We start from the raw sequence: 144,179 nt of genomic DNA on the forward strand, positions 1-144,179 counted from the left end.
AACTAAAGTGCCTTTTTTTCACTGTGTTTTTACTTTGGGATAGCTCATGAATGTGAGGTAAAAAGCTCACCTTTTTTAGCAGGGAAGCCAAAGCCTATGCCGTCTAATGGCTCAATATACACATGGAACAGGAGAGGTGACATGAATGAGGGAAGCATCAGGGCAGACAAGCAACTGCCCAGTACTACTTTCAGAGATCTCTCCAAAAGAAAGGAATAAAGAAACTCAAGCAACTCTACCTACCTTTACTGTCCACACATGAGTTAATGGTACCTCAACGGTAATGAAGGAAGCTTACAGATAGTTAATTACCAGGAAGTGGTTGTGAACCAACACAATCAGGGTAGTTTCCATGCTATGACCAGGCCTAAAACCAAACTCACTGGTTCTGAAGAGACCAACAATGGCTCCAGCAACTCTAACTGCTTGGTGACTTGATGTCACCAACAAAGAGAGACATGGTTCTGACTCAGGCCTGGTTTACATTAAAAGTTAGGCTGACATAACTATGAAGCTCAGGGGTGTGAAAAATACCTAACCCCTGGTGTAAATGCAGGTAGGTCAATGGAAGAATGTTGACCTAGCTGCTGTCGCTCAGGAAGGATGGAGTTCTGCCAGCGACAGAAAAACCCCTTTCATTGCTGTAGAAAACTTCCACACTATGGTGCTACAGTGGCATAACTACAGCACTGTAATATCTGTAATGTAGACATGGTCTCACTGGTAGCCTGCAACTCTCCATGAATTGGGTACATACAAGGCCAATTTACAGGTGAAGAATAATGTTGCTGAAATGAGCTGCTATTTGCACTGTAAAAAACAAACGAAATAGTATTTCAATTCACATAAGTACGGTAGTGCAATCTCTTACAAATGTAGAATTATGTAAAAAAAAGTAACAGCATTCAAAAATAAAACAATGTAAAACTTTAGAGCCTACAAGTACACTCAGTCCTACTTCATCCAATCACTCAGACAAACAAGTTTGGTTACAATTCGCAGGAGATAATGCTGCCTGCTTCTTGTTTACAATGTCATCTGAAAGTGAGAACAGGTGTTCGCATGGCACTGTTGTAGCTGGCGTTGCAAAATATTTACGTGCCAGATGCGCTAAAGATTCATATGTCCCTTCATGCTTCAAACACCATTCCAGAGGGCATGCATCCATGTTGATAACGGGTTCTGCTCAATAATTATCCAAAGCAGAGTGGACTGACGCATGTTCATTTTCATTATGTGAGTCAGATGCCACCAGCAGAAGGTTGATTTTCTTTTTTGGTGGTTCGGATTCTGTAATTTTCGGATCTGAGTATTGCTTTTTTAAGACTTCTGAGAGCATGCTCCACACCTCGTCTCTCTCAGATTTTGGAAGGCACTTCAGATTCTTAAACCTAGGGTCAAGTGCTATAGCTATGTTTAGAAATCTCACATTGGTACCTTCTTTGCGTTTTGTCAAATCTGCAGTGAAAGTGTTCTTAAAACGAACATGTGCTGGGTCATCATTCGAGACTGCTATATCATGAAATATATATGGCGGAATGCAGGTAAAACAGAGCAGGAGACATACAATTCTCCCCCAAGGAGTTCAGTCACAAATTTAATTAACACATTTTTTTTTAACAAGCATCATCAGCATAGAAGCATGTCCTCTAGAATGGTGGCCAAAGCATGAAGGGGCATATGAATCTTTAGCATATCTGGCATGTAAAATACCTTGCAACGCCGACTACAAAAGCGCAACATGAATGCCTGTTCTCATTTTCAGGTGACGTAAATAAGAAGCAGGCAGCAGTATCTCACGTAAATGTAAACAAACCTGTTTTTCTTAGCAATTGGCTGAACAAGAAGTAGGACTAAGTGGACTTGTAGGCTCTAAAGTTTTGCATTGTTCTGTTTTTGAGTGCAGTTATATAAGACAAAAAATCTACATTTGTAAGTTACACTTTCACGATAAAGAGATTGCAGTACAGTACTTGTATGAGGCGAATGGAAAAATACTATTTCTTTTGTTTATCATTTTACAGTGCAAATATTTGTAATCAAAAATAATAATATAAAGTGAGCACTGTACACTTTGTATTAGGTGTTGTAATAGAAATCAATATATTTAAAAACGTAGGAAAACATCCAAAAATATTTAATAAATTTCAATTGGTATTCTATTATTTAACAGTGAGATTAATCACAATTAATTTTTTAAAGTTAATTGCATGAGTTAACTGCAATTAATCAACAGTCCTAGTTTATTCTTATTACTGTTTGCCAAATTCATTCAAATACTTGCTCTAAAAAGTGCCAAACTCACTATGGATCAATATTGTGCCTGTAATTAATTTATTGTGCTAATCACTTATTATTTTGATTAAGATTATAAGCAAGTTAAGGTCTTGATCCTGCAAACTCACATATATGGGTGGATAATCTGTCCCAAGTGAATGAATCTGAAGAACTAGGGCCTTTGTAAACAAATCTTCTAATAAGAGCATCCTTCCATAAGATGATACTTTAATGTTAATTTGGTATCGCTTATTGCATCTATGCTGTTTTTGTGAGTCTTATGTAGAATGTTACTGTAGCATTCATGATTATCAAGTGTGTATATGACAAATTTCTATATACTTGCAAAAAATGCAGAAGTTCATGCCAAAGTATATAGAGTAAAATAGTAACACCTATTTCAAATGTAATAATGCTATTATTGTGATGTTATAATTAGTCATTCATATGTAAAGCTTCAAAGACGAATTCTGTACAATTGTACAATATGCTGTCCCATTATCAGAGAAAAAGGATCAAACAATGAAATTAATGGCAGGCAGCTTTCCAATGAACAAAAAGCTATTTCTACATGCAGCCTGTAGTCAGCTCATAGAACTCATGCCACAAGAGATCAGTCATACTATAGAGTAATTTTTTGAAAGAGGTGGGATAATTTTATGATCAATAATATTTGTAGTTAGGGAACAATGAAGTCAATATAGTCAAAAAATTATATGTTTTGTTTAAAAAAAAAGAAGTCAAAAAGCCAAGGGGTTTATAACAGCTAAGATTCAAAACTCTATTGAAAATTGTAAGCACCAGCTTCTATGAGCCAGTCCTTAAGGTTGGATTTAAACATTCTCCTATAACGCAGAAAGTGAAACTGCCAAGAAACAAAAGTGAAACTGTTTTCATTGTCCAGTGTACACAGTAAGTGAAATGCAAATGATTTGCAATAATGTTAAAAAGCATGTGCAGATATTTTAAGTTTCCTGCTAGTGTATTAATCTACAATGATACTGATAAAAAAACCGACATTTTATTTTACAATATGTAATTTCAACCGCCCACGTCCCTTCATGAGTGGCAAAATAAGTCTAATCAAATCTCATGTTTAGGGTGTAAATTAATTACTGCAGGAGTCAGAAAAAAATAACCCCTTTCTCCCACCTTACAGCAAATAATTATAATTCTTTATTCTTACATAGCATCTTCCGTCTAGGGACGTCAAATAGCTTCACAAAGCTATAAAGTGTCCCTGCGAGGAAAGGAAATATTGTCCCCATTTTACGGGTGGTGATGAAACTGGTACAAACAAGTTTTTGCTTTGTTTGTGGTTATAGCAAGTCACTGCAAGAGGTGAAAACAAAACCCAGATCTGATTCCTGTCCTGTAAAAACTAGAAGACCCCTCTCTGAGAGTAGAGGCTTTTAAACATAGGTAATGATAGAAGAAAACAGAAAAGATTGTGAGAGGAGGAAACATACTCCCCACCCCAATTTCCTAATGAAGTCAGTGGGATTTTTCTGTTCTGAATGTCAAACGTCGAGTTCTCAGTTTCCAGCTGTAAAAACCTCTGTGAACATTAAGGAAAAAATCAGATCCTGCTTGTCTCACTTCTCATTTATTTTTAAAATGAGTATCTCTGTAATTTGACATTTTAGCCAACACCATTTTCAGTCTTCAATTTGGAAAAACCAAAACCCATGAATCGCAGCTGGTAACCTATATATATATATATATACTCTTTGTCTGGGCCTGCTCAATCTGGTTCCTAAAGAACAAGTTTTATTTATTTATTTTTTTAAAGCCCCGAAATTGCAGATCCCCCGTTAAGCCAGCAGTGCACATGAGCTCCCCTTGTCTGCGATTTAGCCATGTATGGTTGACTTTTAACTCCTTCGCCCTCTCTCTGTCTCTCCTCTGTCCCCCAAGGAGTCCCTGACTGTCAAAGGAAATGCTCCAAACACACCTATAAAAGCCCCTAACCGCCTTCCCAGCAAGGGAGAAGCTTAAAATCGGATCACACGGGAGATCTCTCCCATCTCTCGACAAGCCACAGAGGCACCCCCCCACCCCCACCTTTTCCTCCAGTCCCAGCCAGAGTGTCTCTCTCTCTCTGCCATTATGTTCAACCATCTTTTAACCAGGCCTCTCCGCAGGCTGCAGTGTCCGTGAGAGAGGCCTGAGCCCTGTCTGCCCGAGGCCCCCCGTGCAGGAGCTGCCCCCCACGGGTGCGGGTCGCTGACCCTGCAGGGCAGCAGCAGGTCTGTTTGCATGGGGGTGCGGCATGTGCATGCAGCGGGTTCGCTTTCTCCCCACGGCCTGGCTGCTGCTGCTGCTGCTCCCACGCGCGCTAGGCCCCGCTGGGCTGTGGCAGAGCGGCCTGGAGTGCGGCAGCCGCGGCTCTCTCCCCGGGCCCCGCGCTCGCCGCCGCCGCGGTAGCAGCCGCCGCCGCCCAGGGGGGCTCCCAGGCGGCGCGAGGCCGCCGGGGGGCGGGGGGGGGGGGAGCGGGGAAGGAGGAAAGGGTGTCCCCTCTCTTCCACCGGCGGGACCCCTCCGTCACGGGGAGGCAGCCGGCGCCAGCGCGCAGGGCCGAGGTCACCCGAGCGCTACAGCTGCCAGGGCTTGAGGGCTGCAAAGTCCAGCACGGCAGGGGGGTGGTTAGCGGCTCCCAGCCGCGGGAGGGGTTAAGGTGGGCGCCCAGGGGAGCGCCCTCTCCTCCAGGCAAGGCCCCTGCGGCCCCCAGCACCCTCTGGGGTGGGGTCCCTGAACTGGTCCAGCCCCCACCCAGGCCTCAGCTACGCTCTGAACAGGAAGGGGCTTTAGCTTGGTGCTGGAGACCATGTAGGGATTCTAGTTTGGGAACCGCCTCCCACCAGTGCGGAGGGGGATGGGGACCAGGAGTGCGGAGGGGACTGTGGTTGGGAGCCCCCCAGTGCAGGGAGAGGAGATGGGGACCAGGAGTGCGGAGGGGACTGTGGTTGGGAGCCCCCCAGTGCAGGGAGAGGAGATGGGGACCAGGAGTGCGGAGGGGACTGTGGTTGGGAGCCCCCCAGTGCAGGGAGAGGAGACTGTGGTTGGGAGCCCCCCAGTGCAGGGAGAGGAGATGGGGACCAGGAGTGCGGAGGGGACTGTGGTTGGGAGCCCCCCAGTGCAGGGAGAGGAGATGGGGACCAGGAGTGCGGAGGAGACTGGTTGGGAGCCCCCCAGTGCAGGGAGAGGAGATGGGGACCAGGAGTGCGAAGGAGATTGTGGTTGGGAGCCCCCCAATGCAGGGAGAGGAGACTATGGTTGGGAGCCCCCCAGCGCAGGGAGAGGAGATGGGGACCAGGAGTGCGGAGGAGACTGTGGTTGGGAGCCCCCCAATGCAGGGAGAGGAGATGGGGACCAGGAGTGCGGAGGAGACTGGTTGGGAGCCCCCCAATGCAGGGAGAGCAGATGGGGACCAGGAGTGCGGAGGAGATTCTGGTTGAGAAACCCCCAATGCAGGGAGAGGAGATGGGGACCAGGAGTGCGGAGGAGATTGTGGTTGGGAGCTCCCCAATGCAGGGAGGAGATGGGGACCAGGAGTGCAGAGGAGACTGGTTGGGAGCCCCCCAGTGCAAGGAGGAAATGGAGACCAGGAGTGCGGAGGAGACTGGTTGGGAGCCTGCCATTTCAGGGAGAAGATGGGGGTCAGGGATGCAGAAGGAACCATGAGAAGGAGCCCCGCAGTGAAGGGTGGGGATGGGGTGAAGGGTGTGGAGGAGACCATGGTTAGGAGCCCCCCACTGTGAGAAGGGGTGGCTGTGAGGGATGTGGAGGAGACTGTGACGTGGTTCCGAGCCCCCCAGTGCAGGCAAGGGATGAAGATGACCGGTGTGGAGGAGACTGAGGTTAGGAGCTGCCCCAGTGCATTGAGGAGATGGGGCGAGGGACACAGAGAAGACTGGGGTTAGCAGCTGCCCCAGAGTTGGGAGGAGATGAGTGTAAGGCATGTGGAGAAGACTGTGGCTATGAACCACTTCTTTGTGGGGAGAAGGTGGCATGAGGATCAGAGACAGACAAGACTTTTGTCAGGAGCTGCTTCTTTAAGAGGAAGGGTTGGAGGGAAGAAAGCGCCATTAGTTATACCTCTGGGGGGATTGGTTAGGGTGGTGCAGAGAAAATCATGGTGAGGAGCCACCTCACTGAGCATGGGAAAGGGCACAGAAAAGATCAATGGGGGCATAGAAGATCTTGATTTGGAGCCACCCTCAAGTGTGTGTTGAGGAAGCAAGGCCCTGGATTGGAGGATGGCAGAGGAAGCGGGGAACTTGGTTAGGAACTATCCCGGTGCTGAGAGGGGTGGGTGCAGAAAAGGCCTTGATGAGGAGTCATTCTAGACCTTTGGGGAGTTGAGTGGGTTGGGAAGACCTTGTTCAGGACGGAGTCACATTTGGGGATGGGGGTTGTGGGAGATGAGAAGACTTTGGTTAGCAGCACCCGCTCCCTGCCCCCTGTGCTTTGTGAAGGTGTGGGGGAAGATCAGACCTTGGTTAACAACTCTTTTCCACCAGAGCCTAAAGAGGATTTAGAGGCAAAAGAAGTCACCACAGTGCTGTTGGGCGTGGGGAGAAGTGATTTCTTGTGGAAGCGGATTGTGGGGTGGGGAGAAAAGTCATGTGTGGAGGGGAGAAAACACTTGTTAGCGTTGCCCCAAATACTGTGAAGAGATGGGAGGATGGGAAGGAGAGGACCTTGGTTAGCTGCCACCCCAGAGCTGCCGGCATGAGGGGGCAGGTATGACGTTAATCGGCAGCCACCCTGTACTGTAGGGAGTGGAGGCAGAGAGGACCTTGGTTAGCAGTCACCCCAGTGCTGCGGCCGAGTCTGCCTTGTGCAGCAAGAGAGATCCTATGAGGATTTTTATTGCAGTCTCTTTGTTAGCTACAGACACACACGCTCACAGCTTTCAGCCAGGTTGTGGGAGGTAAGTGGGGGAGGAGAGGAAGGGAACGTTTATGGGGTGGAGTTGGGGTGTAAGGATGTTTGTATGCAGTGGGGATATGATTGAAATAGGGGGACATGATTGAAATCACCCCCATATCCAAAGAAGAAAAGAGCCCTTGCAATTTTCAGGGACTTGTTGGCAACTCAGCGAGGGTTGCCATAGCTTTTTATGTAGGGTGACCAGAACCGGCTGAAACTGGTTTGAGGCAGATCAGCTCCTGAACACAATGCAGTCACTGAGCTACTACAGTGGGATAGCTTCCTCCCTTCATGGCAGCCAAAAGCAGAGGAGCTTGCAGAAAGATACCATCCCAAAACAGTATGTGAATGCACACTTTAGACACACTGCACTGGTATGTGGCTAATGTAGTCATAAAGGATTCTTTATATAAATTTACATATTTGCAGTAACTGAGATTACTTTAGCTTTTCATTCCTTTTTATGTTTAAAGAATGGGCAAGAGCTGAGATTTATGACCCTTATTCAAATATTTTTGGTTTGCAAGGGTGGGACACTGGTTAAACTAAATAAAAATGGATTGAATGATTTGTAATTGTCGTTATGCTTGTGACTGAAGAATGCTGCTTTGCATGCTGTTTTATTTACAGGGTGTTGTCTTACGGTTTTCTTCGTTATAAGATGTGAAGGGGGGTGCTGTGTCTTTCTTAAAGGCCAAAGGAAACCGTATTGTTGTAGGATTGTGCATAAAAGCATTGCAAAGATGCTGTAAGGCATACTCTTTTTTTTTCTTTTTCTTGTAGGCCTATTGATTGGGGCTGCCTTTAACCCTTTCATATTTGCAGAGGTAATGCATCTCTGACAATAACTGAGCATTGGCTAAAAAATCTTTCAAAGGTCAAGGTTCACAAGGTGAGATATGGTATTTTGAGTATGACTATAACAACAGTATGAAGCTACATGTATACAAAAACTAAATCTGACTTCTGATTGCACACCTGACACATTAGTGAAGAAACAATGGTTTCAATGTAGGTGAAGAAATACTATTAACCTCATCCAAGTTTAATGGGATTAAAGCTATTGTTTGTAAAGACTTACTGATACCCAGGCTAAATACAATATCTTCATTTATATATCTCATAGATGAGGATTTTTTCACTATTCAGTCATACAGAATAGGCCTCTGAGTGACAATCATAAATTGTGGACCACATGGCAGTGAACTATTCTGCATTGCAGTACAGCATTACACATTTTGAATGTTCCATCTAATTATTTATAAATTGATTGCATGGCCAAATCTAGGTAGCCTACTTATTATTTCTGAATTAACAACTTTAATGTAATACTGGTATTTTATATATGTTTTATGTATAAGTGTATAATATATATAAAATATACTAAGTTGATTGTGTTTCTTAAACTGTATTACACCGAGAGGATTTTGCAGCCAAGTGGAAGGATATATTTTAGAGCTTTGATAGCGTTCCAGTGGATTATTAGTGACATAAATTATAATATTGAGCAGTTATGAAATAAGAATAGGAAACCGAATGGGCAGTGCATCAGCTGCTAAGGGATGACTGCTTTTAACCAAAGCTTCACAGCAATGCATAATGGACAGGATTTTTTTGTCATCTAAAAAATAAATGTGTACTTAGATTTGAGCTGGCATTTGCATCTTATACTGAAAGCTGGAGGCTTCAGAGAGAGGGAGAGGGGGAGAGAGAAGAAAGCAGTAATGATTATAGCAAAGGGAAGAACAAAGGCTGTTAGAGCTTACACACTGGAACACTAAACATTTTGCCTTGGGGATTCTTTTGCTAGAACTGTTACTTCCTAAAACAGGAAATCAGTAACTCTCGAATCTTATCCAGTATGATTTTCACAAAGCTAACCAGTCCTGGCTGTAAGCTGGTTTTATAAATCTACAGTCAAGAAAAATATGGAGGAAAAATATTGAAATATTCTAGTGTGAAATGAGTTTTTTTTTCTTTGTGTTCAGCAGAGTAAAGTAGACAGTCTTAAAAGCCTTGAGAATTTTTGGATTGGGTAAGTTGTATGGTGGCTGTTGATAGGCAGGGTGTCTATATCAAAGAGTGACAAATATAAAGGAACCTTTTTATTTCTGACTGCAGTAGATTACATAACGTATTTGGAAGTGAATTGTGATACAATGAAAGTGGCATGTTAAATGTTTAGCCAGAAAATATTTTATATAGTTTTATATGTAGGTATAATATATTGTGTTTCTCAAATTTGATAGGGTGAATAGCTTGCATGGTGGAGTAAATGCCTAACAAATCACTGTGCTATGATTTCTTTTAATAGTTTACATAATTTCTGAGTGCAGAGGTTCTATATTTGACTATAGACATCTGTAACAGAATTATGCTTGCAAACACGAATCCATGTTGCATAATAGGAATAGTATTTATTGCTGATGATGATGCATGCTCTTTTCCAAGTGTCAGCTAAAATTCATATGGTTACATGGGAGCACCTTTCATTTCATTTTTTCCCACCAGAATAGTAAACTATTTTAAAACTGTAGGTACTTGAATTGAACAAAACTCAGTGTATGTGTTTTATTTGGTTTTTGGCACTAGTTCTGCGTTATCCATTTTTTATTTTTATTTTTTGCAACGGATGTCTTATTTACATTTGTGAGGAAGTTTATACTGTAACATGAGAAACCGGAATAGATGCTGGTTTATATGGTACTTCTGGTGGCTTTGTTTTTTCCACGTAGGCCAGCCTTTTCAGTTGAAAATGCTGCTTAATGTTAGAAGGTTTGATCCTCTGTATCAGTAATCCTGAGCTCATCTTGGATTGAAGATTATCTTGGGTATTTGATCTTGAACAGAGGGATAATGATTTATCAGGTTCCAGGTCTCCTTTGAATGAAACAGCTAGGTTTCTGTTTCTTGGAAGTATGACTGTAAGGTAGAACATACATATGCATACTGATTCCTGGAACTGAATGTGAAAATATTGACCCTTATGTTTTCAGGGCCTGTTCTCTTTGCTGGTGTTGCGCAGACAGGCCTTGCCTGATTTGGAGTGCTCTCACTGAGATTCCCTGTAGCTGCTTCATGTTGCTTTTGAGCAAGAATTACCATCCACTTTGCAGAAGAGTGTATTAGTCTGAGTGGAGGAAATAAATGGAAGAAGGAGTAATTAGAATATTATTCCTTTTTTTTTCATTAGATTCAGGATATCCAGAGCTGTTAAGTTACCATTATAAATTCTTATGTTCAGGTGTCTGTAACTTAATGTTCCAGCCCATTTTACATACAAAAGAAATCAGAGTAGGAGAGAGCTATTTTTGTAATAATCTTTCAAAACAGCATGCAAAAAAGAGAAGTTTTTGGGATTTAGATGGTTTTGGGGCTTGTCTTCAGTTTAAGGAGAAACTATGGCGGCTGACAGACCCAAAACTTGATGTACCGTATTTAATCAAATTTGTTAGCAAAATGTAGGCAATTTTATGTCTGTCATCTTCCTCCACTGTTTTACTGTGGAGGTGGTCTGCTCAGCTTCAGAGGGTGGGGGGAAAGCAGTGCTTTGTAATGGCTTAAACTACAGCACTAATCCCCAGACTGTAGGGCAGGGGGTGCAGAGGACCGTTCGTGGGAGGGCATGGCAGGTCAAGGCTAGCCCTCATTGGGGGGCAGGGAGGGAGTGCAACCCAGCCCCGCCCCACCTCTGCTTTCTCTGCTCCCAGCCCTGTGCTGGTCCCCAGCCTCAGCCCCCTGCAGCAGCTCCAGCCCTGTACCCGTCCTCAGCCTTGGCCACCAGTCAGGGCTCCGTTCCCAGCCCCAGCCCTTCCCCCAGCTGCAGCCCCATTCTCAGCCCCCTTACTCCTGTTCACGTCCCGTCCCCCCCACCCCCCCCGGGAGCCATGGCCCCGCTCCTGGCCCCAGCTCCTGGGGATGGTGGTGCAGACAGGGGTACCTTCCCCCAAAATTGGAGACCACTGGCCCAGAGAATAGAGCACTGAACCAGGAGTTAGGATGCCTGAGTTCTGTTCCTGGCTTTGCTGCAGACCTGCTGAATCACTTTGGGCAAGTCACTTCCTGTCTCAGTTCCCCCATCTGTAAAATGGGGATAATGATACTGACTTCCTTTCTAAAGTGCTTTGAGATCTACTGGTAAATGCTGTGTATTATTATCATGTTAGTGAAAAATCTGCTCTCTGGCTGCCAACCAAAGATTGGCAAGAACAAAGTTTGAAAAGCCGCATTTGGTTCTTTTTGACTAGAAGAATGGGACATGGGCACACAAAGCATATACAGAAGAGAAGAACCAAAATGAGGGATAGGTATTTAGAAATGTGGCACCCTTCCTAGTATACTCAGAGGAGGAGGGCTCACCAGCTGGGAAGCCAGTTGGTTAGGTTCTGTGAATATTAACCTGATCCTGAGTAAGTAATGTACAGTGTACTATGTTACTGTTCTGTTGTAACTTTGCCTTAATAAACAGTACAAAAGACAATCCCAACAACAGCAAAAACACAACCAAGAAGTAGGCCATTAGGAGTGAGAACTCCAGATAAAACTCCAGAGAATTCCCCTTCTTCTCCTTTCACTTTCTTCCCCCTCTGTCTCCACCAAGAAGTTAATTCTACATTAACAGCCCACTTTGTAGACAATTGATGATTGGAGGTGGAAGAAGATTTTCAAGCTTCCAAAGAGTCATAAACCACCAGTGAGATTTTTTTAAAGTAGAAAATATCAGTGTGTGATTTGATTTTTTTAAAAAAACATATGGAGGTTTTGTTAGCGTAATTATAACAATTGTGAAAACAAAAACTAACCTTTCAACAAATCAGACGTTAAAAAATTCCAAGATATAGTACCCATCATTTAAAAACAAAACAGCAATTGCCAACAGTTAGCTATTATAAGCATAGGAAATTGTTGGCAAGTGGCAAACTACTGAAGTTCTCTTAGAGATCCAAAACAAAACATCGTTTTGTGATAGTGGACCGTTGTTGGCTTGCCAGTGCTTGGTAGTCCATAGCTGTAAAACTCAGCTAAGGTGTATATGCAAATAGTGGTCTTGCCGTACCTTATAGTAAAGATTTCATAGCCGAACTCTGTACAAAACTTTCGTATTTTTAAGGCCCCAAACCTGAACCCATGAGCAAAGACTGATTGAAAGAGCTTTGTCTCTAGGAACTACAGAAAGCTAGGGGAACATAATGCTGATTTCCAGCTCTCTGCTCATCCTGTCTGGAGCTGCTGTTGCACCCTATGTGAAGAAATGGATGCAGACCAATGCCTCTTGAGGCACCCAAATTAGTTGTGCGTCCCAGTGGACGCTATTATGCATAGACCTACATCCTTGGCTGTTCTCTCTGTTAAATTATAGAAATACGCTATGGATATATTCTGTCTGGCATGGATACCTGTATGTGTCTGGGGTCTCCATAGCTTCACTGTCCCAACTATAGACTTCCGATGCTTTCATTCCTAAAATGTTTTCTTAAAATGGCACATTACTTGAGCTCAAGTCTTCATTATTTTTACAAAATATATCACAGTACACTGTGAAGTATTATAAATAAATAAAACCAAACTACAATTGTCAAAATCAACAAAGTACATTTTGTGATGCATTGTCTTTGTTAATTGTTGGCTTACAGTACTTGCTTATTCACAAAATGTCAGTAATTGACAATCAGTCTCCCAGGTATTAGTGTGGATTAGCAAGGTTCTGCTGTACTTCAGAAATAGGGTAATACAGATATGAGTTAAAAAGAGAGAATATTAAATTTTTGTTAAAGCAATTTTTATCCCATCATATATATTTGATAGTTTGCTTTTAGTGTTGCCTTTAGTTTACAATGCCACACAATAATAATTTGGGAGTATAATGTAGTCAAATCTCATTCTAGGGGAAGGTTAGTGATAGAAAGGTAAGAGAGGTGTCATTTGATTTGTAAACTCTACAGAAGCATAATTTCAGTGGTGTCACCCTCCGCAGCATGGCAGGAGAGATTTTCTGTCTCCCCTGGCTCTCAGCTCCATGTCTCTGGTTGCTGGAAATTTTGGTAATACAATGTCGTGAGAAGTGGGTCGAGTTTGGTATTATTCAAAAGCCATATCTCCAGTGCAGTGGTTTTCAAGCAGGGGTCCGGGGCTCCCTAGGGGGTCACAAGCAGGTTTCAGGGGCCTGGGCAGCCTGTGACTCCTCTATTTGGGGAAGCTGTGGCCCCATCCCGAGGCCCACTCCTGCTCAGCCTCTTCCCCTGGAAGCCCTGCCCATGCTCCACCCCTAGCCCCGCTCAGCCCCCTTGCCTGCCTCTTGCGCCTGATTGCCCCCTCCCCAAGACCTCCTCCTGCCGCTCGCATCTCTTTGCCCCCTCTCCCAGACACCCCCCCCCCCCCCCGCCAGCCAGCCAGCTAGCTGAGCCAGTCGGCTGGCCACTCACGCAGGCTCCCCTCTCTCCCCCAGTCTCCGCTGCCTGCCAAAAGAGCCAGGCGGTTGCCTGTTCATTCGCCTCTTTTCCCCCTCCCCTAGGGGCTCCTCGCTGGTCGAGACAGCTAGCCAGCCACTCATGCACCTCTTTGCCCCCTCACTCAGAGCCCTCCCCCAGCCTGGTCACAAACATGCGCGTGTGTGCCTCTTTGCCCCATCTCCCCACCTGCCGGCCAGCCAGCTAGCTGGCCACTCATGTGCGTGCTCCTCTTCTCCCCCAGTGCCCTCCAGCCAGCTGTCCGCTCATGCACTTCTTCGCCCCTGCTGGCCAGTTGAGCCAGCCAGCCTCTTCACCCCCTCCCGCAAGACTCTCATGCAGGTGGAGCTGAGATGGGAAGAGGACAAGTGGGACTGGGGCCTTGGGGGGAAGCCCATGAGGGACTGCAGGCGGGGCGCCCACCCTTTCAGTGGCGGTGTGCTCCAAAGGTGGCGGGCAGGCTGTTTGGGGAGGCTTAGCCTCCCTTGGCCTTTTATATCTGCTGCCTATGTTCAAGGGTCCACCAAGCATGACTAACGTTAGACTTGCTAGGGTCCAGGGCAGACAGCCGAAGCCTTACTGAATGGGACTGCAGCCTGGGGCACCGAGCTCCACCAACAGGGATTGAAGCCAAAGCCTGAGCAATGTAGCATCACAGTGCCCCCTGTGGTGTGGGGCTCTGGGCAGTTCCCCTGCTTGCTACTCTCTAAAGCTGGCCTTGTCTTTTATATGCAGAAAAAAGGTTGATGGAGAGTGGTGAAACACTAGAATGCATTACCTAGGGAGGTGGTGGAATCTCCTTCCTCAGAAGTTTTTAAGGTCAGGCTTGACAAAGCCCTGGCTGGGATGATTTAGTTGGGGATTGGTCCTGCTTTGAGCAGGGGGTTGGACTAGATGACCTCCTGAGGTCCCTTCCAACCCTGATATTCTATGATTTTGTGTGGCACAGGTGGGCTGTGAAGTTTTTATAACATGTTGGGGAGAGTCTCAGAAAGAGGTTGAGAACCCCTGGTCTTGGGAACACAGTGGTACCAGACATGACAAACCAAGAACAATGATGTAGTTATGTATTTGAGAAAATGTTATGTTACACTTTAACACAGGGATGCATTGCTTACATAAAAAAGACACTGATCTTTGATGATCCTAGGGAAGTTAGCCTTGACATGTAGGACTGAACACATTTATTCATTAAAGTCAACTTCGGTATTGTCTCCATATAGGGCACCACTGCTAGACATGTTGTCACACTGATACTCGTCCGAGCCCCACTTGTACATCTCTGTACAAGGCAGGCTGCTGACCAAACATTAGCAGGGGTGGTGAGCATCTGGTGTTTGCACACAAACACTTGATTAGCTTAAGGATTGATTCGGAAGCACGTGGTATTTTGCACATAACTGGTGTGATCAGTCCATCCTCCAAGACACATCAATGGCCAATAGGGGAGGGTAGTTTTGGATGCGCTTGATTATCCTGGAGCTATTCCATTACTTGATGATTTGCCTCCCCTTGTTGACGGCAATTTTTCTCTTTTTGTCTGCTTCTTGGAAAACATCCACCAGTGTAGCTCCGCAAGTGTCATAATATTGGTCTTCAAATGGTAAACTCAGCAGATGAACATCTCCGTAGCATTTATGACCTCATCAGTGACTGTCGTAGCCATTCCGAGCATGTTTGGAGTGAAGAGAGAATCTCTGGAGGCTGAATCAAATGCTTTCTAGTAAGATAATTCAGTCTTTCCAACAGCACTTGTAGTCGTAGATTATACACCAATGCACCCAGTTGTCGTGGAAACCTCTTTTTCACTCAAGCACGGGTACATGAGGTTCTGTGATAAAATGACAGCCTTGGCTCCATTTGCTTGCTGTCATACTTGGTGGTGCTGAAGTCACTGCAGCTACTGGTGTACCACCTAAAGAAGAACTACAAGTCATGCAATATTATTTTTTTGAGGTTTGGCATCAGCTGTGGATCCCTGAAACTCATACGTACCACAGGACAAAATGCTTTTCCATAAAAATTTAGCAGCTGCAAACAGAGTCTGCATATAACTGTTGACGTCAGCACTTTCTTCCGCTTTTCATAGCACCATGTCTTTTGTGGCTTTTAAGGATAAGCGCTGTGATTCATTTCTGTGGATAGGGTCGCTAAAAGCTATATCCATATCCCATAGTTCATCTTCAATAAGTGCTTTAAGAGCCTTTCTGCTAAGCATCTGTTCCTCTTCAATCCAGCTCAAACCACATATTTCTCTGTACTTAGCTTCTGCATCAGCTATTGCTATCACTTTTCCGTCCATTAGAGACTCTGTGAGACAATTTTTGAACTCCAGCTGAGTCGCTGATTTTACTACTGCAAACTGTGCAATTGTTTCTGTTGAATTTTGCCTTTTGACACATCACATTACATACATTCTTGATATCATACTCGATGTGATACGCACTGTCCTAGGCGTGGACACCTTTTGGGTCAGTGCACTCACTTTACTTTCCATGCAACATTCTCCCTAAGAGTGATTTCACCAGCGTCACATGTTGAAACCGTGTTTAATGGAGGTCTTTGGGCTTTCGGCTTACTGCAAAAGAAACAGGTGTTCTTCTCAAAACACGTGCCCTGGGACGTTGTATAAGATGAGTCTCGCCAATAGCAGGCACTTTCTATGTCATCTTCAACTTTTTCTTGAAGCTCGATATATTGCCTCTCCAACCGTACCAAATTCAGTTTGTGTGCGCTGCTTGTAGCATGTAAGGTGCCACCAAACAATGTGTTTAACCTGGTCTGCTGCAGTGGTATTCTCCAAAGATTCAGCTACTAGTTGGTATTCTCCAGCTCCCCATTGACTCCTAAAAATAGTCAAGGCCAAAGTAAAAACAAGAATTTTGTAATCAGTTACTTTGGGATTGTAATTAATTATGTCAGATATGTTATGTAACTATGTGCATGCTATTTGTGGATGGATTCCCATAATTTATGGCTGGCTGCTGATGTCTTAACCAGTGCCTCATTACAACTCTTTTGGCATAATAAACAAAGCTGATAATCAGTACCACTGAACCATTTCTGTTTTGCCCATGATGGCTGTGACCTGGCGTGCCTGGGGCTGACCTCATTGAAAATGCCAAGGTCAGGGCAGGCTGCAATAAGTAGAGCAGATTCTCACTAAACTTGTGATTAACATTGCAGTTACTAACTCACTAACTAGTCACAAACTGTACTCCTGATCTCCCACACGGGTTATCAAGAAGCTGAAAGAAATCACACAGCCCCCTTTATTGCATTCCAGTTCTCTGACTCCCAATCAGCACAAAGGTCCAGTACATTGAGAAGTTATTTAAAAACTTTGCTCACAATACAAAATGTTCTTCTGACCGCAAAGGGTCAATTGCGTTACCAGGTCAATATTAGTTCGGATCTTACCCAAAATACTACACTGCCAGCCAATCCTTTAGTGTTTAGAACTAAAGAAGAAAAAAAGAACAAAAAGAGAGTTGTTAAGTAGTAAAGCAATCAAAATACATACATAAGACTTCAAAGTCCATATATTAGGTTCTTAGCAGCATTGGTGAGTTTGCAGGCTTGAAAGTCCCTCTGGAATACATCCACAGCGTGGATGGGTCATTCAGTCCTCTGTTCAGAGCTTCAGTATGTAGAAAAGTTACTCCAGAGGTAAGAAGCAGGAATGAAGACAAAATGGAGACGATCCAGCTGCCTTTTATAGTCCTTTGCCATGCGGCTTGTATGTCCTTTGTCCCAAACACAAGCTGCCCAGCAAATGGCATGGAAAAGCTTTAAAATTCTCTGTCCACAGGCATACCATATGCAGCAGACTGGATTAGATGAACTCTCAAAGTCCCTTCCAGTCCTACAATTCTATGTCTTACAGGATATTTATTCATAAAGAGTAACATATTTGGTATCTACAGAAAGCTTGTAACTTGTCAATATTCATAGTCATTGTGAGATGATTGTATGGGTAACATTTAAGGAATAATGTCTTTATACTGAAAGTATGTTTTATGGACTTAGAGTAGAAATTAGTCACCAGGAGATGTCTTGGTGGTGGCCCATACTGGCAAGGGAGAGGTGTCACCCCCTTCCATCTGGCCAGTGATCCAGTGCCAGACTCAATTGTTTAGCCTTGCAAAATACTAAAATTTTGAATAGGAAACCATCAGAGGAAACGACAAACAATCAAAATTACTTAAAGGTATAAGAGAAAAATTACAAGAAGACAGAGGTTCGCCCTGTTTGTGAATAGAAACAAAAGGCTGTTTTCAGTATAACAGGAGAAACACATTGTGAAGTGGGGGTTCTTTCATAAACATTTGGATCCTGGTTCTTGAGAAACCAGACAGCTCTGCAACAGATTGAACTTTGAGGGGGGAAATATTCTTTATCAGATATCAATAGTTACCTTTCCTAAGCTTAGCCCCTAGTTCCCATGTTATGATTTTGTTGTGTATTGTAACAATTTGTTTCCACCACTCTTCTCTTGTTTCTCGTTAAATCTATTTTTTCTTAGATAAACCTACTTTTGTTTTATCATAAATGTTCACAAGTGCTGTATGGTTTACAGGAGCAGTGGTTTAAAGTAAACTTGGTAAACACTGCCCCTTTGGGTGCACAGAATCTGGAATGTATATGCATAGCCAGTGTCAAGGGCTGAACATCACAGGGGAATGATTGAAAGGGACTCAGGGATTTGGGTGTACCTATTGTTAATCTGCAAGGCGAAATTAGGGCTAGCATAGCCTAGAGGAGATGGCTTGAGAGGTTGAAAGGCAGATGGTGTCAGGGAGCTGACATCAAACTATTCCAAGAAAGACTCCCTCCAGCTAGAGAAAGGGCATAACAAGGCAATAGGTAACAAGGTGACACACACTCCTGGGTGCCCCAAGAACCACCATACCTCTTTCCCCATGAATCTAACCACGTTACACAGCAGGATGGATAAAAATCAATGATTTTTACTTTTTTTTATTTAAATTGGATTTTTTTGATAAAATACTTTTTGAGGAAAAAAACTTATCTAAAGATAGTTTTAATTAAGGTACATTATAGCTCAAAGATATCTCATCATGGAATAGGGATTATAAATTCTAATTCTATAGTATGAGACAATATATTAATGTAATGTTTAAGAAAAGTTTTGTAAATGAGTTCTAATAGTTCATGGATTAGCGACCCAATCTTGTGGGGTTCCACAGGTTTCTGTATAGATTATTTAGGTTAATCTTTCTATCTACCCAATGGAACTCAGTGCTCAGTCTAGAAGATACCATCAGAGATGCTTAATTTTGCAGTTCTCAAACTGTGGATTTGTGTCTCCAGAGGTAACATGCTTGTTAACAGCAAAAATGTTTTTAAATAAATAATTAATATATAGAGCTGAGAAATAACAGACCTCAACTCTATTGTCCCTCTGCAAATCTGTGTAGATAGAGTCAATCCCTTACCTCTCTCTAAAAGTGCAAAGTTTCAAAAAGTTCAATGAATAGAAGATTGTTGGGGGCGGAATAGATTTGGACAAGGAGAAGAAGTCAAGGTAAATGTGAGAAGCGAGGGACATATGCTTGCTTTTTTTAAATATTATATGTTTACTGTTGAAGAAAAAAATCCAGAATATTTAACGTTGTTGTTTTAGTTAAATAAAACAATTTAAATAAATGTCTCTCAAGTGATGTTCTCCTCCTAGTACAGCATGGCAAGAAAATCCTCCAAATATTAATGATTAACCTGTTGAATTGGAGATATTTATGAAGTCATTGGGAGGTGAACTATCTGCTTCAGTTACCTTTGGTAAATGAAATAACCAAACAATCATTCATTTTCTGATATTGCTGTAAAACTAATCTGAAAAGTTTTCAAAATAAATCACTGTTTAAAAATGTATAGTGTGTACCTTCTAAAAATTAAACCTATATCTATCTCTGAGTTGTGAAGAATATGTATTAAGGTTATAACAAACAACAAGAATGCACTTTTATATAGAAAATCATGATTAAATCGAGTCTTCCTGACTAGTGATTTAAATCAAATCCTCCGTGTTACACAGTCTCTCAATCCTTCTTCTGGCTCCCTCTTTTCTGCTCCATGAAGTATATCTTGTCTTCACCTTCCATGCCCTACATAGCTCTGCCAATACCTACATTGTAACCCCATCTCCTTATTCAAATACCTCTTCAATCTGCATATCTTTTGCAATTCCCACAAGAAGTGAGTCTACAATTGTTATGGTAGAGAAAACGGCTTGAGGCATTCAAAATGTGCATATGCCTACACCAATTTTTTTTTTCAAATTTGTAACTCTTACCTTTATCCCCTTCCTCACCTGTTTCTCTCCTTAACAGTTGTTCTCCAAATTCATATTATGTCTAGAACTAGGCTGCTAATTATTTAGGGCAGAAACCACGTTTTTCTATTTGATCTGTAAAGCAACTCAGCACCAGTTTGAGTATTGTAAAAATAATAAATAGTAGTAGTGTGCAGAGAGCTTGCCAGTGGCTAGCTTGAAGTGTTGTCAAATTGGGAAATTTCCCAGCATAGCTATGCCAAATTAGTTATTTCAGTGTAAGTATACAAGTATAAGTACCCATGTGGACATTCTACTCTGGAATAAATTCAGTTTTATCAAATGTCCCCACAAAGAGCTAGAACAATGTACCTTCAACAGAATAACTATTCCCATGTAGCTGTGTCGGGAAATTTCCCCACATAGACGTGCCCTATCTCCCAGTTAGATCATCAATAATGGATATCACTTCTTAACACCAGCCTAAACAAAAGCAAATATGTTACCAGTGACAGCTGATCAATAGTTCTGATGATTTGCTGTGAAAGCCAAGTACATTAAGGCAAACAAAAGCAGTACGCTAGTTTTCATGAGCTATCAGCTAGCATAACTTCTCCAGGAAATAGGAGTAACCACAACTCAAACTGTGATTCAGCGTGGTTTGAAATACTCAGAAGGCAACTAGGATATGGAAGAGGCCACTTTAACCTCAATCAGTAATACCTCTCATCCCTGCATAACACACAAGCTCCTTCTGGCTTATCAAAAATCCCACAATTTGATACTATGGGACAGCCAGAAGAGACAGGTTTCAGAGTAACAGCCGTGTTAGTCTGTATTCGCAAAAAGAAAAGGAGTACTTGTGGCACCTTAGAGACTAACCAATTTATTTGAGCATAAGCTTTTGTGAGCTACAGCTCACTTCAGAAGAAACACTGCTTCAGAAATGCAGCTATTGCAATAAGCAGGATTTTTGCTCTCTCTCCTAATAAAAGTTATTTACCCTACCCATAGTACCAATAAAGTGATGAAGTCAGTTTCCTTAATATTTTTGCTGAAGTGCCAGTGTGTCTCAGCTTCAGACGAATTTGCACCAAGCAACAGAACCTAATATAATTCAACATAATAAACAATTATTAAACTTAAAAAACAAAAAATCAAGTTTGTCTGTATGCATAAATTGCAATGAGTAGCAGAATCTTTAAAATCAGCCTCTCAATTTGCACACGTTTTTCAAAAACTTCTGTTTTTCTTTAGAAAACAGAAATCTCAGCAAGATACTTCTGGCAAAATCTTCCCAATATTAAAACTTTTAAATTAATGCTCACTGCAGAGAAAATCATGAATTACATTTATGAACTATAACTACCTAATAGTTGATTATTGCCTAAAACAGTTTAAAAATGTATCATGCCACTCAAAAAAATGTGTTAAGGATATTCAGCTATATTTCCTGAATCACTAAAAATCAAAAACATTACCAGTTGTTTATAAGTGTATTCTCTATGCCATTATCTAAATCACTGATGTCGATACTGGACAGAACTGGACCCAGAACTGATCCCTGCTGGACTCCACTTGATATGCCCTTCCAGTTTGACTGTGAACCAGTGATAACTACGCTCTGGGAATGGTTTTGTAACCAGTTATGCACCCACCTTATAGTAGCTCCATCTAGGTTGTATTTCCCTAGTTTGTTAATGAGAAGGTCATGTGAGACAGTATCAAAAGCCTTACTAAAGTCAAGATATACCACATCTACTGCTTTTCTCCAATCACAAGGCTTGTTACCCTGTCAAAGAAAGCTATTAGGTTGGCTTGGCACAATTTGTTCTTGACAAATCCATGCTGTTACTTATCACCTTATTATCTTCTAGATAGACACAAACTGATTGCTTAATTATTTGTTGCATTATCTTTCCAGGTACTGAAGTTAAAATGACTGGTCTGTAATTCCCGGGTTGTCCTTATTCCCCTTTTTATAGATTGGCACTATATTTGCCCTTTCCCAGTCCTCTGGAATCTCTCCCGTCTTCTGTGACTTTTCGAAGATAATCGCTAATGGCTCAGATATTTCCTCAGTCAGCTCCTTGAGTATTCTAGGGTGTATTTAATCAGGCCCTGGTGACTTGAAGACGTCTAAGTAATTTTTAACTTGTTCTTTACATATTTTAGCCTCTGATCCTACCTCATTTTCACTGGCATTCACTATATTAGACATCCAATCACTACTAACCTTTTTGGTGAAAACTAAACCAAGAGTCATTTAATGCTTCTGCTGTTTCCACATTTTCTGTTATTGCCCCCCTCCGCCCCCATTGAGTTACAGGGCTACCCTGTCATTCGTCTTCCTCTTGCTTCTAATGTATTTGTAGAATGTTTTCTTGTTCCCCTTTATGTCTTTAGCTAGTTAAATTTCGTTCTGTGCCTTGGCCTTTCTAATTTTGCCCCTACGTCCTTGTGTTATTTGTTTATATACATCCTTTGTAATTTGACCTAGATTCCACTTTCTGAAATGTGTTTGGTCTTGTGGGTTTGTCGCATCTGAGGTGAGAGACATTTGCAAAGAATAGGGGACCCTTTGCCAATGGTTTTTATGTCACGGGGGCTAGTTTTAGCAACTGTTTTAGATGGACAGGAAAGAGAGAAGATGACGTGGGTATGAAAGAGACTGGAGAGGAGGAAGTTGCAGTAATTTAGATGGGAGCAGATCAAGGAAAAAGGTAATTTTAGCTGTTGGGATAGAGAGAGAAATGTTCAAAATGTGGAGGGGGAAATGCAAACTTTGTACACAGTTTGGTGAGAGGACAGAATGAAGGGCAGGAGATGAAGATCACACAGAGATTTCAAGTCTAAGTGACAGGGAGGATGGTGGTGATAATAAGGAAGGAAAATGGGGTAAGTGAAGAGGGTTTAGGAGCAAATGAGCTTTATTTTTGACCATGTTACACTTAAGTGGTTAGGAAAATATCTTGAAGGGAGGTTGCTGAGGCAGCCTAAAATTCGAAGTGGAAACACAACACAAGTCAGGAGTGGAAAAGGTAAATTTGCAAGTCATCTTCATAGAATGGTAACTGAAATTGGGTGAGCAAATAATGTTGCTCAACTATAAGGTTTAGAGGGAGAAGAAGGGGCCCTGAACCCATGTAGGTCCCACAAAGTGGAGAGGGGCGGAGGCACTGAAAAAGCAGTTGGTGGTAAGAAGAAAACTAAAGAAAGGACAGTTTTACAAAGGCTAGATAAAAGGACAGGATATCAAGGAGGGAAGAAGATGATCAGCTGTATCAACAATAGTGGAGGAATGAAGGAGAATAGGGACTGAGCATATAGGGCCCAAGATGTAATCAAGAAGTGATTCTTAGAGACTATTCTTATTGAATAGTAATTTGAGAAACACTGAAAGAATTGGAAAAGAAAAAAGGTTGTTTAGCATAACCAGGTTCACAGAAGTTGCAATCAGTCGTGTCTGCTTGTAAATGAGAGGGCAGAACCAGACCTCTGAGCTACAAGTATAGAGCTAAACCCATCCACTGAGGAGGCTGCTAGGTTATTCTGTTTCCATACATTGGGCTGACAGATCTCCTACAAAGCATCAGGCTGTTTTATACCGATTGCTTCAGTTTTCCTCTTTACAGATCAAAACAAAACCAAAAAAAAACCTTTTCAGTTTCAACGTTAATTTATAGTAGCTTGGCCTCATTCCTGGAAGACTGTTTTCTCCCAGTCTCCTGTCTGAGGCACGCATCAGTACTGTCGCTCCAGCTCTAAGTGAAATCTGAGACAAATAAAAAAGCTAGGACACAACAATGCTTTTTTTGTTCCTTTCCCCTGCTCGAGTGTTTGAAAGGATAGTTTTGTTTGTTTTGCTCTTAGGACTAGAGTCCCTCCAACTCAAACCAGTCCAGCCACAGAGCTTAGGGAGGAGTGATGGAGAATCCCTTTAGTAAATTCAAAATGCCTTCATTAACCCCTCAGCATGGAACCCCCACACCAGGGAAAGAGCTACTGCTACTAAACCGCCTGAGTGTGTTTCAACATGGAATATGTGAACTTCCTCCACTTCAGATCCACAACAGCTGTGATAAATCAACATTTCAACACAGGTTCTAGGAAACCAGGGCAGTAGTGGTAAGGGCCCCCAGTCATAGATTTCCTGCTGCAGCAACTTTCTTCCCATACCAAGAGTCAGCATAGTTTTCTGCCTTTCTATCTTAGCAGCCATGTAGGGGGGGCCCCAGAGGATCCAAAGAAATGGAGTGTTTCCAGTGGCAAACCAGTGAATTCTTGCCCAGGTTCCCACTTTCCGTTTCTATAGATACCTCGCTGGGGCTTGCTATCTTCTTTTGATGCTACACTCATACCAGAGATTTGCTTCAATGGAACTTGTGTGATGAACTGAGTTAAAATGATAAACAGGAAGAAAATAAAGAGGCAATGAAACAGCAAGGCAGTATTTTCCCTTCAGCTCAGAAATTGACCCTTTTCATGCTGTTCTCTGGATGTAATTACTTCAGATCAGGCCTTTCAAAGAAACAATGTGAACAGTCATGAACATTTACTACATACATAGAAGCAAAGGAGATTTCCTTTTTCTCCCAGAACTTGATGCTGAAGATTAAACATTGGTAAAAGATATGAAGGCCCACTAAAGGGACTTTCTACCAAAGAGCCTGTTGATAGGTGAGTGGACTCTTCCCTGAAAATAAAGAAGCAGTGAGAGGCAAAAAGGCATCCGTTAAAAAGTGGAAGTTAAATCCTAATGGGGAAAATAGAAAGGAGCATAAACCATGGCAAATGAAGTGTAAAAATATGATTAGGAACGCCAAAAAAAAATTGAAGAACAGCTAGCCAAAGACTCAAAAAGTAATAGCAAAAAAATGTTTAAGTACATCAGAAGCAGGAAGCCTGCTAAACAACCAGTGGGGCCACTGGACGATCGAGATGATAAAGGAACACTCAAGATTATAAGGTCATTGCAGAGAAACTAAATGAATTCTTTGCATTGGTCTTCACAGTTGAGGATGTGAGGGAGATTCCCAAACCTGAGCCATTCTTTTTAGGTGACAAATCGGAGGAACTGTCCCAGATTGAGGTGTCATTAGAGGAGGTTTTAGAACAAACTGATAAATTAACAGTAATAAGTCACCAGGACCAGATGGTATTCACCCAAGAGTTCTGAAGAAACTCAAATGTAAAATTGCAGGACTACTAACTGTCGGCTGTAACCTATCATTTAAATCAGCTTCTCCCAAATGACTGGAGGATAGCTAATGTGATACCAATTTTTCAATAGGGCTCCAGAGGTGACCCCAGCAATTCAGGCTGATAAGCCTGACTTCAGTACCAGGCAAACTGGTTGAAACTATAGCAAAGAACAAAATTGTCAGACACATAGATGAACATAATTTGTTGGGAAATAGTCAACATGGTTTTTGTAAAGGGAAATCATGCCTTACCAATCTACTAAAATTCTTTGAGGGGGGTCAACAAGCATGTGGACAAAGGGGATCCACTGGATACAGTGTATTTAGATTTTCAGAAAGCTTTTGACAAGGTCCCTCAGCAAAGACTCTTAAGAAAAGTAAGCCGTCATGGCATAAGAGAAAATTGGTTACATGGATTGGTAACTGGTTAAAAGATAGGAAACAAAGGGTAGGAATAAATGGTTAGTTTTCAGAATGGAGAGAGTTAAATAGTGGTGTCCCCTGGGGTATGTACTGGGCCCAGTCCTTTTCAACATATTCATAAATGATCTGGAAAAAGGGGTAAATAGTGAGGTGGCAAAATTTGCAGAAGATCCAAAACTGCTCAAGATAGTTAAGTCCCGGGCAGACTGCGAAGAGCTACAAAAGGATCTCTCAAAACTGGGTGACTGGGCAACAAAGTGGCAGATGAAATTCAGTGTTGATAAATGCAAAGTAATGCACGTTGGAAAACATAATCCCAACTATACATATAAAATGATGGGGTCTAAATTAGCTGTTACCACTCAAGAAAGAGATCTTGGAGTCATTGTGGATAGTTCTCTGAAAACATCCACTTGATGTGCAGTAGCAGTCAACAAAACGAACAGAATGTTGGGCATCATTAAGAAAGGGATAGATAATAAGACAGAAAATATCATATTGCCTCTCTATAAATCCATGGCATGCCCACATCTTGACTACTGTGTGCAGATGTGTTCGCCCCATCTCAAAAAAGATATATTGGACTTGGAAAAGGTTCAGAAAAAGGCAACAAAAATGATTAGGGGTATGGATTGGCTGCCATATGTTGAGAGATTAATAAGACTGGGACTTTTCAGCTTGGAAAAGAGACAACTAAGAGGGGATATGTTAGAGGTCTATAAAATTATTACTGGTGTGAAGAAAGTAAATAAGGAAGTGTTATTTACTCCTTCTCATAACACAAGAACTAGGGGCCACCAAATGAAATTAATAGGCAGCAGGTTTAAAACAAACAAAAGGAAGTATTTTTTCACATAGTGCACTTAAACTGTGGAACTCCTTGCCAAAGTTATTGTGAAGGCATAGATTATAACAGGGTTCAAAAAAGAACTACATAAATTCATTGAGAAATAGGCCCATCAATGGCTAGTTAGCCAGGATGGGCAGGGGTGTTTTCCGTACCCTCTGTTTGCCAGAAGCTGGGAATGGTTGACAGGGGATGGATCACTTGATGATTATCTGTTCTGTTCATTCCCTCTGGGGCACCTGGCATTGCCCACTGTCGGAAGACAGGATACTGGGCTAGATGGACCTTTGGTCTGACCCAGTATGGCCGTTCTTATATCCCCGGGGCCTTCAGCGTCTTCTACCTTTTTTTCCCTGAGATCCTAGAATGGGGAGATTCCCTGTGAGAGGTCTCACCACACACTGTCAGAAAAGCAAGCTTAATTCATATTATCCACTTCACTGGTGTTACTCTCTGTTACGCAGTGGTCTCTTGAAAGCATGCAGGCACTCTACTAGAAGATCAGTATCCAGGCTTAAAGAACTCCTCCATTCTTTGGAAAACTTCTGAGGGAAAATATTTGAGTGATCACTAGACAAAGTAGTGGCTGAATTTTGAGAAGGTGATAAAATGCTTCTCATAATTCAAGTAGTATGAAAGGGACTTTAAGTCCTTTTACAAAAGCAGGAAGTCCTTTGCTGGGTAGTCAGAAAAGACAACCAGTACAAAAGAGGGAAATCAAACATGTCTAGAGGAGGTAGGACTAGGAGAGATCTCATTCTGTATCACCCCCTCTGAAGTGAGAGAGTCCCTGATCTGAACACTAAATGGCCTGTCAGCACTTTGGACAGGTGGGTTCAGTAAATAAACAAGAATGGATATGCTATAAAATTAAATCAGTATCTCCAAACACATGTTGTATTTATATACTGCACCCCAAAATCTGTGGAGAGCAGACATGAAGGAAGTTGCATTTCAGGGGAATAGTCCTCCATTCTAAGACTGGGCAGAAATGAGTGGTCTTGAATTTCAAACTTTTTCTCTTCTGTTAATCTGAGATACATATCAGTGTTTGCACACCATGCAGAATATATTGCAGATTTAAATATTTTTAAATATATTCAAATATTTTACATTCTAGGTGCTTCCTCTTGCTCTCTCAGGTGCACTACGAGTCTTTACCAAAGCACTTGTAGCCTTAGTGGCAGCCCTCAGGCTTTTACCTGTCTCCTAATTTGGGCTCCATTCATGGATAAAGTGAAGGCAGATATTCTGTGAATAATCCAGTTCTTGGGAGATCATGGTTTCCTGACAAATCAGGAAGTCACTTCATCCCTATTGTAATGAACATTGCAAACTGCACATCAGGGCAGGGCAGAAGTAGAAGTCAGTGGTCTGGCCTGCAGGCAGATTGTTGTTGATTTTATCCTAGAACACCTACCAGAAATCATGCTTGGAGGTAGAGCTCTCCATGATGAAGGAATCAGGAAGGGACCTTGAGATAAAAGGGAAGAATCAGGGTTCAAATGCCTGGCTGCTGTGATAGGGGCAAGATGTAATTTAAGCTGGGAAGGTATTGATCCCAGATGCCTGAGAACAACAGTCTGCCTCAGAGAGGGAGGAGCAGGAGCAGTGCTTTTTTCCTGAGGTGAAGGGAAGCTACAAACTTTTCATCCACTCAGCAAGTGAGACTACTGGCCATTTGCATGTATGTGGGTTTTTCCCATCTGAGCTGCGTTCATAGATTGTTTGAAAGTCCAGTGAATGGGAAAGACCCATAGTAGGAAAGGGTGAGCCTGAATGTGAGATACAAAGTAAACTTTGTTTTGCCTGATGTTTTTCACTAAGCATTCAGGCTCACCATTCCTTCCCACCTATACTGGGAATTGATCTACCTTCTTTTGATAGACATTTAGAACTATGCATTATGTACTCTTTTGGTGAAGTTTAAACATTTAACCTTAACCATGCCTAATGTTACAGCATGCAAGTTCTTTTGAGCTATTTTTCAGCTTCAGAAGCAAACTTAACTGAGTTCTTAGTGAGGGAAGAACAAAATTCCTGTTTTGATCTGAGTCTTACACAGTATTTTATCTGAGAACTTTTAAATGGCTTTTACTTATTACGCTGCTATTGTCATATGTAAAAAGTTCAAAACATATAATTAAAAGAAAATCATAAACTAAGCAGATTTTAACTTTGTAGTTTCTTTGACAAGCATAAAAATAAAAATCTGACTTGGATACATTTACAAATATAGTGTAATTTACAGTAAATTGAGTTATGGAAAACTCAAAGGTAAGGTTGATTTTTTTTCGTGATGCTGTATATGGGTGTTGTTTTACACTGATTTCTGCAGCCTTTTATGTTAAATCTTTAAAAACAATGTTCTTAGTAAACTGATATTTTTCTACTGCATCTTGGATAACTAAATTCCCAAGGATATTAATAAAATGCCTTTACTCCATTGGACAGTATGTCTGCGTGGTATCTCAGAAGTACAGTATTTAGTTTTAATCCAGCTGGGCTGTACTTCTAATACATCATTCATTTTCTTTATCCTAAAATAAATCACTATATATTGTGACAAAGTTCCTCCTCTACCTTGGTGGGGTCTTGCGCTTATTGGCAGATTTGCTCGTGTTGGAGCTTCACGGCAGCCCTCAGTTTGGCTGTTTTTATGAACCCACAGTCCAGTCAACTCCTCCTGTGTCTGACCAGGAGCTGGGAGGTTTGGGGGGAACGTGGGCCTGCCCTCTACTCCAGGTTCCAGCCCAGAGCCCTGTGGAATGCAGCTGTTTAGAGTGCCTCCTGGAACAGCTGTTCGACAGCTACAACTCTCTGGGCTACTTCCCCATGGCCTCCACCCAACATCTTCTTTATCCTCACCAGAGGACCTTCCTCCTGGTGTCTGATAATGCTTGTACTCCTCAGTCCTCCAACAGTCCGGGTTCTCACTCTCAGCTCCTCGCGCCTCTTGCTCCCAGCTCCTTACACGCATGCCACAAACTGAAGTGACCTCCTTTTTAAACCCAGGTGCCCTGATTAGCCTGCCTTAATTGATTCTAGCAGCTTCTTGATTAGAACACCTGCAGCCAATTAGCCTGTCTGTCTTAATTGTCTCCAGAATGTTCCTGATTATTCTGGAACCTTCCCTGTTACCTTACCCAGGGAAAAGGGATCTACTTAACCTGGGGCTAATATATCTGCCTTCTATTACTCTTCTGTAGCCATCCGGCCCGATCCTGTCATAATATTTTAACACTGAATTGTTATCCAAAACATTTTAAATGGTTCTCTTTGTAGAAGCAAAAAGGTCTGTGTTTGTGAAATTGTGCATAAGATATTTTGTGCCTATAGTCTTCTTACCAGTGGTTTTGATAATCTGCATCATAAAATCAAAAACACGGGAGATGGAAAAAGAACTGCTGGATACTTAGCAGTGAAATTTTGTTGCTTATGATGTAGTCAATAGTACTTTCTTCATTTAAACCACATCTTCTGTTCCTAAAGTGGATTCTGTGTCTGGGGGTCAAAATCAGAGCAGTCACTCTTTTTAGTTTGGGGTGAGTATTGCATCCTTGATTCCCTTGCCAGATTGTATCTCCAAAGCCAGAATCTTGTTGGTTCCTGACTTTTCATACTGCTTAACATTTTTACCTACCCCCTCCCCCTCCAACGCTCCCCAAATCAGTTAAATGGATATTTTCTTAAATTTCTAAAATTTTTGAGGGGTTAGCTAGTAATTGGTGTCTCTCCTTATGTATTCTCTTTGAGGAACATCAGTATTGTTCTTCTGGTAAGGCAAGTTTGAATCATGGTTGACAATACATAGCACAAAGTTAAGGGGCCTAAGCAGCATGACAGTTTCCTTCTAGTCATGTACTAAAAGCGAGTTCTCCATTAACATGTTGTCCCTCCCTTTGGTGGTGCCAGCCAGGGCAGACTCCATGCTAATTGGCAGTTCAGTAAAGACCTTGCAGATCAGAAATGTAACTGAGTGCCGGTCTACGAAGGGAGTTCACGGAGTTGAAGCGCACTAACAGATCCACTATACATAAGCAGAAGTAATAGCTTGCAGATATCTTTAGTTCTCAAAGTCTCAAGGATCTGCTATAGTGGATGTTTTAGTAGCTTTTTTGTCCCCTGCCTCCTTTACGGATGATGAAGAGAAGGTCTATATTTAGCATTAAGGAAAGGAAGCAGTGTAGCTGTTTGGGGCAGGGACTGTCTTTTTATTCTGTGTGTACAGCACCTTACACAATGGGATCCTGGTCCTTGACAGGAGTTCCAAGGCCCTATGATTATACTATTAATAAGTTACTCAAGGCTTCAGTTGTTTTCCTTTTGCTTCCTGCTGATGTATGGTAAATGATTTATTCTAATTTATTATTTTCATCCATGGACATTTTACATATGGCTTTGTGTTCCAGAATTGTTAAACTGGCTGTATTTGCCAAGGAAGAAGTAGATTTTTAAGGCCAGGTGGGACTGTTTAACTATTCTGTTAATCTAGGCTGAACTCCTGCATGATGCTGGCCAAAGAACCTCACCCAATAATTACTATTTCAATCCAATAACTTCTGTTTGAGCTCTAGCGTATCTTTAAAAAAAATCCAGTCTTGATTTAAATAGGTAGGATTTGTGCTAATGAAGATTTCATTCCTCCCCTTCCCCTAATTCCTCCTCTCTAATCTCTGCGGTCCATTCTGCAATAGCTTTCTTGACCAAGCCTATACAGATATCAACTGCTGCCTCAAAGGTAGAATTGCTGCAGATGCAAATCTCCAACTCCCATCTCTGATTCTTAAAGAAACAGTCTAAGGCCAAGAAAACAGAAGACCGGATGAAAAACAAAAATGTCCTAAGTGATTTGGATGAACTTTTAAAATTGTCTATTTTCATTTATAATTTAAGAGCCTATCCTTGGCTCTAGGCACTTTTAACTTTTAAATAGAACAATATATAAAATTCACATTATCACATTCGACACAGTCAGTGCCTATGAACCTGTAATAACTCCCACATACATTGTGACTTCATTCTCTCCCTCAACTAGCTCCCTTCCCAAATGTCTGTGAGCATTTATGGACTTTTCAGCCTGGATAATCAACAATGTTGGGATCTGAGAGACCGAGTGGAGCAAGTTCTTGAGTCTAGGATGCTTCCAGAAAAAAATTACCTGCTAGAAAGACCCACCAATTTTTTTAAAACAAAGTGGGCATGAGTATCTCCACTGATCTAAAATGCAGAGGTTTGTTCTAGTCAGAGAAATTATCTCAGATAGGAGGTTCCCAAATTCTTTAGGGTTTTAAGTTTTTTGAAAAGTCCTTTAAAGTCCACTCTGAAATCAACAGCCAGCCAGAACACCTCTGGGAGCCTTGATACTATGTGCTCTTAGTGAGAAACACAGCCAATAAGTGGGTTGCCACATTCTGCACTAGCTTCAGTTTCTAGATCAGAGGTAGGTAAACTACAGCCCGTGGGCCACATCCGGCCTGCGGGACCCAGCTGCCCAGCCCCTGAGCTCCTGGCCGGGGAGGCTAGCTCCCGGCCCCTTCCCTGCTGTCCCTGCTCCCCCGCAGCCTCACCTCGCCACCAGCGCAATTCTCTGGGCAGCAGGGCTGTGAGCTCCGGGGGCAGTGCAGCTGCAGAGCTCGGCCTGACCCGGTGCTCTGTGCTGCATGGTGGCAGAGGTGGCGTGGCCGGTGCTCCAGGCAGTGCAGTAAGGGAGCAGGGGGGGTTGGATAGAGGGCAGGGGAGGGTGGGGGTGTGGATAGGGGTCAGGGCTGGAACAGGGGGTTGAATGGGGGCAGTCAGGAAGGAGGGGAGGGTTGGATGGGGTGGCGGGGGGCAGTTAGGTGCACGGGTCCGGGGGTGGTCAGGGGACAGGGAGCGGGGTGTCTGTGGATGGGGCAGGAGTCTCGGGGGGGGGGGCACGACCCCCTCCCCTAACCAGCCCTCCATACAATTTCCGAAACCCGATGTGGCCCTCAGGCCAAAAAGTTTGCTCGCCCCTGTTCTAGATGGTCTCAAAATGTATCTCTGTGTAGAGCACACCCTGTTAATATAGTCTTGAGGTGGCAAAGGCATGTATTGCCTTAGCAAGGTCCTCAAATGAAAGAAATTCAGTCATCTTACCATAACAGATGGAAAATATGGCTACAGCTCCTAACTGAATAGCCAGGGATCTAGCAAGATCGTTACATTGCAAATGTTCATGCAATCTTCAAGTTTTTATGGCTGTCTCTTGCATCTACCAGCGTTAGGTTTATCTGGATTGAACATCAGTCTGTTAGCTCTCCTCTAAGCCCCAATTTTATGCAAGCAGTAGGAAATGTATACAGAAAATTCTCTCTGGAACATCAATTGCTAGGAGTGAGAGACATGGTTAAGGTAGAGAAAAATTATTTTGGTGTCCATGATAGTTGATCTTGGCCCAACTCTGCATTTCTGTTTGCAGTATTTTCATGGTAGTGTCTAAGCTGTTATTCTTTCTGACTGTCATCATTTTTGTTCTGTGAACTTTTTTTGTATCTTCCTGGTAATGAGGGTCCAGTACTGAATTAATATTCGAGACATTGCTGTATCAAAGCAATATTGAGACTACTAACATTCCTGGTTTTTTACATGAAGGCTTTATGTCTATATCTGCAAGATAAGGGTGTGATTCCGCGGCTCGTGTACACATACACTAAGTCTTACGAAGCTAGTACAAGTATAAATAGCAGTGTAGCTGCAGTAGGACTGGTAGCAGCAGTGGAGGCATGGTTGAGCCGTGCTGAATACATACCCACCTGCGTGGGTATATACTTGGCACCGCTTAGCTGTGCCTTTGCTGTTGCTGCCAGTGCTACTGTGGCTACATTGCTATTTGTACTTGTGCTAGCTCAATGAGAGGTAGGGTAAGTATCTGTACATGAGCAGGGAAATTACACTCCTATATTCCAATGTAGACATAGCCTACAACGTAAAGATGCATTGTCCTCTTTTGCTACCAAATCACATTGCAAAACCAAGATTAATTTGCAGTCCAGTGTTGACCCTCAGGGTACGCCTACACTGCAATGTAAGCCCAGGGTTAGTCTATGAACCTTGGGTTTGCAAGCCCAGGCCTTGAGTGTCCACACTACATATTGATTCTAGGTTTAGAATTTCTGGAGCTGGGCCTCAAACCTAGGGCTCCAGCTTCCGAAGTGCAGTACTGAATCAGACCTGAGTCAAACCACTCTATCCCAGGCTTCCTAGAACCCTCTCCAGATGTGGCTGCTTTAGGCTTTGGTTTATTGCTCAGCATGGGAAAACCTGGCTGTCCACCGTGCATGTACAAGAAATTCCCAACAGATCCTGCCAAGTTGTCTTTTGGGTCTGCATTCCCCGGCAACAGGAGCCAGTAACATTGGGAGGAGCCACCATTTGAAGAGCTTCTCTTGCTTACGCTTTCACTCCTGTTTCAGCAAATGGGCAGAGCATCCATTAGATGCCATTGGACGTTCTGCAGCAGATTATGGTGGAGGAGGAGGATGACAGACATGGAAAAATGGAACTGGCTGATGCTGTTTGTGGCTCTTGTTGTAGCTGTTGATGTCTGTGTAGATAAGCATTCCTGGAGCCCAGCCACAAGCACAGATTAATGGGATCACATCGTCATACAGAGTGACCAACAATGGAATGACCAACAATGGGTCCAGAACTTCCTCATGAAGAAAGTTACATTTCTGGAGCTTTGTGAGCAGCTTGCCCTCCAGCATCACAACGCATGCATGATGGTGGTCATACCAGTCAAGAAGCAGGTTTCTGTAACAGTCTGAAAGCTGCCTTATACTTCAGACTACTACAGGTCCATCACTAACAAGTTTGGCCTTGGAAAGTCATCTATGGGTAAAGTGTTCATGGAGGTTTCAGAGCGAATCAGGTGTGTGATTTACGCAAACAGGCCAAAACAATATTCCTGAAGTAACTGGTGATTTTGAGAGAATGGGGTTTCCAAACTGCACCAGGGCCATTGACTGGACTCGTGTGCTCATTGTTTGCCCTATTCAAGGAACACATGAGTACATAAGCTGCAGAGGGTTTTACGTTATGAACCAGGCCCTTGTGGACCACAGGCCAACTTATGGATGCCAGTGTGGGCTGCCTTGGAAAAGTTCATGATGCCAGCGTTTTCCGATGGTCAGGAGTCCTAAATGGACAGACTGGGATACTGTTCCCTCCAAATGGCATTGTCATAAATGGAGTCACTGTTATCCTGGGGGACCCCACATATCCCCTTTTGCCTTGGCTATGAAACCATATCCTGATCTCAGAGAGACCAGCAAAGGAGCATTCCGTTACATTCTTAGCAGATGCAGAATGGTGGTTAAACGTGCATTTGGAAGACTGAAATCCCACTGGCACTGTTCACAGACACATTTGGAAGCCTGTGTCATGAATGCTGTCCATATTATTGTGGCTTGCTGTACTCTTCAGAATACTTGTGAAGCCTTTTGAAGCCAAAGGTGAGCCATGCACCTGTCAATGGAGCTATTATAGTAATGGATTGCTGAACTGGTACACTCAACCAGAAAGTTCACCTATCACAGCTAGGACAGGATGCATCTAGGCACCCACATCAGGGATGTTCGGTGCTCACACATCATGGACTCACGGGCTAATGGAAGAGGGAGTATAGTACATTTATGAATGTGCTTGTACAGTCTTTACATCTTGCAGTGAAATGTATGTGGGAGGTTGATTGCCGTGCATTGTAGTTATGAATATCATGACAGTTTATGAAGTGGCAGGAACTGGATTTTAGATTATGGCTTGATGTAGAGAAATTTATTGAGAAATAATGATTGCATACGACTTCCCAGTTGTGCCTTTTCATGTGATAAGCTTTTATTTGAAGTACACGTTACATGATACAATGCAGTGATGCCAATAACATTTCTTAATAAAATAAACTTTTTATTTTTTGAAGATTTATTAGAAACACACAATATTAAACCATTGCCAGACAGACCAGTTGATATTAACACACCAAAACACCAGCAATAAATCAACAGCAAAACCTTAAACATGAATAGTGCAAATTTTTTGGAACTGGTTCCACTGTCAGCTCTTACTGTTGAGTTTCCTTGGCCCCCTGTTCTCCTTTGCCTTTCTTCCCGTGTGTAGTGTGCACTTGGCGGCACAGCAGGTGGGTGGAGCTGTTCACAGGGGCAGAGGTCAGCAAGTGGTTGTATGTATGCAAGGAGGAGGGGGCCAGCATGGGCTGGAGAGCTGCATGGCCCAGCCAACCATAGAAATGTCCAAAGTGTTCCTGGTCTGCAGCACATGGAACCGCGGAGGGGGACTCCAGCCATGGTGCAGGTGCAGCAGGAGGCTGAATTCTGATGGCTATAAGCATAAGCAGCCTCTCGAACAGGTCTTTCAGCTGAGCTCTATCTTTCTTCCTCAGCTGATATTCCTGCTCCAGAAATGCTGCAAACCTCCCTTATGTGCTGAAACTCTGTCCTCTCACTCTGCAGTCTGTCTGTGCCTTTCCATTTGCCGCACATCTTTCTCCCTCTGGTATTGCACCTGCTTGTTGGCCCTGTCCAGAATGTCCACCATAAGTTCATCACAGAAACACATCTGCTCGGACCAGTCTGTGACAGTTCTGCATCCCAGGGGCGTGCTAGAGTAGGCCCATGCTGCTGAGGTGGTAGGACCATCAGAGATTGAAGGACCATCAGAGCCTGAAGGGTTTAAAAGTAGATATCAGACTGCATTATTGTTTGTGCTTCCTAGAGAGGTTCAGTGCCTCGTGAAACACCAAGCTAATATTTTTGTAAACTGAGCTTCTATAGATTCTGAGAGGAATGCCTCAGCTCCCAGAAGCTTCTTAGACAAAGTTCAGTTAATCACAGTGAAAAGACTGCGCAGACAATGGTAAGTTACAATTTACTATAATTTTTGTTTTAAAATTACAGACCTGCTTGGCCTTTTGGGGATTGTTGAAGGGCTGGTGTAGCTTTCTACATAAACCTTCTCTATGCTTTCAGGCATTCCACATTCTTGAGGACATCAACAATCCTAGAGGTCCCAGAGTGGCGAAGGGGGATTTTATTCCAAGCTGCTGGTGGCAAGACAGCTGTGTATAAGACAGAGGTGTTCCTTGACAGAGGAGCATATGGATGAGTGGAGTGGGCTGATGACCTACAGAGGAGGGCCTAGGAAATATACCCTTCCCTGAAATTTGTCTGCCTATCTGGAGTCCCTACTACGGGGGAAAATAGCTTCTTCAGTGCCCAGGATTGGATCAGAATTCATGAGGGAATCAACGGGATGCTACGCAAGTGTCCACATGGATAATTGTCTCCCTGCAGCTCTGTACAGCACTCGTAGGCTACTCTGAATGCATCTACTCAGGAACTACATGCAAACACACCTGATAATATGGATTCTCAGAGAACTACACAGTTATTCCCTCCTCCCCCATCTTCTTGGCACATTTCAGGATTACGTACAACCTCCTGGTTGTACTCCAGACATTGATTTTTGTCACCCATGGACTACACTTAACCTCCCTCACAGCAGTCAATTTTTTGTTTACAGGCAGCTCGTTATGATTTGGCATGCCTGATTTGCACAGTGTGGTGTATTAAAAGGGAAAGCAGTATACAGTTCTTATTTTACACACCACGGCACATCTCTGTAAGCATGTGCGAGGTTCTAGTAAACATTTAGTTTTAAGTGCTTGTTTCACTGTTCTTTGCGCTTCCTTGAATTCCACGTGGTGTGTGTCTAGATGGGCTTATGCTGCTGCCTACGGCTTGCAATACATTTTGTACTGGGTTATAAATAGGAAATTCCTCCCATCCCTATGTTAATAACAACAAACATGGAGCCAGAAACTTAACAGGCTCAGGGGCTATTTCTCCCTTTTGCATTTCTGATGCTGGTTCCATGGCAGGCAGCTCCTCCAGGGAAGCATTAAAAAGCTTCTCCACATAGGGACCCAGAATGTGTTGCAGCTACTCCAGCAGCAGAGCCTCCTTGGCGACCATTTTGCTCACAAATCACTTTGGCAGCCTCATCTGGCACTTGCCGGCTCCCCTCTGGTCCTATACTGGAGTTAGGGATTAGAAGGTTGCTGTCCTGGCTGACCAGGCTGTCTGAAGTGTTCATGTCTCAGTGCAATACCCACCACCTGCTGATCTGTGTCAAGCTCTAGTTGAATAGAAATTCAGATCAATTAAAAATGCATAACACCAGTATTTTAAGTATTTTTGTTAAATAAAACTACCTTAAATATGCTGCATACATAACAAAAAAAATTATGAAAAATGTCTTTGCATTGTAAGATAACTGATTTATTAAACAAAGGAGGTATTGTCTATAGTTAATTAATTGAACTGATTGTTTCTGGTCATCATGTCCTTCAAGATTTTAAAAAGAGTAGATCTCATCCTCTCACACCTTTTTTTTTTTCTTCCATAGATTGGAAGAGGAAAATAAATCCCAATTGGTTTCTTAACTTTGAATGAAATAATCATTGAATTTAACTATTTGAATAAACAAATTATTTTCTGTGCTCCTGCAGAAGAGGCTACTACTGTCAAAAGTTGATTTAGCACTTCAACAATGTGATCCCAGGTGCTTAGCCAGTGACTTCCTCCAGTTCAGTGTTGAATGCTAATTTTTTGTATTTAATTTACACAATTTTAATATTAGAAGCTTAGGCCATAAATAGGTTGTCGGTTGCAAATTAATTTTAAATAAGTTTTTAAATTTAAAAACATTTATTTTAAATAAAAATCCAGAATCGATTTTTTTTAAAAGCTTGATTTTTATCCACCCTGTTTTCACTCTAATTCCTGCTTTTTATTCATAGTAGGCCTGTCAAGCGATTAAAAAAATTAATTGTGATTAATCGTGCGATTAAAAAAATTAATTGTGTGATTAATCGCACTGTTAATAATAGAATACCATTTATTTAAATATTTTTGGATGTTTTGTACATTTTCAAATATAGTGATTTCAATTATAACAGAATACAAAGTGCACAGTGCTCACTTTATATTTATTTAAATATATTTAGTGTTCATTACAAGTATGTTAAGCATATCTGGCATGTAAATACCTTGCAAGGCCGGCTACAAATGTCCCATGAGAATGCCTGTTCTCACTATCTAGCGACATTGTAAATAAGTAGGCAGCATTATCTCCCGTAAATGTAAACAAACTTGTTTGTCTTAGCGAATGGCTGAACGGGAAGTAGAGCCTACAAGTCCACTCAGTCCTAAAGTTTTGCATTGTTTTGTTTCTGAGTGCAGCTATGTAACAAAAAAAAAAACACATTTGTAATATTGTACTCACAATAAAGAGATTGCACTACAGTACTTGTAAGAGGTAAATTGAAAAATACTGTTTATTTTGTTTATCATTTTTACAGTGCAAATATTTGTAATAAAAAGTAATATAAACTGAGCACTGTACACTTTGTATTCTGTGTTGTAACTGAAATCAATATATTTGAAAATGTAGACAAACATCCGAAAATATTTAATATATTTCAATTGGCATTCTATTGTTTAACAATGCAATTAAAACCGCGATTAATCGCGATTAATTTTTTTTAGTTAATCGTATGAGTTAACTGTGATTAATTGACAGCTCTAATTCATAGGTATTTTTACAACCTTTTTATTATTCCCTAATTGTCCAAACTTTCTTTCTGTTAAAGACAGATGTTAAAACTGAGTTCACATGCCTTGCCATTTTTAGTCGTCGTCATTGCATTTGGTTGTTTTTTCTCATTAGAAGTATTCTCCCTCCTCTGCTATATTTGTGAAAACCCTTTTAATTCTTATCTCCTGTAGCTATTGGCAACTTGTTCTTCTTTCTCTGGTGCCACTGCCCTCATCACATGACATCTGTCCTACAAAGAGAACCATTTCTTCTCTCTACCCAGTTTTCTCTATTGTCACCTCTGTCATTCCCCATTCCTTTTTTTGAGGACACCGTTAATTCTGAAAATTAGAGCCATCATACCACTCTTGGCCTCCACCCATCCCCAAGTTAACGATGTGTAACTTACTCTTTCTCAATACAGGACAGGAAATAGTGATCTTATCTCTTTAATGACGTCATTTCCTACCACCTCCTCAATCCAATATCTCCTGCCTCTTCCTTAGCACTGAAACTACAATCCTTACTGTGGTCATCCACTCCCCCCCACTGTTCTGATCTTGGCTCCCTTACACTTCATTATTTTCCTGTTTGACCTCAGTGCAGTGTTTGACATTATTGGTACATCCTCCTATGTTTTAAACATGATGCTGGTATCTGATATTCTTTTGTCTTTCTAATAGCTATTGGAACATGGACTATAGGTTCGCTAAAGGCTATCCTTGAAAATTCCAGCTATGTTCACTTCTTTGTGTACTGTTTCCAACATGGATGTCCAGAGTCTCTTCTGACAGAGCACAAAGGATTTCTGAAATCCTATGCTGCGACTATGAAGAAAAGATTATTTACCTCCACAGTAGCACTTGCAAAGTCCATGGCAACTGATCTGAGGTGGCAGGCTAGTAAACGTAACGTGGTGATGGCTGAGCTTATTTAGTAGTGAGGAGTTTCACTGTTACTCTTTTTAAAAAGAGTTTTGTCAGGGTTTGTGTACAAAATAAAAATTATTGCTTAGATTAAATAATTGCAACATTTAACATGAAAATTCTACTTTATATTAAAACTTTCCTTTAAACCCCTTGGAAAGTCTCCAGCCTCTCTCATTTGTTTGTCTGCTGAGGAACCAATTCCACTGTCACAGATATCAGCCATTTCTTGCCATGGAATGGCTAGTTGTTGGCTCACCAAGAGTGATGTACAGTGAAAGTGCTGATGCTCCCCGGCTACCCAAACCCTTGTAGAGCCCTATTACAAGTAGACTTGCAGATGTGTTTCTCAGATGACTGCCTGCCACATGAGATCTAAATTCCTGGGCTGTACAAGATTGTCTCCTGATTTTCATAGCACATAGGGTTTTCCATGTTAGATCAAACCAAAGATACCTCAGACCCAGTCGTATCCTGTCTCCAGAAATGGCCTATGCTTGATGTTTCAGTGGAATGTAAATACCCAAGCACCAGTAAGATATCTGGACATAGATATCTTGGATCTTGCAGTCTTGGATTCAGTGTGAGTGGGCTGGTGGGTAGAAACTTCCTTCCTGATACTTGTAGCTATCAGCTGAATGGTAGAAATGTGGGTTTCCAAAAGTGGCAGGATTGGACCCTCAAGTCACTGTACAGACAAGATGGCAATTTTCCTGGTCTTTAGATTTTTATATTATCTGCCTGCCTTTTGAAGGTGTCCTTCACTAGTGTATCGGGGCACCAAACCCAGCTATTAGATATGCATTATTTTGTTCCCAAACACTTGTACTTACTATAACAAGACTGTAGCCCATCTCAGGATGGATGGTCAGTTCATCTATAAAAATCACATCTCAACTCATCTTAAAAACTTTTAAGGGAGCCCAGTCATGTGGTGACATAAAATGAGTTACAGAAACTGAACACACATGTTTAAATGTCACAAGCAAATAATTCTGTTGCATCTCGGCCTTGATTATCTGAAATGTAGTCCTGTCCCCCACCCCCGTCATCTTTTCTAACTGTGTTCTGGGGAGCCTTCTGTGTGATCCATGGAACATAATCTGTCATATTAGTGAAGCCTCTGTCACTCTTCAAAGTAGTGATGATTTCTTCCAGATGTGGCCCAAGACAAGACTTGTAGGGCTGTTCTACATGGGGGACATTTTTCTAAAATTCTACTCTCTGTTTCTAAAACTAGTTAAGCCAAACAGATTTTAATGGTGGCTGAAGCCTTAGTATAGATTCATTTTTAGATCCTGAACCATTTTTACTGGTGTCAAAAAGCAGATTTTGAATTAAGTGTCAAATTTAAGGTGAAGAGCAGAATTCTCAGCTTTTGCAGTTAAATAGCTCAAGAGAACTGTATAGCAGTGAGTAGAAACATCTGAAACAAGTATGGGGGCCTAAGGTCTCTGTTACAAACTTTTAAAAGTCTTGCCCTGTTTTATGTTTTTATTGCTGTACATATACCTAAGCGCTCTCTTGTGGTAAGTTTGAGAAAGATAGTGGAGGGTTGACTTCATTGGAGCTGCACTGATTTACATCACCTAAGGCTCAGACCTTTGAATCTTCCTCGTATACCAGTAATGGAAGATATAGGCATGGGCTAGCTCAACTGGCTGATTATGTGGAGAATAAAGTGCTGAGGATAAAGGCATGAAACAACATGTTTTGGATATTTCAGTACAGATGGAAGAACCAGAGAGGCAGGAAGGCTACTGAATAGTCACAGAGCTGCATGCTGTAGTTCCTGTATGCAGAATTATTGTTTTAAAATCAGAAGAAGAAAAAAAACCTATTCAAGCAGTCCTATCCCATTTTTCGCCTTCAGAAACAAACAAACAAAAGAGTCCCCCAAACAAAAAGGAAAACCCCACCACCGCCACCACAATAGCCTGGTAAATTTGTTTTTATTTTATTTTTGTTTAATAACTTATTTATTTTACTTGTATCATGTCCTGAGTTGTGCTTCAGTAAACCTAATCTGAGCAGCTGGCTAGTGATATCTCTCCATGAGGGGATTAAGATATTGTAAATTCCACTGGAAACCAAAATCTGTGTATATGGTCTGTAGGAGATCCTATGAATTTGTGGCCCAGCATCCTGTATTTCTCTGGTTGGGTTGTCAGTGGAATAGTTGAGAACTACGGTGTCCTTCCCACAGAAACATCTTCCAGTTGACTTTTAGCCATCTGTGATGTAGTATTTTGTTCAGGGTTAACACTAACAAAGCTGGAGCCCCTGCAAAGCCATTTTATTGTTTCCCTTTGCATACAAGGCCCAGAATTTAATAAGCAAGCTCTTTCCTCTTTCCACCCCATGCTGTGACCATGGCCTGATATGGGGTGGGGGAAGGGAAGTCTAGGTATTATGTTTAGACTAGATATATGTATTTGTGGGAGGAGTTAAATGAGTAGTGAGTGAAGATTTCTGGTTCATAGAAATAGAGGAATGTGTGATTTCCCCTAGTGATAAATGGATGATACTCGCTAATAGTGCCCTCGTTCTATAAGTAGCACCTTGTTCTCCACACCATGTACCCATCAAAGCACTGATGCACAAGCAATAAACATGTCACTAGTACTTCATTCTGTCTCAGGTGGGAACCCATGCCCTGACCCCTCCTGCAGATGTGGCAGCATTGTCTGAACCATCCCTGGTCTTGTTAACTATATGTAACAGGACCGAGTACTCCCTTTTAATTGTATCCTGTCAAACAGCTGGTTTAATGGTAGCAAGCAGAGCCCTCTGCGTATCTTGCACAGGAAGTAAGCATGCCACTAAGTTCAAGCTCCTGACCCTTTCTTATCAGGTTTTCAGAGAGTTAGGACTTGTGTGCATGGGGAAATTGACAGGCAGCTATAATGGAAAATCCCTGCATAGACTCACTGTTCTGAAATAAATATGACTTTATTCTGAAGTAACTACTCTGCTTTGGAAACAGAGTAGTTATTCCAGGCTAAAATCATTTTTATTCTGGAATAGAGTGTCTACATGGGTGAGTTATTCTAGAATAGTTAAATTATAGTGGACTAGCAGTAGCAGAATAACTATTTCAGAATAGTCGTGCTGGTAATTTTTCCTGAATAGACAAGGCCTTTGCAAAGATTCTTCCCAGATGCTTATGAATTTGCACAAGGCAGATCTCCTATCTCAAGCACTAGGTATTCTAAAGGCTGTAGTTGAACTTTTGTCCATCTGAAGCTCCTAGGACAAACCCTGAGATTAGTTTTTGCTGCTTTGTTACAGTCTGAGGGTCTGCTTCCTTATAGACAAAAATGTTCCATTTTCATTAAAGAAAACTGGCTTGTCTGCCCAGTGTAGACCAGATATCATTACTTTACAAATGAGGTCAATATGGTATTTTAGTCTAGGGTGTGTTTGTTTAAAGACCATCTGAAAAATGTTTCTGCATTACATTCACTGGTCAGGCAAATAGTGTTGGTATGCTATGTGTTTAAAAGCAGCTCAATTAACAGGATTTTAACCCTAGAGTAGAGGGGGGCAAAAGGACCTTTACAGGTACTCCTCATACTCTAACCGTGTGAAAATGTTCTGGGGGCAGTTGATTAATAATCCACCCTTTTGTAAACTCAAAGGAATTTCAATCTGCCTAGTTCTTGCAGAGAAAAAGGAAAGATTGCAGGGCAGTGTCACAGTTAACAAAGGGCAACCACCATAACAAAAGTACTTAACAGTCAATGGGACTACTCACAGTACATAAATTTAAGCATGTGTGTAAATCTTTGCAGGATCGGGGCCATAGTGGATGACTGAAAATAGTCTGGAAAATAGCTTACTGAGGTTAACTGTTTACTGTGAAGACAGTTCAAATGTCCAGTACTGCAAAGACCTCATGACCTTAATTGATTCAGTCACTAGATATGCTCTGTTGCTGTAGCCATGTTGGTCCCAAGGTATTAGAGAAACAAGGTGGGTGAGGTAATATCTTTTATTGGACCAGCTTCTGTTGGTGACAGAGACTAGCTTTCGAGCTACACAGAGCTCTTCCTCAGGTCTGGGAAAGGTACTCAAGAGGGTCACCGATAGTTTGATCTTGTATTTAGCTGTGACACAGTTGAGTACCATTCCCAGACCTGAAGAAGAGCGCTGTGTAGCTCAAAAGCTTGTTTCGCATTAACAGAAGTTGGTCCAGTAAAAGATACGACATCACCCATCTTGTCTCAGTCAGTAGATGTCAAATAATGGGCAACACTCCTCACTCTCTACTCCTTTGCCTATTTAATTGGAGTTGAATTTATCAACCTAAATATACTAAATTGGAATTAATCCCGATGGAACCTCTTTCATAGCTGTAATGAAAAGTGAGTATTCTGGACATTCACGTCATATAGAGGATAGTGTGATGGAACAATGCCATTTTTTAAGAGTGCATTTGATCTACAGTCTTTGGGTATGTTCAGTGGTTTGACTAACAGTGAAAAGTACAAATGTGCAAGAGATCTAGGTTTTTAAGTTCCATAATGCAGAGGTGTCTGGCTTTAAGCACAGGAGTAGGGTGCTTTTGAAAGTAAAGTGTAAATCTAAAATAAAAGGGAAAATTATAATCCCCAAAGGCTTCTTTTGTGCTGGTCTCACAGTGTAATCATTTGGCATGTTCGCTTCGACCTGGACAGCTACTGGATAATTTCTAACCTCTGAAAAGAAATTGTGATTTATAACATTTCTATACATTCATGGATGAAATAAGTGTGGTAACACTTCGCAAAAACATTTACAAACTACGTATAGGGGCATTATTTTTATTGATAGATAGATAGATATAGATATATAGTATTAAAATATGGTTTTGATGTTTAAGGTACTGATATAAAGATTCTGTGCTCTTTTTACAGATTTGCTTCCAGACAAATACATGACCATGGGGGATATGAAGACCCCCGACTTCGACGACCTTCTTGCAGCCTTTGACATCCCAGACATGGTCGATCCTAAAGCAGCTATTGAGTCTGGACATGATGATCATGAAAACCACATAAAACAGAATGCTCATACAGATGAAGATTCTCATGTGCCATCATCATCAGATGTTGGTGTGAGCGTCATTGTGAAAAATGTACGTAATATTGAGTCTTCTGAAGGAGTGGATAAGGATGGCCACCATTCCACAGGCAATGGCTTACATAATGGTTTTCTAACAGCATCTGCTCTTGAAAGTTATGGTAAAGATGAAGGGAAGTGTCTGAAAGAGGAGGGGTCAGCTTCTGAGGCTACTCTGAAAGAGTCAGCTTTCAACCAGTTTAGCCCAATCTCAAGTGCTGAAGAATTTGATGATGATGAAAAAATAGAGGTGGATGATCCTCCAGATAAAGAAGAGATGCGTGCAAATTTCAGAGCAAATGTGTTAACAGGATCAGTTTCTCAGCAGGAATATGACAAACTAAAGATGCTTGGAGGGGAAAACTTGATTAAACCTGGAATTCCAGCTTCAAGTAATGTAGATAAAAACAAAGGTGTTAAAAGAGAAACAGAAACAAACTCTGTGAATGTAAGTGTCTATGAACCATTCAAAGCCCGAAAAATAGAGGACAAATTGATGAAAGACAATTCTGAAAAGCTGCTTGAAAACAGGGTACTTGATGGAAAACTAGGTGCTGAAAAAGGTGAAACAAATCTTGCCAGCATTTCACAGTCCAAAGCAAAGTCATCAGCAAAGCTTTCTTCATGCATTGCTGCAATTGCAGCACTGAGTGCTAAAAAGGCAGCTACAGATACCAGTAACGAATTACAGTCTACTTCAAGAGAATCTTCTCCATTACCAAAAGACATGAATGAAAGTCCCCGGGCTATTGAGAAATCACCTGAATCTCAGAGTCTTATTGATGGTGCTAAAAAACCATCTATAAAACAACCCGATAGTCCCAGAAGTGTATCAAGTGAAAACAGCAGCAAAGGGTCTCCATCTTCTCCTGCAGGGTCAACGCCAGCCATTCCAAAAGTTCGCATAAAAACCATCAAGACTTCTTCTGGGGAAATCAAGAGAACAGTTACAAGGGTGTTGCCAGAAGTTGATTTGGACTCTGGTAAAAAGCCAGAGCAAACTGCTTCCATGGTAGCTTCCATGACATCTCTCCTATCCTCTCCAACTTCTGCTGCTGTTCTTTCTTCTCCTCCTAGGACACCTCTCCAGTCAGCAGTTGTCACCAATGCTGTTGCATCTGCAGAACTTGCGCCAAAGCAGGTCACTATTAAACCTGTGGCGACTGCTTTTCTCCCAGTTTCAGCAGTTAAAACAGCAGGATCACAAGTGATTAATCTGAAGCTTGCTAACAATACTACGGTGAAAGCCACTGTAATATCTGCTGCTTCTGTGCAAAGTGCCAGTAGTGCCATTATTAAAGCTGCAAATGCTATACAGCAGCAGACTGTTGTGGTGCCAGCATCAAGCCTTGCCAGCGCTAAACTTGTGCCAAAGACAGTCCATCTTGCCAACCTTAATCTTCTGCCTCAAGGTGCTCAAACCACCTCTGAACTCCGCCAAGTGCTAACAAAACCTCAGCAACAAATAAAGCAGGCAATAATTTCTGCAGCAGCCTCACAGCCTTCTAAAAAAGTGTCACGTGTCCAGGTGGTGTCATCTCTGCAGAGTTCTGTAGTGGAAGCATTCAATAAGGTGCTGAGCAGTGTTAATCCTGTCCCAGTTTACGTCCCAAACCTCAGTCCTCCTGCCAATGCAGGTATAACATTACCAACACGTGGTTACAAGTGTTTGGAATGTGGTGATTCGTTTGCTCTCGAAAAGAGTCTGACACAGCATTATGATAGGAGGAGTGTGCGAATTGAAGTGACATGTAACCATTGTACAAAAAATTTAGTTTTCTACAATAAATGCAGTCTTCTTTCTCATGCGCGTGGACATAAGGAAAAAGGAGTTGTAATGCAGTGCTCACATTTGATTTTAAAACCAGTCCCAGCAGATCAAATGATAGCGTCTCCTTCAAGCAATACTGCTGCATCTTCTACTCTTCAAAGCCCAATGGGAGTTGGCACACATACTGTAACCAAGATACAGTCTGGCATAACTGGAACAGTAATATCAGCCCCAGCAAGTACACCTATCATTCCAGCTATGCCTCTAGATGAAGACCCATCAAAACTCTGTAGACATAGTCTAAAGTGTTTGGAGTGCAATGAAGTTTTCCAAGATGAGACATCTCTTGCTACACATTTCCAGCAGGCTGCAGACACAAGTGGACAAGTAGAGTATCTTATGTTTAAATTCCAGTGTTTCAGCAATAAGAATAGGAGATCTGAATGTGTTTTTTGCTTTCACTTAAACATTCATACCTCATTTGAGAGAAGTAATAAATGCTTGAAAGAATATTTTAAAAATAGGAAAAAAACCTGCAAGCACAAAATAGTGAATGTCATTGTTTTCAGAATTAGAGTGTACTTTGTTGGAAAAATCTGATTTGATCCAGGTCTTAAAGTTTACATCTGTAAGGGTGGTGGAGGTTTTTAAAATTAAGATTTAGCGAAGTTTCCAGGACTTTGGAGTGGAGCCCGCGAAGCAGCTCCGGAGCAGTGGAGCTGCAGGCTTTTGTCTGGAGCCAGAGTGGAGCCGGAGCACAGCTCCAAAGCCCTGGAAGATTCTGAGAACTGTGCCCTGAGATACTGAAATCGGTAATGATATTCACTGAGAACTTGTAGTGATCCTTTTTTATGCTTTGGAATTTAAATATACAATGGAATCCACTTAATTGGCACCCTCCTTAACAGCACACGCACTTAATGGGAACGATTGTCTTATGGTTGATTGTGTCTTTGATTTGATTTCAATTTCTATTACTTATAGTGCCGTAAGTGTGCTAGGCGCTTATTTGGGTGCTACAGTGACTCTAGGCAATGAATAAATGGCACACTAACTCTATTTAAATGATGTGCCTGCTGTGCAGGCCTTCTGAAAATAGGATTGAAAAGTGGTGTTTGCTAGCATATATTTCCAGCTGTGTGCCCATTTGTTTTCTTGTTACTGCTTTCTTTCTCTCTTATGATTGCTAAAATGAGTCAAATTTATCTTAATATAGTATTTTTAAAATGTTGTGTACATTGCATAATTTACATAAACTTATTAAATAAAAGTGAAATAAACCAATGCACAGTGTAGTCTATAAGCCTCTGATAATTGAGACCATTGCTTAATTGGCATATTTGGATTTTCCCTGGGGTGTGCCAATTAAAAAGGATTCTACTGTATTTCAAAGCATGTGGCTGGCTTTCGTGTTGCAACTTCCTGTTATGTGTGAATGGAAAGCCAGTAAATACACTCAGATCGACAGAGACAGGAGTGTGGGTATAACATTCTTCCTCTTATGGGCAATGGCAGGGATAGACTTGCTGAGCTTTTGCACTTAGTAAGAAATCCTCTGATACAGTACAGAGTACAGTACAGTACAGACGCAGGTGGCTTTTACAAGGGCCTCCATACTACTTAAGACACATTGTGGGACTGTGCTGGTAGGATGTCTGTGAAGCAACACTTTGTACACATCACCTGAAGTAGCCCTGCATATAAAGGTAGATGAGTGTGGAAACACTGAATCCAGGATTGCGTGGATTATATGACACAGTAGCAGATGTTATTCCAGCTATTAGCTGGGATAATAGTTACAAAGAGCCTGCAGTGAAATCTCATGGCCTTACTGTGGCTTGATATGTGTGGATTCCCACCCTTGGAATGCTATAGCAATCCCTGCATAAAGTCTGATTATTTAGGCTTTGGGCGAAGAAGATGGAATGGTGAATTTTCACCCTTTGCTCCCACTATAATTTTGAACCAAGTGTTGAACCAGTTATTGGCATGGTTGACTCTAAATATATTTTGTGCCCATGCGCAACATAATTCAAACTCCGTAACTGGTCAGCTAACCCTGTCAGAGGCCTAGGCTGGCGTACAGTTGGCTTTTTTGTAACTAATCCATTACTATTATTTATATTATGGTAGTGCCTAGGAACCCCAACCAAGGCCCCATTGGGCTTGGCACTGTAAAAGCAAGTAAGAAAGAAGACATTCCCTGCCCAGAGAGCTCAGAAGCTACATATCAGACAGGACATGTGGAGTGCGGGTGGGCTGGGAAGATGAGGTAAGGATAAAATGAACAGAGTTGAGCAGAAAAGCATGAAAAAAAATGCTGGTCCATCATGCCGGGTTTTTGTTGGTGGTTTTTGCCAGGGTGGGCAAAGAAACCAAATCATGTTTGTATAATCGGCATGGCTTGTGCTGTTTCCTCCCAGTTGTCCCTAAACTAGGATGTTCTTGCCTAATGTGCTGCTATTCTGTGCTGTGTGCATGTCTTTTGGACACATTTTCCTCTGCTGAGGCCTATGGGACAGCTGCCCAGATTTCCCCAGAATGTATTAATATAAACATGAGTAAGCAGAATCAGAAGTGTGGACATTCAAATACAGTTATGAAGGCAGAAAAGCTGCTATAGGGACACAAACTAGACTGTATTGCATATAACCTGTGAACAACTTGGCTGTCTCTAACTGGTAACAAAACCTCTAAAAGTTTAAGTGTTGACAAGGTCTAGCCTTAGTGTCTGGCCATGTGATGTTCTGTTTTCAAAGAAAAAAAATCCAAGCATTTTAGCTACATCGGTCTCCATTATTTCAGTAAGCCACTGCAAGGGCAGAAAGTTTTAATTTTAATTCTTTTTTTTTTAAAGGACACTGATAATAAATAGCTTTTAAATATTATAAATCTCTGTTGTTTGCAAAATCCTCTTTAAAAAAAATGAATTATTTTTCCTATTTATTGTGGTCTTTTTCCTTTGTCAGACATGGTTGCAACCTCTCTGACCACTTTTTTATATGTGTGCATTATTACATTCAGTAGTATTACAACTGAGATGGAATGCCCAACATGAAAGCAGCTTAAAAGAACACTACCACTTCAGCAACAACAGTATATCACATTTTTCTGACAAGATATGTTTTTGTGCTCTATCATCAATCAGTGTAAGCATTGTTGTCGGAATAGTGTTTGTTGCAGAAGGACATTGTCTAGGTATTTATTAATAATTTTTGAATTTTTCTCTCTGATTATAAATCCCTTTAGAAACTTGAAAGAGAAATATTATTTCTTTATTGACTTTTGATCTTCCTTTTACCTAGCACTGGCTTGTTATTGTAAAGTTGCTCAAGAATGTGGGTTGCTAGACTGATTTGTTTCTTGGGGCAGTGGGGGGGGTGGAGAGGAGGTCAGAAAAGGTGGATTGATTTGGGGGGAGCCGGGAAGAACATGTGGAATTATTTGGATTTTGCAAACAAATAGAAAGCACAGTAACTCCTATTTGGGGGTTACCAATCTTCACAGTGTGCTTTTAACTGTTCTTGCAGTGCAGTTAGCACAAATGTTGTGTTTTGGTTTAGTCTAGATAACAATTTTTTCTTTTTAAAAATATTTCTCGGAAACAGGTTAGAAGGTTTCTTTTAAAAACTATCCAAAAAAATCCACCGGTCTAACGGTTTGAACATGGAGGTCCTTCTCCACATATTATAGGAACTCTTCCTTATTATTTTGTGAAAGATCCACCCAAACCACCACGGAAACGGACTATGTGTCTAATACTGTAGATGAATATGTGAATAAGGGCTTATCTACATGGCAGTATAGCACTACGTCAGTTTGAAGTAGGTACCGTTTAGAGCATGCCAGCAGGGCCTACGTGGAGCATTTAGAGTGCTTCACAAATTAACCCGCTTAGAGTTATTTGCCACAGTGTGTAGACAAGGCCTAACTTTACTCATGTAAGTAGTCCCATTGAACTCAATGGGCCCACTCATGTGTAAGTGCAGGATTGAGTCAGTGCGCTGTATGGAGAAGATAGTGAACCTGAAGTAATAAAATGTTCAGGTAAGATAGGCTTAGAGGTATAACTGCATAGCGCTCATGGAAGCTATGTAGCCCACCCCTTAATATGACTTAACTGGTCTTGTGGGTTTTTATTTCTCCTCACCACCATTTTCCCCCCAAGCCTCTTCCTCCTTACTCCTAGATCCGAATGCTTGTAATGTTTGTCACACTGAGAAAAACATGGTTTGCTCTTATGTGGGTTGGAATGATAGATGTGGAAATTCAGGCTCACCTTAAGCCCAACGTAAAGTGTTAAGCAGAAGTGTTGGCTTGTAGAATTCCCTGGTAGTGTCTTCTTGTAAGCAGCTACAATTACACATATTTTCTACACTTGTTAAAGTAGTAAACTGCCTACTTTGACAACTAGTATTGCTGGAGTTTCGTGACATTCTGGAGTGTTAGTGTTGTAGACTAATTATGCAAACTGCTTGCTGGCACTTCTGAAATTGAGGAATACTTAGTGGGATTGGTAACGGTGTATGGCTTTTCTGTGGCGTAACATCCGGGTTTTCTTTTGTAGTGCTGCAAACAAAGATACTTTGGAAGGAATATGAAAAATCCATATATTTCTATTATTGGAATAAGAAGTTTTGTTTTGCCATTTTCTTATGTAATCAAAGAATACTCCAGATTCTCCACTGTTGTATTACTGCTTGTTAATACGTAGATGGCAAAAGATAAATTGTGGCAGTGGTACTGAAGCTCAATAAATGTGGTAAGAACATTTTAAATAGAGTTACGGTTAGTCAGGCTTTTGCCCTGAAGCCTGTGATGAACACAAAATTAAAACCCCACATTAGTTCTATTAGTAATGGAAGTCATAATTCAGTGTTTCAGGAATTATTTACTGGGACAATTAAGAACAAATATTTGGCTTTTTAAAGTGTGTGTGTGTGTGTTTGTGTGTGTGTGTGCGTGTGTGTGTAAAATGAGGACATTTTGTGGCACATGCTTAGAACAAGGCCATGTTCCAACATATAGGGCCATCAGGATTATAAAGTAAAGTTTAAGAGTGAGCTGCATGAAATTAAACTCCCTAATTCAGTGTAGAGTTCAAGATACTTCATTTTAACATTCTTCTTTAAAATAAAACTATATGTAATTTTTTTCTGCGTTTGCATGGGTCCTCAAAACCATTTAGACTGAGATCCTGCATTATGAAAGGAATAAAAATGAACTTTGTCTCTTGTCAGGTTTCTAAAATTAGAGAGTAGTACAAAATAGCATCTTTAAAAAAGAATTCCTTTACAGGTGAAATACTGGCCTCATTGAAGTCAAAGGCAAAATTCCCATTAGCGTCAATGAAACCAGGATTTCATCTTATATATTTAGGGTCTGATCCTGCAATCCTACTCAGATAAGCAATCCTTATTGGAACATGCCTGTGACCCTGGTGGAGAATCACCATAATATTAATAAAAAGTATATTCCATGTTAGAATAAGCATAACATTCTCAAACTGTTCAATTGTTTGAGGGATTACTTTGGTTCATGGTATTTACTAATATTCTTTTAAAAAACAAATTAACCCCTTTATGTTTTTTTCACAGTAACTATTAAGGGCCTGTTCTTGTAGTTAGTATCAAAACTCTGACTTAAGTGGGAGCAGGTTTAGGCCCTAACTTTACATGGGTGCATAGACTCAATTGCCAATAATGATGAGTCAGCACCACATTTAAGCTACTTATAACTAGGGTCCTACCAAATTCATGGTCCATTTTGGTCAATTTCACGGTCATAGGATTTTAAAAATTGTAAATTTCTTGATTTCACATATTTAAATCTGAAATTTCACAGTGTTTTAATTGTAGGGGTCCTGACCCAAAAAGAAGTTGTTGGAGGGTCGCAAGGTTATTGTAGAGGGGGTTGCGGTACTGCTACCCTTACTTCTGTGCTGCTGCTGCTGCTGGCGGCGGCCCTGTCTCCAGAGCTGGGTGGCCGGAGAGCGGCATCTGCGGCCCAGGAGCCCAGCTCCGAAGGCAGCGCTGCCGCCAGCAGCAGCACAGAAGTAAAGATGGCCTGGTGTGGTATTGCCACCCTTATTTCAGAGCTGGGCCGCCACTTTCCAGCCACCCACCTCTGAAGGCAACGGCGCAGCGTGGTATGATATGGCCACCCTTACTTCTGTGCTGCTGCTGGCGGGGCACTGCCTTCAGAGTTGAGCACCCGGCCAACAATTGCCACTCTCTGGCCACCCAGCTCTGAAGGCAGCGCAGAAATAAATGTGGCAACACCTCAACCCCCCTAAAATAACCTTGCAACCCCCCAAAACCCCCTTTTGGGTCAGGAACCCCAGTTTAGAAATGCTGGTCTTCCCCCGTGAAATCTGTACACAAAAGACCCTGATGTGTTTTTCATGGCTGTGAATTTGGTAGGGTCCTACTTATAACATTCTACTATTGTGCTTACAATTGCAAGTTTGATTCTGCTGTTATGACTAGAATTGCAACATACCGTGAGGGAGCAGCTTTGGACTTTACTATGAAACACAAAATTATTCAAAGGAAAATGGTCCAGAATTAGAGGAGATGGTCATTTTCATATTATGCCTACCATTTGCGGGGGACAGACTCTTTTACAGCAAGAATGAACACACTGTGTTGTATTATTTCATAATTACAATTTTGTTTAATCAGTAGTTCAATAAGTCTGTCTGTAATACAAATTGACAGAGGATTTTTTGTTTTGCGTTTTAGTTCATTACTTTAAGGGTAAAGTTTTCAAAAGTCTTATTTTCAAAAGCGCCTACATCACTTAGGAGACTCGATTTTATTTTCAGAAGTGCCTAAGTCCCTCAAGAGTATAAGTCCCACTGAAAGTCAAGGGGCACTTTTGACAATTTGACCCTAGAATCCATTACAGTAGAAATTGAACATTTTAAAAGTTATACTTTCTCACGGACGATGACCTCCTTACTCTAATTTTTTTTCGTGAAGAAAAAATAGAAATACCAAAAAGCACCAGAAGCCCTGTACATTAGCTATCCATTATTTATGTATATTATAGCTTGGTTTAAAGTGTAGGACCTAAGAGATTTGCTGGTTTTGGTTTTTAGTTTAATTTCAGGCTTCAGCTTGGGGCTTGTAGCTTTCTGCCTTGGGTCAATCACTTATATTAATTACTTTTTATTATTTTATTATAACCATCTTGTTATTAAAAAACAAACAAAGTATTAAAAAGAAGAATTAGGGATCCTGTTCTGCAAAGACTTAACATCCAGTACTTAATTTTAAGCATGTGAATAGTTCAGTTGAAGTCATTGGAACTATTCATGTGCTTAAAGTCAAGCACAGAGCATAAATCTGTCCAGGATTGTAGCCTAGCTATTTAGAGATGCTTTTTTGCATTTATGTAACTAAAACCTATATGGGCCAGATTCACAGGTACCCTTCAGCCTCTTTGTGCCTCTTCAGTGATGGAAAGGAGCTGTACATCCAATTTAAATCTGTGTTTACATCCGATTTACATCATTTGCATTCCATCACTGGAATGGCACAAAGCAGCCAAAAAGTGCTCGTGATTCTGACTTGACAAGTGATCAATCATGTACTAAAGGATTTTAGTTAATTAGTTAATTTGAAAACCAAAAATAATTGCTTGAGATTGGGAAAGTGGCTACTGCACTTACAGAGACTCCTTTTAAAAAAAAAAGCTTTAGAAATGTTTTACATAAATTTAATTCTTATTTACATGTGCAATACTTACAATGCATACACAATACTCTGGTCTTGTGGGTAAATATATTTAAAACCACCTTTTTAAAAAAAATTAACACCCCCCCCATTAAGTGGTACTCTGAATGTTACAATTAAAAAACAACATAAGCAAGGAGATCTAAAAGTAAAGATAACACACCATATTTAAGTTTATTTTGGTGGCGTAGATTTTTCTGTGGTGCTCTGAGTTAAGAGCATAAATATAGTTCACCTGGACCTTTAGGCTCTTTCACAGTGCCAGAGTGGTGTGTAAAGGGGACTTTATATCAGGCCCAGAATGTCCAATTTAGATGCCTCTGTTTTACAAAGGGATCCAGGACTAGGGCCTACATTTGAATTTGCCTGCTCTTGTTGGTTTATATCACAACCATAACACAGGGTTTTTTTAAAATGTGCTGTAATGTTTGACAGAAGAAAGCATATCGTTGAACCAAACCATTTGTTTTATCTATTTTGGTTTATCATTTAGAAGACTTGCAATATCTGCCAGATGCTGCTTCCTAACCAGTGCAGTTTTGCATCACACCAGAGAATTCATCAGCATAAATCTCCATATACGTGTCCTGAATGTGGAGCAATCTGCAGATCGGTCCACTTCCAGACCCACGTCACTAAGAACTGCCTACATTACACACGAAGAGTTGGTTTTCGGTCAGTATGATTACACATGTGTAACTAAAATATGTTGTCAGTTTATATATATTATATATATATATATATGTATATATATATGTAATGGGTTTCTTTTATGTTTTTCAAACTTAAACTGAAATAGTTTCTCTTTATTGTGACAGTTGCTTGCAAGATGCTGCTTTATTATTTTAAAGTTGTCATGGCTACAGTACTATTTGTTTTACACATTTTGGGATAAAAATTCTTGCTGGGTGTCAGCTATGAATTTGGGCATGTGCTTATGTATGGTACTCAATCAGAATACTACTAATTTCATGCAGCCATGAGATGTCATATTAAGGCATACAGTTTCTAAGCTAATGAATTCAGACGTTTTACCAATTTAGTTTCTTTAAAAAAAAACGTAAGCTGACTTTTAGGTAGTCTTGGTAAAATAATGATAATCTTTTCCGTATTTACTGCTAGACTGTATCTTTAAAGCACTGATGGGTGTACTCCACCTGTCTATCAGATACAGGAGGCAACTTTATTGAAGTCTTTCTGCCTCTCTTGTTCTCACTCTTTTTCCCCAGTTGGGGAAGTCCAGGTTCCTGCTGCTGGATTTACCATTACATTATACTTTAAACCAGTTCACATTGTCCATCAGAGAGTGCAACAGTCTGCTACTTTGGCTCTTTGTTGAGAGTCTTTAATTCCTGTTTCAGAGTGGTAGCCCTGTTAATCTGTATCAGCAAAAAGAACAAGGAGTACTTGTCTCTAAGGTGCCACAAGTACTCCTCGTTCTTTTTAATTCCTGTGTTTCCCCTACATTTTCTGCTGGGAAGCAACTGTCAGTGGAGTAACAAGAATTGGAGGAGTATCAAGGAAACCTCTAGCCTTTCACTGACCAGCCTTGAAACTCTGTCAGTCCCTAGATTTCCACCAACACTCAGAGCAGCACCAAGCCAACAGCTCAGAATAGCCTCTCTTTTCCCAGCTCCTACAGCAGGCCTCTGCATAGCACTTCAATATAGTCTTGCAGTCAGTCTTAACTGGCTTCCTAAAGATAGAGTGGTGTGATTTAGAATCCCACCAGCCGATAGTATGTCTTCCCCTCAAGGAAACACAGTTCAGTTATCAGGATGGCTGAAAAGTTTTCTGTTAAGGTTACTCTGAGGGGAGGATGAAGTCCTTTTACTGCATCTAGGCAGATGTTGTGGCAGGATCTTTCTGGTTTTGGTGACCTGGGTAGGTCAGGCCAAAGATTCAACTCTCATCTGCCCCAAAGTATCTTTGGATTATTCTCTCTCTCCTTCTTCCCCGTCTCCTGAATAAGCAGGGGGTGTTCGGAAGAAGGGGAAGGTTTTTGACGTGTCTTCCATCCCCAGCCCATTCCCTTCCTATACCTCAGTCACCTGTGGGACTCAGATGCAACGTCTTCCTCAGAGACACCTGGCCTCTACCCATATGGCCGTTGCAACGAGAAGACCCCCTCATAGTCAAAAATCTACTTTCCACAATGAATCAGGACAATGGTGCTAGATTATCCAGGATTTCTCTTCAAAACCCTATGAGAAACTGTGTGAACCCCTCACCACAATCTGCGTCAAAGTTCCTTTTCTCCTCTCCATCCAATGATCCTAAAACAAAAAATATCTAAGACAATCAAGAATCCATCTTCTCCTCATTAGAACCCTCAGAATCAACACCAAACTTGCTCTTGAGGAAGGATGTATTTCCTCCTGCCTTTCCAAACAGTGTCCAATAATTTAAGGAAGCTGTTTGATGCCAGTGATCTAGACTAGCTGATTGAGCTAATTAAATTGAGGAAATTCAGCTCACTTGACTCAAGCTGGATTCTCTCAAACTGAGGGGAAAAAAGCTGCTGCAACAGTGAGTCCAGGAGGGGGGACCTGGACCTCAGGGGGACCCAGATCTTCAGCAGAGCTACTTTTGTATTCAGGCAGACATGCAGACTGTAGTCAGCAGTGGATGCTTATAGTTGTGGATTATTTTATTTATAAGGAAAAAACCTCATGGAAAGAAAAAAAACCCTCTTGAATGTGATATCACTAGCACATTAGAAGTAGAACTAATATGGAGTTAAATGTAAAAAGATGATGATACTTAAAACTTAGTGTTGTGGAGAGTTGTGTGTCTGTAGTTAAGATGGAAGGTCGTTTTCATTTATAAGTTTCATTTGAGCCCCTCCCATCTTTAACAGATTTAAGCCAAATCACCTGAAATTTCACGTATATGTTGTTATGCTGAAGTAGAGGTTTTTTAGAAATTTGGAGGTATCTCAGAGACAATGTGTTTGTGAGATAAGAGGGCTCAAAAATTGTGCTTTCCTTTTCAAAAAGTTTCCTAATTCTTTTGGCTTGCCGTATCTGAAAAATGGCATATGTTTCCTATATCATCATGCTATCTCTCTTCCATAAGATCACCGTAACTCTAAAAGGATATAACAGACATAGAAGGAGTTCAGAGATGGGTAACGAAAATAATTAGAGGCATGGAAAATCTTCCATAAGAAGAGAGATTTAAAAGGTAGGAACTGTTTAGTTTAGAGAAGATACGAACAGGTAGATACAAAATAATAAATGATATAGTGAAGGTAAATTGAGTGAATTTACCCTTTCTCTCTTAATATGAAAAGAAGGGGACAGTTAATGAAATTGGAAGCGAATTTAAAACCAATAAAAGGATATTTTTAAATGCAATGCATAATTGGCCTGTGGAACTCGTTGCCAACAGATTAGTGGGTGTCAAAAGGATTGGACATTTATATGGCTAACGAGAAGTTCCATAATTATATTAGATAGAAATAAAGTTTGGAAGGGATATAAACCTTCATTCTTCAAAGTGAACTTCCAAAAGATTGGGGTTAGTAAGAAACTTTCCCTATAAGCAAGTTATTCCATAATTGTCCACTACAGGGTATTTTTGGAACTTCTTGGAAGCAGCTAATACTGGAGAGAGGACACTGGACTAAATGGGCCATTGACTTGATCTAGTATGGAAATTCCTGTGGTCTTATATTAACTCAATTTATGTTACTTGCTTTGCTGTAGATTGAATTGGGGGAAGGTGTCAGAGACACTAAGATTTCAAAGGCATATTTTAGAAAAATATTTTCAGAATTCCAACCTGATGTTTAGAAAGGATTGTAAAGCTCCTGCGTAGTCACCCTGAATTTAAGTTTACTTTTCTCTGTCCAAATATTGATTTGACTATGTACAGAGAAAAATCACTCAGTTAAGAAAACATTTTCATTAAAATTAAACCTGAATAAATATAGTAAAGTTGTTATTCTTGTTGTATTTCATTTTTGGTAGCTTCTAGATTGCAATATGGTTCTTCATACAATCTACTACTCCTGATAAAAATGTGTTTTCTAGGGCCTATAGGGTCTAAAAAGTTCTTATTTATAATCAGCAGATGGAATAGATTCCACTGGCCATTCTGTCTATTGCTGGCATAACGCTATTATCAAATCTTGTCCTCTGGCTTTAGATCTTGCAAATTAATTATTGTTATCTTTTTTCTTTTTTAGGTCTATAACCACTTTGTTTCTGTTGGATCTTAATGTGTGATTTGTACTTTCCAGTATTACTGTAGCCGTGTCGGTCCCAGGATAGTAGAGAGACAAGGTGGCTGAGGTAATATCTTTTATTGGAACAATTGTCTCTCTCACCAGCAGAAGTTGGTCCAGTAAAAGCTATTACCTCACCCACCTTATCTCTCTGATTTGTACTTTGTTAACCAATCAAATCATATTATTGTATCAGATTGAATACATAATCCTCCCTCCTCCACCTGCCTAAAACCCAGTTTTGATTCCACTTATTTTAGTACACTTTTGTGTTGTTAGATTGACTCTTTTCCTCTTCTCTTACAGCTGTGTACATTGCAATGTTGTGTACTCTGATGTGGCTGCACTCAAGTCTCACATTCAAGGTTCCCACTGTGAAGTCTTCTACAAGTGTCCTATTTGTCCCATGGCATTTAAATCTGCACCCAGCACACATTCCCATGCCTATACACAACACCCTGGTATCAAGATAGGAGAACCAAAGTAAGCAATATTAATCTTTTGCTCTTACTCTAATGTTATATTTTAATAACCAGTACAATTACATTCTCTGTTGTATTTATAATGTTAAAAGTCACATATTGCATAACCAGCCATTTATCATACTATTGATAATGTGTGGAGTACGTCACATTTTCTAGTCATTTATTTGGCAAGGATAAGATTTCCATGAACATAACAATAAGATTTTTTTAACCATAGCACAGAAAACTTGATACACTGCAGCCAAGAAACTACCTGTATTCAGTCTTGCTCAGTGTTTTTTTTTTCATTGTTAAACTAAATGATTTTAAATCAGCTGCATTTTTTATCATGAACTAGAGTAACAGTAGTGACAGTCGAAACGATTAACGTATTTGCTGTTTTTGAAGTGTGTTGAGACATTTATAATTCTAACAGAGTACTGTTTCCATCTAATGTTCTATTTGCAGGCATAAACCTACAATCTGGGGAAAACATGATGGTCACTGACATTTATTTCACAACATAACACAAGAACTAGGGATCACCAAATTAAATTAATAGGCAGCAGTTTTAAAACAAATAAAAGGAAGCATTTCTTCATGCAACACAGAGTCAACCTGTGGAACTCCTTGCCAGAGGATGTTGTGAAGGCCAAGACCATAACAGGGTTCAAAAAAGAACTAGATAAATTCATGGAGGATAGGTCCATCAATGGCTATTAGCAAGGATGGGCAGGAATGGTGTCCTTAGCCTCTGTTTGCCAGAAGCTGGGAATGAGCAACAAGGGATGGATCACTTCATGATTACCTGTTCTGTCCATTTCCTCTGAGGCACCTGGCGCTGGCCACTGTCGGAAGACAGGATACTGGGCTAGATGGACCTTTGGTCTGACCCAGTAGGGCCGTTCTTATGTTCTTATACTATTATTCATTAATTAGTAAAATAATTGCAGGTTTATGCTGTGATATAATAAAGGTATTTTCATAACTTTTTACAGTGCAATAATATTATTGATAAATTGACATAACAATCATCAGTGTCTGACTTGATTCTGATGTAAAACTTAGAATACAATATACAGGTGAATCAGCAAGTATTTTGCTTACAGTGATAAGTCATCCATATTACAATTGCTTTGCAGGACAAAAGTGTAATATTATGGTTTTGTGGAAATGGTCTCTAATTTAGGATGAAGAAAAGGAGTACTTCTGGCACCTTAGCGACTAACCAATTTATTTGAGCATAAGCTTTCGTGAGCTACAGCTCACTTCATCGGATGCATACTGTGGAAACTGCAGAAAACATTATATACACAGAGACCATGAAACAATACCTCCTCCCATCCCACTCTCCTGCTGGTAATAGCTTATCTAAAGTGATCACTCTCCTTACAATGTGTATGTGTATGTGTATGATAATCAAGTTGGGCCATTTCCAGCACAAATCCAGGTTTTCTCACCCCCCACCCCCATACACACACAAACTCACTCTCCTGCTGGTAATAGTTCATCCAAAGTGACCACGCTCCCTACAATGTGCATGATAATCAAGGTGGGCCATTTCCAGCACAAATCCAGGTTTTCTCACACACACACACACACACACACAAACTCACTCTTCTGCTGGCAATAGCTCATCCAAACTGACCACTCTCCTTACAATGTGTATGATAATCAAGGTGGGCCATTTCCAGCATAAATCCAAGTTTAACCAGAACGTCTGGGGGGGGTAGGAAAAAACAAGGGGAAATAGGCTACCTTGCATAATGACTTAGCCACTCCCAGTCTCTATTTAAGCCTAACTTAATAGTATCCTATTTGCAAATAATTCCAATTCAGCAGTTTCTCGCTGGAGTCTGGATTTGAAGTTTTTTTGTTTTAAGATAGCGACCTTCATGTCTGTAATTGCGTGACCAGAGAGATTGAAGTGTTCTCCGACTGGTTTATGAATGTTATAATTCTTGACATCTGATTTGTGTCCATTTATTCTTTTACGTAGAGACTGTCCAGTTTGACCAATGTACATGGCAGAGGGGCATTGCTGGCACATGATGGCATATATCACATTGGTGGATGTGCAGGTGAACGAGCCTCTGATAGTGTGGCTGATGTTATTAGGCCCTGTGATGGTGTCCCCTGAATAGATATGTGGGCACAGTTGGCAACGGGCTTTGTTGCAAGGATAGTTTCATGGTCTCTGTGTATATAATGTCTTCTGCAGTTTCCACAGTATGCATCCGATGAAGTGAGCTGTAGCTCACGAAAGCTTATGCTCAAATAAATTGGTTAGTCTCTAAGGTGCCACAAGTACTCCTTTTCTTTTTGCGAATACAGACTAACACGGCTGTTACTCTGAAACCTGTAATTTAGGATGCAAACACCACAAGCCTTAAACAAATTAGAAACTAGTATAATGTCTCTCTGATTATGTTAAATTTGGTCCACACTTTCTCGACTGTCAACCATGTCAACCAGCATTCAGAGGTACTAGAGAAATTGGAGTAATTTTTTACATACATCTAGTCCCTCAGTTCTTCTCTCCCAAGCTCCTCTATATAGCTCTGCCTTTCAAACTGAACAGAAAAAGCCCTTGCTTTCCACACCTTCTAGAATGCACTCTAGTTAATATAGCTTTTCCATTTAGTGTAGCTTAATAATCATTAATATTCCTCAGCACTGTTATTGCACTTTTCTCCTTCATAATGCTTGCCTGACAAACCAGAAAAGATACGGATAGTGTTTGGTAAATGCTTAACGTATTGCAGAGCAGTTGACTCAAGAGAGCTTGTTTCTTTCAGTCACTTTTGCTCGCAGGGCTGTCAATAGTCACTTTTGGCAGTCTCAGAAATACTAGGTAGTCTCAGTTCATTGGTTTCATGCTGTTCTGTCAGGGAAGAATTGTCTATGGCCTAAAGTTCTCCCAGGTAGGCCATTTCATGACAAGATGTGTTTTTTCTCCAGGAGATGTTGTCCCCCATCAGTCTTTTCTACCTGGCTTGTCTTCACTACTAGCCACAACCTTTGGGAGTGCTGAGCTAGGCTTGCACCTTCACAAGACCCACATGTCATCAAGAAAAAGAGAATTCCAACTGCAGTTAAGTGAGAGAGGCCCACCATTAAACAGTCTCCAACCTTGCCTGCCAAGGTCAAGGCAGATGCACCTTGGTCTGTCTCTGCACGTGCCTTTTTTTGATGCATAACAACTCCTCTGTTAAATGGGGAAGCATTATTTCCAGTTTACTACAGAGGGGCTTAGAGAGAGATTAAGTGATTTACCCAAGGGCTGTGGGAGAGTTAGGATTTGAGCCTCAGGATCCTGTTTTTAGAAATATGAGAGTAAGCTCCAGCTGAACTCAGTGGAATCTACATACCTCCTAAATCCCAACCCAGTGCCTTTGCCACAAAGCTGTCATTCCTCTCCCTGCTTTCTCCATTGTTAGGTACAGGTAGGGTATTAAAATATTCAAGAATTCTGCTCTATCGTACCGCTCTGAAACGCAGAGAGCATGGCTCTATATTTCAATATCTTGCATGCTCAAAAAAACCTCAAGGCAGCAGAGTAAAAGAACAGTGCAGCATCCATCGTTATGTTTAATTTTAAGCCTTTTAAACTTGACACTGTCCTGTTTAATATTCCAAAGTATATTTTTATTCTTCAGATTGTTCAAACCTATATTGAAGCAGAATTTAAACTAATGTATGGGCTCTGACCCTGAATTGCCATGTTTCCGTTGCTGCGAATTATGTTCCTTTTTAGCAAGATGGCATCTCTGACAGTAGGCTCAGAAATGCCAACATTTAATTCAGAAACTTTTAGATTGCTGTGCTGAACAGTAAGGAAACAGTTTTTAGTTATGTGATTGATTTTCTTTTTTTTTTTTTAGTAGTAGTAGTAAAAGCCAGTGTGACAGAGTGCTAAGCAAGAACAGCTGATCCAGCACTCTGGTCATAGCAGCTCCAATCAAATAATGCAGAATGGGGCTGGTTAAACAGAGCTGTGCCTAATTTGTGGTGGAGGAAAGCTGGAAGGCTAATTAAGGTATTAGGCACAGGAAGGAAGTAGAGGGGAGAAAGCAGGTAACAGGGAGAAGAGAGAGATTTCCCATCCCTGCTTGGTTTAGCAGTTGGGGGCTCCATAGGACTGTTGAAGCAGAGCTGTATATAGTATGAAGGTATGGGGAACCCACATTGTAAATAAACTACACAAGATGTTTGACTAGCACAAGGGTCTCTGAGCAGTTTGTAAGCTGGAGCAGAGGCTGGAGCCAGAGGGCCTTCTCACAGCCAGCAAAAAAACCCTAAGATCAGAAATTACAAATGACTGTTTCACATTGAAGGAGTTCAAAAGATTTCTTGAATTAATCTTGACCGTATTGAGCTGTATCAGGTCATGTTCACAGGTTAATTCTTTTGAGCTGGCTCCCCTATTTGTGGATATGAAATGACATGCTTCTTCTGAGTATGAACTGGTGTATCATTAGAGCCATATGCAGAAGGAAGAACATGCATTTTTGTGGAATACATTTGTAGAGCCCTGTACAGATACAAAATTTGATATCCGATCTGTAAACATGGTTCGTGGATATAAAGTGGATCTCCACAGATTTGCAAAGCTCTAGATATAAAATTTGGATCCGTGTCTATCCGTGATCCGTAAACATGGTTCGTGGATATAAAGCAGGTATCCGCGGATTTGCAGGGCTCTATACATTTTTGTATTATAGCAAATTATTTTAAGAATTAACAGTTGGATTTTCTTAAAGTGCTAAGCTTTTTCCCCTCTAAACGGACCCTTCACAAACACCTGCAGATGATATGTTATCACTAAGGCTATGTTTTAATCACGGGTATTTTTAGTAAAACTTATGGATGGGTCATGGGCAGTAAACAAAAATTCACGGCCTGTGACCTGTCCATGACTTGTACTTTACACCCCTGACTAAATCTTGGGGTTAGGGGTCGGCCCAGGCCCGCTGCGGGTGCTGGAGGGGGGCAGCCCGGGGGCACGCAGCCTGGGAGCCCCGCTGGTGCTGGGGTAGGGGGGGAAGCGGAGCCAGGTAGGGAGCCAATTCCCCCCCTACCCCAGCACCAGCCACTATCGGGGAGGTGCAGTGGCGACATCCCCTTCCCTCAGTTCCTAGGTGGAAGGGCAGCCAACCAGCTCTGCCACTCCTGTTGGTTGGGAACTGTGGCCTGCAATTCCTCTGGGAGTTGTGTGTGCTCAGCACTGCAGAAAATAAGGTGTGATGGATGGACTGGTCAGGAAGGATTTATAGATCTGTCCTGAAGACAAGGGCTGGAGCCACCCCTGAAACACCTGTCCAGGAATGAATGAAGGACCCTCCTCTGGCTGAAGTGGAAAACAGGCTTCAGGCCTGGGCTCTCCTGACACAGGGTTTTTGTGTGTCAGAGGGAAAGTCTGATAGGCAAGGGCCTGTCCAAACTGAACTAGGAACACTGGGAGCAGCCCAGCCTGGACAGAAGGCTTGAAGTGGACTTACAGTTAGTTGCCTTATTGTTCCTCCGTTTGTTACAAAAGTGAAACCCTAGGATGGAGGTGAGTTTAGAACCTACGCAGGGATGTGTACCATGTTTGCAGCTGTGGCAGTCACCGGCTCATGCAGTCTGTTTTGTTTGCAGGAACTAATGGAGATAGAGCATTAAGTAAGACACTGTATGCCCTTGGCATTTAGTGAAATTGCATGATTTATAATTGTATTACTAATGTCTGTTTATCAGAACAGATGCAGCAAATAAGATATGATTTCACTTCTTAAATTTAATTTTAACCTGTTTTATGAAAAACCACATTAGGTAGAATGGCTTTCAATAGGTACAAATGAGATTATTTTAATATGGGGAGAAGGAAGGCTTTTTCAATTTTAATTCTACACACACACACATCAGTCTCATCAGGAATAGCTTAATTTATTTTATGGGCTAAAGAAGCTCCTCTGTGACTTTTTCTTTGTAGCTAGTATGAGCTCTTAGGAGTAGCAGTAAGATTTTTTTTATTGGTAATCTCCTTTTAAAGCTTGGAGAAATTAATATGTATGGAACCAATTTATTAATAACATTAGACTGTTGGTACACAATATAGGACATTATTGCACAAATTATCATGTATATAGACATATAGATTATTGGAAGGAGAAATGCCATATCCTAGTAGAGGATTGTCTTTTAATGTGATGTTCAGGTATCTGCCTGTAGATTCCATGTTTATGTGTTCTAAGGAAAATTTTAAAATTTCTATTGGCCAGATTTTCACAGATTGAAATAAGTGCATTTCCCACATACAGTTGTTGGTGCATAATATTTGTGAGGAAATATTTAGCATGTGCATGCATATTCACTGACCTCAACTAGACTACTCATGAGCTTTAACTAAGGCATGTGTTTCAGTATTTTGTTGAATTGGGGCTACTGTAATTTAAGTCATGATCGAGCATAGCCCTTAAATACATGCTTTAGTACTTTGTTTTGATCATGGCCTTAGCTAGACACATTTGGTATTGACTCACATTATTTGTTTGATTCACAAATGTATGTGCTCAGTTGCATATACCTAACTTTGAAAATGCGGCTGAAAGAAATATTTTGTAATGAATTAGATCCATGTGTCTACCATGATACAGCATACCATACAGAATATCTGTATCAATTTAAATTAGTAGAGTTTATTCTGAAAATAGATGACTTGGGAATTTGGACTCCTATCAAGAAGATTTTGAACTTCTGCGAAAGCGGAGCAATTTTAACTTAACTTAAATGTTTATTTAAAATGTGAATATTAAGAATCTGATATTTTTAAAGAGGTGTAATAGTCTCAGTAGCAGATTTATTTTCTCCTATCAATATTAGCTGGTTTTGCTAATGAGCACTGTGTTGCTCCATTACACATGAAGTGATTACTCAAGGATTAATTTACTTTAAATACAATGAAAAGATCAGAAAGCAAAGCAAATTAAAAAGTACTAACATAATATGCCACCATTTGACAATATATATAATCCTGTAGTCGCAAATGTATAGATTAGGGGCCTGAAACAGACTTCCACTCAAGTCACTGGCTATGGAACTGTACCCTAGATCAGTGGTTCTCAAAGCTGGTCCGCCGCTTGTTCAGGGAAAGCCCCTGGCGGGCCGGACCGGTTTGTTTACCTGCCGCGTCCGCAGGTTTGGCCGATCGCGGCTCCCACTGGCCGCGGTTCGCCACTCCAGGCCAATGGGGGCTGCGGGAAGCGGCGCCGGCCAAGGGAGTTAGTGATGGGTATCAGGAGTCAGGATTCTAATGTTCTGTCTAGTGTGCTGCCATGGGTGACAATCATTTGGAGGGTCAGTGCCGTGGTGTATAACCTTGTTCAAGTCTCTTAACCTTCCTGTGCCTCAGTTTCCAAAACTGGTTATAATTATTAATTAGCTTTGTAAAACCACTTCATCAGAGATGAGTCCCATCACAAAATATGGATATCTGATACATGCCATCTATTATTGATGGAAATACACATCTTCTTTACAAAATGTATGAATAAATGAAAATTACAAATACTCTTGCTAGTGAGTTGTTCTTTATATTCTCACATTAAAATGAAGAATGCTGAGAATAAAATATTACCATTTTAAACTGCTTTTCGCTGTTGCATTTCTGCTGAGCGAGGCCATCACCGGGAGTGTGCACCCCCTATAAAGTATAGAGCTACACAGTAGCTCCCGGTGTGCCAAACGGTGGAGGGTGAACACATTGCCATGTGAATCCTTGGGTTCTCCCCATTCCCTATGGGTGCATTATGGGCACAGGTGCTACTGCATCCTTAAGACTTAAGTGATGCGCATGGAACATGTCCAAAATAGCTCTGTGGCCGGGGAAAGATTCCTTTGCTCTGCATCTCTCCAGCATTCTGCTGAGGTGCTCTGACTGGGCACTGAGTTGAGATTTTACTTTAACAGAGTTAGCTCTTCCAGTAGTTTAGGGACAAAATACAACCAGTACCAGTAAGATTCAACTAAATATTTATTAACATTGGAAAATTATTATTAACATTTTAAAAGTAAATTTTAGAAGCGTTGATGATGAAAAAATGTCAGGGGACTCTAGATACTTACACTTTTCTGTAAAGTGGCTACTACTGCCACTGTCAGAGGATATTAGATTAGTTGGACCACTGGTCTGATTAAATATGGCAATTCCTATGCTTGTTTGTTATTTTTCCCTTTCAAATGCCATTTGCTTTCTATTCTTTTTCTAAATAAAAATTACAACAGTTCTGAAGAAATAAAGGGTATTACATGGGCTTTATAAATAGATATATGAAAAAGAGGATAAATTTTGGACCTACCAATCTTGACAGTGTTTTTTTATTTAAAAATTACAATAATTTCTTATAGAGCCAAACATGTAAAACAAACAAACAAAAAATCATGAAAAGAAAACCTGTGCATAACATTCCATGTTGTTTGAAGAATCATTGGCAAAATGCAACCAGCCTCAAACCATTATTATGTAGTATTAGTTCTTTCACTTAGACCAGAGGGTTACCCTCTCAGTGAACTGACTTGATCTCTCCATTTCATTAGCACATCCTAGTTTCATTCTGGTTTATTAATTATTGGTAGGGAGCTTGACAGAGTCAGAATTCTGCTGAAATGATACCCATTTCAAGATTAATTCATAATTTTTCCTTCATTTTGGGAAACATTTTTATGCTGTCATTTTAACTCACTTTCAGAGACTGCTGTTACAATGTCCTTTACTAATTCAGCCTGTTTTGGTCCTTATTAATTACTATCTTAGATTCTTCACCATTCTTTTTATAAAGTCTGGATGAATTTATGCATTACTTAATCATCAGCTGACTCATCATAACGTGCTTTTGTTGCTAGTTAACATCTTTATGAGAATATTGTAATACAGGAAGGAAGTTGATTCACTTGCTATTAAAATTACACAATTGGCTTTTCCTGTTTCCAGCAGTCCTGCATCAGCAGTGCTAGAAGCTGTGCTTTGGTCATTTCTGTACAATGCTTTGAAATAGGTAGCCGATGAAAAATTTTAAATTGCCAAAAGGCTGCGTTCCAGTGAAAGGCTGCGTTCCAGTGAAATTTCAGCTTCAGCGAGACACTGGAGGGATTGGACTAATAGTTTAAGAAGTTGAGAAGACTCATCAAAACCAAAAGTGAACCCTACTTTAAACATGTTAACATTTTTGATCAAATCAGTAACCCCTTCAAATTTGTGCCTTTGAATTCCAAAGTCAGGTAGATCAACAGCCCTTTTGTTTTAAATGTGAATTAGAGATCTAAAGATATATACGTTGGGAAAATCTTGTCAGAAGCATTTACTGGTTTTATATATAACGGTTATAAATAGATGTAAATGTGCCATTGGTTTTGGATTTTAATACTGTTTTTCTTGAATGCTGCTTTACTTTCCATTTTGAGGATTATTCTTGAATTAGTTGTATCATTTTCATTTTTGATTTTCCACAACAGACCAATATGTTCATGTATACATACATTTGGTCTCACCTGTGATGAGAAGAAATTTAACAGTGATTCCTGCTGATAAATGATCAGGATGACTGACTTTTATTTACTGAACTTCTTCTATTTTTAGAATAATATATAAATGTTCCATGTGTGACACTGTGTTTACCCTGCAACCCTTGCTGTATCGCCACTTTGATCAACACATTGAAAACCAGAAGGTGTCTGTTTTCAAGTGTCCGGACTGTTCTCTTTTATATGCACAGAAGCAACTTATGATGGATCATATCAAGGTGTGTGGGCATCTCCTTTCATTTGAATTCTTGTACAACATTTGTCATGTTTAAAGCATTACACATAATCATCTCAGAAAAGCACAAAATTATGAGAAAACCACAGAAAGTAATAGCTGGTAGTTATTCCTAAAGAGTAATTTGCAGTTAATATCTCTATGCAGTTAAAATATAGAGTCTATATGTTCTAGTCACTAACTAGATTTCTCTGTGTGAATGTTAGTATTTTATATATTGCCTGTGAGTGTGTGTACTGCATGCAAGATGATATATTATAAAAATACTGGTTACAGCGAGATTTATGGACCCAATCCTGCTAAGTGTTGGCATCTCCTACAGTGTGAGCTAAGTATCATCAGCTCTTGTTGAAGTCCGTTGGGAGTTGATGGTGCTCAGCTCATTACAGAATCAAGCTTTCTGTACTCAGAACTCACTGATTAGAGAAGCATTGTGTTACTTGTATGGATGCAGAAATATATATACCCTTAGAAGGTAAAATAAAACAGAATATCTCATAACTGTATTTTCATAATAAGATGATTTATTGGAGAACTCTGGCTATTATCCTTCCAACCTGTGTTATTAAGAGACAATAACTCCCCACCACCACACACACCCGGCTGCAACTTGTTAGCCATTTATTTTAAATATATTGCTTTACCTTATTTTTAAAGTACTGGAGGCCTTAGCGACTCTTAGATTCCTTAAACCACAAGGGTGTGATTCATCATTGCCCTGTACCTTGTGTCATCGTTTATGCCATTGTAAAGTGGTGTGAACCAGAACAGTGGCATTTGACATCCACTTTGCATTTCCTTTACACTAACATAAATGACTTAACAAGGTGCAGGGCAATGGAGAGTCAGACTCATAGTCTTTGCTGAAATCAGCACGGTGAATGTCAGCCTGAGCTATGGCACGTACTACCTGGGAAGTGGCTGAGATTTGTGCTGAAGGCGAGAACAGCAATTCTGAGAAACCAACTCTTTTAAAAATACACAATATACCGTAAAGTTCTTTCTCGTCTACACCCAGGTAGGGGAGGAGACTAGAAATTATTTTTTTCTTTAAATTCCTGTTTTTTCTGCTGAGAATATGGTGCCATAAGCAACTGGATCCCAGTGAGACAATTGTATTCCAGAAGAACTGTTTTCAAATATTGTACCAGACAGGGCCTTGTGGTGCATGGTTACCTCCTGACCATTGCATGCACTCTCATCATCTGTCTTCGAGTTATGTATCTGCTCTTAGTTCAGGGTGACTTTATCCTATAGTTGAAAATGAGGGAAAATAGCATGTTTGTCAAATGTATGGGATGACAAAAGATGTTCTGAGAAGTGAGGACAAGGTATTTTCAGTGTTCTTAACCTCTGTTAGCTCTCATTGTAAGACCTGTGAGAATTTATTTCATAATCTTGTTGCATTTTGCCAGATACTTTAATTATTGTTATCCTGCAGTGATGTTTGTTAAGCGAGCCCTTTACTTGCCTTCTTATCTAACTTTTGCATAATTTTTTTGCTCAACCATCAAGCAAGGGGATATACTTCCCGTAGCAACTCACTGAAAGCATCCCCTTTGTGATGTGTACAGCTTCTTCAGTTCTAAACAAGAATAAATAGTGGCATATACACACACATGCATATATAGTTATATATGTATTGTTGCTATAATATATATGTATTGTTTCAGTATTTGAAAACAATTGATTGTAAAGCAAAGGTGGAGTTGACAGCTACACCTATAGTTAAAATTGCCTAACTCTTTCCATTATAAGGCCCTGTTTTTAGTTGCTTATCACTTTGCTATGTTTTTACTGTTTGGGCTGAAATTTGTATGCCTCCAGCTGATTTTTAATTTAATTGAAAACTATTTAGCCATTCTTGAGAACAACATTGGGGAATAATATGTTGTTTTGTTCACATAAAAAATTCTTACAGCCATTTCATTGAGGATGGGGTTCTCTGGAAAAAATAATGTGTGATCATGTAATTAAAGACTATATCATAATGGATACAAACAAGAAGGCTGAATTAAGGTTGCCTGGGCAGCCTTTTAAGTGCTTGACTTTGCAATTTTAATGTTCTTTTAATGTAGTTTTTTTTTTTGGTATGTAAAGAATATGGTATGTAAAAAATAAAACATTTGACTCTGATAGCTAACATTGTCTTAAGTTAAAAATGTGCAGAATACTTCAAAATGAGCAACCATTTTTACACCTTTCCTCCACACCCCAGAAATTTTTTTTTTCATTACCTTTCATAGAGTTTTTGTCAACTTGTAGTGGGAATAGATTTCATTATATTAGCTAGTACTTTATTTAGACATGCTAAAAAGAGTTAACCTTTCTTCTTTTTGGATGTCAGATGGGTGAAATGAAAGCACCGTATCTTTTTAGTCACAGTTTTTTAATGAAACGTTTTGGTTTTGAAAGTAAATGGCATTAATTTCTGTAGAGACCACTTAAACAGAAAGACAGTTCTGTTCCACAGCACAGCTGAGTATAACATTTGTGAAGTACCTGGCAAACAGTCCATGGGAATCATCTGATTATCCTACAAAGAAGAGCCTGATACTGAGATAGTTTGGCTTTGCTAAAGTATCAGATTTATATCCCAGTATCAGTTTCCTCTGGTTCAACAACGTATTGAATGGTTTTGGCTGCTGGGACTACTTGCTCAGCCCAGCTATAAGATAGGATGATTATATTTGGAGTGGCTGGACATGCAAACCAGCAAGGCAAAGGTAATGGACAGCGTAAGAGACCCTGAGAACACTAGCAATTGGAAGGCAAGGCTTTCATATGTGAAGGTAATCTCCTGATTGGCAAATTCACGGTTCAAAGGGATTATTAACTGGGTTATCTAATCTTTCAAAAGCCGTCTTTACTTGTATCTTTTTCCCAATATTGCTGTCCAAACTCTGTCAATGCAAACACGTTTTGAATTGTTTACAGGAAACAATAAGCTAGGTTATATATCAGGTGGTCCACATTAGGGAAGACTGACCCACTTTATTGTGCAAGTAAAATGAAAAATTAGAGTTAATCAGGATAAAGAAGGCCTTTTTAGAAAGCTCTCCCCCCCCCCCACAAAAAAGCAAGTTAAACCTCTCACTCACACAGCTTCACTTAATGTAACTGTATGCAGCCATTGAAGATAACTACACTTTGTCTATGGATTTTTATGTTGCTTGTTTGTATTACAACCTTGTTTTGAGTGTCCTTATATTACAAGTGATCTAATAAATAGATTTCTATCATGAGGGGTAGAATGAGGTAAAGCCTTTAGTCAGATGATTTTTTACATTTTAGCCACACCAACAGCAAACTTGTGTAACATTTTTATTTTTTATATTTTAGTCTATGCATGGAACATTGAAAAGTGTTGAGGGGCCACCAAACTTGGGTATAAATTTGCTCCTGAGCACTAAACCCACAACTCAAAACTCAGCCAGTCACAACAAAGAGGATTCAAAATCCATCAACGGAACAGAAAAGCTGGAGAAGAAATCTCCCTCTCCTGTAAAGAAAGCAGAGCCCAAAAAAGTAACCAACCCTGGCTGGACGTGCTGGGAATGCGATCGACTCTTCACTCAGAGAGATGTGTACATATCCCACATGAGGAAAGAGCATGGAAAGGTAAATTACTGTAGCTTCCAAATTAAATGAATTAATGCTAAAATAGCAACAGTTACTTTTTTTCAAATTCAATAGACCTTTATAAATAGAGGGATAATGTTTCTGATTATTTCATTTTTGTGCTCTATTTTTTTTCTTCCCTGTTCTCATATCCATTTCCTTTTATGTTGCTTAGCTTTTTAAATTTCTACTGAAAGACTCTCATCGCCCTCAGTTAATTGTAGGGTTATTTAGTCAATACCAAAGGTTGTTCAAGAACAGATGGAATAACTGAAAAAAGTTCCTATGAAATTTTTCTGAGTCAGCTAAACTAATTTCTGATTCTCTTTCCATTCCCCTCACAATTCTTTAACAGTTTGGTTCCAGAGGACATAATTTTTTTTGTTTTTGTTTGGCCAGATGAGTGTGGTTGTTGTAAATTACAGACTTACGTTACATGTTGCATTCCTCATGCATCTTTGACTGCCTCTTCTAGATCTAATAACCTTTAGAGCTAGTCAAAAAACCAAGAAAAAATCCACCAAAAAAAAACCATTTTTCTTCTTCGAGTAGCGTCCCTATGGGTGCTCCTCTTCAGGTGCCCATGCACCTCTTGAGCCTTTGATCAGAGATTTTCCGTTAGCAGTGTCCATTTGGCCTGAACATTCTCCGAATGCTTCCTCATGCCAGACACCAAGAATATACAGGGATGCATGGTTGAACCTCTGTCAGTTATTTCTCAGCCACCTTGGCCTGAGATAGAGCCTCAGAGGGTCCGCCTTGAACACGCCTCTGTTATCTTGTATGCAGTTTTTTCCTATCGTTGTTTGTTTAGTTAGTACAGGTTAGTTATTAGTGATAGTTTTAGTTAGAGATATGTAACGGAAGGATTATTTTGTTCCTCTCCTTCCCCTCAGGGAGCCTTATTCTCCAGACAGGGCATGCCTGGCTCACCACGTTTTATACTCCGCAGAGAGGCTCTACCTGTTAGCGACAGCCACTCTAAGTGTGTCCATTGCTTGGGTGAGTGCCATATCTCCCAGAAGCGAAGCTTCTGCCTGGCTTTCAAATCCAGGTTAAGGAAGGAAAGGGAGATTAAACTCAGACTGTTGAGGATGGAACGCTCCCTTTGACAGCTTTTGAATCAGGCTAGAAAAACCTCCCGTACATCTGTCTCTGGACAGATCCAGCTCTCCTTCAATCTCCACAAACACTTCCCCTTGGAAAAGGGAATATTTTGGAAGCTTCAGCTAAGGTTTCTAAAAAGAGGAGTGCAGACTCTCATCTTAAAAAGCCAGCTCCAAAAAAGCCCAGGTCTCCTTCGAGGTCTACGGTCTCCAAAGCCTCAACCTCTTGGCTTAGTACTGTTGAGTTGAAGAACTCCTCCTCCAGTACTGGTGGAGCTGGAAAGTCCCAGAGCTTGAAGGAGAGACATGGCTCCGACAGGGCCACAGCACAAGGAGAGCATGCATAAGCATTCCAAACTGACACTATTGGGCTCAGCCCTCCACCAGTACCTACCCATTCAGCACCCTCGGAACCAAGCAAGCAATGGCTCCAAACACCATTGATGCCTACGTTGTTAGGGCCCTCCTCCACCATAAGCTTTGGCTACTGCATCCTCAGTACCGTGTCGGTACCATTCCCCTACTTGGTACCACAAGAGTTCAGAGTCCCCGCTTTCTACAACCCTAAATTAATCTCTAAATCTAGTGCTTTATGTAATCCCATTATGAAAATGTAACTAATACTAAGTGTAAACAAAGCAGGTTTTTAAATAGAAAATCTCGCAAAGTGGTACTAACTGTTTTTTCCAGGGGCAGTAAAAAACATGATTTACCTGGTAAAAACTACCTCTGGTAAATACCATGCCATTCTTGCCACCCCAACCTGAGACCTCAACCTGGTACTCAGTTACCTTATGAGACCTCCATTTGAACCAATGGCAACCTGTTCACTGCTCCATTTATCTGTGAAGGAAGCCTTTTTAATAGCCATCATGTCAGCCTGCAAGATCAGAGAGATTGGAGCCTTGATGGCAGATCACCCCTTTATGGTGTTCAAGCATAAAGTATATTTATGTCCACACCCTAAATTTTTACCTAAGGGTACTGTTGGAATTCCACCTTAACTAATCATAGAATCATAGAATATCAGGGTTGGAAGGGACCTCATGGAGATCATCTAGTCCAACCCCCTGCTCAAAGCAGGACCAGTCCCCAACTAAATCATCCCAGGCAGGGCTTTGTCAAGCCTGACCTTAAAAATATCTAAGGAAGGAGATTCCACCACCTCCCTAGGTAACGCATGCCAGTGTTTCACCACCCTCCTAGTGAAAAAGTTTTTCCTAATATCCAACCTAAACCTCCCCCACTGCAACTTGAGACCATTACTCCTTGTTCTATCATCAGCTACCACTGAGAACAGTCTAGATCCATCCTCTTTGGAACCCCCTTTCAGGTAGTTGAAAGCAGCTATCAAATCCCCCCTCATTCTTCTCCTCCACAGACTAAACAATCCCAGTTCCCTCAGCCTCTCCTCATAAGTCATGTGTTCCAGTCCCCTAATCATTTTTGTTCCCCTTCGCTGGACTCTTTCCAATTTTTCCACATCCTTCTTGTAGTGTGGGGCCCAAAACTGGACACAGTACTTCAGATGAGGCCTCACCAATGTCGAATAGAGGGGAACGATCACATCCCTCAATCTGCTGGCAATGCCCCTACTTATACATCCCAAAATGCCATTGGCCTTCTTGGCAACAAGGGCACACTGTTGACTCATATCCAGCTTCTCGTCCACTGTAGCCCCTAGGTCCTTTTCTGCAGAACTGCTGCCGAGCCATTCGGTCCCTAGTCTGTAGCGACGCATGGGATTCTTCTGTCCTAAGTGCAGGACTCTGCACTTGTCCTTGTTGAACCTCATCAGATTTCTTTCGGCCCAATCCTCTAATTTGTCTAGGTCCCTCTCTATCCTATCCCTACCCTCCAGCATATCTACCTCTCCTCCCAGTTTAGTGTCATCTGCAAACTTGCTGAGGGTGCAATCCACACCATCCTCCAGATTATTTATGAAAATATTGAACAAAACCAGCCCCAGGACTGACCCTTGGGGCACTCCACTTGATACCGGCTGCCAACTAGACATGGAGCCATTGATCACTACCCGTTGAGCCTGACAATCTAGCCAACTTTCTATCCACCTTATAGACCATTCATCTAGCCCATACTTCTTTAACTTGCTGGCAAGAATACTGTGGGAGACCGTGTCAAAAGCTTTGCTAAAGTCAAGGAACAATATGTCCACTGCTTTCCCCTCATCCACCAAGCCAGTTATCTCGTCATAGAAGGCAATTAGATTAGTCAGGCATGACTTGCTCTTGGTGAATCCATGCTGACTGTTCCTGATCACTTTCCTCTCCTCTAAGTGCTTCAGAATTGATTCCTTGAGGACCTGCTCCATAATCCATTCATCTACCAGCGTTTAGTCCAAAACTGCATAGCTCTTTGCAGATGACCTGTTCTCATGTCTTGGATGTTAGGAGGGGGTTGGGTTTGTATTTAGATAGGACCAAACAATTTAGAAATGTCACCTAGATTGTTCATCTCCTTCACAGATAGTCTCTGTGCACAGATCATGGATCTATCAAGATGGATATCTGGGTGTATTATCACTAGTTTTGGTACTGCGGACATTCAACCCCTGCAAAGGGTGATAACGCATTCTACCAGATCACAAGCAACATCCACAACATTACTTAAGAATGTGTCAGTATCTGAGGTATGAGGGCTGCAACATGGGCTTCATTATATACATTTTCTAAACATTACATTTTGATCCATGCCGCTAGATCCGATGTGGCACTTGCTAATGAAGTACTGTCTTCAGTTCTGGACTCAATTCCAAAACTTCCTCTTCCCTCTGGGAGTACTGCTCGGAAGTCACCTGAAGTGAACACCCATAGGACACTACTTAAGGAAAAACAGATTACTCATCTTGTGCGGTAACTACCGTTTTTCAAGATGTTTCCTCCTTGGGTGCTCCACTACCCGCCCTCCTTCCCCTTTGCTTTGGACTGTTCTCTATGGAACGTGTGGGAGGAGAAGGAACTGGGGGCAGTTTGCCTGCACGTCCCTATATAGCCTCGGTGTCCAGCACAATGAGATATAGGGAGCATGCGCGGGCTGAACAGACACAGTTAATGGAAAATCTCTGATCAAGGGCTCGAGAGATGCATACACACATGAAATGGATCATCCATAAGGACATACTTTTCGAAGATCCACAATTACTGCACAAGTGCACAATCTCTTCTTCTTCAAAGTTACCAACATTTTCTGACTTGTTCTACTGACATTTCAAACACTGGAACAGCTTGTAACAGACATTTACAAAAGAAACAAAATATGCTAGAGAAATGTTTCCTTTTTCCCCAGTTGTGGAAATTCCTGAAAATTATAATGGCCTGCAGTGCAGTTACTCTATGTTGCACTAGTCTCAGGTTCATATCTCATGACCAAAGAGGGCTAGATATAGGACCTTTTTGTGGAAATATATATATATGGAATTTTCTATCTGTATATTTGGAAAAGGAAAGAATTCTAGCTTCCCAACAAGACATGTCCCTTCCTTCTAAGTCTAGCATTCCTAAGATATAAAATCATGACATTATTATGTATAGAAAACTACTTTAGGTAGTTTTTACAGATTTCTAAAATCTGTAGGACTTGTTGAAAAATTCCAAAATTCAAAATTTTAATGACTTTTTTTTTTCAAAATGTCAGCACAGAAAAAAGACTAAATTTTTGTGAAACAATGAGAAAGAATTTCCCATTTTTCAAAAATGTATTTGTTGTTTTTCTCTCCCAGGGAGGCCTGTATAGTTGGATTCATGGTACTAATGAAGCCTGGCTTTACAGGTGGAGGGTATGAAAAATAGTACCAATAAAAACAATTAAGTTCTCCGAAAAAAGCTTTTTTTCCTCTGAAATAGGCTGAGTAAAGAGAATACATGGGGGTGTAATGTGGTATAATGTTTTTGGATGGCCCCTATAACACGCTTGCGGCTTCATCATGAGACGCAGTCATACATAGCTCTTGCCAAACTTTAAAGCATACCACCAGGCATTTATATATTGTAAAAATGTGGTTTCAGACTGTCTTCAGCTCATGTCCCTCCAGATGTCTTTTCTTTTAGAAACATGTACAAGGGATTTATACCTGAAGAAGCATGGTACTTAAGAAACATAAGAACGGCCATACTGGGTCTGACCAATGGTCCATCTAGCCTAGTATCCTGTCTTCCAACAGTGGCCAGTGCCAGCTGCTTCAAGCGGAATGAACAGAACAGGGCAATTATGGAGTGCTTAACTGTAAGCTTGTGAGTAGTCCCATAAGCTTCAGTGGGGCTCCTTACATGCTTACATGGTTTCATTTTTTTTTCAACTGGCCTAAGGAGTCACTATTTTAAAGATTAAATATAAAATGGAGGTTGGGGTCAGAGAGGACTGTGTCTGTAAAAACTTCTAATTTAGGATTAACCCCATTTGATATATTTTTCCCATTATCTGTGAGAGGTCCTGCAGCCATTCCTAAGCAGTGTAACCATTAGGGAGGATGTGCACACCAACTAACAATCTGGCATTCAAAACTATAGAGATGAAATAACTGTCCCTAAAATCGTCTTCAGTTCCTCTTAATTCTGTCAGCACAAACAATCTGGAAACATTCCCTTTTGTCTTCAGCCTGTTGTATGGTTAGGTTGGGCAGATCTGGAGAGGTGCTCTGCATTCAAGACATGTACCTCCTGTGATATTGAAATGCCTGAGATCAACATATGGGCTTAAGAGTTGTTTAAAAATTGGCATTTATGTAGGGACTATTTGGCTTCAAGGGATAGGAATGAATGGAGCCAGAAACTGAATGTCATCCTCCTGGAAAAGTCCTTGCTGCTCATTCCTTTGAATCTGTTGGCTAGGAATAGATGGATTCACCTCTGGAGTCTCATTCCCAAGCATTGATCCAAGAACTCGGCTCAGAAGTCCCAAATGGAATACTGGGAGACTCTGATTTACCTGGCCAGTGCCCATGAAAAAAAGAGGAAGGAGATGAAGTTTGAGTCACTTTGGAGGAAAGGTGTGTTCTCTATCAGAAAAGGAAGAAATGATCCTAGATATCAGATATTTCTTCTTCTAGGCACCAGGCACACTCTGGATCAGACTATGTCTCTTTGCCATCCTTTCACTTGAACCTGAATGGAAAGTATAAGCCATCCTCAAATCAAAGCACTTCAGCTCAGTGTCTGAGTGATCTGGATTTCCTTCTATGGGCACAGCACTCCTAGCTAGGGTCCAACCCAGTTCTTGCAGATCTGTTGCATATTCAGACGCAAAGAGTCCTTGGATCTGACAGTCTTCTAGTTGGGAGGGGATAGTTTGAGTGAACCAGGAGCCTGGTTCTAATTAACTCAGAAGGATCATCTAAGTCAAAGTGATCTACATTAGATCAGTCAGCTTTTTTTTGTCTTTTTCTTTCAATCCTCTGTTCCAGGTCTTTATCGAACTGGCCTAAGGAGTCACTGTTTTGAAACAGAAAGATATAGTTCAGGGTTTAGAAAATCCACTTGCCTGGAAGCAAGAAAGCTTTAACTGGTGACTGTGGGGGACTGACTTATCAATTTCTGAAGTGTTTAAGCTGTCAATACGATTAAATTATGGCTGCGACGATAAACTTCTAATTGTAAACCTTCTAGTCTCCTGAGTGTGCAATGAGTGTGCAGTGTCTTTGCTGCAAGCTCAAGGTGATAGACCTGCTGTTTAAGGGACTGACTTGCTGAGTTCTTGGATTGGTGATATGCTAACTCAGTTATAGGGGACATTAACTATGGCTTGTTCTTTGAGCTTTTGCAGCTGGGAAGAAGTGCTCTTCAGATACTAGAGACCCTCTGGCCATTCTCGTTAGGAGTACCATCACTAGAGAGGATTCCATTAATCTTTCTCTTTTAGAGAAACTCAACACAATAGAGGGCTTCTATGCTGGCACCTGCAGCTGCGTCTATTTCAAGCAAGTACAATTTTGAAAAAAATCTCCTGAGAGCTCAGAATGAATGACATAAATTGTTCTGCTTCATTCCTTCCTTTTTGGGATTGTTTTTCCCACCTTCTTCCACATGGTCATCTATAATATAAAACCATTAGATCCTCGAAATTATGAAGAAGGCTTATGTCCTACAATGGAATGCCATGCTATACCCCATCTTTCTGCATGCCTTTTCAGGGATCTTTCCTATGAGTCGAAGTTGTGAGATGAAATCACCATCCTTCACATTTGGCAAAGCAGTGCTTCAGTCTATTTTCAATTAGGTATCCCTCACCCTTCCTCCTGCAGTTGTCTACTCCTTGCTAATCTACCAGAGTGAAAATCTGAAGAGGCAATTTGGCAATGGAGAAAGGGTTATTTAATAGTAACTGGAGTTATCTGAAAACATTGCTTATGTAAATTCAAACTGATCCTCCCTTTTTCCCCCTCCATCTTTGGTGGCAGAGAAGAACTGAAAAGAGGGCAAGGTCATCTCTTTTTTTCACTACAGTTTACAATGCAGGTAGGCGTGTGCATGCCTCTTAATGGTCACACAGTTTAGAAACTGTTCTGGGACCAGTGACTCCTACAATGTTGTCCTAGAGAGGCAGTGTCCTCGAAGAATAAAGGATCTGGGTAAGTAACCTTACTTTGTTATTTTTAAAAGATTGAGAATATATACTGCCTTTGATTACCTTGCTACTTAATATTTTCTTCTTTTTCCCTTCTTTAAAGCAAATGAAGAAACATCCTTGTCGACAATGTGACAAATCTTTCAGTTCATCCCATAGTCTATGTCGCCACAATCGTATCAAACACAAAGGCATTAGGAAAGTTTATACCTGCTCGTAAGTTCTACTTTTAATGTTCTTTAAGATCAATGGAGACAAAGGTAAAGAGAAAAGTAGAGGCTGTTGTCAGTTTATCTGCACTTCTTGTTTATGCAAAACCAAACATCTAATTAATTCAGTTAGATCAGTTAATTTATTATATGAATGCATGGATCAACTCTGAATTTGAATGACAACCAGAGTTTCTGGGCTGTCCCACTTGTGTATAATATAGCACAGTGGTTCTCAACCAGAGGTCTTCCAATGGGTACATCAACTCATCTAGATATTTGCCTAGTTTTACCACACGCTACATAAAAACCACTAGCGAAGTCAGGTACAAACTAAAATTTCATACAGACAATGACTTGTTTATACTGCTCTATATACTGTACACAGAAATGTAGGTACAATATTTATATTCCAATTGATTTATTTTATAATGATATGGTAAAAATGAGAAAGTCAGCAATTTTTCAGTAATAGTGTGCTGTGACACTTTTGTATTTTTTATGTCTGATTTTATAAGCAAGTAGTTTTTAAGTGAGGTGAAACTTGGAACATGCAAGACAAATCAGACTTCTGAAAGGGGTACAGTAGTCTGGAAAGGTTGAGAACCGCTGATCTAGCATATTGCTTTTTGCTTCCTTAGAAGTTTTTAAGGTCAGGCTTGACAAAGCCCTGGCTGGGATGATTTAATTGGGGATCGGTCCTGCTTTGAGGAGGGGGTTGGACTAGATGACCTCCTGAGATCCCTTCCAACCCTGATTTTCTATGATTCTATGACTACTTCATATGTGTCTTTTTTTTTTTTTAAAAGATTGTTTATAAAAAAGGTAAACATTTGACCATATGTATGTCTGCTTTGCACTTATACAGGCACTGCCCAGATTCAAGACGCACTTTTACTAAACGACTGATGTTAGAAAAACATATTCAGTTGATGCATGGCATTAAAGACCCTGATGTGAAAGAAATGACAGAATCAACCAATATAGAAGAAAGTGAAGTAAAAGAAGACACAAAGGTAAACACTTTAGGAGAACCTCTTTCAACAATGAATTATTTGGTCCCTTCTTGTTTGTGTGAAGTTAGACCTTTTTATAGATGCATAGATTTTAGCGCCAGAAGGGACCATGATGATTGTCTAATCTGATCTTCTGTAAAACATAGGCCTGCATCAGGTCAATAGCTTGTGGTTGAACTAAGACATGTTTGTTAGAAAGACATCTAGTCTTGACTTAAAGACTTCAAGTGAGAGAGAATTCAGCCTCTCTCTTGATGAGTTGTTTCCATAGCACCTCTTTAAAGGTGCTCTGTTGGAAGCTTTGCAAACCAAAATCCTTTATCAACCAAACAGCTACAGCTTAGCTAGAAGCTATGTTTGTTGGCAAACTGGTACCACCAAACTCATTTCACATAGGACGCTGAACAACCATGACATAGTAATAATACCAATTTAGGCTTAGTTTAAAGTTGTAACTTAAAGTAATCCATAGAATAAGGCAGTCCTCCTGCAGTGCCGGATGAGTGAGTGGTGTTGACTAACACTGAACAATCGTCCTTGGCCAGAGGAACACTGATCCAAAAACAGAGCTTGGAATGTTCATGGTATATATTAAGTATCTTGGTTTTATTGAGACAGGCCTCGTTTTCCATTCAATGCCTGGGAATTTCTTTCAGGACACCTGGAATATTCCCATTTTTTTTCCCATTACATCAATCAAATATTTGAATTTTTTTATCAAAATTTATTTCCATACTAAGTAAAATGTTGTCTGTGTTTACCAGAAATAAATGGTAGAGTGGAATTAGTGTTCAGTGTGATGAAGAATGGTAGGAGTGAAGAGAAAACTAAAATGGCTATAGGGTGCTATCAGAGTTGTTGAGTTGCCCAGGGTGAATGTTAATGACACTTGTTCAGTGTGTTATGATCAACTCATTCTGTACCCTAAGAAATATACATGTCTGTGAGTCAGAGGCTGATAGTGATGACACCAGCACACATTTTTTAAAAAGGGAATTTATGTGTGACTGTTTCACTACCCTAAAAAATGTTGCCATGAAATTGTCCCCGCTTTCTAAAAACATTTTTGAAAATAGGGTCATGTTAGGTATATAATCTTGAAATGTAACGTGGATTCTCTGAGCCAAACAGGTAAGTGAAGGATTTTTGAAAAATATGCCTCTTGCACAATAAAATGAAGAAACAGATTGGTAGTAATTAAAAATTGTACTCCGTGATTCATCTTTCTCCAGTATCTCCTTTTGGCCACAAACAGTCAGGAGGTGATCTACGGTCATCATCGTCATGCATGGAATAAAATCAAATCCAGTTAAGATTGAGATTTCTGAGTAAGCACTAAAGTGCTGATAGAAAGATATTCTAAATATGTCCATCATTACTGTATCATTGAATATTATATTTTAAAACAGTAATACTGGAAAACATTTATTCCTGTTTGTACAATGCACCAAATGCTGTTACTTAGCTAGCAAAATCAATCTCTTGTACAATATATTAAGGAACTGATTCTTGTTAACATAGATGGTTGTTTTTACTATTTCAGAGATTGGATTTAGCAGGGGGTTTTTGGAACATACCCATGGAAGGTTTTTAAGTCCACAAGTGGTGAATATTCATGAGAACTGTGTATTTATACCTGCATAAATACACTTTTGTTGTTTTTTAGGTTCCCAGTCCAAAGCGTAAGTTGGAAGAACCTATACTGGAATTCAGGCCTCCCAGAGGAGCAATCACACAGCCATTGAAGAAGTTGAAGATAAATGTTTTTAAAGTCCACAAATGTGCTGTGTGTGGCTTTACAACAGAAAATCTTCTTCAATTTCATGAACATATCCCTCAGCACAAATCTGATGGCTCTTCGTATCAGTGCAGGGAATGTGGCCTCTGCTATACCTCTCATGTATCTCTCTCCAGGCATCTCTTCATTGTACATAAGCTGAAGGAGCCTCAGCCAGTATCGAAACAGAACGGGTCTGGGGAGGATAATCAACAAGAAAATAAACCCAATCATGAAGATGAATCATCTGACAACATGGTATCAGACCGAAAATGCAAAGTGTGTGCAAAGACATTTGAAACTGAAGCGGCCTTAAATACTCATATGAGAACACATGGCATGGCCTTCATTAAATCTAAAAGATTGAGTTCAGCTGAAAAGTGATCAGATATTTGAGAAGCAAAAATCCGTCTCCACATTGGAATATAAATGACATTTTTGTTACAGAAAGTTCTCCATATAATAGTGTTAACAGTACAGTTCAGGCTGTTGCAATATATTCTACATAAATGTATCCTCTTCACCTCATTGTCTATATGCTCAATAAGCATCAAAACAGTATTTGAGTTGAAAAGAGTTTGTATATATTTAAACTAACAATTTTTATACTCTTTGTTACGTGTTTGTATTGCTATTTAGTGGAAAATCCGTTTTTTGTTTTGTTTGTTTTGTAGTAAGTTTCTTTAAAACAGAGTTCTTAACACAGGGGTAGTTCCTTCGGTTCCGTTAAACTGTTTTATATATGAAATGCTTCTGAAAGAAAGTTTAGTTAATGAAACTGCACCAGAAAACAGTGCTTTTATGTATAGGGAAGATTTTGAAGATCAATGGGACTCGTGCTTCTAAATCTTTCAGGTGGTTTTGAAAATCTTTCCGTAAGGAATAGTCACTGCATCTATAAAGAATACAGTGTTTAGGCAGTAACACCAGGAATACCATGTGTTTACTATTCAGAGTGCATACTCCTTAGAACGTCATTGCACTTTTGAAAAAATGTTACTGCACAACTGGGCATCACTACATCATTTGTTTAGGCCCTGCAAGGAGGTCTTTAAGGTCACACAAAGTTAAAATTGTTACAGAAAGGCTGGGCTGCTGTGGATTAAACAAATAAGATGTAATTAGATAAATACGTTTTATAATTATGGTGGGGTTTGTCATATAATTTATTTAACGTTATATAGAAGCGAGTACACAGCATTGTGTGTTTTCCTTTCTTCTGGCTCTTGAAAGAAAATAGTTTAATTCCTTGGCTGTGAGAGTTGGTATTTCCCAGCTCTGTATGCTAATGCCAAGTGTTCTGGTGCTCAATTGTCCAACCACAACTGTTAAGAAGGTAATACACCAGCCTATTTCAGTAAAAGTTGGCCTTTCGACATTAGCACAGACCATCTGAAACTAGTTCAGTCATTTCAAAAAGTATACCTAATATTACTGGTTATGCATTCTTGAAGTACAGAAAAGGTACCATACTGTCCCTTTCATATATAGTTCTCTGTGAGAGTTATATTTTTGTTTGTTTGCTTTTGCATTTTATACCTTGTATGGATCCCTAAACAAATTTTGTACCTTTTTTAAAAAAAATTGTGTATATATAGATATCCGCATGATATACTGTAGTAACTGTTCGGTTCTTTAAAAGTCTTGCTGCTCTCAAATGTTACTATACACTATGTCCATTATAACTGTATTAAGTACATTTCATATGTAAATAAATGTGGCGCATTTTGCCCCTAAAGATTTGTGAGATTCTGTTATTTATCATTAAATTCTAACAGCGTTAGAAACCTGAGCTTCTATGTAAAAATTCTTCTTGCCATTCTGTGTTGTATATCAGAAACTTTAGCTCTACCTTTTCTCTCCATCCATGTTCCTAATTTGGTTGATTAGTAGATGCTTGTTATCCCCTTTATACACTACTCAAGTATTAGGTGGTTATGCAGTACTTCTGTATGCTAAAGCTTATAGCTGAAGTTGCAGGTTCCTGGTATGTTTTTGTCAGTTATGTGCACTGGCTATCATTGCCCTTTTGTTAAGTGTATACCTCTTTAACACTTGTTTGTTGATGAGCACTGTCAACTGTACAGCAAATAAGTTATCACTATGCAGCAATGGTGTTTTGTATACAGTGAACAGATAATAAAGGTTAAATTTGCACAGGCATTATTAATACTTTTTGTTGTCTGTTCCCTTTCCATTATTGTACACCTACAAAGGAGAAAGCCTGAACTAATGGTTTTATGTCTCTACATACAGGGCAAAAAACTGCCAAGTTAGCAGACACTCCAAGATTTTAGGTAGGCTATGTGAAATGAGTTTGGTGGTCACAGTCCAGTTTCCAAGTGCGCATGTGTCAAAGAATCTGCCACAAATTGTTCCCTTAGGGATTTCATTTGCCAATCCGTTAAGTGGGTGGAACTCAGATATTTGGTAATGGGCATTAGTCAAAACCCCAGGTTGGCAGAATTGTCATTCCTTGATAGTAATTTCAGCAGAGGTTTAATGGAAGACAGGGATTGAACAAGCTCCTAATTCCTAGAAGCATTTCTTCTAGATTTGGGTGTATAGACATTGCTAGGAAAGCATATGGAAATACAACCTGTCACTGTCAGTAACAGACCTGCTATGTAAATAAATAGGACTTTGATTTTCCATAAGCCCTGAATATACACACACGCACACACACCCCTTTTAAGAAGAGAGAGAGAGAATACCATAATAGCTGCAACACCTTCCCATCTCTGTGTGTCATCCTACTTCTCAAAACAGTTCTCCAGCTCTCTCTCTCTTTTTTTTTTTTCTTTTCCCTTCCATCGCCAAGAAGAAGGCTAGAAAAGTGGCCAGCCTTTTTCAGGTGGAAATATGCTAGACGACATTCTATTAAGAGCATTCTTAGCACAAGCTAAGTGTGTGTGTGGGGGCTCCTTACTGACAGGAAAATACCTCCATCTCAGGATGGTTACCTACACCAAAGTAGAGAAAGCTTTCATATCTCAGGACATACAGCCCCCGTGGGTAGCCCTCCAGGATGTTGTGTTCCCCAAGTGCAGTTTCATGGAGGTGTTTCCTGTGGTGATCATGGCCACCTTCTGCAGTCTTGATCCACCAAGCCAGGCAATTCTTAAGTCTTCTAGTCACTTATTCTGAGAAAATGGCATCAGCTCTCTTCTCTGTCAGATATATTTCCTTCCCCAGTCAAACATGCACTCCTACAATAGGCCTATGATGCAAAAGCACTCCCTGGCACACTGGAAAGTTGGCACCTGTAGCTCCAGCCCTGGAGTGGGTGCCAATACAAGGAGCCGCAGATTAACTTCTGAAGAGCCACAGGTTGGCCACCCCAGTCTAATGCATAAATGTGCTGGAGAGAAATATCCAGAACGCTTCCATTATTGTTGTTATTACTATTAGCTATACCAGATATAAGCATGGTCTGAATGAGCTCTTCCTTGACATCTAGTGATGAGCTAGGGGACAAGACTTCAGGAACCGACCGGGGTGGGGAGGACACCAGGCCAGGGTGGGGGGGGCTCCAGGGACTACTAAGGGGTGGGGGCATGAGGCCAGGGTGAGGGAGAGATTGGGACCACTCGGGTGGGGGGCATGAGGCTGGTGTGTGATGATTGGGGGCGCAGAGGGGGAAGGGCTATGCCACTCTCATTGCCCCAGCACAAGGGGCTGCTGCAGGACTCCATCAGGCACTTACCAGCAGGGTTGCCTGGTCAGGCCTGGGGCCCACAAGTCACAACTCCATGGCCCAGCTATCTCCATGGCAAGTAGAAAAGAATTTGAATTAGGGCCCCTACAGCGCTGCCCTCTTATTAGTCTGCAGAGTGAGCACATGACATGTCATCACTCCCTGATTGGAGGGGCAGGTTGTAGTGGAGACACATTAGGCTCCCCGTGGGGTGGAGTCGTCCCCCTCAAACATCGCTGCTACCACCCCACGTCCCTGCACTGCTGCCAATGGGGCGGCAGCTGCACAAGCCACTGCCCGGGGACATGACATGGCGTTGGCAGTGGGGCCAAGAAAGAGATTCTTTAAATAGGCCGTATGGATGTTGGGTATGGAAAACTGCCATTCCTGAATAGTGTTTTAGTCTTGTTTGTCACTAGTATCTGAATGCACTTCTTCAGTGTGATGTCACATCCGTGGTGATTATATGCATATTTGTTAAAATATAAGCTGCTAAAAAAATTTGCCTCGCTACACTCCACAACTTACATTTTCAGTCTTGGCTACTTTGCTGTGGTCCTATCCCTGTGCACCCCTGGATTTGGTTCACAAAATATGTTCACCTTACTGTAAACATACATTTTAAAAGAGTCCAAAGGCCCTTGATCCTCAGGGCTTTTGTCTCTGTTTACCTCCCTTGTCCCTCCAAGGAGGTTAATAGTCTTTCAGAGGCAGTCTGCTGCTAATTCCGCTGGCTGGGAGAAAATTACTGCTTCTTAGCAGTCCCAAGCTCTTTCCTGTTCCTTCCTCTGCATAGTTGGGCTTTTCCCCACTAGTCACGACAGCTGTGAGTGTGGATCCATAATTGGCATTTCTCACAGCTGAGCTGGGGTGTGGCTAGGTTTGGTGTCTGCAGACAGGTAGGGTTCTTAACTGCCTGTATTTTGGGGGGGGGGGGGGTTGTAGACCTCATCACATACACCTACTGGAGCTCAGAGATATTCAACCAGCATTTGTGGGATTGGAAGCTTCCCTGAGATGCCATCGTGTCCTGGCAGATTCTTAGATTCCAACCAGAAGGGACCATTGTGATCATCCAAGCTAACCTCATGTATAACACAGACCATATAGAATTTCCCCAAAATAATTTCTAGAGCGTAGCTTAAAATAGCCAATCTGGATTTTAAAATTGCCAGTGATGGATAATTCATCCATTCCAATGGTTAATTACCCTCATTGTTAAAAATTTACAGCTTATTTCCAGTCTGAATTTCTCTAATTTCACTTCCAACTATTGGATTGCATTGTATTCTGCTAGATTGAAGAGCCCATTATCAAATAATTGTTCTCCATGTAGGTATGTATAGATTGTAACCAAGTCACCCTTTAACCTTCTCCTTCTTAGACTAAATAGCTTGAGCTACGGATTGGGCCACAGCCCCTATTTAACCCAGAGGAGGAAACAAGAAGTTGTCTGTACAACTGGGCTTCACCTTGCCATGAATCGCATTTATCTGTTCCTGTCTTCCGAGCCTGACCTGGTATCCTGACTCTTGGTAACTGCCTCCTGGTTCCTGCCCTCTGGTTCCATCATCTGACCCTGATCTCCTGGTATCCTGACTTGGCCTGACTCTTGGTTCCTGCCCTTTGGTTCATTCTATCCCAGCCTGATTCCTGGTAATTGGCTCCTGGACCCTTGGCCTGTGCCTGATACTAACCCCTAGGCCAGACCACACATGCCCCGGCCCTGACACCGCCTGCCCCAACTTACCAACGAGCACTGCTGCACTCTCTCACAAAAACTCAGTCACTGATGCTGACTCGACCACTGGTACCGACTCAACTACCAGTAAGTGATACCCTTAGCCCCTTCATGACACATCCTCGGAATCAGACATCTCTGCCCAAGATTGCACCACCTTCGCATTCCAACCTCCCTCCCCAGTGATGTACCCAGAGGACAAGTTGCCAGGAACTAGTTGATGCCTAACTTGTAAACCATGTCTGGAACACCCTTGGGGTCCTTCTTTTCCCAATGCCTCACCTCACTGGGCTTTCTGGGACCCTTGGGTCCCCTACAGTGACCAATTTTATAGCGTGCCCTCAAGTAAGAGGACCAGCCACTGGTTCCATGGAAACTCCTCCCCAGGAAGTCCCTGTTCCTCACAGATATCTTTCAGAGGATCAAGCGCTAAGAGATGAGGAGGAAGCACCTCCTTCCAATAAATCCTCTTTCTCTCCAGACAAGGCAGTTATTCCCCTTTCCCCGTTCTATGCAGATGATTTCAAAGTCTTTCAAGAACTGAAGAAGAAGGGTGTCTGAGACTTTGCAAATTCCCCTAGAGAAGATACAGGAGATTCAGCTCTTTCTAGTGGATATCCTGCATACTACGTCTCAAGGAATGATAGCCTGCCTATTAATGATGCCCTCTTGTCATCAGTCCATACGACATGGCAGACATCTGTTACCATCCCCCCCACATACAAGAGGGCTGACAAAAAGTATTGTGTCAGCCAAAGGCTCAGAATATCTTTTTTCCCACCCCATAACTCCCTGGTGGTCAACCCAGTTAATGAAAGAAATGGACAACAAAAGTCAATATCTATTCCTCATCAGAAAGAACTCAAGTGCCTGGCCCTTCTGAGCCACAAGAGCTACTCTTTGGCTGAGCTACAAATCAGGGTCACCAACTATCATGCCTTGCTGGTGAAGTATAACTTATGCCAGTAACATCAAGTTCTCCCAATTTATTGACCACCCCCACAGGACCACAAGGACAATGTTCAAGCCCTCATTTTATACATCAGGCGATTGCCAAAGCATATTTGCAAGCTGTGATGCTTCCCGGGGGTGCCCGGGTTTGTGAGGTGTTAGGATATAGATATTCAGGCCTGTCTGCAAAGGCCTATGTTCTAATTTAGGTGTATTCTTATCACTTAGCTAGTTACAGAGGTATAAAAAGAATCAAAATCACTGTCTGCCGGTGTAAGGGCCTTCTCTTACTGTGACAGTCTGAGGCCCTGTTCTTAGGCTAAGATCTCTGGCTAAGCAGCAGAGGCAGCCATAAGCTGGGAAGTGACCTGTCACATCCTGACATTTCAAACCAGTCACATTGAAAGAAGGTGCTATTGGGCTGTTAGGAATACAATCCTGTCCTGATAATGCCTGTCACCTCCAGAGAAAGGGAAGTGCCTAGAAGATGTAAAAGGAAACTTAGTTTGATAGCATCCTATCTGGCAAGAACTCACTTGTCAATAGCTGGGATGTGAAATCCTCATTTCTTTGTTGTTCTATCACTGTAGTCCCCATTTCCCTTTTGTTTGTCTGTATAATCTCTGTCTGGTTGTAGAGTAGCAGCCGTGTTAGTCTGTCTTCGCAAAAAGAAAAGGAGTACTTGTGGCACCTTAGAGACTAACCAATTTATTTGAGCATAAGCTTTCGAGAGCTACAGCTCACTTCATTGGATGCGTTCAGTGGTTCTGTGATTGTTTCTGTCTGCTGTATAATTAATTTTATTCTCAGGTAATAGCTGAGACACAGCTTCAGATTTTAGAATTGTACACACACACACCTTAGGGTTAACCTGTTCCCCTTATTTTCAAGCTTCCATCCAATGTGACTGCACAGAGTTGCACTTACAGTTACATTTATGTAACTGGGTTTTATCATTAAACAAAAACTTCCTTCTTGTAACACCACAACTGTTACTCTTTTAACATCTTCACAACAGTTACCTTTTACCATTTCCACAACTCTTCAGCAGCCCTTGCTGAAGCAGCACCAAACTTGAAAGATTACTGGCAGCTTCCCATAATGCTGCCCTTACTTCAAACCTCTCACAAGCGGACTGAAGTGCCTCCTTTCCCTGGAAGGCATACAGTCCCCATGGGCAGGGACCCTCTTCCACTACCCATATACCAAGGAGGGCGGGCGCCTGTCATAAATATAAAGGGAAGGGTAAACCCCTTTAAAATCCCTCCTGGCCAGAGAAAAAAATCCTCTCACCTGTAAAGGGTTAAGAAGCTAAAGGTAACCTCGCTGGCACCTGACCAAAATGACCAATGAGCAGACAAGATACTTTCAAAAGCTGGGAGGAGGGAGAGAAACTGTGGGTCTGTCTATATGCTGCTTTGCTGGGGATAGACCAGGAATGGAGTCTTAGAACTTTTAGTAAGTAATCTAGCTAGGTACGTGTTAGATTATGATTTCTTTAAATGGCTGAGAAAAGAATTGTGCTGAATAGAATAACTATTTCTGTCTGTGTATCTTTTTTGTAACTTAAGGTTTTGCCTAGAGGGATTCTCTATGTTTTGAATCTAATTACCCTGTAAGGTATCTACCATCCTGATTTTACAGGGGGATTTCTTTATTTCTATTTACTTCTATTTCTTTTAAAAGTTTTCTTGTAAGAAAACTGAATGTTTTTTCATTGTTCTCAAATCCAAGGGTTTGGATCTGTGGTCACCTATGCAAATTGGTGAGGCTTTTTATCCAACATCCCCCAGGAAAGGGGGGGGTGCAAGTGTTGGGAGGATTGTTCATTGTTCTTAAGATCCAAGCGTCTGGGTCTGTAGTCACCTAGGCAAATTGGTAAAGCTTTTTACCAAACCTTGTCCAGAAAGTGGGGTGCAAGGTTTTGGGAAGTATTTTGGGGGGAAAGACATGTCCAAACAGCTCTTCCCCAGTAACCAGTATTTGTTTGGTGGTGGTAGCGGCCAGTGCAAGGACAAAGGGGGGAATATTTTGTACCTTGGGGAAGTTTTGACCTAAGCTAGTAAAGAGAAGCTTAGGAGGTTTTTCATGCAGGTCCCCACATCTGTACCCTAGAGTTCAGAGTGGGGAAGGAACCTTGACAGCTCCTCAGCCACCCCCCATTCCTCTGGGTCCCCTAACACTTCTTCCATTTCCTTTTCAATCCCATCCCAGGTTGACCCCTACACCTGGTATAGGCCCTGGTTCTTCCTTATCCATTTATCCAAAAAATCCTTTACCCTGGCTTGCCAAAACCCACAACTACCATCACGAGAGTTTGCGATACCCCTCCAAGCAGCTGTGCAGACTGTTGGGGAGGGGGATTTACAGGCTGCCACTCATCTATCCAGTGCAATGCATCCAAGATGTTAGGGGTCTTATTCCTTCACCCACTTACTTCCCTGGTCCTTCTCACATTAACAGAGAGCAACAATACCCGAAGTCCAAGGGTGCAAACAATTCAATGTTTATTGGGGTGAACTTCCAGCAAGCGTGATTCCAGTTTCCTTCCTTAGTGTCCCCCTTCCCAGCTCTGACACCACAGAGCCTTACACCTGTATCCCTGTTCCCATTCCTGCCCTTAACCAAACATGATTCCAATTTCCCCAACCCCATTCCCTGTTCCCATTCCCCCTTAGCAAAACATGATTCTCATTCCCTGTTCCCATTTCCCCCCTTACTTCCTGATTGACTGCAGACTATATAGTAAAACTTGAGTTCCGCTTAGCTCTACCTTAACCAATCATTTTCCTGAAATTTAACTAACCAATCCTAACGTATTATAACATGATTATTTAACCAATTATATCCCAACACCTTAATTAGTTTACACCCAGCAAAATTAACTATCCAGCAGACAGAAACAATCACAGAACCAGACAGAGATTATACAGACAAACAAAAGGGAAATGGGGACTACACTGATAGAAGAACAAAGAAATGAGGATTTCACATCTCAGCTATTGATAAGTGAGTTCTTGCCAGACAGGATGCTATCAAACTAAGTTTCCTTTTACATTTTCTAGGCACTTCCCTTTCTCTGGAGATGATAGGCACTATCAGGACAGGACTGAATTCCTAACAGCCCAATAGCACCTTCTTTCAATGTGACTGGTTTGGAATGTGAGGAGGTGACCGGTTGCTTCCTAGCTTATGGCTGCCTCTGCTGCTTAGCCAAAGATCTTAGCCTAAGAACAGGGCCTCAGACTGTCACAGTAAGAGAAGGATCTTACACCGGCAGACAGTGATTCTGATTCTTTTTATACCTCTATAACTAGCTAAGTGATAAGAATACACCTAAATTAGAATATAGGCCTTCACAGACAGGCCTGAATATCTATATCCTATCATGAGGCATCACACAACGACCTGCCCTTAGCATGAGGGTGCCTTGTTTGTCCCAGATGCAACTTTTGTTGCTCCATGAGCAAATATCTCAATTCCTCAATGCTTTTCCCTTCAATATCTAATTTCTGAGCTGTGCACGGCTGCTCCAACTGCTGCTTATCTAGTGTGGCATACGTTTCTTGTTTACGCACTCGTTTTATTTCCTTTACCCGAACTAAACAAGCTGAAAATAACAAACCATAAGCTTTTTCTTTTTCTGTTTCCAACCTCCTCACTTTTGAATCTCTTAGTATCTGGTATATAAGTGCCTGGAGAGAGCCGTTAGTTAACCAGCAGCTGTGACATTTCTTGGTAATACCCAGGGTTGTGAGGCCCCCTCGCCCTGAGCGTGCGGGAGCCTTATTTGTGCCTATCGGGGGTCAGTTCCCTGACTCCACTAGTCATGGGCAACACACGCACGCTCCTCAATCAACCCAGGCTCCTCTCTCCTGCAGATTAGCTATAGGAACGCTCCAACCCCAAGCCTTCTGGGCATCCCCCTGTTGTGCTCAACCCCTGTTCCACTAGAAATTCACCATATTTACAGATGCTCTGTTCCCAAAGGAACACTACACCCAGCTTGCCAGTTTCACCTCAGGATTACCACTCTGCTTAATTTACAACACTTAGATTTGTTGAAAGTGAAAATAAGTATATATTTCTTTGTTAAATACATATTTAGCTTCAATAATAGCAAGTAGGTAGAAATATTGGAAACAATTGACTACATCTGAAACAAAGTCATAATACGCCTTCTAGAGTCTAGACATAATGAACAAGACGCTCTCCTGTTCCATAAAGGTTATCTTACCCAACGTGTTTCTCCCAGTGATTAACAACCAGGTCAGCTTGTCCCCTAGCTGAAGCACTGGCAGCTAGTCCCCTAGCTGAAGGATACTGGGTGTCTCTCTGCAGTCTCCTGATATACCAGAGTAATTCTTTGAGCTTAGTCATAATCAGGACGCCCTCCCCACCCTTACTGTGTGCTCCTTCCTTTAGATTTTGTGATCTCTTGTCGACTTCGCAATCTTGATTAGCTGGTGGCTCCATATACAAATAGACTTACCTTGTAAGACTCAATGGTCAGCTCGAGAGCAATAAGTGTCTCCAACAGCCTGTCTGAACAGAACATGTTTATCTCCTTCAGGTGACCCGTCTTAACTTAAGACCATAGTTTTCATTATAGAGACATACCTCCTTAAATGTCATCTGTACATACATCTCACAATGATTAGGACAACCAGTACATTACTGGCTGTTGGTGGTGACCTCACATGCCACCCTTTCGCACATTATTATGTAGGCATAAACTCCTAGGCACTGCCCCCTTATGCCCTCTGCCAATTGGCACCAAGGGGTCACCCAAGCCTCCCCTGATGCTGCTGACACAGTCTCTTGCTCTATGGCTACAGCCATACTTATATGCTGAGCTTCCTGGCTGCAGTTCTCTGGTCTCCTTAGAGAAGTGCAGAATACGGTGGAAGATCTTCCCTTCAAAGGTCTCAAGCTTTTCAGTGATGCAGGGGATAAGTCCCTGCACTGTTTCAAGGACTCCAGGGCAACCCTGAAATCCTTGAATATTTACATCCCTGCAACAAAAAGGAAATTTAGCAAGTCCTAGAAAGTCTTGCCCAGTGCAGTACTTCACCTCCCATGGACCGACCAAATCACCCAAGAGCAGATCTAGATTCCCCAAGAAGGAACCATCTTCTACTGTTACCTCCCAGTCAGCGACCTCGTCCCAATGGCCATTTTGACCTGTTGGTCAAGGGTCACAAATCACCCACCCCACTGGGTGAATCCTATGATGGACCATACTGTCTTCCACCCATCATATGGGGACCATCGCTCCCATTTTCTACCCTCCTCGGAGCTCATTATGTCAGACAGATGGACACCGTAAATAGTTTTATCAGGCTACACCACACCTTTCAACTCCATCCCCCCATTGACCCTCCTCCCCACCTTTCTTCAGGGCCACTTCTCATGAGGGCTGCTTAAGGCAGGAGATTCAATCTCTCCGGCTAGTGGTGGTGATCTAACGTCCAGAATTCACTACAAGGGGGTTCTACTTCAGGTGTTTCCTGGCTCCCAGGAAGAAAGAGGAATGGAGACCAATCCTGGACCCCAGGGCTCTGAACACTTTCAGAGATTCAGGATAATAACCCTGGCAGCGATAGTACCATCATAAGCTCTAGGGGACTGGTGTGTGTCCCTCAGCCTCCATGATGCATACTGCCATGTAGTCCATGCACAGATGTTTCCTACAGTTTATTGTTGGTGACAACTACTACCAGTTCCAGGTGGTTCTCTTGCTATTTCAATTGCCCTGAGAGACTTCACAAAGTTCCTCTCAGTGGTCTCCGTCATCTCTGACATATGGAAATAGTTGTCTTCCCCTACCTGTATGACTGGCTTCTCAAGGGTTGTTCCATTCTCTGAGGTTTAGTCTGCCACCAACCAGGCCTAGCTCTCTTCCACCCCTTGGGCCTTCAGCTCAGTATAGAGAACTCCACTTTAACATCTGTCCAACACACAGACTTCATTGGAGCCATCCTGGATTCCACAATCAGCAGGGCATACCTGCCTACAGCCAGGTTTGTCACAATGTCCAGTCTCATTTCTAATCTGCAGCAGAGAACTCAGACCACACCAAGGTCTTGTCTGCAACTTCTAGGTCATAGGGCAGCCCCACACCAGGCTTCGCTCTCAATGTCTCCAAGCCTGATTCTGAATCATCTATATTTCCAGCAAGCACAGCCTGTCCAAACATGTGGCTGGTTCCCAGAGTCCTTGACTGCCTCAAGTGATGTAAGGACCCACACAGCTGGAGATAGAGAGTGAGAAAGATTTACTCAGTTACCCTATGGTTATGGTACTCAGCTGGGATGTGGGACAGTTTGGGTCAAGTTCCTACTCTGAATTGGACAAAGCAGGGATTTGAACTTGGGTCTTTGACATACAAGGTGAGTGCCCTGACCACCAAGCTATAAACTATTCTGGGATGGGTTTTTTGTGAATTTTTTTGAAAGATCTCACTGTCATGCTGTATCAGAACAAAAACAAATGTTGAAATCTTCATATTTTTGCAAAATGGAATTGTTTTCCAACCAGCCCTACTCCTCTCCCTTCCAGAAGCTGTGGGCATGAGATGGGAGGCTTCAAACATCAGAGGCATCTGCTACCAGAGGCTGGTGTGAAAGATGGAGCACTCCCCTCCCCCCCCCCCCCCCCACAGGGTCTAGAGAAGTCACCCTGATAGGAATCCAACACATGCTAGAACATGTGGGAAATTTTTGGTATATTTTCCCAGTGTACACAAGTCCCAAGGGTCTGTTCCTGTATGCTCACTTACTACTGCATTGTGTTTCATAAGAAACAGAATTGTGAGGGGTGAGGGACTCATTTTGTCCAAATGGAAAATTAAACTGGTAGAAAAGAGCGTATTTTCAAGATCTTAATATGATATTATAAATGGTAGCAATTTTAAAGGATTTTGACAGTGTCCCTTCACTTTGCTATGCTCTTCTCCACCACTCATGATTGGCATGCAAATTGTATCATTTTATCCTGTTTCTAAAGAAAATCTGCAAGCATCAAAATACTGTGTCATCCCTAATTTTCCTATGACAGCTACAAACAAAAGGGTACAATCCAGCAGACAAGTTTCCCTTCCTGCCTTGGGCAGTTCCCCTTCTATTTTTTCAGTTGCATGTGTGAAGCATGTTCATACTGCTATAAGGAACATGGTGGGATCAGAGTATATTGTACCTTCCCACCACCCTTCTATTTCGTCCTGGAAATTAAAACACAACCACTAAAATCCTTTGGCTTATCCTCATTGTATAGTTTGAGGACATGATAACCAGACAAGCAACTAAGTTCAGATGATCTTAATTTTCTTTTTTAGTCTCCTTAAAGGCCAGTTCCTGCACCCATTGCAATCAATGGCAAAACACTCAGGGACTCCAGGAGGATCAGGATCAAAACTGAAGGGTTTATACTTGGCGCTACTGCTGTGTAGTACATATAGACAGACTCAATAAAATGTGTTATCCACAGAACAAGTACTGTATGTGTGGTGACCGCGTAAGTAATCAAACACTGCCTGGAAAATGTTCTCTGACCTGCAGGGAGCACCCTTAGGTTTGAAGGAAAATTTCAGTCTTCGTGTCCATTCGGACCCTGGCATCTCTGGGTATGTCTACATTGCATACTAAGGCCAGGTTCTGACTCAGGTTTGAGTCCAGCACCCCTTCTGTCCACACACAAATCAGTCTGAATCAGGTCAGCAAGCACTCAGGACCTGGGTCCTCGGACCCTGCAAGACTGGTGGGTCAGAGTCCCAGTCCTGCTGACTTGGGTCTAATCCTCATCATTCTGCAGTGGGGCTGCAGCTCAAGTGGCAGACCTGAGACAGACGGTCTGAGTAGTGCAGTATGGATGTGTTAGCATGACTGGGCGATCCAGGCCCAGCAATTGGATGTCCAAAAGCAGGCTTGGAAACACCAAGTCAGCAGGCCCACAGTGCAGTATAGACATACCCTCTGAAGCTGTGTTAAGGTTGTCAATCAATGTTTGTTGTGGTGGTTCTGTGATGTAGACACTTGTCCACTAGGAATTAGGCTGGGATTCCCAAACATATTACCCCCATCCAGCAACAACTTTAGCTCGCTACAGCTTGGGTCCAGTTTAAGCCAGTGAAAAAAGCTCTCTGTGTAAGACCCCCACAGGTCTGGAAACCAGGCCTGCAAAGCCACCAGGCTCCTGACAGCACCATACTGCCACCTAGTGACAGCTATAACTACCTTGCGTTCCATGGCCCACTCTGGACACAGACCATGGGAAGTCCCACCTCAAGGGGTCTGACTAGGGTTACCATACGTCTGTATTTTCCCAGACACGTCCGGCTTTTGGGTTCTTAAATCACCATCAGGGAGGAATTTTTAAATATCTAAAAACGTCTGGGATTTTGCCATTACTATTTTTCCCCAAAGAAGAGTTGATTATTCAAGAAAGAGAGAATGTTGATCTCTCAAGAGCGTGCCCGCTTTTTCCCCCTAGCTCCCAGTGCTTGCGCTGTGAAACAGCTGTTTTGCGTGGCTGGGAGGGAGGGGGGAACAGGAGGAATGCAGCGCGCTCAGGGGAGGGGGTGAGGTCGGCGCGGGGATTTGGGGAAGGAGTCCAGTGGGGCAGTGAGGGGGTGGGGACTTTGGGGAAGGGGTTGGAATGGGGGTGGGGAAGGGGCAGGGGCCACGAGCAAATCCCACCCCATGGAGTATCCTCTTTTTTGAATGTTCACATATGGTAACTCTAGGCCTGACAGGCAGCAGCCTCATGTCTTTTCATTGGCTCCCCACCCTATATTACTCCCTGGGGCATTCTGGGAAGTGTCTAGGCAACAGTGTGGGTCTTCTGTAGCTACCATGACCATCTTTGTTCCTGAACTCCTGGCTTTGACCTTGGCTTGACTTGGACTTTGCCTCCTGATCGGGATCCTGAAATCTGACTCTGTGGTATTGACCCTGGCCTGACTATGAACTCCTCCACTACTCCCAGCCTCTGGTTTGCCCCTGCTCTGACTCTTGGTCCTGACTGGCCTTGTTGGGATCTTGATAGTATGTCCAGTTATCAAGCTCCTAATCAATCCAATCCCTTACGCTTTCCTCACTATAGATTTTATGTACCTAACACAGTTTTACTGGTAATATTTATTCTATGCTTATGTGACAACAATAACTCTAACCATAAAAGGTAAAAAAAAGAATAAAGAGATCCTCAATGAGCAGTTATGGATTTTTACATTTCATGAGGAAACACTTTGGAGTTCATCATGCCTGTCACTGTGACTTTTTCTTTATGGCCATGATGCATGGGCTTTATAACCTTTGGGAGCAATATGTTCTGACATTAAGGTCCCTTTTACTTATTACGCTTATTTATACCCAATAGATATAGTATGAAAATGCTCTGTAGATATCAGAACATTTTTCAAGCTTTCTACTGCTATACAGGCCCCTGGACCATTGCCCCATGGACTGGGGAAGCAGAAACTGTGGGATTTAATGAAGTCTCAGAGCTGTACTAGCAGTAATGGGGATGTAGTACCATTGCTGCTTTCTGGCCTGGTAGGAGATTTCCCCCACAGAAACCCATAGACCAAGACCACCATATACTGTGGTTAAGAACATAAGAATAGCCATACTGGGTCAGACCAATGGCCCATCTACCCCAGTATCCTGTTTTCTGGCAGTTAGTCTTAGGGACACCCAGAGCAATGGGTTGCATCCCTGACCATCCTGGCTAATAGCCACTGATGGATCTATCCTCCATGAACTTATCTAATTCTATTTTGAACCCAGATATTATTTTGGCCTTCGCAACATCCCCTGGCCATCAATTCCACAGGTTGACTGTGCTTTGTGTGAAGAAGTATTTTCTTACATTGGTTTTAAACCTTGTGCCTATTAATTTCATTGGGTGTACCATGGTTCTTGTGTTATGTGAAGGGGTAAATAACATTTCCTTATTCACTTTCTCCACATCATTTATGATTTTATAGACCTCTGTTATCCCCCTCCTTAGTCATCTCTTTTTCTAAAATGAACAGTCTGTCTTTTTAATTTCTCCCCATATGGAATTTGTTCCATACCACTATTAATTATTTTTTTGCCCTTCTCCGTACTTTTTCCAAGTCTGATGTGTCTTTTTTTTTTTAGATAGGATGACCAGAACTGCATGTAGTATCCCAGGAGTGGGTTTACCATGGATTTATATAGAGGCATTATGATATTTACTGTATTATCTATCCCTTTCCTTATGGTTCCTAAAATTCTGTTAACATTGTTGATTGCCACTACACATTGAGTAGACGTTTTCAGAGAACTATCCATCATGACTCCAAGATCTCTTTCTTGCATAGTAACAGCTACTTTAGATCACATCATTTCATGTGCGTGGTTGGCATTATGTTTTCCAATGTGCATTACTTTGCACTTATCAACACTGAATTTCATCTGCCATTTTCTTGCCCAGTCACCCAGCTTTGTGAGATCCCATTGTAACTCTTCACAGTCTGCTTGGGTCTTAACTATCTTGAGTAATTTTGTATCATCTCCAAACTTTGCCACTTAACTGTTTACCCCCTTTTCCAGATTGTGAGAATGAAACTGACTAGTTAATTTACATTGTTCAATAAGTGAAATGCAAAATGAAAGCAAAGAATATAAGCGGTTGAAAGCAAATTCAATTTGAAATATAATTTTTCAGTTTCAGTGAGTTAATCTATGTTGTGAGTAACCAAGGTAAGAACATTTTGTTTGGTTTCTAAATGTGTCTGTTGTCAAAAATGACTAGTGATGATATGTAGCATCTTGAAGGAGCTTGATTTTTCAAAAAGTGCTCACCCACCCTCTGAAAACCAGGTCTTTCTAAGGGGTCAGAAGTGGGGCACCCACAAATTGAAGCACCCAAAAATCACAGAGACCAAGGGACTTTTGAATTCCAGTCCCACCTGACACCAGCTCCCTCTCTAGCTTTACTCAAGTCACTTACCCATCTTATGCTCACTTGGTTCCCCCATCTGTAAAATGGGGCTAATATTACTTACCTACCACAACAGAGTTGTTGAAACTATTAAGTAAAGTTTGTAAAGATTTATGTAAGTGCTAATGCACACAACTCTCCAGAAACTGGGGAGAGCCTCAGATGCTCTACCTGATTTGCACAATGGCCTGTTGCAAAACTTTTTTATTTCATGTATTTATTTAGATTTAAACTACCCATAAATGCCTGTACATAAAGCTTTAGCTGCTCTAACAATTAAACGTACAGTTGCAGAATGATAACCCCACCTAGTAGGACTAACTAATCACATGAGATAACATGCTAACTCAGCCAGCAACATTAAATCTTCATATGCAAGTAACACAGTTTTGGATGTTTTCATTTATGTATGGTCCCCTGTGTATAGATGCAGGTTTCTACTTGTCCTTTAGCAGCAGATTCAGGGTACTGTGTGTCGGTACTTCTACAAACTCACCTGTCCAACACATTTTGCACAAATTGCTGATGTGAAGCCTGACTCCTAAAATTATGTTGAAATGCTAATTTCAGTTAATTAGCCACATCTTTTGGGTTAGGAAATGAGAGCATTGCAATCTGATCATAACTCATGCAAAGCATTAAAACCAAGCTAAATACAAAGATGAAGGATGGTTTAGTTAGGGCACTAGCCTGAAATTTGGATTCAAGTCCTTGCTCTGTCACAGGTTTCTTGTGTGACTTGAGCAAGTCACTTAGTCTCTCTCTATGCTCTAGTCCTTCATCTGTAAATATGGGGATATTTCCCTACCTCAAATGAAGATGTTGTGAGGATAAATACATTACAGACTATGAGGAGCTCAGATACTATGGTAATGGGGGACATATAAGTTCCCTAGATAGAGACAGGCCCAGATTCTCACAGGTATGTAGGCATCTAACTCCTATCTTCGAAGATCTGGGCCAAATTCTTGAGCACTGTCACTTCAGCACACTGTAAGCACAGTCTGAATGAGCTCTCCCCTGACATCTAGTGGCACACTGGGGAAAAAGACCATGTTTGCATAGACACCGCCTGGGTGTGCAGCATGATGGAGCTGCTTTGCCAAAATGATCAATTCTGGCTGGTTTTGAATTACAAATCGCTCTAGTATTTGAATACAGGGGTAATGAAATGTTGTTATCCTTATTGTACAAGTAAAGGGTAGCAGAACAGTGCTTAGCATGTCCTGATTGAGGGGGTCACCCTCAGCTGAACCTCTCTTACTAAGCAGACGGTAGGGATGCCAAATATCAGGGAAGAAGAGAGTGGGTGAGAATAGCCATTTTTACCTGGTGGTGTGGCTGCTGGCTGAAGAGTCACTTTAGATTTTAGTCACTATTTGACCTGTCCCTTTCCAACATTTAATGACAGAGCTGATTAGGCTTGATTAAGAGTTCTTGTTTCCAGTTAGTGGTTGCTAGCACTGTTCTCACTGCTGAACAAGTCTAGGGGCTAAGCCTTTGACCTTGTGTGAGAAGGACAACATGAACTGCACTGGCAGTGGGGTTCCCCGCTATCTGCTGAAATCACTGAGAGCTGGGTTATGTGGTGGAACCTCAGAACGTGATTTCACAGCAGCAGCTAGTGATGGCAGCAGAGAGTGGTGCCAACGAGACAGCAGCAAGCCATGGCAGAGAGAGGGCGGTGGCAGGGAGACAGTGGCAGCTATGAGCCAGTTGCACCAGCAGCAGCAGCAGCAGAGGCATTGCTCAATGCCACTTCTTCTTTCCCCAGGGTGGGAGGTGAACCCTGTGAATGCATCTCTGGACTCTGGGTCTTCACTAACTAAGGATCACCAGCTGCAAGTGGGGTGCAGCAGAGGGAGAGGGGAGTGATGTGTTAAAGGGACATCGTTCATTGGACTTTCCCACTGCAAATGGGAAACTGAGGCAAAGCATGCTGATCAATGCACTATGAGGTTGGGTTTGCTTATGGTCACATGCTTTCAAATGGGGTTGTGGTTTTTGCCCAAATTAATGCTGGGTTCCCTTTTAATAAAAGCTCTTTTTTGTTATACACTAGTCTCAGTGAGTGTGAGTGGGGAAGTATGGCCTTTTAGAGGCACCCAAAGGTGGTGATGGTAAATTTTCCTGGATTACCGGATGGGGGCTCGAGCTGCTTCTGTTTCTTATTGTTAAGAGGAACCGCTAGATATTGAACCCAGCACTTTCTGCTGCCGACCCTACCTCATAGGAGGGTTACATTAGTGAGCACTAAATTGGCACCATTGAAGTGTGTGTGTGCGTGCGTGTGCGAAAAGAGACACACACACACACACACACACAAAGAACATGATTAAAAGCAGTATCCAGGCTGAACATCCGTTTTGATCCGCATAGCTAATGGATGGCAGGTGGCTGGAAGGTCACAGGAAACTGGAGAGCTATTTTATTCAACAAAAAGTAGGTGCATAAATAGTTTTTCACGCTTGTACATTTCTGTCGCTACGCAGCTGTTTTGGAAAGCATGTCGTGTCTATGCATATTAAGAATAAGGAAGTATCACATTTTCCTCTGACCTATGTGAAATTACTAGTGTCCCTTACACATACCGTGTGAAATATTTAAGGGACACAAGTGAAGAGCCTAGGGAAAACAGAGGTAGAGAAATGTCGGTCTCCTTGTTAATGCTCCTTCTGATGCCTCTAATACATTATGCTTCTCCTGTAAGAAATGTTTCTCTAAGGTGTTTGGAAGACACAAATCAATTTCTTTCTGATCTGAATGCAGTGGAACCAAAAGCGTATGCAATAATGAGTAAGTACATTTTTCTACCTCTGGTATGTTTACAAGGGTGAAATTGGGCTATGCCACCTAATGACCACACTACAAAACTTAGGAGCAGAGGTGGAAAGGCTGATCTTTTTCTGTATGTGGAACCCACAGATGCAATTTTGGTCTCAGATATAAATGGTGAGGCATATAGAATCCAAGAGGTAGGAATTTAACTGTGATCTGTCTACCTATGGTAATTATATGGCCCCTATTACCATACTATTTGAGCATCTCACAACCATAAAAGTACCTATCCTCACAACACTTCTGTGAAGTAGAGATGTATCTCCCATTTTCCCAAAGCTATTCCCATTTTACAGACAGGGGCACTGAAGAACAGAGAGACTAAGTCACACAGGAACTCTGTGGTGGAGCAGGGAATTCGGTTCTCCTAAGTCTGACTAGTGCCCCCACGGTTGGACCATACTTTCCAGGGATTAGTAGTACTATAGCAAGGAATGTCTTTAATGGGAAACTCTGCTTTCAGCCTTCCTTTAAACAGTTCAGTTTAGGATCAAATCTTGTTTGCTATCCTCAGATGGGCATCCTAGTGAAGTCACTTGTATAGCTAAAGCTTTAATCCTGCAGTTCGATGTATTAGCACAGACTCTAACATTCAGTTTCACAGAGCTCCGGGGTGGGGGGGGGGGAGTCTGTACTAGCATATTCAATTATAGGAGCGAGCTCTAAGAAGGTAACATGAGAGCAGATGAAATACATTATTTTGCAGTTGTCTATGATGTATGTTAGAAGCACCTTGCAAACTTGCAGAGGGCATTTCTCCTCATTTCAATGGATTAATCCTAGCTTCTCAGTGGTGGAGATGCACAGAAATTTCTTTTAGCCCTGAAATGTTCTGTGATATTGGGCTTTAAAGATGTAATTTTATTTTAAGCTATTTTTAGGTTGGGCTTCTGCTAACTGACCACCCCACCCCCCCGGCTTTATGGACAGAGAGATACAACAGTTCAGACTGGGGCGTGGACATGATCTTTCCCCCCCGATAACGCTGTTTGAGAATCAAAATTCTGGTTGCCACAGAGTTTATTTCATAATTTTAATGAAACTGGGTCAAGACTAAATTTTAGTTCAAGTGCAAGACAGTGGTCAGGTTGGTACTACACTTTGTATTATCGAAGAGTTCTCTGATTGGACAGCCTGTGTCAATTTCCTATGGGATGCATGGCAGGCAACATACCTCTTAAACTGGCTTGAGCTTCCAGCTTTGTCTAAGGACCTTTATTTACTCAGTATATTTGTTTTCAAATTTCAGTGTATGATTCTTTGGGAAAACTTGGTAGCAATATCCTTGGTGGAAATACAGACAGACTGGGATCCTACACTGAATGTCTGTCTGCCAAGGTGCCTTCAGGTAAATTCCAAGGACAATACTGCAAATTGCAAGTGCAGCAGGTATACTCTTTTCAAGTATTATATTATTTTGATTGATGTTATACTGGTGTGCTACAGTTGACTAAAACTTGCGTAAATGCTTAGGTGCCGATCCTGTAGTCAGTTATGAAACCAAACCCCTGCTAACATCAACTGAGTATGCAAGGAATATAGAATCAGGCCCTTCAGTATGCAAAAATAATGACTGGAATTGAATTTCAGGAAATTATTTATGATTTGAATTGTGGTGGTACCCAGGAGCCCCAGTCATGAATCAGGACCTCATTATGCTAAGCTCTAGAACTACATAGAACAAAAAAGACAGTTCCTGTCTCAGAGTTTACAATCTGAACTATAAAACCATAAATTCTGCCAAAATAGATTTTGTCTGAGAATTCACGATCACAATAATTTTAAGTCAACTGCCCCCTCAGCCTTCATCTGATAGTTTATTGACATAAAATAATTGACTAAATTTTCATAATAACTCATCTTCATTCCTACGCTTCTTTTGAAAATTGCTACTTTTCTGATTAGGAATCCTGGACTTGCAAAGGATTGATACAGTGGATTCTACATGCAAAAAAAGGCTTCCAAATTTAAGTTCATTTTCAACCAAGCTAAAATGTAAAAGATTATGCAATGTGATGCATTATGTGATGTATGATGATGTCTTTGTTTGCCATTATTTACGTATTACAGTAGTGAGCAGGAATCCCAATGAAGACAGAATGCCTTATTGTGCTAAGTACTGTACAAAGAAGTAACAAAGAGGATAGTCCCTACTCCAGAGAGTCACAGTATAGGTGTTAGACAGGTTTACCAAATAGACAAATGGAGATGGGGTAGCAGAAAGGATGAAGTAACAGTAAAATGAACAATGTGGAATTCCTCTTGGCTTCAATGGGAGTTCATGAGCAGTATCAGACCTTACATTTGAAAATATCTCACTTCCAAGAACACTAGAGGCACTGAAATCTCCTCCTTAAGTCACAAATACTTTTAGGGATTGCTATAAGGTAAATCAGCCTCCACTCTGTTACTTGCATGTAGAGAGATTCCACCAGCACTGTTTGTCAACATGATAAGTTTCAAATGTGTTATATTAGGTAACTAACTAACTAAAAATACTTTTTCTGATCAACATAAGAAACACAGTAAAGGTAAGAAAATTCTATCTCTTTTCAATATTTTGTAAGTTCAAATATGACCCAAAATGAACATAAGAATGGCCATACTGGGTCAGACCAAAGGTCCATCTAGCCCAGTATCCTGTCTTCCGACAGTGGCTAATGCCAGGTGCCCCAGAGGTAATGAACAGAACAGGTAATCATCAAGTGATCCATTTCCTGTAACTCATCCTCAGCTTCTGGCAAACAGAGGCTAGGGACACCATCCTTGCCCCTCCTGGCTAGTAGCCATTGATGGACCTATCCTCCATGAATTTATCTAGTTCTTTTTTAACCCTGTTATAGTTGGATTCATAAATTTTAAATGCAGGAGAAAGCAAACTTATCATCAAAGCCTCATCAGTTGATGGAGACCCATTGAATTATTCTTTTTTAATAAGCAACAAATACACTATTAATATCTCATGTCTTCAATCAGATAAGTGGTTTTTGAAGGAAAACAAAATGTCAGGGTTAAATACTAGCCAAACTCCATGTTTAAAGAAATATCCCTCAATTTGCATGGACAAGAGAATTATTTTATTTATTCTTATTGTCATAAATGATTAAGAAAATATTTGAATACAATTTTGCTCTTTGTCTGACATTTGCATGGTTTGTTTTTAATTATTATTGTGAACCTGGTAGTGCATTATAATAGTGTTAATACTTTGCTTTTCTACAGCACTTTTCCTCAGAGGAGCTAACATTAGTTAGCTAAGCCTCACAAAAATCCATTTGAGGCAGGCAAGGGATCACTTGACCCATCCCTGAGATGCAGTCACTGCTTTGGTAGCATCCAGCACATCAAGTCTACACAACAGTTTAGAACAGGAAATACTAAGTAAACTGGCAGGAAGAATTTAGTTTGGCCAAATGTAGCCACCTACTTTGGAATCTGGCTATCACAGTGGAGTTAACATTAGGCCAGTGAAGAGTGTTTGGTAAGAACATTGAACTCACCCACAACCAACTGGTTCCTTTCCAGGCTGTGGGACAGCCTGCTCCAAAACTTTACTTTTGCTATACTCTGTTCTTGGTGAATGGGCAATTGTCTAGTGAGTCCCCTCCCGCTACCTGCTGAACCCCAGTGCCTCACACCCAGGCCCTTTTGGGGAGGTGAGATGGCTCTAGGGTGACCAGATGTCCCAATTTTATAGGGACCGTCCCAATATTTGGGGCTTTGTCTTGTACAGGGGCTTATTACTCGCCCCTCCCCCCCCCCCAGCCCTGACCTGATTTTTCACCCTTGCTATCTGGTCATCCTAGATGGCTGCTGCCTCATTTTGCTTTTTATTCTGGGGAGCGTCACCAGCTACAAAGACTCCCACTCAATCCCTTTGGCTCTTCAAAGGGATAGGAAATCACCTCACCCTTTCCCCTTAGGGCAGATACACTAACACCTCCTGGAGTGTCACAGTGCTCAGGGAAGCATTACCCCTTCTCCACCTTTTCCTGGGTACCACATGCATTCCCCTCCATTGCTGGCCAGCACCACTAGCCAGTTACAGTGAGGGACAGGGCTATCGTTATGCCTTTTCCTTGGCCCCTTTGGGGTGGCTGGTACTCTGGGTGGTGCTGGCCTGGAATGCATTTGGACCAGGCCCCTGAACAGTGGTGGTGTTTGGAGGCTCCTTGTGCCCTTTTCATGTGCATACCAAAGCAAGGACTAAACACAATCATATGAGGAACTAACTCTCCACAGACATCTTGTAAATATTGACAAAGGAGCACTCAAATTCCATTGAAACTCTATGGGTTCAGAGAATTTAACTCCCTTAGGGTCCATCTTCTGCCTAGGCCTCTACCTCTCAGCCTAGGTTGTTTGTAAACATTTTGGGCAAAGAGTGCTAAGGAGAGTTATGTCTTCTAGGAAGGGTTTGATTACAGTATTGGTATATGTGTTCCTGACTCCTGCCACGAGGAAGACATTACAACGTTCGCAATATTAGGTAAGAAAAGCATGTTTTTATCAACCCTTAAAAAGCAAAAAGTTGAGGTTAAGAGTTTGTTTTGGTGGAGTCCAGCCGGCATGCAGAAACAATATTCTTCTTTCTTTACAAAAAATTACAAAAATCCCAAATGTTAAATTCAGAGATTTTCAAAACTACCTATGTGATTTTGACACTCAGTTTGCATTAATTTTAATGGGGATTTTGTGTCCAGATCTCATAGGCAGCTTTTCAAATCTCATCCAATGGCCTCTGAGAACAAAGAGTGAAAGGATCCAGACAGATCCCTACTGCCATATGATCCCTCCTCACTCACTATAACCCTAACCAGCTTTAACTGCCTATCTAACTTTAATCGCGCCCCTACAATTTGTAATGTCATATGCAGCAGGCAAAATAATGAATTACTAATGAGTATCATCTCCCCATGCTGTTTAACACTTCTTCCAGTTTGCCTACCAAACACTGACGGTGGCTAGATAGCTGGTGTGCTGTGACCACTAGATAGCTGGTGTGCTGTGATCATAATGATCTCATTGTAACCCTGTGCCATTCCCCACCATTCACTCTTGTCATATGGTTAGGTTGTAATCTCTTTGAGTTACTGCCCATCTTTGTGTTACGTATGGACAGTGCCTAACGCAGAAGGGCCTCAATAATGATGGGGCCTCCAGGCACTATCATACTACAAATAATTATGAGCAAATGTTACCGACTCCTATTTTCTAGTCAAGACATCTCTTGCCAGTATACTGCCACACTACCATGCTATAACAATACTCTGCAAAGAGTTTGAGCCAGATCCTCTGCTGGTATAAATTGGTATGGACAATGGAGTTATGTGATTTATACCAGCTGAGGACCTGGCCCTACATATGTTAGCTGCTACTTAGTCTATGCAAGCGGGGGAATAGTCCCGCTATTGTGGGGAACTTTCCCGGTGAAGTGGGCTAGCGAAAGGATCCGAGTCCTCGCTCCCACTTCCTTTACCCAGTGGCCTCCCTGCCCTTGAGGACTCCCCTTCCACTCTCCTGTCTGGCAGAGTCCTCGTAACCCCAACAAGGCGAGGCCAGGATTCCTGGGGGGCTCGACCCCCAACCCTGCTGTGGTCACCTAGGACAGGAGCTAGGGTGTCCCCACTCCGGGCTACTCTCTCTGCACTGGGCACTTCTCTGACCCACTGACCATTACAATTTAAAGCAAATGCAAGTTATTTAATCAACAATTAATTTTAAAAAGAATAAGGAAAAATGGGAAAGGTTAAAGGAAACACATCAACCCGCTCTGTGGCAGGGAACATTACAAACAGTGTCTCTGGAATGTCAGGGCAGTTCACAGTCTGTTCCTTGTAAGTCCCAGGCCTTCTTCTCAGGCCCTGGCTGTGCTGCAGGGATGCTGTGGGTTGGACACTTGCTCTGGTGGTGGCCACACGCTCTCAGGCCCTAAGTGGTAGGACCCTTCTTCCCAGTGTTGCCCCTGTCCTGTCGGGGTTACGATCCAAGCCTGGCCTGCAGAGCCTCTTAGCTGAGGCATCTCCCTGTGCTGGGCCTGCTGCCCAGGGTCCCCCTCACTCTCCCCAGCTGCTCACTGCACCCAGCTCCGGACTGCTCCAGCTCCACCACTCTGTCTCAGTGCTGCTGCTGCTCTGCCCCAGCTCCCTGGGCTGCTTCTTTGGCCCCTGTGGCTCTGGGTTGCTACAGCTCTGCTCCCAGGACAGGTCTGCTCTGCAGGCTGCTTCTGTGACTCTGCTCCCAGCACTGACCTGCTTCATGGGCTGCTTTTCTGGCCCCTCTGGCTCTGGTTGCTGCAGCTCTGCTCCCAAGGCAAGTCTGCTCTCTCTGGGCTGTGCCTCTGGCTTTGGGGCTGCAGCTCTGCTCCCAGGACGGGGTCTGCTCTCTCTGGGCTGCTTTTCTGGTCCCTCTGGATCTGGCCCAGCTCTGCTCCCCAGCTCAGCTTGGGCCCCTGCTTTCTCCTTAGCTCGGCCCCACTCTGTCTGACCCAGGCAAATCCAGCTCACAGGGAGGACAGGACCTTCCCTGGCCTCCTGACTCCCTGATTAGCCTGCCCACCCTGTCATTCAGGCTGACCAGGAGCATTGGCCTCTCCCCATTGTTCCTGGGGGCTGTCAGTCTCAGGGTCCTGATTCCCCATCGACCCTTCCCCCTTTTTAGTACTGGGAGCTAGCATCTAAAACACCCCCACTGAATGTTAGTAAGGGGGCAACAGTCCCCTTACATCTAGTTAAAAATACAAACTTTCCGGAGCTAAATACACTGGCTACTGCACCCTATAATCTACACGTTTCATGCCAAACAGATTACCTATTCAGCTTCTGCCAGAAGAGGATGGGCTAGATAACCTAATAGACCTTTCTTGTGTTTAATTGTACTTTTCTACTGATAGTTACTGAATTTCCATATTCATAGAAAATGAACACTTTATACATATCAAGCTGTGCTGCCATTCTGTACACTTGGGCCACTTTTCTATCATTATGGAGAATTATCACTGGAACATGCTGTTAAAAGATTTAAAGAGAAACTATACAGAGAAGGTGGGGGAGGTCATATCTTTTATTGTACCAGCTTCTGCTGGTGAGAGAGACAAGCTTTCAAGCTACACAGAGATCTTCTTCTGGGCAGACACGACTACAATAACACTGCATTTAAAGAAGAACTAGACATTTATATTGATAACAAGAATATCCAGGGTTATAACAGCAAAAATTAAATCAAAGCCAACACAAGCATTTTGGAAGGAATGCAAACCCTCCTGACATAATCCACCCTTTAGCTACTGGGGATAGAAGGGAATTTTTCGGGGGCAGTAGGGCAGATTATTTCATTATTGCTTATTGCTCTGAAGCAGCTGATACTGACCACTGTCAGAGACAGCACTAGATGGGTCCACTGGCCTGATCCAGTCTGACAATTCCTTTCTTCTTAAAAAATTATTAATAATAGTACTTTTTTTTTTGGAGGAAAACAACCTTCTGGAGGTAAAGGCCTGCTCTGGCCTCCACCGGGGCCACCTGGCAGTACAGCGTGTTGAAAATGTTTTGATTTTCCAAAAATTTCCTTGACATTTTAAAAAAAAAACAACCCAACCTTCTAAAAACACTATTGAAAATATTTGCTTTTTTTTTTTTTTGTTCCTGTTTTTTCTAGCTGTATTTTCACTGGCTTGCCTGCTATGCTGTGACTGCCACCCCAGCTTAACCAGGCCCAGGAAATACCCCTGCTGGCCGGTGTTCCAGACAGTAATGGAGTAGGCCTCTGCTGTGAGGGACAGAGAGGTTGGGGGCGAATGGAAGGGGTGTGGCTCAGCCACAGAGCATTCAGATTATTTTGAGCCAGCAGACCAGCAATGGGAGGCCACCAGAAATTACCGCAGCCTCCACCAACTCCTTCTGAGCTGTATCTCCTGAATTGGGGCCAATATGGCTAACTCAGAGTTTAAATATATATTCTTCCCACAGCTAAAATTTCCTGTGTTCCTCCAATGGGGAGGCCATGTCTACGCATGCTGGATGAATGATAATTCCCTAATAAATTTCCTGACCCTCTGTGGTACTCTGGGAGAGTACTATGCAGTAGGATCAAATCACATGGCAGGAAGTGGGGGGGGGGTCTTACACTTGTTTTGTTTTTTTCATAAACATAGTCTCTTATTTACTAGGGATCTGATTTTCCTCCCATTGAAGCCAATGGGAATTTTGCCAGTGACTTCAGTGGTAGCAGGGTTGGACCTTTAGAGCATGTCTACACTGCAATAAAATGCTCGCAGCTGGCCAGGGTCAGCTGACTCGGGCTCCTGGGGCTCAGGTTGTGGGGCTATAAAATTGCGGTGTAGACACTGGGGCTTGGGTTGGAGCCTGGGCTCTGGGACCCTTCCCCCTTGTGGGGTCTCAGAGCCCAGGCTCCAGCCCTAGTCTGAATATCTACACTGCAATTTTATACCTCCTCAGCCTGAGCCTCACAAGCCCGAGTTAGCTGACCCAGGCCAGCCACGAGTGTTTTACTGCAGTGTGGACATACCCTAAGAGTCCAAAACTGAGATTTTTCTAAGTAGTTTAAGAGAGTCAGGCACCCATCTCATGCTGAATTTGGGGGTACTCCCTTAGGTGCCTTAAAAAATCTGAGCCAAATGTGTTATATATAGTATCAGGAGTAACACAAATAATAATATTAAATAATAAAATCAGATGCAACCCCACACGTTTTGGGGGCAGGGGAAAAAATGACAGTGCTTGGAATGTAGTGAAGGCCTATAAAAATTCAATGCCTAGGATCTTGTCATACTCAAGAATCCAAGCTAAGGGTCCCAACTCTACAAGCCAAAACACAAGTAGGCCAAAAAACGTGACCATGCTCCTCTGAAAGGACAGCTCTATGAGTGGGAACTAATAAGTAAAGATGGAGTATCCTTTTCAGGTTTCACTCACCTCCTTCAGCGAACCCCTCAAAAAGGGCCAGACACTCATCTTGAACCCTGCCTGCCTGCCCCAGACCTTTGTCTATGATAAGTATCAGTAAATAATTGCTGAAAGTTTAATATTCTTGGAAGAGAAAATTTGTTTACAGCTTGGACTTACAGATGAACAGTTGTTTAATAAAACTGTACTAAACAGAAATACAGTCTGGGCCTTAAGGAACAAATCTTTCCATTTACTTTCTTGAACAAGCTGCTAAGATCTATAATCAAAAAAGCTGCCTTATCTGGGATTGTAATATTAATTCATTCTTTTTTGATAGATATATTTAAATTCAAGACCATCTCTTTTGTATCACCTTTCCCATCTCTCTTCACTTTGAATTCTACAGTCTCATCTGTGAGTGTAGCCAGATGTGCTAAAGGCCTTTTTTCTATTGATGCGTTTGCTGCTATTTGTTTGTGAGTATGGGAGGGTTTGGGATATCAGTTTTAAAAGCGTGTCCTATAAAAGTGATTGTCACTCTGCAGTAATGAACTTTATTTCCTCCAGGTTTGTTAGCATTTTGTTTATTGTCTTACCAATCACTGGAACTGTTTATGCTGCCGCTGTGAGGTGGGAAGTGAAATTTGATGAATCACCATCAGATAGTTTACCTTCTGCAAATTACGGGAGCACATCTTCAAATGAGAAAGATAAGAGTGAATCAAAGGGAGATATCAGACGGAATCATTATAAAATGAATTCGGTGCTGCCAGTTGTTTCTGATGATGTCTGCTACACAAAGAAAAGTAAGTATTTTCTCTGTATGAAGACCACAAACATGTCAAGTCATACTTTACATAGTACACATTTGGGAAATAATAGATACAATGCTCTACTGTAACAAAATACAAGATTGGTTTTAGATATCGCCTGGAGATATCTCTTTTAAAGAGCACATCAAACATGTATCATAAATGTACCAGTGCTTCAATATTGGTTTCCATATTTTATATTACAAGAAATGACTGTGGCTTAAAACAATCCTGTGCAAGGTTTGGATACATAGCAAAAAAATCCTGTTGGACCTTAGAATGTGGATCCCTAAACGCTATTATATTTTAACTATTAGTCATTTTATTGCCAGAGTCAAATCAAATGTTTTGGTGATGTCAAAGGCAAAGGTACATACATAAATCTGAGCCAAATGTGTTATATATAGTATCAGGAGTAACACAAATAATAACAATATTAAATAATAAAATCAGATTCAACCCCACACGTTTTGGGGGCAGGGGAAAAAAATGACAGTGCTTGGAATGCAGTGAAGGCCTATAAAAATTCAGTGCCTAGGATCTTGTCATACTCAAGAATCCAAGCTAAGGGTCCATACTGGCTCTACAAGCCAAAACACAGGTAGGCCAAAAAACATGACCATGCTCCTCTGAAAGGACAGCTCTATGAGTGGGAACTAATAAGTAAAGATGGAGTATCATTTTCAGGTTTCACTCACCTCCTTCAGAGAACCCCTGATATAATAGATATTAGTTTGAAAAGAAGTTCAATGTCCAAATATTAAAAAGAAATGAAAAGCAGAAGAGGCCTGATCCAAAGTCCATTAAAGTCAATAGAAAAACTCTCAGTCTTTTCAATGGGCTTTGGATTGGGCCCACGTTATAAAAATCAAGGAAAATAAATGAGGACCCAATCCTCCAAACTTTGCTCAAATGATGAATCCTTATTCACATGAGTTGTCCCAATGGAGTAAATGGAACTGCTTAGGTGACTAAAGTGATTAATTCTGGTGAATAGTGGCTGCAGAATCAGGCTCCGAGTTAGGTGGTGTGATTACATGTGATTACATCTCAAAAACCATACTAGACACAGGAATATATAACTTGAAAGCCATGTGCGGTGTGTATCAGAGCTAAAACCGTTCGTGAAATATGTAGGGTTTTTTCCCCCCGGGAATATTATTGTTCGCTGAATGTACATAGTATATGGCTAGTGGAATATTTGTATAAATCAACTGGTCACTTGCATAATTTTTAATACTTAATAGTTTTTTGTTTAATTGTTATATAATTTGTATGAAGGCATGTTAATCCCTGGATTAGTCTTGACTATAAATTATCTACGTTGGAATACCACATATAAAGGGTGTATGGGGAAAAATACTGATTATGATCTATATAAATTGAGAGTGAAACAAGATCTCACTGAAACTGCTCATTGACAACATTGAAACTGTTCAATTATTATTATAATTTGCAATATTTGGGGCTAAATCTATCTTTAAGGAAAAGTGTATCCAATTTTCTTTGATAATTTGAAAAATAGATTCCGTATTTGAAAGGTTTTCTATAAATTCTTTCTTTGTTGTTTTTGATTATTCCTATGTTGGATTTTACAATGCCAAATTAAATTATTTACATGATTTATGTGTTACCAAACTGTTACAACTTGAATTGTCACTAAATATCACCTCCCTGATGTTGTGGGGCCCAATCCTCCACTCGCTAAGGAGTGTGATCCAAATCCCTTCTGAGTCTTTCTATTGATTTTCATGGTTTTGGGATCGGGACCAAAGACAATGGCAAAACACTCATTAATTCTATGGAAATAAGATGGAGCCCTTGGAAAAAAAGAAACGCCATTTTTACGTTAATGATACGAAATTCATTGGTTAAAAATTCCGGGGTGAATTCATCTTTGTTGTTCTAGCTTTTTTAGGTGCCTTGGACAGCACTCTAAAATGCTTTTCCCTGCAAAAGAATCTTCCAACTATATGGACAATGAAATCCTCTAAAGTTGTCTGCTCTGCACTAAATGGTATCCGAGTTTTGAGTCTTGTATGGATAATTTCTGGACACACCAGTCAGATGGCAGCCTGGCAGAATTTAGGTATGGGGGATGTGACAAATTAGCATACATTATTGGGTTTAAAGAAAGACCAGCGTTTATTTTTTGTGTTCACAATCAAATCGCAGTTTTGTAACATACTTGGAAGTCAGGTACATACTCCATAGACCAGAGGTGGGCAAAGTACAGCCCACGGGCCACATCCAGTCTGCAGGACCGTCCAGCACTCTGGGCAGTGGGGTTGCGCGCTCATGCAGGGCAGCGTGGCAGCGTGTCTGGCTCCAGCCGGGCAGTGCGGCTGCCAGACATGCGGCTCTGAGCGACATGGTAAGGGGGCTGGGGGCGGAGGCCAGGGGGTTGGATAAGGGGCAGGGAGTCCCGGGGAGCAGTCCGCGGACAGGGAGCAGGGGGCAGTTGGATGGGGCGGGCGGAGGTTCTGGGCAGTCAGGGGACGGGGAACAAGGGGTGGTTGGATAGGGCAGAGGTTCTGGGGGGGGGCAAGGGATGGGGAACAGGAGTGGAGGGCTTAGATAGGGGATGGGGTCCTGGGGGGCAGTTAGAGTGGGGGTCCTGGGACAGGGTGGTCAGGGGACAAGGAGCGGGGGGGGGCGGTTGGATGGGTGGGAGTCCTGAGGGGGGCAGGCAGGGGGCAGGAAGTGGGAGGGGTCGGATAGGGGGCAGGGGCCAGGATGTTTGAGGAGGCACAGCCTTCCCTACCCGGCCCTCCATACAGTTTCACACACTGATGTAGCCCTTGGGCCAAAAAATTTGCCCACCCCTGCCATAGACTGTAAACATCCCCAAGGGGAAGAAGCAGGGTAACTTGTTGCCAGCAGATTATGTTTGTTTTTAGGGGTCCTAAATAATTATGAGGAAGTAGTATGGGCAAGAGGGATCACTATGAGGCTATACACTCTGTAGTAAAAAAGTAAAGAGTTTGTTTAAAGGAAGAAATAAAGATGATGCCCAACAGAAAATCTACAGATCTTCTAGACTAGCGGGGTGCAAAGAGGTCCATCAAAGAGATCATAGAGAAACTGAAGTTTCTTTTCCACATTTGTCTCCATGACAGAGGATTATGGAGAAAGCCTTATATTCTTGTTAGGAGTAATTCAGGTAGAAAACTGTCATGGATAAACTTATCCAAAAGGGAAAAAGAAAAAAAAAGAGAGAGAGAGAGAAAAGAGATGGAGAAACTTGAGAAATGTAATTGAAATTGTTATGTAGGACTGGATGGTATTAAAACAAGAATTCCTAGGGAAATAAATAGTAATTTGTTAGAAGTAATTTGGTATTTAGACACTATGGTGATGGAGGCATAGACAAACCTAAGAGGAGGATGATAATAAGGCTTAGCACTTAACATAGTGCTTTTTGTCCTTGGCTTTCAAAGTTTTTTACAGAAGACGATAAGCATTATTGTCCCCATTTCATCTATGGGAAAACGGAGGCCCAGGATGGTTACTTGTCCAACATCACACAGCATGTCAATAACAGAGCAGGGGATAAGACCCCGGAATCCTAACTCCCACCCTCGTGCTTTCTCTATCTACTAGACAACATTGCCTTCCCTGTGTGACGTTGTATGTTATCAAAACACATCATCTTATGTTTCTTTCTTTTTTACTATATATTTTATATTTCACTATAGATAATGTATTGGAATGGAAAGCACGAGTACTAAAAAATCCCATATATGTTTATTCTCGGAGTGGACCTTTTTATTTAGGTGTTGATACATTTTTTCTGATCAGGTAATAAGATTAAATTATCTGGGTTTATTTAAACTCTGACTGTTTGCATTCTATTGGGTTGATAAAGGTTGCTTTGACATTTAAACTACTAGCAACTATGGTTTATTGCTCTGTAAACATTGTGGGCCCAATTCTTCACTGCCTTGCACCCTCAGTAGTCAGTTACTTCTGTGCAAAGTGAATGCAGATGGCACCACTGGTGTAAGTGAGTGGCAAAGTCTGATTTGGTAGAAATTCAGATCCACTCTGCACAATGCAGATAACTACACAAGGCAATGGTGAATCAGGCCCTGTGTTTCCATATCCCTTGTGTCATAAATATAAAGGGAAGGGTAAACCCCTTTAAAATCCCTCCTGGCCAGAGGAAAACTCCTCTCACCTGTAAAGGGTTAAGAAGCTAAAGGTAACCTCGCTGGCACCTGACCAAAATGACCAATGAGGAGACAAGATACTTTCAAAAGCTGGGAGGAGGGAGAGAAACAAAGGGTCTGTGTGTCTGTTTTTATGCTGCCTTTGCCGGGGATAGACCAGGAATAGACCAGGAATGAAGTCTTAGAACTTTTAGTAAATAATCTAGCTAGGTACGTGTTAGATTATGATTTCTTTAAATGGCTGAGAAAATGACTATTTCTGTCTGTGTGTCTTTTTTGTAACTTAAGTTTTTGCCTAGAGGGATTCTCTATGTTTTGAATCTAATTACCCTGTAAGGTATCTACCATTCTGATTTTACAGAGGTGATTTCTTTACTTCTATTTACTTCTATTTCTATTAAAAGTCTTCTTGTAAGAAAACTGAATGCTTTTTCATTGTTCTCAGATCCAAGGGTTTGGGTCTGTGATCACCTATGCAAATTGGTGAGGCTTTTTATCCAACATTTCCCAGGAAAGGGGGGGTGCAAGTGTTGGGAGGATTGTTCATTGTTCTTAAGATCCAAGGGTCTGGGTCTGTAGTCACCTAAGCAAATTGGTGAGGCTTTTTACCAAACCTTGTCCAGGAAGTGGGGTGCAAGGTTTTGGGAAGTATTTTGGGGGGAAAGACGTTTCCAAACAGCTCTTCCCCAGTAACCAGTATTTGTTTGGTGGTGGTAGCGGCCAATCCAAGGACAAAGGGGGGAATATTTTGTACCTTGGGGAAGTTTTGACCTAAGCTGGTAAAGATAAGCTTAGGAGGTTTTTCATGCAGGTCCCCACATCTGTACCCTAGCGTTCAGAGTGGGGAAGGAACCTTGACACCTTGCTTTTGTATTAGTGAACGGTCTCGTCTATTTACACCGCTTTCTTTAACTGGATGGTCTCAGAATTGCTCAACTGTATGTCAGAGGCCTATGCTGCTAAAACTGAGAGAGAGTCTGGTTTCATTCAGGTGCTAGGATCATGTGGTTTGGAGCTAACAGATCTGAGTTCTATCATTTTCATCATAAAGCTCTGAGTCACCAACATAACTTAGTCAAATATAGCCCAGGCATAAGATTTCAATTAATTTTAACTGCATGAAAAATTTGAAGTGCCTGTGTTATTCCATTGTTAAGATCATTTGGGACAAAAAAAAAAAAAAAAAGACTGACACACATGCAAAATTTCTGAAAGGATCCAGGCCCAGATTCTCAAAGGTGTTTAGGCTCTTAACTTTCATTAAAATCAATGGAAGCTGGGGGGAGACAAATTGCCTTGAGGATCTGGGTCCACGTTTTTAATTAATTGCAAGTCATAAACTAATAAACAGATTTATTTGTAAATTCTCAGCAAATTCATTCTGTACTCTCAGAATAAGTGCTGTAATTTTGGGGAGGATATTCTGTTTTTCACACAAAAGAGGTTGATTCCCTGCTCTAAGTGCAAAACAGAACTCCTCCTTAAGTATGGAGTTGTATCCAATGCCTCCATAATAATCTCTATCTGAAAGAAAACATATTTGAATTTTATTTTTTAAAAACACCTACTGGCTGTTTGGTGGCCTATATACAATGGATTGGTGTTCTCGGTCTAATTCCTGGTGGGTAGGTGTCCAAATCTGACACACACAAAGACACTACTTTAATTGACAGAAGCCTAGGATCGGGTGGCATGGAGAATCTAGTCATGTCTGTGCCACACTGGTGGGGCAATAGAACAAAACTTCTACCTACTTGTACCTATGGACACAGGATGTCCTATTCTGGTGCTATCAATCTAACACTTTCACAAGAAACCTATTAATAGGGACAGTCTCCAAAGTTGGGGAAATATTAAACATAATATTAATTTGTTTCCAGTGGCTGGTTGAGTTCCAGGTCACTTCTAAACATGGTTCATCACTCAGAAAAAGGAATCACCCTGAAAGTCACACTGAAATATCTTTGTAATCGACTAGCCAGGTATGTTTAACAATATTTTCTCTTACAATTGTTGGTAGAAAGGTTCACAGTTTAGAAATTAAAAGCAAAAAAAGACGTGTAAAACCAAAACGAAAAAAAAAAGTGATGTTAGAGTCTTAGAGAGAGGATGTTTTGCTTCCTTTCTTAAAAATTATTTAAGGGCTTATCTGCAGCATGAGATATTAATGGTAACAACAGAAATAAGTGTTAACAGCTGGATTTTGCAAGGTACTGTGTCCCTTTAATTCTTCATGAAGTCAGTTGGTCTGATTCTTATTTACACTGAGGCCTCTTTGCCCTGAAAGTGTGTGTAAATGTCTGAAATGCCTGAGTAGTGTAAATGGGCCTGAATGTGAATGCACATCAGGCTCAATGAGTATTGAGGGTGTTGAGCACCTCACAGGATCAAGCCCCACTCCCGCACCCCCACCCCCCGTGGTTGTGTAGCCTGAACATTCTGCTACGGCCGTTTTGTTCAACATGGCCTTAACCCAGCCAGAGATTCCCAGGTGTGGATCCTTCTGTGCTGGTGTAGAGATGGTGCAGACAGCATGGCCACCTTGTACATCAGCCACCAGTCCCCCTAACATAAGACAAAGGAAGCGGGCATGTGGGACTGGGGCAAGAGGCTATGCCCAGATCTCCGATGGTGTAAGGGATTTTATACAATCAGCATCAGACGTGTAAATCAGAACAGGTCCCCAAAGCTCTGAATCGGAGAGCCACATCTGGCTCCATGAGGCCATCCTTCTCCACTATGTCCAAGCACAGCTTGGATGTAGTAGAGACTTAGGGTCTCTAAGTCTTTTGAAGATGCTATCTAGATTCAACTGTAATTTTCCTTGTGGGTCTGTACAATGTTGGTGGAGCTGGGGAAGTGCCCCTCTTGCTTCCTGCCCCATATCACCGGAGAGACTTATTGCAGTATGTTGGTCTCTGCACACTTTTTTAACTTTCTTGCAGATCTAGTAAAACCGCATTTTAGGGATTCATCATTGAAGCTGGGTGGGTTGTGTTTCCAGTCAACTCATGGTTAAAGTTGGGACCAAACATCTGTAGATCACGCTCCCCACCAATAACTGCTCCTTAGTGCCTATGCCAAGGCCTAAACACAGCTGAGGACCCAATTCCATACTCCTTGTGAAAGAAAATCTCCCACTGAAGTCCATGGCAAGTCTGTTACCCCCTCACCCCCCCATGTTCATTTATACATAAAGTTAACAGCACCCATGGTAATAAGATAGAGACCTGGAAAGTTCTTGGCATCACCGTAAAATGCAAAAAACCCTGGGGATTACAGAGTTATTCCAAACAAGTTCATCCACCATGTATACATTTTAATGAATCTCTTTTGATTGTATTATATTTACAAACATACAATAATATAATTATATAGCAGAGTCTGCCTTGAAAATGAAAGCACTTTAAAACTGTGGAAACTCCTACCTAAATCATGGATACAGAACCTTTATAAAACCTAATCAGCTCTCTTCTTGCTGTGTTTTCAGACTTCAGCCACTCCATATGTATTCCATATGTCTTTTAGTTGGGCTTTACTCTGTTATTCCCTGGGGATCGGTATGGGAGATCTCCAAATTTCATCTGGATAACTGCAGAAGGGTTTGGTGGTCCAATCTTTTTTTCCTAAACAACTTCATTTCTGTAACAGAATCAGTAAGTCTAAACAAAAATATTTTTTCACGCATCATTTATTTAACCAAATTAATTCACTAGCACAAGAAGTCGAATGCTGTAGCTGGATAATTTTATGATGAATAACTGCAATTGTAGTCATATATGCTAAGATAGTGGTAACCAAATCTCCTCTTTTGGTCTAATGGATGATATCTACACAGTAAAGAAGAAATAAACCCATTTTACTACTGGCTAGGAGAATTATGGAATTGTTGTTAGTTACCTCTGAAGCATCGAGTATTCACAATTGTTAAAGGATATCAAACTTGATGGTATGATTTACTATAACAAATCATACATGGTCAAATCTGATGTCCTTTCTTAGGCAAAACTCCCATTGATGTCTTTGGGTGGCGTCACGCTGTCTAGAGTGGCTCACGAATGTGAGTGTCTACCTTTTCCTTCCCCAGTCAGGGCATTATTCTGAGCTGCAACCCTCTCTTGGTTCAGAGATGGGTCAGCTTGCTGAGCCTTCACAAACTCCTTTGAGTTTCACTTAAATTCAGAGCAGACTCTGAAGGATTTTCAAATTCCCCCTCAGAAGCTAAATTGCAACTGTCAACAGACTGAGGGCACTTCCCTCCCCTTTGCCACCTTCCCTGCTGTCCATGGACAAAATAGGTAGATCAGATCCACGCTCTCTTCGGGGCAGTATTATAACACTAGCCTGCTTAGATATGGCTAAAATGTTATTTCCTATTAATAGCAAATTTCTGATGCCTACAATAACATCACCCTTAAATCTTCCTCCTTAAGGTGGACTTTAGCCAGGGCACAGTCACAGAAATTTCAGCCAAAGCTAAAATATTTAGACTTTTTTGCCAGGAAGTCTGTCCCCTTACCAAACTTTCCTTAAGCAAAATGATTTGTGATGCCTCATCTCTCCACTCAGCACATTCAATGCCATTCATTCTAGCACTCTTAACAAATTCTTCACTACCTTCCCAAGACTCAGTCCTAATATACTTAATGAGGTCATTGTCTTCCCCTACAATTTCCTCTGAGATCAAGGTGATAGCATTGGCACGCCCAGTGGGGGAAGTGGGTGCAGATTGGGGGTGACCTTAAGTTTTAGGCAATTCAGTTTTATGTGGCCAGGCACCCCACAGTGATGGCAGACTACCTGCCTTCCCTTAGGATAAGAGGTTTCAAAATCTGGGCTCCCCTGAGGTTTTTTTAATGAAGTTGGTCTTAGGTTTATTCCTAGACCCCCTCATCCCTCTTAACCTGGGGAACAGGAGGATTTCCCTTCCCCTGGAGTTTGAACCCCTCATGAGCCCTTCACTCAGTGTATTCACCAGCAATTTCTGCTGTCTCCAAAAATGTGGAAGGCTTTTTGTCACAGATGGCCACTTTTACCTCATCAGCGACTGTCCCCAGTAATTGCTCTTTTGCCACCAGATCAAACAGTTCTTCATAGCTACTTTCAGCCCCTGCTCCTACCACCCATTTTTCATATAGTTAAATATCTCCTGCATATATTCCACATGAGTGACATTGTCAGACATTTTAAGATTTCTATACTTCGATCAATAGGGGTAATCTTAAACCTTTTCAGTACATATTCATTAAATTTCTTATACACCTTGGTATCACCCTCCTCCGTATCATTAAAAACTTGTCCGGGGGGGCAAGGGGAAGAAGGGGAAGAGGGGGAGGATGGTTCCCATGCCTGGATTCACAAGTTCAGAGCAAACATTTTCAAAGTTATGAAGCAAATCTTTACATATTTTCTTATAGCATGGAATACAGACATAACAAGTGAGATTAATGCAGGCAGCAATTTAAATAATATTTCACAGAGTCTAAACACTAATTACATTCTTATAAGAGTAATGCCTACTTTGAGAAAATTAACATATAGGTAAACTGATCTGGTTTGTTAGTTATGAGTTTGTTAGTACTTAGCTAATGCCTGCAGCCTGGGCAAGAGTGGGCACTTGGCCTGCCAGCGTCACAGAAGAATTATAGATTAAGACATCAAAGGGAATTTTACTTAAGTAAAGAGTAAAAATTCAGTAAGGACTTCAAGCTTTGACTCTATATTTGCAGTTAGTGAACATAACTTTGCACTATAAGAGCACTGTCAGCTACCAAGGCGTGAACAGGAGATTGGCGTTTGTGTGTAATTCAGACAGGCAACCAAAACTTTGGATGCCTCTCCAAAGTTTATCCAAACCTCTTGAATCAGCAAACCTAGCCTGGAAATCTCTTAAGAACAGTCAGTTGCTTGCACTTGATTTCTGACATTGCCTCTTTTCATGTACCAAAGGGCCTTTCTCGCCTCAAAGGCTGCCCTCCAAACTCTTTTTTTCCTGGCTTTTTACCCCAATCGCTCGCCCATGTTATCTACTCCCACTCTGACACCCCTCCATATTAGAACTAATGGAAAAAACTGTACCTTGAAATGTATTATTATTATTATTATTATTATTTTATTAATAATTAGAGTAGCCCTTAGGCGCCTCAGTTATGGATCAGGACCCCATTGTGCTAGGCACTGTACAAACACAGGTCCCTGCCCCCAAAGAAATATATATGAGCTACTTTCCTTGGAAAACAATCGCCTAACAACTGAATTTTCTTCCCATTATTTACTATTCTCTCGCCACTGCGTCCTTCTCTTCATGGTTTCTTGTCATTTTGTTATCTGCCCATCATAGATGGTAAATTTAAGACCTCATGTTCTTATTTGTCTGTCATGGATCATGTTCACATATGATACTATTGCATCAAAAAAACCCAACCCCTCAGTTAAAAGAATGTTACGATTGCAAATCAAGCCCCCACAAGTTAGGAAATGCCAGATTTAAGCTTATGATAAAGTCCTCAATTACATGATCATATGCCATGTTTTCCTTTCTCTTCCTCCTTTCCTTTCAACCTCATTCTTCAATGTCTTTTACTGTTTCACATCTGTAAAAAGGGAGTTTTGCACTCGGTTCTGAAAACAAGCTGAGCATGTAGGGTGACCAGATGTCCCCATTTTATAGGGACAGTCCTGATATTTGGGACTTTTTCTTATTTAAGCACCTATTATCCCCCACCCCGTCCCAATTTTTCATACTTGCTATCTGATCACCCTACGAGCATGTCTCATTTTGATCTCTTCCAACAGGGAGTTTCAGTACCCAGAACCCTTCAATCCTGCAGCTTGACTTGCATCCAGACTGCAAAATTACAAGGCTTGGGCCTGGACCACAACTACAGCAAGACTCCGGCTCTGACTCACTCCCCTACCAGGGTTCTAGGACCCAAGTCCCAAGCTTGCTGACCTGAGCCAGACTGATTTGTGTGTGGACTGAAGGGGGTGTTGGGTGCAAATCTGAGTCAGAGCCCAGGCTGAGTGTGTAGTATAGACATACCCTGAGTGTTTTCATGTCCTCAAGGAATGCAAAGGTTTTGATGGATTGTAGATGTAAAGGTGATCTTCAAGGTATCCTGGTCAGAGGACAGTGAGAAGGCCTTGCATATCAGTATTGGAACCTTGCAGGACTTGAACTCCCTATGGGCCTGGAGCAGGGTGCAAGACACCAGCTTTAGATGCTTTGGGGGTCTAGCCTCTCGCCAAAGGAGAGACTATAAACTCATTGTAATCCCACTCTGCATGCATGCACAAGTTACTCCCTTTAAAAGTTATTTTCTTTGTAGGCCTAAAAAAGCTGTATATGTGATCTCTCTGGAATGACCAATCTCATCCCTTTATTAGGGAGTCTAAAAGAGGAGGCTGAACCTCTTGAAGAGCTAAGCAAACCCAAGAATCATGCCCTGCATGAAACATGGCTTCATGTCTAAGTCAGTGGAAACTAATGACAAAACTAAGTCAGAAAGCTGTTTGGTGGGAAATCATTTTTGTAAAAACCCAGAGTGTGATAAAAGCTTGAACATTTTTATTTTCAGTGCAATGGATGGACGTGGTATCTTGCTAATGATTTCCAGTTCTATCTCACAACACCTTTGGTGATCTTTTTATACACTAAGTGAGTATTCTTTGAAAGGGAGATTGTTTACCGTAAAAATGGCACATTAGACTTGGCATATTTTTCCAGTAGAGAGCCTCAGTTCATTAAAAGGCACTTCACAAGTACTGTGTACAGGGGAAAGTTATATGCCTTTCTTTTCTTTTAACACACTGGATATAGTTTAGGCTTTGAATATTTTTCAAGGGTATTTTTTTCAGTCAGCTGGTTGCATGAGGTATGCAAGTTGTATGTACAGAGAATTGATACTGAAAAAATATAGAAAGGGGTTTTATACAGACAGACATAGTCTGTGAACATTTTTATTAATAGCAAAAATAATAGTATTTTGCACTTACATAACATATAGATAAGTTCTGAAGTCAAATGGGCTTCATATGGCACAGCAGTCTGCTCAAGTGCTGTCTTTGCAGGAGTGGCCCATACATTACTCTTGCTGCCAGATAATCTGTTATTCCTGGATATGCCACTACAACTGCTAGGAACTGAAGGTTTGACTGTTACTGGACAAGTATTTTCTGCAGATGTTCTGTGTCAACGGCTGTCATGTGTAGTTGTAGCCATGTTGGTCCCAGGATATTAGAGAGACGAGGTGGGTGAAGTAATATCTTTTATTCATCAGGTCAAGAAGAAGAGCTCTGTGTGGCTCAAAATCTTGTTTCTCTCACCAACAGAAGTTGGTCCAGTAAAAGATATTACCTCACCCACCACGTCTCTCTAATGGCTATGTCACACAGTCCAGGTCCTTAAAGATGATTTCTAATGGAATTTTTAAAAAATTGGACTGATGTCCTTTTTTGATTCATGATGATGCATAAAAAGTCCAGAAAGGTATTGTAAACATTTTGTCTGCTTTTGCTTTTTTAATCTTACCATCAGGAATACCCAAGAGAGAGCCTCCCCAAGCTCTGTCTAGGCTGCATTCAGTCAAATCTGGCCTGTTGTCTGCAGATCAGGAGTGGCTAGAATAAATATCACCCAATTCCCCCTAAGTATATATACTGCTCTAGAAATTTAGGATAAAATCCTGGCCCCACTGAAGGCAAAGCCATTGAGTTTAATGGGGCCAGTATTTCAGCCTGACTTTGTATTTTTGTGTGTGTTCAAAAACACCTCCTGTTGTTTGTTGAGAAATCAATACCTTGAGATCAAATATGCTAATTCTAAAATACCAGCGGCCTTGTGTCTCCTGTAAAATTTCAAATTCTGTATGCTTTGAACAATGCTTCAGATACTACACATTTCTCTTCCTCTTAATTTTTTGGCCTCTGTATTTCCCCCAAAGAACACAATATAATAAGCTTCAGCCGTATATGGTTTCTGAAAAGTCTTAAGGAATATGATGAAAGACCTGATTTAAGATTGCTGTGAACATCTCACAGAAGGGTCCATCTCAAGAGAACTGAGTAAAAGGTAGATGCTTTCCATTATCGCTTTGCTGAAGTGCAAGCAATGATCATATCCCTCAGGTGAGACTCACACCTTGCCATCATCTATTCTACTAGGCCTTGTAGCATGTGATAGGCCTGCAGCAAAATTTTCATAAGCGGTTTTGGGTACACATCTTGAAAAACTTTTCACCTGATTTGCAGACTCTCTGGAGCTGTTTCAGTCTCACTAGCCTCTCAGTTCAGCTTTGGATTTACATGCTAACAATAAATATTAAGTATCTGTCTGTTCAAGCATCAGATAGCTATAACCCCCCAATTTTTTATCATTGGTACCATGTTCTGAAGATGTTTTAAATCAAGTAAATAAATTGAACAGCGACAAAATATATGACCCTAAATCAATGACAGAGAAAAGCATGTCCCTTTAAAGCACATGGTTAAGTATTGTAATGCATCGGGGTCTTATAATTGCACATTTGCGGTATTAATAATCAGATCTCATGACATTTACAATGAGATATCCCAAGATTTTACAATGGATCTGTGAAATGATTGTGTGACACAATTAGAGGAAATTATTTTGATACTTCAGAAAAGGAATAAATGGGATTAAATTACAGGATGAAAGAAATGTTTGCAATGAGATCAGAAAATTGGATGTTAAAAATGTTTTTCTTTACATTTTACTTGTAGAAGCAAATGTGGGTTGATTATCTTAGGAACCACTCTGTTCCTGGCATCTTTCACTGTTACAGCCTTGCTGTCATCATTTTTCAGACTTCCTGTTGCATCTCCTTCAGATACAAGGTAAGGTTCCACAAATACTCTTCATCTCTTACTACTAGGTTTATATGGAAATTAGTTTTTGAATAGCTATTCAGCCAAAATGTTGATACTCAGGATGAATAGCTATTCAAAGGATGACTTCTGCAAAGTCATAACAATAAGAGAGAAATTTTCAGTATATACAAGTCTTCAGTTTTGTCTTAATACATTTTTTCAAATACCTGGTTAAAGCCTGGCATGGCCAACTCAACAGCAGCTTCTCCCCTCTTCTTCCTAACACAGAAGTTCAATCACCATCAAGTCAGTGTAGTCATTCCTATTATCTTAACTTTCTAGGCCAGTATTATAGCACTACATAATTTATTAACTACATTGTTAATGGGGTGTCAGAGCATTTAAAGCTTGGATAGGCATCTTTTTAGTTAGTATTTAAATCTGAATAAACAAAATACATTATTTTAATAAAAAAGGAATATTCACCCAAAGCAGTCTGAGCCAAAGAGCATTCAGACTAAGGTATTTAACCTCTCTAGACTCTATTTGTCCTCTTTAAGTTTTAGAAACAAAACTTATTGACATTTTGTAGGAAAAATCATTCGTTTCAGGTATCCATTAATTCTGAAAGTCTTGATAATATATCAAATTATAAGAAAGACAAGTGCAAAGTACTGGACTTTGGAAGGAAAAATCAAATGTACAAATACAAAATGGGAAATAATCAGCTAGGCAGCGGTACAGCAGAAAAGAAGTTAGGGCAGTGGTCCCCAACCTTTCTGTGGGGATAGCATATTTCCATTCCCAGAAGACTGTGGCGGGCACCAGACACCCCACCGCTGAAATGCCGCTGAGAAACGACAACACTTCTCTGCGGTATTTCAGCGGGCGGTTCTCCGGTGGCCGTGCTCGGCAGTGGCATTTTGGTGGCGCGGCGTCCTGCGGGCGCACACAACTGCCCCGGCGGGTGCCATTGCACCCGCGGGCAGCACGTTGGGGACCCCTGAGTTAGGGGTCATAGCAATCACGGATTGAATGAGTCGACACTGGGATGCAATTGTGAAAAAAGTAAATGTCATTCTGGATTGTTGTCATGGGATCAGGAAGGATTAAGGCCTAACTGGCCCACGAGGCCCCTTTGGGGAAGACCTGGGAGTAATCAGGTGCTCCAGGTGCTTACCATTTAGCTAATTAGAAATGGAGCAGCTGAGTTGGAAGGGTAGAACCATACAAAGAGGATGAGATAGAGATGCCCTGTGGCTCTTGCAGGCTGGAGGAACTCACAAGAGGTGGACTAGGCCTCTGTGAGGACCAGTCATTAATGAGGGCTTAGAGTTTACAGTAAAAGCTTCAAGAAAACTGTCAGAGTCCCTGGGGAAGTGAGACAGTGGGGAGCTTCTGTCAGTAAGCTTCAGGAGGATAGCTGATGTCTGCCTCTCAATCAGAGAGGCCTAGTGTGAGCCTGACTCCTGGGAAGGAAATAGGAAGATCAAGACTGCTGTCAAAGAGACAGGCTCCATGAACAAGGGGCTATTGTAGAGTAAGTCTGACTTGGGACTGATTTTATATAGCCAAAAGGGGAAACTGAGGCACAGCCTCAGTTTGGGACAGTTATATTAACAGAGTGTTGTATGTAAGACACAGTAGTTGTTCTGCTCTGCTCAGAACTGGTGAGGCCTCAGCTGAAGTACTGTGGCTTAGTTTGCAAAAAGGGAGGTTTGGTTAGATATTAGGAAAATCTTTCTAACTATAAGGAAGGTTAAGCACTGGAATCGATCTCCTAGGGAGGTTGTGGAATGCCGGTCATTGGAGGCTTTGAAGAATAGCATGGACAAACACCTGTCAGGGATGATCTAGGTATACTTAATTCTGACTCAGCATGGGTGAAGGACTAGATAACATCTTGAGGTACCTTCTAGCCCTACATTTCTATGATTCTTTAACTTGAAGAAGAAACAGTATTGCCAACCATAAGCATTCAAAAATCATGACTCAGCCTCTCCTTCCCCCCCTCCAAAAAAAAAAAAAAAATCAGATTTCCTTTAAAAACCGTAAGGTGTGGTGGGGTTTTTGTAAACAAGTTTGGGATTCTTTTCTTTTGCCTTCTGGTTGTTGAGGTTTTTTTAGGGTTCACTTGGGTCACATGTTCAAGCTCTACTCTGCAACCATGAGGGCTAGAAACTTACTTTTTTGTTAATGAAAGCTGAGATTTTTTTCTTAATCACATACCTCCAGGAGCTGGGGCTTTAAGAAAAACCAAATATCACAAAACTCATGATAAAATGCCATTGAAAAGGGGGAAGGGAAAGTAAAAAGGAGGAGAAAGGGGGAAAGAAAAAACAATAAATCAGTTTTTAAATTAGTAACTTTTCATTTTCCAATTTAATCAGAAAAAAAAATAAAAATTGTGAAAATTCCCGATTTTTGGCAAAAAGGCTGGTTTTCATTTGAAAAACTTTGAGCAGCTCCAACAACAACTATTCACAGTTTGGAATTGTTTCAGTGCTGAAGAAATGGTAAGATTAAAAACCAGCAAATAAAAAAGGATCTCATTCACTCTCCCAAAGCTGCGTGCCCCTGCATTGCTTAAAGGAGTAGCAAGTAGTCAACATTTTATATTTGTCCCTAAAACAAGCACATACAGCTCTGAATACACACCAGGAGCAGAACGGTTGAATAAGATGGTGCCAGGGGTGAAAGTAAAATGGAGCTCTCACTGGAAGGGGTGGGGCTGGGATCAGTGTCCTCCAGCCAGCCCATCTGCGCTGCCTGGCCCGCACTACCCGGTGGCAATTTAAAGGAGATTTAAATCACGGCCCCGGGGCAGCTGCTACTTTTGCCCTCGCCCGCTGTTGGCGGCTGGGGGAAGGGGCAAACGGGGCCGTGGCAGCGCTTTAAGCAGGACTGGCTCTCGGCACCAGCAAACCAAGCACATGGTTGGAGCGGCCCTTTTCAAGGGGTGGCATTCCGTGCCCTCCCCCCTTTTTATTTCCTTCGGTGGCATTCCGCTTTTGGGGCCTTTTTTGGGGCAGCAAAAAACCTAGAGCGGGCCCTGGCTTTAAGCAGGGTCCTTTGCCGTGGCAATGCTTTAACATCGCTGCCCCTTTTGCGGCCGCCCCCCCCTCGGTGGTCCAGCTGGTACGGACCCAGCAGGGCTGCTGATAGGGGGCGCAAAAAGGGCAGTAAAGCATGGCAGCGCTTTAAACAGGATCCTTAAAGTGCTGCTGTGGGAGTGCTTTAAAGTCAGTTGTACGGGCCGGTACTGGCGGCTACTTTTTACCGGTGCGTCGTACCGGCCTGTACCGCCTTACTTTCACCCCTGGATGGTGCCATTGTTGCAGCAGTTATGGTTGGAGAACCACAGTTTAAGAATAGATGCACTAAGGTTGGCCTCTTTGTGAACAACAGTTAACTATCTTACCATTCACTCAGCACTTCAGCATAATCCTTTCCTATTTACTTTTAGGGAAATGTCCACAGTGATGTATTTCACAGAATATTATACAAAACCTTACTGTCGATATGGTCCATTTCTAGTTGGTGTCCTTCTGGAGCTTTTCATGTATCACCAACAAGCACAAATCCTCAGAAACAAGGTACATGGATGCGGTTTCTACATAGGTGCTGACTTGTGCTTTTGCTAAGGGGTGCTTTCAAAGAGGTGTGTGTGTGTTGGGGGGGGGGGGGGGGGACACTCTGCCAGTTTTGGGCGGAGGCTGTTTTCAGCATATTTATACACTTCTTTCCTATTCTAGTTACTGAAGGTGTCTGTCATTCGTACCTTTAATATTTTAATAATCATTCAATTGTTATGAGCTACATAATTACATTGTCATGAATTACGGTATATTAAAATAATTGCAATCACCTACAAGCTGTCTTCACTAACATCCCAGTTTAAAGACATTATGCCTCACTGTAGCTTTCTGAATGAAACTATTAGCAATCATATTTACATCTAGTTCCATGGTATGGTCTTGATGCACAGTAAGGACAGCTACATTATTCAGTTGCGTCTGTCCCATTGATGACTGGAGATAATTTTTAAGTCTTCTGAAGCTGGAGAATGGGTTCAGGATGATACAGGCACAGTGAGAAGGAGTACTGCAAATGACTCCAAGATCTCTTTCTTGATGGGTTTCAGAGTAACAGCCGTGTTAGTCTGTATTCACAAAAAGAAAAGGAGTACTTGTGGCACCTTAGAGACTAACCAATTTATTTGAGCATGAGCTTTCGTGAGCTACAGCATGAAGTGAGCTGTAGCTCACGAAAGCTTATGCTCAAATAAACTGGTTAATCTCTAAGGTGCCACAAGTACTCCTTTTCTTTTTTCTTGATGGGTAACAGCTAATTTAGGCACCATCATTCTATATTTTCCCATGTGCATTACTTTGCATTTAACATTGAATTTCATCTGCCATTTTGTGGCACACTAACCCAGTTTTGTGAGATTCCTTTGTGTAATTCTTTGCAGTTTGTTTTGGACTTAACTATCTTCAGTAATTTTGTATCATCTGCAAACTTCGCCACCTCACTGTTTACCCCTTTTTGCAGATCATTTATGAATATGTTCAACAGTGCAAGCCACTCGGGGACACCACTATTTACTTCTCTCCATTCTGAAAATGGACCATTTATTCCTACCCTTTGTTTCCTACCTTTTCACGGGAGTGCCTGAGAATGCTTTCAGGATCATCTAACTTGACCCTGATCCTTAATTTTATATAATGACAAGCCTTTTGATATCTTAATAACCCTGCCTCTGTTTATAAATAAACTCCCTGCCCCAAGGGCAGAACTTGCTAGCTGCACAGAACTCATCACATTCCACATTCAATCTCTGGCTCCTGGGTGCTAATACCCACTATTTCTCCCCCCCACCCCCACCCCGTGGCGCAGCACCCACGGAGTTGACGCCTTTGGGTATCTAAAAAGAATGTAAAGCCTGATGTTGATATGAGTTTTCTTCTGGTTTAATCATCAACTCCCTCTGGGGCATAGGTATAATGAGCTGCATGCAAAGTGCACTGCTAGACAAGTCCCCGATTCAGCAAGGTACTTAAACGTGTTCCTAATGTTTTACTTCAGTGACACTACTCGTGAGCAAATGTTAGGTGAGCGCTTAAGTACCTTGCTGAGTTGACGCTAAAATAAGTGGCTGCATTCTCCAGTAATCGTCTGGATCCCTCCCCACCAGAAAACGCTAGGCTTTCTGAATCTAACCATGTACCAGTAACAGCTAACACAAAGTTACTTTCTGAATCATCATCATCTATCATCCTTCCCACACAATGAGGCAGAAGTCAAACAGGGCCAATCATCCCTATCCTGGGCTCATTTGCACAGATCTTTTATATTCAGATGTAATAATGTCACTTCAGCCATTATTATACTATGGTTGTCCTCCCTGTCTTTTGCCCAGGAAAGAAATGGTTGTTTAGACCAGTGGTTCTCAACCAGGGATGTGCAGAGATCTTCCAAGGGGTACCTGGAATTAATCTAGATGTTTGCCTAGTTTTACAACAGGCTACATAAAAATCACATCGCAAACTAAAAATTTCAGGCTACATAGCAAAATCAATACAAACTAAAAATTTCATATAGACAATGACTTATTTATACTGCTCTATATATTATACACTGAAATGTAAGTACAATATTTATATTCCAATTGATTTATTTTATAATTATATGGTAAAAATGAAAAAGTCAGCAATTTTTCAGTAACAGTGTGCTGTGACACTTTTGTATTTTTATGTCTGGTTTTGTACGCCAGTAGTTTTTTAAGTGAGGTTAAACTTGGAGGTACGCAAGACAAATCAGACTCCTGAAAGAGGTACAGTAGTCTGGAAAGGTTGGGAGCCACTGGTTTAGACATCCTATTATCGGGCATTCTTAAGATCTGGTGAAGAACTTTGTGAATACTGGTTTTATTTACTTACTGCCATTTTGCTCAATAGGAATAGCCTCATGAGATGCACATCTTGATTGTGTGGAGGACCCCAGTTAGAATAAGACTGTGTCATGCTGCAGTGCAATACAAATGACCCAGTGCAGGAAAGACATTTAAAATAGCAGGCACTACTGAGCAGCCACCATTTCCCTCCTTTTTGCACTGGCAAGGCATCTTGAGATGATTCATCAAAAGTGCCTTCAAATCAAACCCAGGCCACACTGTGTCTATTTCAAAGAAGCCAGGTACAGTTGCTTATTCCGGCTGCTTGGAACTACTGTAAATTCCCCAAATTGACCTCCAGTATGTTTGTATGTTTTGGCTCCAGGTGTTTTTTTTAAAACAATAGACCAGACTGTGCAATGGAAGGGATTTACTATTTCTCTTGGAGAAAAGTGATTATAAATATACTGGTGCCATGTGATGAACAAATTAGCTCAGTGAGGTAAACTAGCATCATTGTTGTAAAAGGACTGAACTTACCAACTCACTTTATTTGACTGAGCTGCCAAATCCTGCAGTCCTCACTCAAGACCCACTCTGGCAAAAAGTCCTAGTGAAGAATGAAGGTCTTGCTCTGACATTGTAAGGAAACAATGAACCAGCAGTGAATTGCATTTCCATCAAATGGAAAAGGATTAGATGTTCCAGGGTGAGGACAAAAGATAATGAAACAAGCAGGGAATGAGTCAGACAACACTCCGTAAAGAGGAGGAGGAAGACAAAGTAATAAGCAAGGCTGATCAGGAAATTGCAATAATAAACAAGTCTTTTGGGCTGAACCAATGACTACGTGTCTCTTGCTGAGGCAGTCTTTTTGTGCCAGGGAGTGCTTGGCACACATGGGACTTGAGACAATCTCCTTGATTGTCAATATTCTGTGGTTGTTGGGGTTTCATTTAGAACAATGTGAAAATGTCATTGTCTGTGCTTGGGTGAAGCTCCCACTTCGACACCAAGAAGAGCCATGGCCGTAATCTGACGAGAGGCTGATGCACTCTAGTGCATGTGAAGAGGAAGCTTATGACCGAGAATGAAGGAGCCAGGCCACTAAATGGGAAGGCAGCAAGAAAGAGGTAGAAAGAGAGAGCAGGGTCCCAAGAGGCACACCAGTCACATCAGGCATCAAGACAAGGTTGAAACTTGTCGGCTGGGAAGTAAAGGGTAGAAAGGTAACACAGTGCATCAGGATAAAGCACTGAACTGCAGCGGGGGTGAGGCAGTTAGATGGAAAGGAAGAGCGCATTCAGAGCTATTGAAAGAGTTCACTAAGAAGATTTGTTTTAAAGTATGTTGTTCTTCATCTCTACAGGTGCAGGCTTCTCTGGGGTGGCTTTGTGCCATGCTTGCCATGCTAGCAGTAGTCTCCCTAGCATATACCATAGAAGACTCTGTGAACTCCTATTCCCCTGCTGCTGTAATTTATCAAGCACTTCACCGGACTCTGTGGGCTGCAGCAATTGGTTGGATCATTTTTGCATGTCAAGAAGGCTATGGAGGTACCTCACAGTTAGTGAACAGATTTGGCTGTAAATCCATTCTTTAAAACTGACTGGCTTAAACAATGGTCCAGCTCACATGCATGTGCTCTTACTGCTGATGTGTTTTGTCAGTGTATTACACAGCCTAGATCCTCTGCGGAGGAGGAGGAGGAGTACATAGCAAAACTCAGGAAGAGGAATTAGTGCAGGGAGAATATGGGCAAAGCTCACACTGGTACAGCTGAAGGGGAAGGGAGAAAGTTGGCTTTCTACCATGTATCCATTTCCCTGATCCTGGGGCTACCAGGTGTCATTTTGTCTTCAGGTATAACTTAGGGCAGCCTAAGATTTGCTACATTACTCTGACAGGAGAAGTCCATAGCAATCAATCTGCTGGTCAAGGATTGGGTGGAGCAGTGTGTATACCAGCCCTGCCCACAAACCCTCTTCTGCCTCCTGTGCTGAGAGAGGGAAAGTGGGAGGCATAAACCAGCTTGATCACATTTATGTCATCCAAGGGTTCCCCTCCACTGAAAGAATCCTGAGCTGCCTGTTTGAGTCAACTCTGCATAGCCTTTGTGCTTCTGAAGTGGCACAAAGGGCCCTTAACCTGGGTCCAGATTTGGTCCTATGCCCCTAGTCATAAAATTGCATGTACTCTTACACCATTTCTACCATCCTAATACTACAGTGGTATCAGATGGGATCAGCTCTGGACATTCCCAAGTGTTGAACTTAGTTCAAAGGGTGGCGCTATTTCTTCATGCATCATGCTTGTCTCTTCGCTTCGCTGATGTGGGCCCTGGAGATGTGGGGGCTGTGGTGGGGCTCCCACTCTTCAGATTTCACTGTCCTTTCTTCCGGCACACTGTCCCACTAAGCAGAGGCAGCTCACCTGGATTCAGCAAGGAGCAGAAGCACATCCACGCAGAACAGGTGGTAAGGCATCTAGTTCGGCTGCTCTGGTGGCACTAGCAGTCAGAGAGAGGTGAGAGGAAAGATGGGGGCCAGAGGATGCACAAAGAGAGAGACAAGGTAAGGGGGAGAGAGAGAAGTGGATGAAGAGTGGACACGGGGATGGCATGATGGAGAGTAAAGAGAGAAACAATGGGAATGATGTAGATAGAAGAAACAATAGACGACTACACACTGTATTTGCTTGATCCTCTGCTAATATAAATCAGCCCGGGTCCACTGAGTTCAGAGATCTACTGATTTACACCAGCTGAGGCTCTGCCCCCATGTGTTATGGGATTTGTCTTCCAGCCTCAGTGCAACACTTTTTAGTTGTATAACCAAAGTACAGGAATTGTCAGTCTCTGAGTAAACAGGGTTTGAAATGTTGACATAGCAGTGGAGCTAGAGAAAAACAGTCCCAAACTATGGTTTGCTGTAATGCAGAGAAACTGCACTGAAACAAATTCATTTATCCAAGAGCTTACTGTTCACAGCAATGGGGAAAGTGAAATTCCTATAGTTTTTTAAATGAACAGGTAGAATCTGCAGAAGGTTGCAGAATGTAGGAAAACTGAGACACCGTAAAATTATGAGTGCCACACGATTTTTTTCACACCTATGATTTCTCCTTTCTCTGATAAATATACCTGGAGGATTTTCCTGTGTGTGTTTCATCCCTCTCATGCAAACTGTCCCACCAACAGTCTCTGTTCCTGCTGAGCACCCTGCTCAGGCCAGATATGGAGAAAGTGATGTCACAAACAGCAGAGAGCTTTATAAAGCTCTGGTAAATATTGTAGCACATGCCCACTGCATACAAGTTCAGTTTTTAAACTCCCACCCTCAAACAGCAGCCCTTGAGAGGAACCAGTCCTCAGTGGGAAGCCAGCGTTCAAGTTTTAACTGCTTCGGCTATGTCTGTGTCTAAAAAGTGTAGCTAGAATTTTTAAATGGTGCTAAGGTGGTGCATTGGTCTTGTGCCGTGGCGTGAATGCCATTCATAGGCTCCAATTCAGCGAAGTACTTCAGCCCTTGCTAAAGTACATCCCTATTCTGCAAAGCACATGAGCATATGCTCCAACCCCATTCAAGTCCGTTGGTCTTAAGAACATGCATAAGTGTGTGTTTAAATGCTTTGCTGAATCAGGGAATGATTGGATAGGTCCTTTCACGGAAGTATAGACAAACACCCAACATACAAAAGAGGGCTGTGATGAATTTAAATAAAAGCCTGAATTTGCTGCTGAAGTATATCTGGGAAATCCAGTGAAGCTATCTGGCTGTAAATCTGTAGAATATGGCTCCCCAAAAGTCTAAGAAGACCTTCAAAAATATATGCATTCAAATAAATAGAAAATGAGGTTAAACATTTCTTATTTTCTGATGAAACAATCCAGGAAATAGCATAAAATTTAAATCCAACTATGTGTAAGCGGGGGAATAGTCCCGCTATTGTGGGGAACTTCCCTGGCTTCTGTACTACCCCGGTGAAGTGGGCTAGCGAAAGGATCTGAGTCCTTGCTCCCACTTCCTTTACCCAGTGGCCTCCCTGCCCTGGAGGCCTCCTCTTCCACTCTCCTGTCTGGCAGAATCCTCGTAACCCCAACAAGGCGAGGCCAGGATTCCTGGGGGGCTCGACCCCCAACCCTGCTGTGGTCACCTAGGACAGGGGCTAGGGTGTCCCCACTCCGGGGTACTCTCTCTGCACTGGGCACTTCTCTGACCCACTGACCATTACAATTTAAAGCAAATGCAAGTTATTTAATCAACAATTAATTTTAAAAAGAATAAGGAAAAATGGGAAAGGTTAAAGGAAACACATCAACCCGCTCTGTGGCACAGAACATGACAAACAGTGTCTCTGGAATGTCAGGGCAGTTCACAGTCTGTTCCTTGTAAGTCCCAGGCCTCCTGCTCAGGCCCTGGCTGTGCTGCAGGGATGCTGTGGGTTGGACACTTGCTCTGGTGGTGGCCACACATTCTCAGGCTCTAAGTGGTAGGACCCTTCTTTCCAGTGTCGCCCCTGCCCTGTCAGGGTTACGATCCAAGCCTGGCTAGCCTGCTCGCCCTGTCATTCAGGCTGACCTGGAGCATTGGCCTCTCCCCATTGTTCCTGGGGGCTGTCAGTCTCAGGGTCCTGATTCCCCATCGACCCTTCCCCCTTTTTAGTACTGGGAGCTAGCAACTAAAACACCCCCACTGAATGTTTGCCCCCTAATGTATGCATAAACTTAACATTGTTCTGGAAGCTTTTTTCTTTCACTCCATCACATTGGTATGTTGAGAATTAGTCTGCTTTGTTCTTGTTATAAAGTGTACAGTTTTGCTCTAGTTCTTACAGATTTTTTTTTTTATTTTAAGGATAAGAAAACTAGTAAAAATTGTTGCAGGCTTTAAAGAGGGGCCAGTATGGTGCTGAGTGAAACAGATATTCTGCTTTATTCCCAACAGGTTTAGCTAACTGGGTGCTTTCATGGGACATTTGGACTCTGCTAGCTAAAATTAGTTATGCCTGCTATTTGGTGCATCCTATGTTAATCATACTTTATAATGGACTTCAGGAAACTCTTATGCACTACTCAGACATAAACATGGTGAGTGGGATTATCTGATCTTTTGGAGATATTATAATCATTGTTAAATGAAACACGATTGATTAACGTTTATTATGATTATCATTTGTGTTTTTATTAAATCTTTGTGCTGCTGCTGAAAATTACATTATTTATTTTGCAAAAAGAAAAGGAGGACTTGTGGCACCTTTGAGACTAGCAAATTTATTTGAGCATAAGCTTTTGTGAGCTACAGCTCACTTCGTCGATGAATCTGATACATCCGATGAAGTGAGCTGTAGCTCACGAAAGCTTATGCTCAAATAAATTTGCTAGTCTCAAAGGTGCCACAAGTACTCCTTTTCTTTTTGCGAACACAGACTAACACGGCTGCTACTCTGAAACCTGTCATTATTTATTTTGATACCAGAATTTGTTTCTGAGAAAGGTTACAAATATATTTGTGCTCATCCTGACATCACATTCTGCAGGCTAAGAGCTATTATCATTTCGTTCCTAGGTAAGGCTTATTTTCTTCTTATGCCAGTATGAACCTGGTGAAATAGCATTCACTTCAAAGGTGTTACATGTGAATTACAAAGGTGTGAGAGAACAATCAGGCCCCATGTGTTTTCCTGCATTGCTGTAGCCTAAGGGTGGCCAAACCGCAGCGCTTTTACAGTTAAAATGTGGCTCATGGAGCCCCTCCCCCATTCTCCACCTACCAGACTGGAGCGGGGGAGAGCTCAGGGTTTCTGCCCTGCAGCGGGGTGGTGGGCCCTCAGGGCTTTGAGACCCCTCTCCCCATGGGGCTGAAGCCCCGAGCCCTGGAAGGCACACCCCAGTACCTAAACTTCTGAAGATTGTTGTATGTGGTTCAGAGGGTAAGTATGTTTGGCCACCCCTGCTCTAGATATTTTGTTCTTCAGTTTTATAGTGACTAAGGTACATGCTGAACACAGTTGATATTTTAGTACTGACTTAATGAATCCCCTGGCTACAATGAACTGATAATCTGCATAAAAAACAAAGGAAAAAATCCGTTTTGAACCCACATACGAAACCCTTCTAACCAATCCTGTGCTTTTCCCCGTAGCTCTACCTGTTTTTCGGACACTGTCTGATGACGTTCATCACCGGGTTGGCATTGACCGTGCTGGTTGAGAAGCCCTTTGAAGGATTAAAGCAGTCTCTTTCATGTCAATTTCACAGGAAGGCCTGGTTGTAAAGGGGAAAACAAAGGCAGAATGGTGCTCTGAAAATGTGTGTCAGGCCATTGCCCTAACCTATCAGATCAGATCCCGCGTTAAGATTGACCTTTACCAGGATGCCTGTGAAACATTTTTAGGTGATCATGGCTAGGCAAGTAGCAAGCTGAAACTACTGATGTTTATCTACCTCCACCAACAAACCAACCAACCTCTGTTCCTACAGTTTGTTTGCACAGACACTCTAGGCAAACACATTTAAATTATTGTTACCTCAAGCTGTTCGTCTGCTTCTCCTGTTTCTTGCATCTTGCCTTAAACTAAAGATGGTGAGCTCTTTGGGGCAGGGCCTGTTTTGTGTGTCAGTACAGGGCCTAGCACCGTGGGGCTGTGGCTTGGCTGGGTATTCTAAGCGCTCCTGTAATACTGGACAAATACTGTAATATTAGCCAAACCGGACAGTCTCTACGCAAAAGAATAAATGGACACAAATCCGACATCAGGAATCATAACATTCAAAAACCAGTAGGAGAACACTTCAGTCTCCCTGGTCACTCAGTAACAGACCTAAAAGTGGCAATTCTTCAACAAAAAAACTTCAAAAACAGACTCCAATGTGAAACTGCAGAACTGGAATTAATTTGCAAACTGGACACCATCAAATTAGTCCTGAATAAAGACTGGGAGTGATTTGGTCATTACAAAACCTAAACCTAATTTCCCCCTACTGTTACTCACACCTTCTTGTCAACTGTTTGAAATGGGCCACTCTCTTTACCACTACAAAAGTTATTTTTCCTCCCTTGATATCCTGCTGTTAATTGAATTGTCTTGTTAGACTGACCTCCTATTTGGTAAGGCAAGTCCCATCTTTTCATGTATTTATACCTGCTCCTGTATTTTGCACTCCATGCATCTGATGAAGTGGGTTCTAGCCTACAAAAGCTTATGCCCAACTAAATTTTTTAGTCTCTAAGGTGCCACAAGGACTCCTCGTTGTTTTTGCTGATACAGACTAACATGGCTACCACTCTGAAACCTGTAATACATGTAATAAAGAGGGCCCCACCAAATTCATGGTCCATTTTCATAAATTTCAGTCATAGCATTTTTAAAATCTTTAATTTCATGGCTTCAGATATTTAAATCTTAAATTTAATAGTGTTGTAACAAAGCATGAATATGTATTTAAAACCGGCAAAATATAAACATGTAAAGCCCTTAAGACTCAGTGTTTCTCAAACTGGGGGTCTCCATCCAAAACGGGGTCTCAAGGCCGTGAAAAAACACATCACAGACTGTGGAATCTGGTCTTTTGTGTACTTTTATCCTATACTATAAAAGTACCCTATACTATAGGGTAAACAGTATACAAAAGTACAGAGCTTTTCTCAGACTGGGGGTCCTGACCCAAAAAGGGGTTGCAAGGCTATTGCAGAGGTCTGGGATGATTTAGTTGGGGATTGGTCCTGCTTTGAGCAGGAGGTTGGACTAGATGACCTCCTGAAGTCCCTTCCAACCCTGATATTCTATGATTCTATGAAAGCTGCTGGAGTCTTTGGGGTGATGGGCCTGGATTATTTCCTTGGCTCAAAGGAAGTGTCTTCATAATGATACTGTATGTGCAAATCTCCATTCTAACATTAGCTGTATGGAAACCTGGAAGCATGGAAATACATCTTAAATGTAAATAGTCCAGCATGCATTTGGTGTTTGCAAATGTCTGATGAAATAATTCAGCTTAACTTCCGCAGGTACAAGCACGTGCTTATTGTGAATGTCTCCCACCCTTTCTGTGTGTGTTGTATCGAGTTGTAGACTATGTAGTGGAGGGATTACAGCAAGTTTATTAAAATACCTTTGTGTGTGGAATGTTGACATGTTTGATTTATACAGCTGCTGCATTATTTTCCCTGTGACAGTAACAGTAGCAGCATACTAAAACACACAACATGAGGATTAAATAGTGACTTCTTCTAGCCGTGTTTAGAAAAAGAGACCCCTGCACATATGCACAATTTATATTCTCATCTGATCTGCGATCCACAAACATGGGCCACAGATTTGGAGGGCTCTATAGATGCATGCAAAGGGACTCATTCATCACCCTCCAACATTTTTACTTTTTTAAGCGTCCGTCTTGTGTTCATATTTTTTAAAGCACCACTGTTTTTTTATGTTTGTGGCTTGTTTACAAGTCAGGAATCTTCCAGTTTTGCCATCCAAACTATCTAGCTAGTATCTTGAAAGACGTTGCTCTGGGGGAGCGATTTAATCTCCATGACTTCTGTAAAACCAGATAGTTTCTCTTTTAACATATTGATTAAAGTCTCATGATTCAGGCAGGCCACATTTTATGCCCACATGGGGGAGATTGTTGTGCAGCAGTGACCATAGTCTGTAACGTCACGCACCTCAGCCATCTCACAGTTTGCCAGGAAATGTATCTTCTGCTGAAAAATCCATTCTTCATAGTCTATATTTTTAATCTTTTCATAAGCTTTTGCTCAGTGAGGAAGAGTCTAAATATTATGGGCTACAACCTCCAGTCTGTCTGAGCAGTGCTCAGTGCAGGACCTAGGAGGAACGAGGGGACCAAGGTTGCTTCAAGCCTATCATGTTCCCTCAATCCTGGGGCCAGCTGACTGGTCCACACTCCTGCACAAATTACACTGGCATTTCTCTTGTAAGCTCTTTGGGGGCAGGAACTGTGTTTGTACAGCGCCTTTCACAGAGGAGTCTTGCTCCTTAACTGGGACTCCTAGGCTCTCTGATGATGATAATAATATAACTAATATGCCTTCCAAATAGGGGACCCGAGGACCCATTCCAGCAGCTAAGAATTGCCAGGTGTGATGGGGTGGATAAGCCCTGCTCTGTCACAGTCATTGGGGGGTTAAAGGACAGAGTAGCTACCTTCCCAGCTGCAGCTAATTGTTGACCAGCATACAGTTGGGAGAAGAGGCTGGGGCCCAGGCTGCTGGGGACAGGGGCTGTGGCTGTGGAGGACTGCACACTGGGTGGGAAGCAGCTCAAGAAGCTGGAACCTCCAAGGACAAAGCCCTGGGATGACCTGCTCTGTGAAAGGCAGTTGCCAACTCTGGAGATTTTTGCCCAGCTGGCTTGGTATTGGCTGGCCAGAGCCAGTCTCCTGAGTGATGTGAGAAACTTTGGCCCATTAGCAAATTTGAACCCTCTGATTGGCTGCCTGCCCCAATTGCCCGCTTCCTGGAGTAGAATAACCAATCAGAGCTGCTACTCCCCTTCCCCTTTGCAATCCAGAGCCATTCACAAAAAACCTAGTATCTCCTTCTTCCCACCTATGAGCAAAGGGAATGGGAAGCACCTCTCTTCGGTCCCACACCTTCTTGCAGTACTCAGCCTGGGAGAAGGGAGTGGGGATGAAGAGCCCCTGGAGCCTTCAGCCTGGAAAGGGGGCTGCAGTCCCCCCAGAACTGGCAAAGGGTGATGAAGGACCCCAAGAGGAGCAGACGTGAGACTTGGGGGAGCGGTGGATGAACTGATGAGGGTGGAGGGCAGAATGAATTGCTGGGCAGATGTGGGGGTGAGAGCTCCTGCAGCGGCAGCCAAAATCACCTTACCCAATAAATGTGGGTGCATGGGCAACACTGCTTGTCTGTCACACACACACACACACATGCTAGAGACGGCAGGAGTAGGGGTCCAAAAAGCCAAAGACCAACCAAAATCACAATATATCACAATTCCCCTACCTGCCACCAGGGAAAGCGGGGGTAAATGCCGTCCTGACACAAGAGGGCAAGGATTGTTGAGCTCGGGCTGGGGATGAAGAACTTGCATAATGGCATTAGAGTTTTTTATTGGTCGGACTCTTACTTACCCTGCAAGACTACCCTGGCTAGAGGCTGAGTTATGAGATGGGGCAAACCACCACAGGCCTAGAGGGAGTGCCAGAGTTGAAGATGTTACTGCACCATACTTGGCTATGAGGGGGGCATCACTGAGTGACCCCCTCCACACCAAGGCTCTGCTCTCTTCCCTTTGAATATGCCTCCTGCACTGGGGACAGTGGGGAAAGCAAAGTAGGGCGCATCAACACCGCACACTCCTGATTTTGGCATGTAAAGTACATAGACTGCATGGCCCCTAGAATGGGTATAAACAGCAGTGTAGATGGCAAGGCCCTGGTTAGATGTGTGTGTGGGGGGGGAGGGGTAAAGCCTCTCCTGACCCCTAAATCTACCCTACACTGCTTCCTACTCACCTGTGCACTCCCCAGTCTGCGCTACTGTTTTTAGCAATGCAATGTCCTGCTGCCTCCCCACTGCCTCTGCCCTGCCAGAGCCTTTCACTGACGTGCGTTGCTATACGCTGCACTGTGGACACACCTGCTTTTCACTGTGGTGTGTAGGTGTACATGCATCCTGTGCACTGGTGCCAGTGGTGTGCAATGTAGATAAAGCCATAGCATTGCTACGGCTGAGCCAAATCAGCTTTAGCCCAGGTTTAGGTCCACTGCATCGCTAGCTGACTTGCAGTACAAGCAGCCATAGCAGAGCCAAGAATTGGTCTTATCTTTCACCTGGCTTTGCTCTGCCCTAAATCCTAGGAGAAAAAGAATCTGTTTGAGTCAGTTCAATTATAAACTAGCGGCCTGATTCTGTGCTCCCCAAAACCGGTGTAAATCACAAATAATTTCACTGAAGCCAAAGGAGTTGTGCTGTGTATG

The 144,179-nt window shown here is 41.7% G+C and overlaps 1 protein-coding gene across 9 annotated transcripts; it reads left to right on the forward strand.

Annotated features, from left to right (window-relative positions):
- Positions 1-4,369: 4,369 nt before the first annotated feature.
- Positions 4,370-85,564, forward strand: ZNF532 (zinc finger protein 532). 9 transcript variants are annotated; one of them, XM_048850196.2, is made up of 10 exons: positions 4,370-4,526; positions 7,996-8,104; positions 44,888-47,250; positions 55,096-55,277; positions 59,140-59,316; positions 68,914-69,076; positions 72,436-72,714; positions 80,503-80,615; positions 81,477-81,624; positions 83,291-85,564. In XM_048850196.2, exons 3-10 carry the CDS (start codon positions 44,908-44,910, stop codon positions 83,783-83,785), a joined length of 3,900 nt encoding a protein of 1,299 aa, XP_048706153.1. In that variant the 5' UTR covers positions 4,370-4,526; positions 7,996-8,104; positions 44,888-44,907; the 3' UTR covers positions 83,786-85,564. The 9 variants fall into 9 exon arrangements, with proteins under 9 accessions (XP_048706153.1, XP_048706157.1, XP_048706156.1 ...); XM_048850199.2 differs by lacking the exon at positions 4,370-4,526 and adding an exon at positions 7,149-7,213; XM_048850194.2 differs by lacking the exon at positions 4,370-4,526 and adding an exon at positions 7,437-7,586.
- Positions 85,565-144,179: the final 58,615 nt, after the last annotated feature.

This window comes from Caretta caretta, chromosome 5, assembly GCF_965140235.1.
Source record: "Caretta caretta isolate rCarCar2 chromosome 5, rCarCar1.hap1, whole genome shotgun sequence".
In the NCBI taxonomy this organism is placed as follows: domain Eukaryota; kingdom Metazoa; phylum Chordata; order Testudines; family Cheloniidae; genus Caretta; species Caretta caretta.

Excerpts from the sequence above, each read along its gene's own strand:
- ZNF532 (XM_048850193.2), top strand. The coding sequence starts at position 7,504 with ATGGCAGCCAAAAGCAGAGGAGCTTGCAGAAAGATACCATCCCAAAAC. Across the intron at positions 55,278-59,139 it reads ACACGAAGAGTTGGTTTTCG|CTGTGTACATTGCAATGTTG; the intron begins GTCAGTATGATT and ends CTTCTCTTACAG. Across the intron at positions 59,317-68,913 it reads ATCAAGATAGGAGAACCAAA|AATAATATATAAATGTTCCA; the intron begins GTAAGCAATATT and ends TTCTATTTTTAG.